General features: G+C 38.9%; 1 protein-coding gene across 1 annotated transcript; it reads right to left on the minus strand.

Moving 5' to 3' along the window:
• Nucleotides 1-7,510: 7,510 nt before the first annotated feature.
• On the minus strand, nt 7,511-120,175 carry LOC124622500 (esterase FE4-like). Its single transcript, XM_047148222.1, has 11 exons — nt 120,058-120,175; nt 117,269-117,409; nt 104,067-104,198; nt 93,008-93,158; nt 85,888-86,073; nt 85,511-85,713; nt 85,076-85,241; nt 66,143-66,324; nt 43,991-44,123; nt 20,067-20,196; nt 7,511-7,810 (listed from the first exon to the last, which is right to left on the minus strand). The coding sequence occupies exons 1-11, from the start codon at nt 120,112-120,114 to the stop codon at nt 7,657-7,659; spliced, it is 1,635 nt and encodes a 544-aa protein (XP_047004178.1). The 5' UTR covers nt 120,115-120,175; the 3' UTR covers nt 7,511-7,656.
• Between the last annotated feature and the right edge of the window lie 24,004 nt (nt 120,176-144,179).

The following is a 144,179-nucleotide window of genomic DNA, read 5'->3' on the forward strand; positions in this document are numbered from 1 at the left end:
GGATATGTTGCGGTGCTAGTTCCCACCTGCGGAGTTCTGAGAAACTGGTATCTGGGGGAAGACTTCTCACTTGGACTTACTACAAAATGCCTAACTCTGAAAGTCCCAGTTTCTGGATTCAATCGTACCCTACATCAGGCTCTTTTACAGTTTCAAATATAGTAATCTCTTGCTCTTACCTGGCTAATCTGTGACCTATATGTCTCATCAGCAAATTTCCATTCTACCGACTTCTAACCTTCTACAAAATCCAGCAATTATCTACCCCTCATGTATCCTTGAATGGTATCATCTGCCAAGCCAACTTCAAACTGCAACAACATGCCAGACTTCACCTCAAAAGCTATCCCACCTTCTCCTATACTACCTGAACAGTGGTATTTATCCTTCCTGTCCCTCTGCAGTTTCCTAAGCAGACACGCCATCAACCACCACTCCTCTCCTACAAACACAGCTTGGCCAACCTCCTTAACATCCCACAGCCTTCACCACTGCCTCCCAAGCCAAGAATAACCTATAATCCCAAGAACCAGTCACAACAGTACAGTGTCCTTAACTTCTCATCTAAAGCACTCTACTTCCTGAATTATCTGTATTATGTAAGGACCCTCACTTTTAGCCCTTAACCTGCAGTTGATCATGCTGCTTTGGCAAAGGACCTCCTTTCCTTCATACATAATATCCACTGGAAGTATCACTTTGCAACCCAACACCAAAACCTTTCCAACAGTAAACCTAACATTGAACCCTGCCTTGAACAGTTCAGACTACAATCCCAACTTGATACACAACCACTACCTCAAAATGATCCCTTACAAGCCTTCCAAGAATTCCTTATATCCAGCATTGCCTCACAACCCTTCCTCAGGTCCCTACAATGTAATCCTAACCTGTCTTCTGCAGAACTCTAGGCTCTATGTTCCCTAAAAGTTGATGACTCCATCATTATCCTCCCAGCAGACAGAGGATACACTACTGTAGTATTTGACTGAAAAGAATATGCTAGTGAAGGTCTACACCAGCTGTCTGACACCTCTACATAAGGCATCTGCTATCAAGATCTCATTCCTGTGATTCAAACTGACCTGCAGTCCCTCCTTAAAACCTCAGGCCCCTCACAAGGACTAACACCCTCTATCCATAGAACTTCTGAAACCACCAAAACCATGCACCCCACCTTTTACCTTCTTCCTAAGATCACGCTCTACAATGTGACATTCATGACCTTGGCACCTGTTTCACCACACACACCATCTGGATTCTTACCCCAGATACTCGTTTCTCAGAACTTCGCAGGTGGGAACTAGCACTACAACATGTCCTTGGTTCTCACCACCCACCTGGCCTTAATCTATGTTAATTTTTTCTGACCCAGCTTTTCTTCACTGTAACTACTCTTTGCTTCACTCTGTTTTAGTTTTCCACATCTATCATTGTCTTTCCCATCTATTTTTCACCATCCCCTCCCACCTCTGTTATGTATGATGCACTTAGCTCTTACTCTTATTAACTCGTACATAATGTTTTATTAGTAATCTCTGTCTTGCACATTACATTGTCTCTCACCTTTAAGTTCTCAGGTTTTCAAATATTGTCCGATGCAGTCCCCAGCAATCAGTCTTTCCTTCTCATCGTGTACAGTAAGTTTAATGTGGCCCACGGTTGTGGGCGACTTTCCCGAAATCTACCTCTTTTCCTAAACCTCTCCGGTCCTTTTCCTCCACCATTCTTCCTTCCCTTTCAACCCTTTTGCCTGAAGAAGGAGCCACTGGCTCAGGTAGCTTGCCTATCACAACAGTCTTTTATGTGTGTTCTGCTGCTGCTTGGTGACTAGATTTTTTATCTATCCAGTTAAACAATTTTGTCAATAATTGGTTGTTTTTGTTGTTGTACAAGTAATATATATGACTTCATGGAAAGAAGTCTAATTTCTCAGCCGATTGTTCACTTTCTACTTCTGTTTGTTGTTGTGGTCTTCAGTCCTGAGACTGGTTTGATGCAGCTCTCCATGCTACTCTATCCTGTGCAAACTTCTTCATCTCCCAGTACCTACTGCAACCTACATCCTTTTGAATCTGCTTAGTGTATTCATCTCTTGGTCTCCCTCTATGATTTTTACCCTCCACACTCCCCTCCAATACTAAATTGGTGATCCCTTGATGCCTCAGAACATGTCCTGCCAACTGATCCCTTCTTCTAGTCAAGTTGTGCCACAAACTTCTCTTCTCCCCAATTCTATTCAATACCTCCTCAATAGTTACGTGATCTAACCATCTAATCTTCAGCATTCTTCTCTAACACCACATTTCGAAAGTTTCTATTCTCTTCTTGTCCAAACTATTTATCATCCATGTTTCATTTCCATACATGGAAAAGGCTAAGCGAGGATGGCTAGAGGACAAATATAAGGATGTAGAGGCTTATCTCACTAGGGCTAAGATAGATACTGCCTACAGGAAAATTACAGAGACCTTTGGAGAAAGGAGAACCACTTGCATGAATATCAAGAGCTTTGATGGAAACCCAGTTCTAAGCAAAGAGGGGAAAGCAGAAAGGTGGAAGAAGTATATAGAGGGCCTATACAAGGGCGATGTGCTTGAGGACAATATTATGGAAATGGAAGAGGATGTAGATGAAGATGAAATGGGAGATATGATATTGCATGAAGAGTTTGACAGAGCACTGAAAGACCTGAGTTGAAACAAGGCCCCCGACGTAGACAACATTCCATTAGAACTACTGACAACCTTGGGAGAGCCAGTCCTGAAAAAACTCCACCATCTGGTGAGCAAGATGTATGAGATGGGCGAAATACCCTCAGACTTCAAGAAGAATATAATAATCCCTATCCCAAAGAAAGCAGGTGTTGACAGATGTGAAAATTACCAAACCATCAGTTTAATAAGTCACAGCTGCAAAATACTAATTCGAATTCTTTATAGATGAATGGAAAAATTGATCTAAGCCGACCACGGGGAAGATCAGTTTGGTTTCCGTAGAAATGTTGGGACACGTGAGGCAATACTGACCCTACGACTTATCTTAGAAGAAAGATTAAGGAAAGGCAAACCTACATTTCTAGCACTTGCAGACTTAGAGAAAGCTTTTGACAATGTTGATTGGAATACTCTCTTTCAAATTCTGAAGGTGGCAGGGGTAAAATACAGGGAGCGAAAGGCTATTTACAATTTGCACAGAAACCAGATGGCAGTCATACGATTCGAGGGGTATGAAAGGGAAGCAGTGGTTGGAAAGGGAGTGAGACAGGGTTGTAGCCTATCCCCGATGTTATTCAATCTGTATATTGAGCAAGCAATAAAGGAAACAAAAGAAAAGTTCGGAGTAGGTATTAAAATCCATGGAGACGAAATAAAAACTTTCAGGTTCGCAGATGACATTTTGATTCTGTCAGAGACAGCAAGGGACTTGGAAGAGCAGTTGAACAGAAGGACAGTGTGTTGAAAGTAGGGTATAAGATGAACATCAACAAAAGCAAAACGAGTATGATGGAATGTAGTCGAATTAAGTAGGGTGATGCTGAGGGAATTAGATTAGGAAATGAGACACTTAAAGTAGTAAAGGAGTTTTGCTATTTGGGGAGCAAAATAACTGATGATGGTCGAAGTAGAGAGGATATAAAATGTAGACTGGCAATGGCAAAGAAAGTGTTTCTGAAGAAGAAAAGTTTGTTAACATCAAGTACAGATTTAAATGTCAGGAAGTCGTTTCTGAAAGTATTTGTGTGGAGTTTAGCCATGTATGGAAGTGAAACGTGGATGATAAATAGCTTAGACAAGAAGAGAATAGAAGCTTTTGAAATGTGGTGCTACGGAAGAATGCTGAAGATTAGATGAGTTGATCACATAACTAATGAGGAGGTATTGAATAGAATTGGGGAGAAGAGGAGCTTGTGGCACAACTTGACTAGAAGAAGGGATCGGTTGGTAGGACATGTTCTGAGACATTGGGGGATCACCAATTTAGTATTGGAGGGAAGCGTGAAGGGTAAAAATCGTAGAGGGAGACCAAGAGATGAATACACTAAGCAGATTTAGAAGGATGTAGGCTGCAGTAGGTACTGGGAGATGAAGAAGCTTGCACAGGATAGAGTAGCATGGAGAGCTGCATCAAACCAGTCTCAGGACTGAAGACCACAACAACAACATGGCTACACTCCATACAAATACTTTCAGAAACCACTTCCTGACACTTAAATCTATATTCGATGTTAACAAATTTCTCTTCTTCAGAAACGCTTTCCTTGCCATTGCCAGTCTACATTTTATATCCTCTCTAGTTCGACCATCATCCGTTATTTTGCTCCACAAATAGCAAAACTCCTTTACTAATTTAAGTGTCTCATTTCCTAATCTAATTCCCTCAGCATCACCTGACTTAATTCAACTACATTCCACTATCCTCATTTTGCTTTTGTTGATGTTCATCTTATACCCTCCTTTCAACACACTGTCCTTCTGTTCAACTGCTCTTCCAAGTCCCTTGCTGTCTCTGACAGAATCAAAATGTCATCTGCGAACCTCAAAGTTTTTATTTCTTCTCCACGGATTTTAATACCTATTCCGAACTTTTCTTCTGTTTCCTTTATTGCTTGCTCAATATACAGATTGAATAACATCAGGGATAGGCTACAACCGTGTCTCACTCCCTTCCCAACCACTGCTTCCGTTTCATACCCCTCGACTCTTATAACTGCCATCTGGTTTCTGTACAAATTGTAAATAGCCTAACGCTCCCTGTATTTTACCCCTTCCACCTTCAGAATTTGAAAGAGAGTATTCCAGTCAACATTGTCAAAAGCTTTCTCTAAGTCTACAAATGCTAGAAACGTAGGTTTGCCTTTCTTTAATCTAGCAGCTAAGACAAGTCATAGGGTCAGTATTACCTCATGTGTTCCAACATTTCTACGGGATCCAAACTGATCTTCCCCGAGGTCGGCTTCTACCAGTTTTTCCATTCGTCTGTAAAGAATTCGCATTAGTATTTTGCAGCCGTATACTTCTATACTAGGTGAAAATATTTCTTAAGGTCTCTGTGTTAATACAGTTCTTTAATATATTTGGTTGTGGGATATGGTAATAAGTAATTGCCGTCCTGTAGAATTAAATTGTCTCAGTCCATTCAGGTGGTCTGTTGCTTGTATATTGGATTCTAGCATGTGTAATGTGTCATGTTTTCTGTATTGTATGATAATCAGGAGGACAGTACCCACTTGGGTTTCCATCAATCTTAATTTATTGACGCAAGGTGGGCAATGCTTTATGTGTCAAGTGTATCATAGTCACCGTGTCACAAGTGTATCATAGTTGCCACATCATTGCGCTCACTGACATCTTCATCTCATGATGTAGCATGCCATCATAGCCTTTCATGCAGCTACAACAAATAATTTACACCACAACTACTGCTGTATATTTTGTCATTGACATCATTGTTCCATGTCATATACGTGAACATTTGAAGCTGTTTGTGTTTGAGTAGACTTTTATCTCACAGAATAACAGAAGATTTTGGCTCTACCCCAGTACTCCTACTTGGTTCTATGACATTAGTTTACTACTGTGCATTTCATCAACATAGTTATTAAGATTGGGTACTAGACTATGATAAACATCATAAGTTCCAGCTATCTGAGCTGCATGCAATGTGTCATTCCTAACCTGTCTCTTTAATGTGTTCAGTTCTGTTTCTGTGTTACCTATCTGATCATTAATGTGAGTCTAGACCCTTAAAGCCATAGACAAAAAGCACATCGAGCATTTTAACTTTAGTATTGGTCCAGGATGCTCCATATAAAATATAATTAAAGAAGAACAAATGTTTCCATTATTGAGCTGGGTTCAATTCTCGGCTGGGTTGGAGAGTTTACTCTGCTCAGGGACTGGGCATTATGTCGTCTTCATCATCCTCATTGATGCGAAAGTCACCAAAGTGGCATCAACTAAAAAGACTTGCACCAGGTGACCGGTCTACCTGACAGAAGGCCTTAGTCACATGGCATTTCATTCCATTTCATCAACAGCAACTTAGAACAGATGCAAGAAACCCTGACACAAGATTTGCGTAATCATCATTATCATATCATCATGATCATGAACATCATCAAAAATGGTTGTACTTACTGCTGAGCATTGTGACCCCATGCAACAAGCATCTCCTTCCTGGACAGCTACCAGCTTCTATTCGTCTTTCATAAGATTTTTTAAAGGAAAATTTCCTTGAGGAACAATGAACATACAGGAAGACATAATGGCCAGCTAGTATATGTCTTCAGGATATGAAACCGTAAATACTACTGACAGTCACATATAAAAGTCACCTTCTAAAGCTGTGTACTGACCAGCAATATGACGTTTTTGTAATAGAATGTTTTGTAATATTAAAAATTAAATTGTTTGCTGTGAAATAATGATTGATGTCTTTATTGTAGGCCCGTAGAGTTTGGCTAATATTGGAACATTAATCAGTATGCTTGTGATATTAGCTATCCGTATACTTTTTAATAAGACATTTTATTGATAACAAATGTGCATAAGAAAATAGATTATCCTCAGACTGTTTGGTGTGAGGGTTGACACCATCACAGACAGAAAAAAGGGCACCCATGAAATGTTAAAGATTTCTGAGAAGGCACTATGGAAGGGGCAACCAGATCCTTGCCTGAAAAGGTATGTAGTGGAAAGTTTATCACAGAATTTAACTATTTGATTTGTTAATTCCCCTGAGTTTTACTGATATTCTGATGTTTATGACCCTACCCCCACCCTCTCTGTCCATCCCCTACTTTTTCATAACCATCCTAATACTTTGTTATTTTCTCCAGTTTGTTACTTTTGCCCTGCTCTTGAAATGAAGTTTAGGGCATAGTGTTTATTTTCATGGCGCTAATACACATTTATAACTTTTTTATACTTCAGTATTATTTCATACTATTACGATCATGTAGCCACTTATTTGGGAGAATATTTTACATGCCCTGACATATTCTGAATATAGAAACATGTGAAATTTATGTCATGTCATGCTTTTGTAAGATTTTAACATTTTAACTAACAAATAAGATTGAGATTCTTTTAAAACTGAAGAAAATTCTGACCTTTCTGAAATTTAAAACAAAATATCTGTTATTGTCTATATCACTCCTTGCCTGGTAAACTACTTAGGCAACATTCCATCTGTGATTTTCTATTTTTCTAGGATAAGTTGGCTGTAGTTTAATCAGTGTACACTCATTTTTAGGTGTAGTGATGTCAACATTAATAGTCAGTAGATTACTAGCCTGAAAAAGACAAAGGTCCCAGGTTTTGAGTCCTAGCACACATTTTTAATCTGGAAGAAAGTTTAAAATCAGCACATATTCCACTGCAGAGTGAAAATTCAATGTGTATTGACAGCATAGTTTACTGCCAATATTTGGTAAATGTGGAGTTTTTTAGCTAGATTTTTCTGTTTTGATGTTTATGCAAGTGACAAAGTATAATGGTAGAATAAATCTTGGTAGAGAACTTTATTAATTATTAAACTACAATGACTGATAATGACAGTGACTAACTTTTACAATTTGTAAAATACATATTTGATACAATGGTGCTTGCAAATTATTAAAGTCTGTGTACTGTCCAGCCTCATGTAAATCACCTATGGCAGGAGATTATGCCAGAAATTAAATTCATCATACTTCAAGTTGCTTTCAATAGATAAATTGACATCAAAATGCAGGTAAGCTTTTCCATCGGTGGTGTATGGAGTCCAGTATTGAGTAATCACTGAGTCCACAGTTGGTGTGGGATTTCTGTAACATAGCATGAATGGGTTTTGTGTAGAAAGTTCTGAACAGTTAATTAATACAAAAAAATGGTAATTGCAAACCAAGTGTACCATAGTGAGCAAGTGCCATTAGTAGCAGATTAGAGGCGATGAGCCTATTCATAACACATATACATCTATTACCTTCAACAGATAAAGGTTTTTTTTTAATAGAATTCATATTCAGTATGTCATTTTTGTTTCACAAAATATGTCATTCTCATGCCAAAATATTATCATGGCATTATTAAGATTTTATTAAACGTAACAAGGTAGCTTCTCAAACTTGAAAAAAAATCCCTGAGAATTCCAGGTAAGTGTTAAAATATCTCAGTTGAATGAATATATTCATTTCTTTCTCTTACACCATAACTAAATAAATTAAGTACTAATGATTTTCATCTATAAGATGATTGAAGTTTGTAGTATAAAAAAGTCCAAAGTGTTATGTATACTATAAGGGGATGGAACTTGGTAGCATAAAAAAATTTAAAGTGTTATTATACCAATAATGTATGAAAACACAGCGCTATTCAAGGAGGTCTATAATGAAGTGGTTAAAAAAAGCTGATTAAGGTCACTCAAAATAAAAGCAAAGTTATGAAATTGGTAGACATGTATTTAAAATTAAGCTGGTTTATGCCACATAATACAGTTTTCTGCCAAAAAGATGAACACTTTAAATAATGTTTGCAATTACAAGTAATGTGTACTTTCACAATACATATATTTTAAATGTTTCATTTATGCAGGTTCCAACAATTTCTTGAAACATTCAAGGTCCAAAACGTAAAATCTGCATTTAAAAATTTGGCAGTGGAACAAAATTTTGAATTTTTCAGATAATTTCATTATTTATGTTACAGATACAATGTCATAATGCAGTTATCTAATTTTGTAAAGCCTTTATATGAGCTTCAAGTTTCAACACTTCTTTTGAAGTACTTTCTAAAATTTACAAATGCTTTGCTTCCAATTCTTTCACTTGTAGCCGGCCGCAGTGGCCAAGTGGTTCTAGGTGCTTTAGTCCAGAACCGCGCGACTGCTACGGTCGCAGGTTCGAATCCTGCCTCGGGCATGGATATGTGTGATGTCCGTAGGTTGGTTAGGTTTAAGTAGTTCTAAGTTCTAGGGGACTGATAACCTCAGTTGTTAAGTCCCATAGTGCTCAGAGCGATTTGAACCTTTTTTTTTTTTTTTTTTTTTCACTTCTATGTCTTTTTTCCATTGCTTTAAAAATGCTCTGCACCTCTGCATGCTGTTCTCCTTTGAGTTGATTATGATATTCTACATATTATAAGAGTGCATTCCTGGTGCTGTGAATAATGGAAATATCCAAATTGTCATATGTTTGTCTATGTGTAACAACAGATTTTTCCCTCGTGTTTTCAAAGAGGCATTCACCATTAACAGAAAAGCTCCTTTCAATGATAGCATTCCCATTGGTATGACTGCAAACTAAGTTCACAACAACCATCAAATTTTGGTATTCATCTCTAACGATGTCCCACCAGAAATGATCACCTCTTTCTTCAGAATGATTGTATTCTTAACATGGGGTACAGAAGTCACTTCTTTGAATTCTTGCATTATATTATCTGCTGTAGTTCTATTTAGGTGATTACTATCTATGAGAGTACAAAGCAACTCATCAAAAAGTAATTCTGGCAAACTGCTGTTTGACAGAATTAGACTTGGGTCAAGAAATGTAATAGTGGCTGTCAGGAAGGTAGGTTAAGGGTGACCTGTTATTAAATTTGATGAAAGAGGTATGAAGACTCATCCTACATTCTTGTCAAAGGTTAAGAATATCAACATTTCTTACACCCAAAATGACTTTCTTTAATTCTTTATGCATATCAAAACATAGAATTATGTTTTTTTGCAGACAACAGGTCTTTCTTTCCTTCCTTGGTATCATCTAACTTGATTTATGTCCTTTTCTCTAATTCTGCAGCCTCATAAAATGTTGTAATACAATCTTTTCTGTAGACCTCAAAGTTCTGGGGAGAAATGGAGTTCATGGAGGATCTGTCTGTGACTGTGTGGAGAGATTTGATATCACAGGCTAGCAGTCTCAAAGACTGCAGTCTCAGAGACTGCAGATGTTTGGTGCAAGTTGCGTTTGTGTGTGTGTGTGTGTGTGTGTGTGTGTGTGTGTGTGTGTGTGTGTGTGCATGTGTGTATGTGTACGTGTGTCTACTGCTGACAAAGGCCTTAATGGCTGAAAGCTTTAATTGTGTGAATCTCTTTATTGTGCCTATCACGACTCAGCATCTCTGCTACATGGTGAGTAGCAACTTTCCTTCTCTGGTATTGTTAAGTTTCCTCTTGTTAGCTACAGCACTGTCTGTACACATTCTTTAGATTACAATGACATGCTTTTCAGCTTCCCAAAATGATTTGTCTGGTATTAATGTTTCAACTTGCCAGAGGATTTCTTTTCATACAAATTATTCAGGTCCTTGTGGACAATTTACTGTTGAAGGTCATACGGATACTTTTGATTCTGAAGAATAAGATACTGAAGTGTGTGGTTCAGAAGTACTAGATGACAGGGTAGCAGTTGACCTTCCTGATTGAGAAAACAAATTGAAACTGAGATGAACTTCTCTTACTTAAAGCACATTGTGTGTGCTTTCCCCTTTCCACCTGAAGTTGTACATTACTTACAGATATTTGACTATAGCAGGAAATGCAATAAGCTAAGGTAAGTTTAATAGTCACTAGGCACAGGTTCAATCCAGTCCCTTTCATCTGGGTGGCTCTTCCAAATATCTTAGTAAAGTTTAAAGTTATGAAATTAGACATTATGTAAAAGAATTACAATATTTTACCATTAAAAAACAAAAAGAGGAAAACACGTTGTTGGTCCATAATACTACACATATTTCAAAATCAATCAATTTTATTAAGCTATAAGATCACAGACAAAACAAGTACTGTGATACACTTCAACTTCAATGGGCATGGGCCAATCTGTTTTGACTATCTGGTGGGTGTGTCGCTTGTGATTTTTGTGATTCCTCATAATGAGATCCCACAAATGTATTTATGGTTGGTAAAGTTCCAAAAATTCAAGAACTTGCATATTACACCAAAATTTCTAAGACATTGTGATTTCAAGAATCCAGTGAATCAAAGCAACGTTGATGATCATGTGGGGTCACTGTATTGACATTTGCCCCAACACCCCTTGATGTCTGGTCAAAATACCAACAAGCAATGAAGTCATACCAAGATTGGGGCTAATGTTGTTACAACACTATTTCATTGACCTGCACACTGGATACAATGCTATTTCATTGACGCACGTTGGAATAGCATTGTTGGTGACAACTTGTGCACCTAGCCTTGTAACTCAATAATTTATTTGGAATAATATTTCTTTAAGTAATAGTATTGGATAGTTGCTACTCATCATATAGTGGAGAAGCTGAGTCACAGATAGGCACAACAAAAAGACTTTCACACAAAAATCTTTCAGTCAATGAGGCCTGTGTCAAAAACAGGCAACAGACACAGACACAGACACAGACACAGACACACACACACACACAAACACACACACATATATATATATATATATATTAAAAACAAAGATGATGTGACTTACCGAACGAAAGCGCTGGCAGGTCGATAGACACACAAACATACACACAAAATTCAAGCTTTCGCAACCAACTGTTGCCTCATCAGGAAAGAGGGAAGGAGAGGGAAAGACGAAAGGATGTGGGTTTTAAGGGAGAGGGTAAGGAGTCATTCCAATCCCGGGAGCGGAAAGACTTACCTTAGGGGTAAAAAGGATGGGTATACACTCGCACACACACACACATATCCATCCACACATATACAGACACAAGCAGACATATTTAAATATATCTGGTGATATATAATCTGACTTTTGGAAAAATATTAACCAGATAATTCTGAAGATTGCAAGAGCTGAGAAGTACAAGAACTATCGCACAATCAGCTTAATGTCTAATGCATCTAACTTGTTGACAAGAATAATATACAGAAGAATAGAAAAGAAAATTGAGGATATGTTAGTTGATGATCAATTTGACTTTAGGAAAGGTAAAGTCACCAGAGAGGCAGTTCTGACATAGTGGCTGGTAATGGAAGCACAACTAAAGAAAAATCAAGACACATTCATAGGATTTGTTGACTCAGAAAAAGCATCTTACAATGTCAAATGATGCAAGATGTTCAAAAGTCTGAGGAAAATAAGAGTAAGCCATAGGGAGAGAGGGGTAATGTACAACATGTACAAGAGCTAAGAGTGAATAATAAGAGTAGAAGACCAAAAATGAGGTTCCCCGACTAAAAAGGGTGTAAGACAGGGATGTAGCCATCCTTGCCTACTGTTCAATCTGTTGTTGTTGTTGTGGTGGTCTTCAGTCCTGAGACTGGTTTGATGCAGCTCTCCATGCTACTCTAGCCTGCGCAAGGTTCTTCACCTCCCAGTACCTACTGCAACTCAGCACTCTTCTGTAGCACCACATTTCGAAAGCTTCTATTCTCTTCTTGTCCAAACTATTTATCGTCCATGTTTCACTTCCGTACATGGCTACACTCCATACAAATACTTTCAGAAAAGACTTCCTGACACTTAAATCTATACTTGATGTTAACAAATTTCTCTTCTTCGGAAACGCTTTCCTTGCCATTGCCAGTCTACATTTTATATCCTCTCTACTTCGACCATCATCAGTTATTTTGCTCCCCAAATAGCAAAACTCCTTTACTACTTTAAGTGTCTCATTTCCTAATCTAATTCCCTCAGCATCACCCGACTTAATTCTACCACATTCCATTATCCTTGTTTTGCTTTTGTTGATGTTCATCTTATATACTCCTCTCAAGACACTGTCCATTCCATTCAACTGCTCTTCCAAGTCCTTTGCTGTCTCTGAAAAAGCAATGATGGAAATAGAAGAAAGATTGAAGAATAGAATTGTAATTGAAGTGTAAAGGATAACAGTGACAAGACTTGCTGATGACAATTCTATCCTTGGTGGAAGTGAAGAACTGCAGTACCTCTTGAATGGGATGAACACTCTAATGAGTCCAGAATATTAGTTGAGAGCAAATCGAATAAAGACAAAAGCAATAAGAAGTAGCAGAAATGAGATCAATGAGAAATTTAATACCAGAAATGTGGACCAGGAGTAGAAGATTTCTCCTACCTAGGCAGGAAAATAACATACAATGAATGCAGTAAGGAGGACATAAAAATAGACTAGTACTGGCAAATAGGGCATTTCTGACCAAGAGAAACCTACTAGTGTCCAACATATGCCTTATTTGAGAAAGAAATTTCTGAGAATGTATGTTTGGAGCACAGCATTGTATGTTAGTGAAACACTGACCATGGGAAAAGCAGAACAGAAGAGAATCAAAGCATATCAGATGGGTGCTACAGACAGATACTGAAAATTAGGTGGCATGATAAAGTAAGGAATGAGAAGGTTCTACATGTAATTGGAGAGGAAAAGGAATATGTGGAAAACACTGACAAGAAGAAGGAACAGGATGACAGGACATCTGTTAAGACATCAGGGAATAACAACTATGGTACTAGAGGGAGCTGCAGAGAGTAAAAACTGTGGAGGAAGGCAAAGACTAGAATACACCCAACAATTAATTGGGGACCTAAGTTGCAAGTGCTACTCTGAGATGAAGAGGTTGGCACAGGAGAGCAACTCATGGTGGGCTGCTTCAAACCAGTCACATAGGCTGGCTTGGTTTCCTCTAATTGTATGATATCTGAGTATGTTAGGTGTCTCCATATAACTTCTACATCATCTGATGCAAAGGGCCCAGCCTCTACATTGAAGAGTCTCAGGACAGTTTTTATGGATGGTAGACTCAGTTACTTTATCTCAGAGGCTGTCTTCCTCACTCTTGCTACTCTGTATTCAGTGAACTTGGGAAATGTATTGTCTATCAGTTGCAGTGTAATTCATAGGTACTTGTAGCTTTTGAGTCTTTTCAGATCTTGCTTCCCAATGGCGAATTTGTCATTTGCCAGGGCTTCTCCTTTCATAAATTTCATTGCTTTTGTCATACTCTGTTTATGACAAGGTGTTTTCATGGGACCACTCTTCCAGGTTGTAAATGACAGGGGCTCTCTTCTTTCTGATAGCAGAATCATATAGCACTTCTTCTGACTATATCCTTTGGATCATGTTATGGCTAAGTACATTCAATACATTGGGATTTATAGGGTCTCCCTGCAGTAGCCCATTGGTTTACTGAATTCCGTGGAACTGTGTTAATCCGTCTTGGTATCTGATTGTGTTTCCTCAGAGAGTGTTTGTTTTGAACTCAAGGGTCTGACTTCCTGCACCTAGTGCTGGGTGTAATTTGTCCAGTATTGTACTCTTATTTACCCCACTGAAAGCTTGTTTATAATGAACAAAAGTTGTGTATTCATGGCAATTGAGTTAGACGGGGCCTCACTTATGAATTGGAGAATGTGTCCCACTGCTTTGGCAGTAGACCTGCCTGTAGTAAATCAGTGCTGTTGACAGGATATCACAGTCATCATGTTATCATGAACCTTTTTAAGTATAATGTTGTTCATCATCTTGAGTAGTGCACATTCCAAAGCCATCTTTCTATAGAAATCTAGTGACTTTTCTGATACTTTTCCTTCATAGATCACTTTATCTGTTGAACAAACAAACACCATCTGGAAAGGTCTTGAAGGCCCAATGGTACCAACCAGCCACTGTCTCATCCTCAGTCCTTAGGCATCGCTGGATGTGGATACAGAGAGACATGTGCTCAGCACACTGCTCTCCTGGGCATTGTCAGTTTTCATTGCCAGAGCCACTACTTCTCAATCAAGTAGCTTCTCGATTGGCTTCACAAGGGCTGAGTGCACACTGCTTGCCAACAGCACTCAGCATACCTGGATGGTGACCCAACCAAATACTAACCAAGCCTGACATTGCTTAACTTCAGTGACCTGATGTTAACCGGTGTTACCACTGTGATGAGGCCATTGGCACTTTATCTGTCGAATCTCTTCACAATGTTGGGGGTGAAAATTATTTCCATTCACTTCTATAGACCTGTCCAGAGTTTCACAGTGTATAACATTGCTCCTTTTGTTAACTTGCACAAGATATCATATGGGCCATCTGCTTTATGGAATTTGCTTCTTTCAGTTGTTTTCCAGACCTCATCTTCTGTTATCCTTTCATTTTCAGTTAAGGAGATGGTTCTCTTTATTTGACAATGTGAGGTCTTCTTCCAGAACAGGTTTATCAAGTGGTTTTTCCATATTGTCATAGAGATAGCTGGAATCATCTCTGTTCTCCATGAGTCCAGACATTTATAGGGCTTTGCTTCTGCTTCCTGTAGAAATTCTTCTTTTTTGATCTGAATTATTATTATTATTTTTTTTTTATCCAAGAGTGAGCGATATTGTGTTATTGTTCCATACTGTTGTAGCTCCGATTTTTTAGTTTTTCTTGTCCTGCTCTTTCAGTTTTTCCAGGACCACTGTCTTCTTATGCAGCATTCACTGTCAAACCAGTGTTTGCTTTTCTCTTTGTTGGTTGAGGGGATGTTGACTACATCAGGAACTCAGTTAAGTTCCACAGTGCCTTATCAGTGTTGCCTCTTTCTAATATATCAACAAAAATAATCAATTTTCAGTTTTTGAAAATATAATGTAATTAGAGGGATAAAAAAATCACCAAGAGGGGGCAGGAGAACATGCACACATATAATGGTTAAGGAAATTAGCAAGCTTTCTTTCTTATGGCAGAAGGCTGAAGGGGAAGGATGAGGGATATAGAAAAGGACTGGACTCCCCTATAAACCCAGGCCTTTCCTACTCATCCCATTCAGTAAGTCTCCCCTGACTCATGATTCTGGGCAACTTTTCCAAATATAGTCAGTCCTTTTTCTTCATCCCTCTTCCTTTCCCCTCAAACCTTCAGCCAGAAGAAGGAGTCAATTGCTCTGAAAGCTTGCAAATTTTCTTAACCCTTATATGCTTGTGTTCTCCTGCTGCTGCTTGGTAAATAGATTGTTTATCTATCCAATTGAATTATACTGCCTATTTATAAGTATTTCTTTAACCTATTTTCTGGGTGGGCCCCACATGCCTTAATAAATTTGAGGAAAGACATTATTGCAGCAGGCTATATTTAAGTATTTTCTTTGCACTTCTAGTTTTGGGCACTGCTCATTGTCAAGTGCATCAAAAATATAGTAACACACCACTAAATCAAGAGAAGAGAGCTAACATATGAAAATCATACAACTACGTTGGTTGTATAGTTATACAAACATAGTAGTTACCTAAAGTAACAGATGTGAATGTATCATTGTCATTGTTGTTGTTGTTGTTGTGGTCTTCAGTCCTGAGACTGGTTTGATACAGCTCTCCATGCTACTCTATCCTGTGCAACATTCTTCATCTCCCAGTACCTACTGCAGCCTACATCCTTCTAAATCTGCTTAGTGTATTCATCTCTTGGTCTCCCTCTACGATTTTTACCCTCCACGCTGCCCTCCAATAGTAAATTGGTGATCCCTCGATGTCTCAGAACATGTCCTACCAACCAATCCCTTCTTCTAGTCAAGTTGTGCCACAAGCTCCTCTTCTCCCCAATTCTATTCAATACCTCCTCATTAGTTATGTGATCTACCCATCTAATCTTCAGCATTCTTCTGTAGCACCACATTTTGAAAGCTTCTATTCTCTTCTTATCTAAACTATTTACCGTCCACGTTTCACTTCCATACATGTCTACACTTCATACAAATACTTTCAGAAACGACTTCCTGACACTTAAATCTATACTCGATGTTACCAAATTTATCTCCTTCAGAAACACCTTCCTCGCCATTGCCAGTCTACATTTTATATCCTCTCTACTTCGGCCATCATCAGTTATTTTGATCCCCAAATAGCAAAACTCCTTTACTACTTTAAGTGTCTCATTTCCTAATCTAATTCCCTCAGCATCACCCGCCTTAATTCGACTACATTCCATTATCCTCGTTTTGCTTTTGTTGATGTTCATCTTATACCCTCCTTTCAAGACACTGTCCATTCTGTTCAACTGCTCTTCCAAGTCCTTTGCTGTCTCTGACAGAATTACAATGTCATTGGCGAACCTCAAAGTTTTTATTTCTTCTCCATGGATTTTAATACCTACTCCGAACTTTTCTTTTGTTTCCTTTATTGCTTGCTCTATATACAGATTGAATAACATCGGGGATAGGCTACAACCCTGTCTCACTCCCTTCCCAACCACTGCTTCCCTTTCATACCTCTCGACTGGTATGACTGCCATCTGATTTCTGTACAAATTGTAAATAGCCTTTCGCTCCCTGTATTTTACCCCTGCCACCTTCAGAATTTTAAAGGGAGTATTCCAATCAACATTGTCAAAAGCTTTCTCTAAGTCTACAAATGCTAGAAACATAGGTTTGCCTTTCCTTAATCTTTCTTCTAAGATACTTTGAAAAAATTGTATGCCATGCATATGGTCATAATCTAAGGTATAAATTGCAAGACATGACAGTGCTTCTGACAACAATAAAATGTCACATCTGGCCAGAAGCACCAAGGAAACTAACCTTGTAATGTTTACCACAGGGGAAATGTGATGGGATACTATCCCAGAATCAAACATTTCCACTATATATTTCGATACAGATGTATATTTAAGTACAAGAATCTACACATGTATATACAAAAAGTCATATAAACAGACTGAATCATCTCAAACTTTTCACCAAAAGAACTTGTAAGCAGAGAGAGAGTCCTCATTTGAGGATTGGTGTTTTACATCAACACCACACAGCCCCCCCCCCCTCACAGTATAGAGTACTTGTGATTAGTCCTGGGGGGAGGGGGGGATGTAGTGGTTGCGTCATATTCAAGGATATTCTGGGGTCCAGGAACTGGAAGATTGGTACCTTCATGTTGTCCAACGATGAAGTTGATGGTGGAACATGAAGTGGTCGGTCCATCACAAAGTTCTGCAGAAAGCATTGTCAGGTGAGGTGATGACCAGCTCAAGAAAAAGCCGATGGGCAAAAGTGTGGAGAAGAGCTGAAGTATGGAGAGATGATTTAACTTTCACCGAGTGAAGAGATGAAGGCGGGGTCACAGTGTTAACACTGTAGTACCTTGACTTGCAGATGCTCATCTGATAATGGAAGGTTTCCATCCATCAGAAGGATGAGGACATGGGCATTATCTACTATCAGCAAGATGTCTTTCATTCAGTGTGGCGGAACTGAGGAACGAAACACGATCATAGGAGTGTCGACCTCAGCATGGACTATGTGTCAACTGGAGGTTTTAGTTGTCTGAGACTGCAGTCACGTGTGTGTGTTACATTTGCATGAGAGTGTGTGTGAGTGTGTGTGTGTGTGTGTGTGTGTGTGTGTGTGTGTGTGTGTGTGTGTGTGTGTGTGTGTCTACTGTTGATGAAGGCCTTAATGGCCAAAAGCTGTAATTGCGAGCATCTTTTTGTTGTGCCTATCTGTGCTTAGCATCTCGGCTGTATGGTGTGTAGTGATTTTCCTTCTTACAATATTGTGATTTATAGTAAACATTACAAGGTGCTTCTGGTCAAATGTGACACATTAATAAAATAGTAATGCGATTGTTGCCGAAATCACTTTCATGTCATGCATCTTATATTTCAGATGCTGACTGTTGAGGTTTGCTGGCTAGAGATTCTCAGAGTGCTGAAGAAAGCAGGTCTAAACTACAAAGGTCTGCTGGTGATACAGAGCTTCTGTAGAAGTGAAGTGGCTGTGATTAGAAATTTTCGTCAAGAACACGAAGCAAAAATTCAAAAAGGTATGATGTGCTTTTTTTGATCTTATATTTAGTACTTACATGCAGAAGTTATAGATGAATTTGTGAAACTGTTGAGGTTATGATCAAAATTAATGGGCAGAAAATAGACATGCCACATTATGCAGATGGTATTTCTGTGGTCATGAATATGAAAGAAGCTCTAGGGAAGGCCTTCAGCACAATGGAAAGGATTTTCTGTAACCAGTATCATACAAAAATTAAAGAAGCCAGTGTGGATACAAGTACTTACATGAAAAAAGAAAAGAAAGAAGACATGCAGAATGCAGTGAGTGACATCAGAAGCTACTTTACAGAACTATAAAAAACATTATATGATGAGAACAAAGAAAAAGATAATATTAAAAATGATAGATTGCTTCTTACCATAAAGAAGATACATTAAGTTGCAGACAGGCACAATTAAAAGACACTTACACACACTTACATAAAGCTTTTGGCCACAGATTTGAAGTTAGAGATGGCAAAAAATAACCCCCAGGTAAAAAAGGAGTCAGCAGCCATGCAAAATATGTGGCACCACCTGTTAACACTATATAGGTCACTAGTGAAAAACTAAAGTAATGGTATGCACTGCTGAAGAAGAATATGAACCTTGAAGAATACAAACTGGAAGAGAAGAGCTAAAAATGATAGAAGAATTTATCTATTTGGAAAGCAGGATTATAAGGGACGTACAAGCCAGAAAGGAAGTGTGAGCAGAGCATGAAAGGACAAAATTGCATATAATTTAAAAAAGAACTTATTCACCATAATGAACATAATTCTGAAAATAACTAATGGATTATGAAAGCATTTTTTTGGAATGTGGCCCTGTATGAGTCAGAAACTTGGACAGTAGGAAAACAAGAGAGAAGATGGCTAGTATCCCTGGAGATTTGGTGGTACAGAAGAATGATGATGATCAGGTGGAGAGACAGTTACAAATGAAGAGGTGCTGAGAAGAGTACAGAAAACGAGATCTCTGTGGAGACACATCCAAAAAAGAGACAAACTCACTGGACATGTTTTAAGACACAATAGCATTTTTGGAACAATAATTGGAGGAACCATTAAGGAAAGGAATCACTGGGGATGACCAAAGATGCAATATATGCTGTGGATTATGAATGATGTGAAATGCAGTACATACACAGATATGAAGAGGAAGGTAGACATATGAGGCAATTGACATATTGCCGCAAATCAGCCTCAGGATTGAATACCAAAGAGAGAGAGTATAAGTCACTTCTGGAACAGGTGCATGTGAACACAAGCTGTTAACAAATACTTTTACCACATGGAATTGTGTTTTCAACACAGAGCTGATATTAGCTCACAACTGATTTGGGAATATTTGGGAATATGAAGCTGTATCATCTATGTATTAACTTACCCGTATCTTGCAAAATTTGTCCACATCTGTATCAACCTGCTCCTCGTAATAGCTCCTTCAGACCCTGGTTGCAGATTCTCACCTCCTCCCCAATGGAACATGTAGTTGACTTCATTACCATGGCCAGCACCTATAAATTGTACAGGAAAACAAATAGTATTAAATAGTACGCAGTTCTGCTTCTTAAACATATTTCGTTCAGAAAGTAATTTAAGATACTGTAATTTAATAGTGGATGTATTTGTAGTTTATGCTTCAACAGTGTTAGAATGTGAGAGATACAAATAATTCAAAAATAATATTTATAAGAAATATAAAATTATCTTTGCTCAAATGTTTCTTGAATGAAAGATACAACATATAATTACACAGTTTAATTATTATTCCAAAATAAACTATTCAAAACACAGAAAATTTCAAGTTTCCATAAGTTACAATGAAACTCAGTTTGAGTTATGTACATCTGTTGGTCCGTGTTATAAATAGCAACTAATTTTTAACAAAAGTGCTGTGAATTATTGTTCTTCTGTAAACATTCAACTTCAACATTTCATTACATACCAGCACATTATCAATAGCTCCTACATATAGATGTGTCAGAACATTATTATAAATAGGTATTATTTTATCAGTTAATTTCTTCAGTGTACATGATAAAGTCAAACTCTCCAAACTCTCACTCAAGACATCACAACATGTGTAATGTATACTACTTACACATCACTCAAACAATTATGATTTAATTATGTGTGCCACAGAAAAATAACTGGAATCTATCCTTTACCACTACTAGCTCCATCCCCCTGGTGATTCTGTTAATATATGATGTGGACAACATATGAAACTTTGGAATGCATCAGAGTGCATAATACTTTGTTTATCAGGGCTAACATGACTTTATTACAAATATATTTATGTTTGAAACGTTTTTTTTTTTTTTTTTTTTTTTTTTTAGATATGAAATTTTAAAGGGTGTTGGGTGCTTTCTTATTCAAGCAGTATTTTTATAATAAATTTTCTCCATATTTAGAAACTGTTAAGTAGTCAACATTTGTGTCTTTCAGTCAATAATTTACTTGCACCTTTATCAGTCAGTAACAGCACATTCCTAATTCAATAACATGAATTATCACAAAAACTTCCAACACTTAAAAACACTTATAGACTACAGTAATATATTGTATACCAATAATAACATTAAACATCAGTTCAGGAAGTCTTATTTTCTTCTTTATTATATATTTAATTGTGTACGGAACATTTTTCCTCTATCTCAAAAAGTACGTAAATCAATTTAAAATCCAGAATGAGATTTTCACTCTGCAGTGGAATGTGCTGATATGAAACTTGAAAACTGCATAGACTAATATGACTTAAGGTAATATTATTTTTTGTTAAAATGATGTTTGTAAAACATTTCAATAAACATGTATAGTAATTAAATTGTGGAAAGGGAAGTTGCTATTCACCATATAGCAGAGATGCTCTCCACCTCGTCCCTGTGTGCTCCCCAACAGCATGTCACTGTCCACCACCCCTACCCTACTATCCCTCCCCACCCCAGTCTCCTCAACACCACCCAGTCACCACTCCCATCATACACTGGTGCTGCTGCTCACAGTGTGGCCTCAGTTGCCCAAGATTGCAGTCGTGTGTATGTGAGTTGCATTTGCATGAGTGTGTATGTGTGTGTTTGTTGTCTGATTTTGACAAATGCCTTACTGGGTGAAAGCTATATTTGTGACAGTCTTGTTGTTGTGCCTATCTGCAACTCATCATCTCCGCTATATGGTGAGTAGCGACATTCCTTTTCACAATATTGTTACATTCCATCCTGGATTTTCCATTGTTCGAATAGTGATTAAGTAAGGGTCCAATATCTTTTGTGTACTGTACAGTCATAGATTTACTGGACCAATAAATAAGTAAATAAACATGAGACAAAGACATTGTAGAAATTTAATCTGTGTAGTATATTAACAATAAACAGTCACTACACTGCTTAGTACTCTTTGCCCTTATGCCACAAATATTTAATCAAAAAAATAAGGAGAAACTGCAACTTTGTAAAAAATCTGCATCCTCCTTAGTTTTATTATGTACCTACTGTAGCTATTTGTTGCTTAATGTTTACTTAATTACAATGGTATTTCTCAAAGAAAATATTTTTACACTTATAAATACTGGGTCCTGTTTACAGTACATTGTAACTTGTTGCGCAACTTTATAACAAATACTGGTACTTGTCATGTAGCTAACGGCAATTTTAAATTCCTCTACTTAGGTATTCAGATAACTCATACAAGAGTGGCTAATGAGATATATTTTCAATTTTATTTTTAACTGGTTAGGATTCCCAATTTCTTGCTTTATGTTATATGGAAGCTTGCTGAGTATCTTACCAGCAGGGTACACAGTGCTATTCTGGGCCCTATACAAGAACACATAGCCTAAATGAAAACTATTTTTGTGTCTTATATTGTGACAGTGTATACCATAATTCTGTTGAAACTGATTCTTATTATCAGTAACAAAATCAATGAAGGTCCTTAAAAAGACTTCTGCAACAAGTACAATATTCTGTTTTGTATAATAGTCTTACTGTTTGCCTCTTTTTCTTAAATACTTCATATATTTTTGGTACACTACCACAGAAATTATATTTGTAACACAACACAGAGTGAACAAAAGCAAAATAGGCCAACACACTTGTCATTAGGTGAACTTAAAGGGAGATGTGTCTAAGGGCATAACATTCTCTGAGCTGCTTGATTGATTTATCCATGTGTTGACTCAATTTTAACGATTTTAACTTGTTATCCAGTTGGACCCCGAGGACTTTTATACCCTGTGCTTCATTCAGTGTATGATCATTAATGTCTACTTCTGGTGTTAAAACATAATTATTGTTTCTGTGAAACTGCATAATATGAGTCTTTTTATGGATAAGACTTAAATTGTTAGCAGCAAGCCCCTTGTAGTCTTATTCAGCTATCATCTGAGCTAAGCATGCAAAAGTTGAGTTTGGATACTCCATTAGCCAATAGTACAATATTGGACCAGCCCTTTAAAGCCATTGGAAAATCATTTATGTAGAGTAGAAACAAGAGTGGGTTCAGTGCCAAACCTTGTGGTACTTCACATGTTACAGTCACCCCTTCTGCAATTATTTTCATACTCAAGATAGAATTGTTAATGAAACCCTCTGCTTTCTGTTATTGAGGTAAGATTCCATCTGTGCAAGAAGGATGACACTTCTTTAGTGAGGTCTATGTGGAGAATCCTTTGCAAAACCTAAACAGAGAGGTGGTTAACAAGTTATAAGTTATGATCAGTTAAATGAGTTAGTATTCTGTCATCGGCCACATTCTCAAATATTTTTGAAAAGACTGGAAGGAGCTATACAGGTCTGTAAATATAGTTGGTTTGTCCATCTCCAGTTTTCTGGAAGAGTGTTACTACAGCATTTTTAAGTCCATCACGAAACATGTCCTGAGTCATTGACTGATTGCAAAATATCTTTAAAAACCCTGTCAAGTTATCACAAGATTTTAATATTCCTTTAGAAAGAGCATAACAGCCAGCAGAAATGCTACTTTGTAACCTCCATATGGATTGCATTTTTGAAATGTATGTCTTTTGGTGGTGCATGCCTAAGGAAATCCAACACATCTGTATTGCATTGTTTGTTACTGTGTGCTGTGTTTTCAGCCACTGTGAAGAAGTAATCGTAGCATTTGGTGGTCACTGATTTGAAAATATCACCTTTTCTGACAGAACTATTTTCTGAGGGTTCAGTTCCATTTGAATTATTAGTTTGAAGTGTTTTATTTATTTTTTTTGCATAGTACATGAGTTTTGCTTTTTTTATTGGAGAAGTGGAAGCTTCAACAATACTGATGTTCATGGAGTTACAAACCCTGATTACTGCTTGTTCTCTGAATTATGTAAAAATCTCTCTTCCTACCACAAAATGTGTTAATCCCATTTATCCACTCTTATCCATGCTTCTGTTCAGTGTTATATTTATTTGTTATAGGGGAAAACAAGTCTCAGTGTTGTAGGAATATGCTTAAGAAAGAGTAAAATTATCCATTAACTCTGTCTGCTTCATGAAATTCTTTGCAGTTTTCTTCCCACAATTTGTCTCTAAACACAGTGACTGAGTACTTGTTCATGATTCTGCAATGTAGTAGTTTTCTTCTATGATTTGCACATATGTTGCCAGTAGATTTTATTACTAACATTTATGCATCATGCGTTGATATACCATTGCCTACTGGTTTTACAGCTAAATCACTGCATATTGCTAGATCCCCCGCCATGAACCATGGACCTTGCCATTGGTGGGGAGGCTTGCATGCCTCAGCGATACAGATGGCCGTACCGTAGGTGCAACCACAACGGAGGGGTATCTGTTGAGAGGCCAGACAAACATGTGGTTCCTGAAGAGGGGCAGCAGCCTTTTCAGTAGTTGCAGGGGCAACAGTCTGGATGATTGACTGATCTGGCCTTGTAACATTAACCAAAACGGCCTTGCTGTGCTGGTACTGCGAACGGCTGAAAGCAAGGGGAAACTACAGCCGTAATTTTTCCCGAGGACATGCAGTTTTACTGTATGATTAAATGATGATGGCGTCCTCTTGGGTAAAATATTCCGGAGGTAAAATAGTCCCCCATTCGGATCTCCGGGCAGGGACTACTCAAGAGGACGTCGTTATCAGGAGAAAGAAAACTGGCATTCTACGGATCGGAGCGTGGAATGTCAGATCCCTTAATCGGGCAGGTAGGTTAGAAAATTTAAAAAGGGAAATGGATAGGTTAAAGTTAGATATAGTGGGAATTAGTGAAGTTCGGTGGCAGGAGGAACAAGACTTTTGGTCAGGTGATTACAGGGTTATAAATACAAAATCAAATAAGGGTAATGCAGGAGTAGGTTTAATAATGAATAAATAAATAGGAGTGTGGGTTAGCTACTACAAACAGCATAGTGAATGCATTATTGTGGCCAAGATGGACACAAAGCCCATGCCTACTACAGTAGTATTAGTTTATATGCCAACTAGCTCTGCAGATGATGAAGAAATTGATGAAATGTATGACGAGATAAAAGAAATTATTCAGGTAGTGAAGGGAGACGAAAATTTAATAGTCATGGGTGACTGGAATTCGTCAGTAGGAAAAGGGAGAGAAGGAAACATAGTAGGTGAATATGGATTGGGGGGAAGAAATGATAGAGGAAGCCACCTTGTAGAATTTTGCACAGAGCATAACTTAATCATAGCTAACACTTGGTTCAAGAATCATGAAAGAAGGTTGTATACCTGGAAGAATCCTGGAGATACTAAAAGGTATCAGATAGATTACATAATGGTAAGACAGAGATTTAGGAACCAGGTTTTAAATTGTAAGACATTTCCAGGGGCAGATGTGGATTCTGACCACAATCTATTGGTTATGAACTGCAGATTGAAACTGAAGAAACTGCAAAAAAGTGGGAATTTAAGGAGATGGGACTTGGATAAACTGAAAGAACCAGAGGTTGTAGAGAGTTTCAGGGAGAGCATAAGGGAACAATTGACAGGAATGGGGGAAAGAAATACAGTAGAAGAAGAATGGGTAGCTCTGAGGGATGAAGTAGTGAAGGCAGCAGAGGATCAAGTAGGTAAAAAGACGAGGCCTAATAGAAATCCTTGGGTAACACAAGAAATATTGAATTTAATTGATGAAAGGAGAAAATATAAAAATTCAGTAAATGAAGCAGGCAAAAAGGAATACAAACGTCTCAAAATTGGAGGGAAGAGAACCACTTGTATGAATATCAAGAGCTCAGATGGCAACCCAGTTCTAAGCAAAGAATGGAAGGCAGAAAGGTGGAAGGAGTATATAGAGGGTTTATACAAGGGCGATGTACTTGAGGACAATATTATGGAAATGGAAGAGGATGTAGATGAAGATGAAATGGGAGATAAGATACTGCATGAAGAGTTTGACAGAGCACTGAAAGACCTGAGTCGAAACAAGTCCCTGGGAGTAGACAACATTCCATTAGAACTACTGATGGCCTTGGGAGAGCCAGTCATGACAAAACTCTACCATCTGGTGAGCAAGATGTATGAGACAGGCGAAATACCCACAGACTTCAAGAAGAATATAATAATCCCAATCCCAAAGAAAGCAGGTGTTGACAGATGTGAAAATTACAGAACTATCAGTTTAATAAGTCACAGCTGCAAAATACTAACGCGAATTCTTTACAGACGAATGGAAAAACTGGTAGAAGCGGACCTCGGGGAGGATCAGTTTGGATTCCGTAGAAATGTTGGAACACGTGAGGCAATACTAACTTTACGACTTATCTTAGAAGAAAGATTAAGAAAAGGCAAACCTACGTTTCTATCATTTGTAGACTTAGAGAAAGCTTTTGACAACGTTAACTGGAATACTCTCTTTCAAATTCTGAAGGTGGCAGGAGTAAAATACAGGGAGCGAAAGGCTATTTACAATTTGTACAGAAACTAGATGGCAGTTATAAGAGTCGAGGGGCATGAAAGGGAAGCAGTGGTTGGGAAAGGAGTGAGACAGGGTTGTAGCCTCTCCCCGATGTTATTCAATTTGTATATTGAGCAAGCAGTAAAGGAAACAAAAGAAAAATTCGGAGTAGGTATTAAAATTCATGGAGAAGAAGTAAAAACTTTGAGGTTTGCCGATGACATTGTAATTCTGTCAGAGACAGCAAAGGACTTGGAAGAGCAGTTGAACGGAAGGGACAGTGTCTTGAAAGGAGGATATAAGATGAACATCAACAAAAGCAAAACGAGGATAATGGAATGTAGTCAAATTAAATCTGGTGATGCTGAGGGGATTAGATTAGGAAATGAGACACTTAAAGTAGTAAAGGAGTTTTGCTATTTAGGGAGTAAAATAACTGATAATGGTCGAAGTAGAGAGGATATAAAATGTAGACTGGCAATGGCAAGGAAATCGTTTCTGAAGAAGAAAAATTTGTTAACATCGAGTATAGATTTAAGTGTCAGGAAGTCGTTTCTGAAAGTATTTGTATGGAGTGTAGCCATGTATGGAAGTGAAACATGGACAATAACCAGTTTGGACAAGAAGAGAATAGACGCTTTCGAAATGTGGTGCTACAGAAGAATGCTGAAGATAAGGTGGGTAGATCACGTAACTAATGAGGAGGTATTGAATAGGATTGGGGAGAAGAGAAGTTTGTGGCACAACTTGACTAGAAGAAGGGATCTGTTGGTAGGACATGTTTTGAGGCATCAAGGTATCACAAATTTAGCATTGGAGGGCAGCGTGGTGGGTAAAAATCGTAGAGGGAGACCAAGAGATCAATACACTAAGCAGATTCAGAAGGATGTAGGTTGCAGTAAGTACTGGGAGATGAAAAAGCTTGCACAGGATAGAGTAGCATGGAGAGCTGCATCAAACCAGTCTCAGGACTGAAGACCACAACAACAACATTGCTAGATCTAAAACAAAGTATGCATAGCCGTTGCTCTAAGTCCTTTAATACTCATGGCAAATTTTATTGTGGAAAATATAATTCAAAGCTGGACATCAACAAATCTAGGTACCCTCAGTCATTTGATAAAAAATTGATGTTAAGTCTCAGCAAAGAATGTTTTTCCAGTTAAGTCTGCATAACCTTACAGAAGCAATGTAGGGAAAGACAGATTGCTACTTGCTGTAAAGATGACACATTAAGTTGCAGACAGACACAATTAAGAGACATTTGAAATAACAGTATTATGAAAAGGATAGTTGCTACTCATGATATAGCAGAGTTGCTGAGTCGCAGACAGGCACAACAAAAACACTTTCACACAATAAGCTTTCGGCCAACAATACCTTTCTTAAAAAATAGACAATAGATACACACACACACACACACACACACACACACACACACACAACACTAACACTCATGCAAACACAATTCACACACACACATGACCATAGTCTCTGGCAGCTGAAGCCAGACTATGAACAGCAGTGCATGGTGGAGAGGGAACTGAGTGCAATTAAGGAAGAGGCTGGGGTGGGGCGGGGGAGGGACAGCAGGGTAATGGTGGCAAACAGTAAAGTGCACTGTGGGAGCATGCAGTTACGAGGTAGAGAGAGGGCAGGGCAGCTAGGGGCATTTTGGAGGTTAGATGGAGGGTGGGAGCAGGGGGCAGAAAAAAAGGAGAGAAGTAAAAAGACTGGGTGTGTTGCTAGAGTAGAGAGCTGTTTAGTGCTGGAATGTGAACGTGGAAGGAGCTAGATGATAAGGACAATGACTAACAAAGGTTGAGATCCAGGAGAGTTATGGGAACGGAGGATATGTTGCAGGGAGAGTTCCCACCTGTGCAGTTCAGAAAAGCTGGTGTTGGTGGGAAGGACCCACATGGCACAGTCTGTCAAGCAATCACTGAAATGAAGAATGTAGTGTAGGACGGCATGCTCAGCAACAGGGTGGTGTAGTTGTTTTTGGTCACAGTTGATCGGTGGCCATTCATGGGGACAGACAGCTTGTTGGTTGTCATGCCCACATATAATGCAGATCTTGGCTTGTCGATCACATGACCTTCACTGGGATATGTGATGTTTGTGACTGGACTGGAGTAGGTGGTAGTGGGAGGATGAGGGATGAGTGGGACAGCCCCTACATCTGGATCTGTTACAGGGATATGAGCCATGAGGCAAGGGTTTGGAAACACTGGTTGGGGGGTTGTGTAGGGATGGATGAGGATATTGTGTAGGTTCAGTGGGCAGCAGACTACCACTGGGGAGTGGGGGGGGGGGGGGGGGGAGGAGATAGTGGGTAGGACATTTGTCATTCCAGGGCATGACGAGAGATAGTCAAAACCCTGGCAGAGAATGTGTTTCAGTTGCTCCAGTCCTGGGTGGTACTAAGTCATGAGGGGAATGTTGGTCAGTGGCCAGACAGTGGAATTTTGGGAGATGGTGGGTGACTGAGAAGATCAAGGGAAGGGAGATCTGTTTTTGTACAAGATTGCATGGGGGGGGGGGGTTATTACACTCTGTAAAGGCGTTGGTGTATTTTGAGAGGGACCACTCCCCACTGCAGATGTGATGGCTACAGGAGACTAAGCTGTATGGAAGGCACTTATTGGTATGGAATGGGTGGCAGCTGTCAAAGTGGAGCTATTGTTAGTGGTTTGTAGGTTTGATATGGACAGAGGTACTGATGTAGCCATCTTTGTGGTGCAGGTCAACAGTGAGGAAGGTGGCTTGTTGGGTTGAGTAGGACCAGCTGAACCAAATGGGTGAGTGGCCATAGCCTTTGTCAGCAAAAGATAAACACACACCATTCAATCACACAAGCATACACACCTCATGCACACAAGACTGCTAACTCTTGCAGCTCAGCCCAGAATGGTGGCTCAAGCTGCTGGAGTTGGTGGTCACATGCATGTGAGGTGTGTTTGCTTGTGTGAATGAATGGTGTGTGTTGTAAAGCAATTTTGTCTTTTCTAAAGCCTCTTTTCAGTAATCACAGTTACACAAGTAATGTATCCAGTTGACCATCTTTTGTGAATGTATAAAAGTGTTGTTTATACCATACATGTTTCATATCATTTCAAAGCATCTTCAGTGGTCACTGTAACAATGTGGTTTTCTGTATAAATCATTTTTCCAAGATCATAAACAGTTCTCATGTTTAAATTTACTACTATTAAACAGTACAAAATTTCAGTTATTTATTTAAAACATGAGAACTGTTTACAGCATTGGGAAACAGATTTTTAAGGAAAAACACAATGTTACAGTGGCTACCGAAGATGCTTTGAAATAAAGAAAAACACACATGGTCTAAATAAGACTTTTATTACAATTAAAAAAGATGGTTTATAACACATATTACTTGTATTTACAGCAAGCTGCCAATTTTTGCATCACTCTGAAATCCTGTCAATGATAGTTCTGTGAAACACTTATACCACACTGCATTTAAATGGGTATGCCCCATAATTTCTTTCAACTACTGGGCACAGAGTTTTGTTCAAGTGCTCTCTATATTCTATGTAGGATATGACAGAGTTTCCATCATTCCCTTGGGCCTTGCTCAATTTTAGTGATTTCAGTTGTATTTCAGTGCCACTACATATTCATAGTGGTGCCAGAATTATTTTCCTTTGTTAAGGAGTATCTGAAAATAAGTTACCATTTATGATTTTTATTTGTTATCCTCTGTTTATGTTCCTGTGCCATTCATGACTTTCTAGACACTAACTTTGGTGCCAGTGAGTGCTAAAACAAGTGATTAGAATGTCTTTTAATTTTGAGAGAGATCTTTCAATGAGGTTTGGTAAGGTAGTCATTTACTATTCACAGAAATTCAAAAGAAAACTGCAGTAGAACTTTTATTACCAGTTGCTTCTAGCATTTGTATGATTATCCACATTCAAGAATAGAAGATACATGTTACTTGTTGGAAATAGCTGTGGTCATTGTTAACATGCATCTACCATTACAGATGTAAGGATCTGCTATTCATTGTTAAATATTAATATTAAATATAAGTACTGAAGTAACAGCTATGGTTCTAATTTTTATATAATGTATTTAGGCAACATAGACACAACTAATATCTGGGCAATCATGACTGTGCAGTTGAGTGCCCCACAAACCCAACATCACAACTAATATCTTACTGTACAAGGATAGTATAATACAGTTTACATAATTATTTTTCAGATTTATTGGCGTATTTCTCTATTCTGGGATGAAAATGAAGAAAACTCATGAAGAGAACTGCTCCATCATGGATAGTCCCACCCATGGTCACTTATCTTACACTTTATGCACTCAGTGAAACTGATGAAGGAATGATACAAAAGAGATTATCAAAAAGGGAGAAGGGGTAGTGTATGGAAATAGGGATAGTAATGTCAGTCTTATTCAATACCAACCCATGCTTCAGTTTTTTCTGACTCCACAGAAGGGACATGCTGCACTAGGGTTTTTGGATCACTTGAATACCATGCATACACAAGAGAATTACAATGGAAGCATGGAAGGAAATTTTTACTGCACAGAGTTCAGATAACTTCAAATCCTGACAATTTAGTATTAATAAAAACATTTAAAGACTGGGTTCAAAAAGAATGGATATAAGTAGCACCAGCTTAAACCTGCATCCCTGACTACAGAGAAGAAAGAAACTCATTCAGTCAACATAAAAAATAGAATCCTCTGATTTTCTGGACCTACCTGATGTAAAACTGGTTGTTTACGATGTAAATATGGAATACACCAGTGTTTTAACCATCTCCATCAACTAATGAATATATGCATTCGGTCAAAGATGAGCTTGGTTTGAATGTACTTAGTGGATACAACACACCACGTAAATTTACATCTAAATGCATACACTGCAAACCATTCTGAAGCATGTGGCAAAAGATATTTAGCATGGTACCACATGTCAGAGTTTCTTCCTTTCCATTCACAAATGAAGTACAGGAGATTTACTTCTTTAATTCTTCTGTGTGTGCTGTAATTAGTCTAATTTTGTTTTCACACTCTCTACAAGAGTAACATTAAGGAGATGTTGAAGTATATATCTGGACTCTTCATTCAATATTGGTTCCCAGAATTTTATGTTTTGGCTTTGTGGGATAGTATGCACCTATTTTCAAGAGTTTGCCATACTTCAGCATTTATGTATAATGAGAAGAATATGGGAGAAGTAACACATAAATGGGAATCTCTGAGCTGTCCAAGTAGTAGACAACATAAATGGCACATCAAGTTCAGAAACTTTAAAAGTTAGTGACAGGAAATGATAGCATTACAGGAGGGAATATTTCATTTCATTATCTTCCTGTAAATCATTTACATGATGCAGGAATTGTCACAAGCATAACTAACATGTAAAGTACACCTAATACAAACATAATAACAGAATATTACTTAAACAACTATTTTCAATGTGTTTTTGAGAGTAAAACATTTCTCATGAACATGTACATAAATTTTAAGACAATAATTTTACACACATCCAAAGTACTCATGTCAAAGAAACCTGCACTCAAAAGGTAATTTTTAAGCTCAGTCTTAAATTTTACTTCATCTTTTATTTCCTTCATATACCCTGGCAGAGCATTGCAAAGTTTTATTCCAAAATAACTTACATGTTTTTGAATTTGTGTTACCCTTACTCTTTCTACGTGTAAATTTTTACAGTTGTTAGTATTATAATTGTGGCAGTCCCTGTTGGTATGTAAACTCTTCATGACTGCTCTTGTACACTGAATGCTTCTAAATATAAACAGTGACAGTACTGTGAGTATTTGTAATTATTTGAAGAGGGGCTTACAGTGGGTTCCTGGAAAGTTGTGTGTTATAATTCAAATTTCTTTTCTGTAATTTGAAGGTATCTATTAGGTGTTATTTAATTTTACCACAGCATACTATACCATAATGCACAATAGACTGAAAGTAAGCAGATCAAAACTGTGTGCCTCACTGAGATTTGAACTTGGGACATTTGCCTTTCGCAGTCAAGTGCTCTACCAACTGAGCTACCCCAGCACAACCCACAACCCATCCTCACAGCTTCAGTTCCACCAGTAATTCATCTCCTACCTTTTGAACCTCACAGAAGCTATCCTGCAAACCTTGCAGAACTAGCACTCCTGGAAGAAAGGATATTGCAGTAGCCACAGCCTGGAGGATGTTTCCAGAATGAAGTTTTCACTCTGCAGTGAAGTGTGCACTGATGTGAAACTTCCTGACAGATCAAAACTGTGTGCCAGACCGAGATTCGAACTGAGGACCTTTCCCTTTTGCGGGCAAGGTCTCAAGTTCAAATCTCGGTGTGGCACAATTTTTAATCTGACAGGAAGTTTCAAGTCAGTGCACACTCTGCTGCAGAGTGAAAATTTCATTCTGAAAACATACCCCAGGATCTGGCTAATCCATGTCTCCACAATATCCCTTCTTCCAGGAGTGCTAGTCCTGCAAGATTCACAGTAGAGCTTCTGTGAGGTTGGGAAGGTAGGAGGCGAGGTACTGGCAGAATTGAAACCGTGAGGATGGATTGTGAGTCATGTTTGGGTAGCTCAGTTGATAGAGCACTTGCCCATGAAAGGCAAAGAACCTGAGTTTGAATCTTGGTCTGGCACAAGTTTTAATCTGCCAGGAAGTTTCATATCAGCACACACTCTGCTGCAGAGTGAAAATTTCATCATGGGAATATTTATTTAAAGGTTTTATTTGATCACAGACAGTCCCTGTATTGTATAAACTCCCAATAACTTTTTCCAATCAGTTACAGATAACTAAAGTTTCTTAGAGGATATTTTTCATTCTCTAAGAAAAATATTCCAGAACAAGTGATAAATTTCTACTTATCTCACATATCGAAATAGATATTTTCAAGTACTGTAAACTGTTTGAAAAATAAATGTTTTATTCATAACCAAGAAATCAGTAATGGGTAACAATTAAATTTTATTCTGGGTAGTTTTGTTATATATCTGTGTAATTAATTGTTTTTTGAGCCAGTTCTTTTGTCCGGCCCAAGAGATGAAGTAACGGTAAAGAATTAGCAGTTATCATCAGAATTTTCTTTATTGAAAGAAACATTTTCAGTGACAAAAGGATCAAATTGCAAACAAGTCAAATGGACAGACTACATTCATTTTGATAGATTATATACTAGAATTAACAAATTTGAAACAATTAATTATGGGAATATTTAGACAATGTTTCTGATTGTGCGGAACATGATATCCTCATGCAAAGTAGAATTAGTCAGTTCAGCATATTCATGACTTTTATCATATCTGCATAGCAATAAACAGATTGCATCAGTTTCAGATCCATCATGTAACAAAAGATAATGTGAATTCAAAGTGGTTTCATAATATTTGTCACAAACTTCTGCTCTGCGTCCTGAACAGATGGTAATAATTAAACATGGACGAGACTGAGTACACAAACATCAATACTTGCCGGCCGCGGTGGTCTCGCGGTTCTAGGCGCGCAGTCCGGAGCCGTGCGACTGCTACGGTCGCAAGTTCAAATCCTGCCTCGGGCATGGATGTGTGTGATGTCCTTAGGTTAGTTAGGTTTAAGTAGTTCTAAGTTCTAGGGGACTGATGACCACAGCAGTTGAGTCCCATAGTGCTCAGAGCCATTTGAACCATTTTTGAACATCAATACTTCTCATTGAATACCACAAATGGTAACAATGGAAATGCTGACAGGGATGCTAAAAGAAAATGCACTGAAGCCAATGTTGTTTATAACATGAATATCAACAACCTAGGCACTGGTATCAAGTCCAGTAAAAGATTGTTTGCAGTTCATCCTAGGATTATCACAGAGTAAGACTATTACATGATTATAGAATCCTTCAGAAAGAATTTGCTAAACTGGAACAGTAGGTAGTCAAATATGGGTTGTAAATTTTAACAAGAGCCAGCTGGTTAGCTTCTGCTACACAAGATCAAAGGCAAAATTTATGTTGAGGGTACTCATTAAGGAAAATTATTTTAAATATCCCCATGACAAACAAAGACCAACTCGAAGCAGTGAGGCTTTTGAAGGGCTGCTCAGGGGAAGAGAGTCAAGAAGCACACAACTCCTTGATTAGGCTCATTGAGAGTATTGCTATTACACATGCAGCTCATACCAATCTTGTCTGACTTCAGATCTGCAGAGTATCCATAAACAGGGATCAGATTTATCCAGATAAATCATGAGTTTGATAGTAGTGCCATTTACATAAAAGGGGGCCTAAAGTAGGTTTCATCAGAAATTTGGAAGAAAATTTGTTGAACAGTTGCTATGTGATGATGGATTAAAAGATTTTCAGTGATTGTGTATGAGTATAAGCTGTGAATTTAGAAATGTATGTTACCACAGAAGCAAGAAAATTTCATATTTTAGTTTAAATTTAACGAGGACTAGTAGAACTAAATTAAAATGTATAACATTATTATTTAGGAATTAACCATGGTGTCAGCCCTAAGTCATCCTGCAGAGATCTTTCTCAAGCACCAAGAGCATAAATACCAGCACTCATTAATTTCCTTTGTTATTATAAATATTATCATGTTAACATCACACTCTAGTCCAAATATAAAAACACCACTATATGGCCAGATCAGTGCTGAAATGAATGGAGGGTGCTGCTATCCATACAAACATCAAACATTCCAGAATGTTGTTGTTTATACAAACATTGAATAACATGGAGCATATAAACATTGCAATCATGATATAGTTCAAGAACCTTCCAGAAATAATAAATAACAAATAATTGCTGGGAGTCAGGTTTGAACAGATGACCTGGAGCGTGCCAGCCTGTCATGTAACTACTATGCCACACTGCAAGCAGTACTGCTTGTGGAACTGATCCCTCTCCTGGAGGAATGGCACCCCACTGTTTCACAAAATCTTATTGGAGTCATACACAGCTCCCTGAATCTAGACCTTATCAGTGGCTCCTGGATGGAAACACTGGCAGATCCTCATCTCCTGGTGATGTCATCACATCTTCACTATGATGTGTGTTGAAGATAGCCTCTCCCACCTCCCACTAAAGCTTCATGATTGTTGAGTGGATGTTCAGTTTCTTTGAACATCTCATCATCAATTTGCTCCTCAGGTTTGCAGCAGGGCATCATATGGAAACCATGGATGATGTGTCTGCACTTTTGTCTTCTCAATGAAGGCTCACAACTCTCAGCTTCAAATATTATATCTGACAAGCAGTGAGAGATATGATATGACACAAACCAACACTTTGGGAACTTTTCTGTCTCCCTATTTCCACAAAGACATAAAAATCCATCTAGGCAAAGCTCGGCATTGCAGCACTCTTGTTCTTTCTCCTGGATGTGCAGGGTCTGTATGCAATGCAGCTGCCTTACTTCTTTGGCTCTGGTGGTGGGAAGTTTCATATAGTAATCCTGAGTATCATTTGGTTGAGATGGGGGTATTGTATCCATTGTCATATCTGCCTCATGACCATGGAAAAGAAAGAACATTGTAAAGCCTATAGTGCCTTGCTGCACTGTGTTGTATGTAAATGTCATGACATGCAGTGCAGTATCCCAATCTCTCTGTTTGACATCAACATACATCAAGAGCATATTTGCCAAGACCTTATAAAAGCATTCTGTGAGATCACTCGTCTGTGGGTGCTAAGCAGATGTTATACTGTTGATGATGTTGCAATGTGAAATTACTTCTGTTGCCAGTTTTGATTGGAAAACTTTTCCACAATCATAGATCAACAGACAGGGTGCTCTGTGCTTCAAAATGACCTCTTCTAGAAGAAATCTTGCAATTTACAGAACTTCAGCAGTTGGCACAGCTTTGTGACAGCATGGCAAGTGATGTAGACAAAGCAGACTATTATCCATCGATTGACAAATGTACCCAAGAAGTTGATTCCAATTTGGTGAAAAGGTACTGCGGCAGGCAGGATTGTTACCAAATGCAATGGAGATATGAGGGTAATTCCAAAAGTAAGGTCTCCTATTTTTTTATAACTACATAGACCTGTGTATTTCTACAGTGGCTTACATCAGTTTACAGCTTGAACATTTAGCTATTTTTCGACATAATCACCATTTCTGTCAATGCATTTTTGTACAAGCTGTGGCAGTTTTTGTATGCCCATGTCATACCAGCTCACCGCCATGCTGTTCAGAAAGTTATGAACCTCTTCTTTCACCTCTTCATTGGAGCTGAATCGCTGGGAGCACAATTAACACTGACAGGTACTGTGAGACTCTGAAAAAACTCAAACGGGCAATTCAGAACCAGAGAAGAGGAATGTTGAGCAAGGGCATACACATTCTCCATGACAACGCTCGCCCACACATCGCTCGGGAAACCATTGCTCTCCTGCAACAGTTTGAGTGGAACACAATCACCCACCCACCCTATAGTCCTGACTTGCCACCCAGTGACTGTCACTTGTTCCCTAAGTGAAAAGAATATTTGGCCAGAAAGCTATTCACCTCCGACAACGAGATGAAAGAAGAGGTTCATAACTTTCTGAACAGCATGGTGGTGAGCTGGTATGACATGGGAATACAAAAACTGCCACAGTGTCTACAAAAATGCATCGACAGAAATGATTATGTCGAAAAATAGCTAAATGTTCAAGCTGTAAACTGATGTAGACCATTGTAGAAATAAATGGGTCTATGTACTTAAAAAATAGGAGACCCTACTTCTGGGATTACCCTCATAAATATATCATGATCTTCCATCACTGGCACTTCTTACAATGGTTTACACAGAGTCTAATGGATCAGCAGAGACCTGGCCAATGATATTTACACCTGATTCTGTCTAGAGTCATCATGAATCCCATGTGACAAGATGGTGGAGTGTCATGGGAATGCTTCAGAATAGCTGGCTGTAGATGAACTGGATGACAAGCAACCATTTCTGACATGCTGGACCATAGTTCTTCTTGTACAATATTCCATTTGTTAACTGGAATTCTTTTGTTGATTTCTTAAACCTGAAAGTTTTTATCATTTTCAACATTGCTGGATATCCTTCAATTCAATAACAATACTATCTAGTACAGTGATGACTGAAATTTCATCCACACATATGTGTTCTGCCAAAGGATTCGCTGAAAGGCAGTTGGCATCCTAGTGTTTGTATCCATGTTTTGGATGCAACTGTGATGTCATACTCCTGAAGTGAAGCTACTGAAAAGGAAATGATTGCATGTAAAGTGGATATTTGTTTATGATGTTGATATAGTTATAAGTAATTTTGGTTTTTTTTATTGCTAACTGTTTCTTGGATGGTGTGTTCATGTTGTGTAAAGTAATTTTCACAGCTGATGTAAATGGAATTGAGGGTAGAAGTTTGATTTAAATGAGTATTACAGGAATTTTACTATGATTTAGAAGATTTTTCTTGGATTTATTGTATATGTGGAAAATTTAAATGATTTATTTCTGGTGTATGTGTGGAAACATAGGGAATTTAAGTGTATATAATGCTATGTTTGTTATCAAATATGGGGGAAGAATTTGTTTTTGGGAGTGTTAGATGTTTGCATATATATGAATGCATTTAAGTGGAGAAATGTTGGAAAGTAGAAAATAAGCAGCTGTGGTGCAGGACATACACATGAAGGTTAAGTTTGTTGCTCTGGTGTGAAATGAGTAGTGGGGTATACACTGATTTATTTGTTCTCTCTTACTTTAATGTATAAACTTGGTACTCATATTCAGAATAAAGAAATCAATGAATTTGGATCTAGGTTAATATTTGATGGGTATTTATGCAGCAGTGATAGCAGAAATTAATTTGTTAATGTAAATTAATACTAACAGAATACACATAAATTTACATTACATTAGTTTCTAAGCAGCGATCTCTCTTTTAAAGTACAAATATGTGTTGTGGAGCATTTGTGTGTGTGTGTGTGTGTGTGTGTGTGTGTGTGTGTGTGTGTTAAGTCAATATAAGAGTAATTGTTATTTAACTGCCATTGCATTCATGGTTAATACATTTTGTAGTCAACAAGAATAATTGTTATTTGATAATTGTCGCAATAACAGTTAATACAGTAACCTGAGCTCAATGCCATTCTTGAATGGGAGGCTGGAGGAACTATCCCAATTACTATGCCTTAACAACCAGTTATTTCACCAACCAAATGAGTGGCCAGAACCACTAACCATTTGGGGCACTAAGGCACACACTAATAGCAGACACGGGTGGGTAAAGGATGTGTTTGTTTCACAGCATTCGAAAACTATCATATACGATAATGATAGAAACTGAAGAAATGAAATAAAATTTGTGCCCTGGCTGGGACTTCAGCTGGGTTCTCCTTGCTTACTAGGCAGGCATGCTAGCCATTACACCACTATAGCAGTACAGATGACACAGCTGCACTGACTACACTAGTCCAAATCCCTCCATTATACAAACGTCAATCCATGTCTTCAGTTTATTTTCCCCTTCTTAAATCATTACTATTGCTGAGGCTCTCTGTTATTGGAATAGTATTGGAATAGCACCCCAACTTTGGATGTAATGCGGAAATACTACCTGTACCACAAGTACAGGTAATCCGTAGATCTGGTATAATTAAATTCTCCTTGAGATATTTAATCATATCAGATCTACAGATCACCTACACCTGAGATACATGCAAGATTTCCCCATTACATCAAAAACTGAGGTGCTATTCCAATACCAGAGAGCCTCAGAAATAAAGATGGTTTTGGAAAAAAAAAAAAAAAAAAAAAGCAAAGACACTCTGGTTCAAGCACAGCTGGGGCATAAATTTTGATTAATTTCTTTAGCTTCCATCATTATCATAGTTGAAGCTGAGAGTCATACATCTCAAGGAAAACTGAACTGTATCAAATCCATCACACTATCATCATTCACACCTCCAGATGCAAATGGATTTCAATCCACTAACAGCAGACAATTTCATAATCACTAACATATAGTCTTGATGGAGTCCAATGCCTACTATGTCAGCCTTACATGAAATGGTAAATATTGGCAATAGCGCCCTTCAATTCATAACTGCAATGAAGACTGCCAATGTCAAACTGCAGCCTTCCTAATCAATTTGAAAGCTGCTAGCCTGAGTGGCACAGCAATTAATTCCATATTAATATGTAACAAGCAAAGTTTGCAGCAGCATCAACCATACCAACAGCTGTCTGGCTATCTCTGCAACACTTAAAATCCATGAAAATTCAATCAACAACTACAACAACGTGAATGTACTCAACAGCTGCCCTGCTGATTTCAGCATCACTTAAATCCATCAGTAAATTTAAACAATAAACTGTTTCAAAGCTAACAAAGACAATGGCTGCTAGCTGACCCGTGCAGGACTTAAAAACCAGATGAAAATTTAATCACAACTGCAACACCCCTAACAAATTCAGTAACTGTCTAGCTGATCCTAATAAATATTTGAACAGTAGTCCAATACCACTCAAGACAACTATCAAGGCATTCCTTCCAAGGAACAGAAAAGTCGGCACAATAATCTCAAGGTGGCCCACAGCACAACCTGCTGAAGCACAATTGCCAACCATTCTGCCTCCATACTGCAGCCAGAGCCCCACAAGTCCCCTAGCTTATGAAAAAGGGCATTTCAAACTTAAGCTCTAGTTGAGTCAAGCCAAAAGGCGAGATATATGCCTGTGGCAAGTGCCATATGGCATAATTAATTTAGGACAAAATTGAAGTTACATTGACATTAGTGGCCTCTACAAATCCAGGAACAGAATAAAAATAGTCCTAGAACATTATATTGGTAATATTTCACACTGAAAGAGTTTTTATTATTTTTTATTGAACAAGATAATTTGTTGTAGAGCATGCTGTCTATGTGTCTCACACAATCATGGCATTTATTCATTCTCCAATTTGTCAGATGTGATGGTCATGCATGTCATTATTTGTTTTAAAGATATAGAGATCCTTATTTACAAATGAATGACTGGTATTATATCCGAACAGCTCATTTTTTCATCATGCATCGTTATTTCTACCAGTTGCCCTCTGTTTGATAGATACAACTGAAACTGCTCATTGCAGACTCTTCTGATTCCATAAGCATCCAGTTAGCATATGAACAATGTGTGACTGACTAGATCAAACGTCTTTGACATATCAATGAAAAGGCAAGAAACATTGTGTTTTTCATTAAATACATGCATTATGTGGTCAGTAAATGAAGAGAGAGCCTCACTGACAGATTTATTTTTATGAGGGCGAAACTGCTGTCCTGTTAGTATAGAGTTATTTCAGGAAAGAACATTACTTGAATACATAATTTTCTTCTGTTATTTTGGACACAGCTGGAAGGATGGATATAGGTCAGCATTTAATGATTTCATGCTTCTCTTTGTTCTGTGTAATGAAACATCATGGAGGTTTGGATTGGATGAGGGAAAATGCCAGTACCCATGGAGCACTTGATTATGTTGCAAAGGGGCTGTACTACTTCATCAGCAAGCCATTTTATTATATAGGTAAGTAAACAATCAAAGCCATTTTCATATTCCATTAATTAGAACATCCATCAAAACTGCACATATTAGCAATTTGCCAGATCTTTTACACTTTGGACAGAATGTTTTGTTGGTGGAGATTGACTGACTGAAAGACTGCTAGCAATTCCAGAAAAGTGTTTATTGAAATATCACAAATATGTGTTTGGTATCTGTTATTTGTTGGCCATTATAGTGAAGAGATGCTGGTGTTTTCAGTTTAGCATCAGGTTGTAAAATTTTTCTGACAATATCCCCACATGGTTTTACATTTGTTTTTAGAAACATTTATGTATACTTTATTTTCTAGCTGTTTTGCTTTATATATTACTTCACAAAATATCTTCTTGTACAATATGGTTCTAAACTTTGTTCATAGTGTGGCCTCTTAGTGTTATATGACATTCTTATATCATTTGTGATACACTTATTACCAGTTTTCCTTATTGAGTATTGCAATTCGATTTTTTTTATTGGAAATGGCACATTGAAATGATAATCCAGTATGTCAAGGATTGGAGAAGTTTTCTTATCTAAATTATCTTCCTGGTAAATAATATCCCAGGATTGAGACTGAAGTACATTTTTAAACATGTTGATATTGCAAGGTTCTTTGATGTGCCTTCTGTAGATGAAAGTAGGTGTTAATTTTTCTATGTTTGCCCTAAACTAAGCCATAACAAGATATCCTGATGGTCAGAGATCCATTGGTCCATTTCGGAACATTAATAAATGGGAGAGAATATTGCATCTATACAACTGCTTGAATTACATGGTATTCTGCTTGGATCCTTTATTGTATTTCGGATACTGCAAGTTGCTAAAAGGTTTATGACATCACTCACTGTATGTGAAATGTCACCAACATTTATGTTAAAATCACCACATAATATGATCTCCGTACCTTTGGATTTGTAAAGATACATGAAACTTTCAAGTCTGTTCAGAAACTGGGATATGTTGCCATCAAGAAAATGATAAATAAAAACTATTGTTACATCAGGCTGCTTGGTTTCTATAGCACAAAGTTAAAAATGTTTCCTATTATTTAGGTTATCAGTTGAGTTGCATGTGTTGCACACCATGCCCTCCTTAACAAGCAGTAGATGGCCAAGTAGCCCACTGTTAGAACTCCAGACACTGTTACCAGCTGTATAATTTGTAAAGATGAAGAATAACAAGTTTTGATTTTTGAAACAGTGCTCTAAGAAACAAATAACATGAGTCTTAATACTGCTGTCTGACAAGTAGATCTGAAATTCTGTTTGGTGTTTATTGATTGGATTTTTTGATAACAGATGATGAAAGCTGAATCTGAGATCAGGATGGGGGATCTGTATTTCTACGATGCATTTCTGAATTATTTTGTTGCTTTTGGATAAATTCCATGGGGATTGGTCCATTCTAATAGTTTCTTTGTGGAGGATCCCCAGGACAATGACAGATTCATTCTACTTTCACTAACAAGAGTAGAGAATCCTACTTATGTCAGAAGGTAGCATACTATTGCCAAATTTGTTGAAATGGATACCATGTCTTATGAAATAGTTTCATTTGTAAATATTAATGTCTAAAAACTGCAAAATCACCTTAAGTTTCAGAAATAGCTATTCTTTTTGCAGTATTGTGCAGTGACAGTACCAGTCAGCACTTCAAGGTAAAGAAACAGTAACACTTTTCATAAAGGTTGCAGCGTTACAATCTGTATGAAAACAATAGTGAAATTCTTTGCAGTGTTTGTTTGTCATTATTTTTCCTGCAAGCTAACAACATTTGCAGTCTTCCTAAGGGTGTACTCATACCATTAACATCTGGCTGATAATGTATATTGTATTTGTTGCAATATAATTTATTTATGTTTAAGGATGTATTGGAAAATGTGGTAGCCTATGCTTTTCACAGGATGTAATTTTTGCCAGAGGTCTTCCCTGGGAACTGAATTTCAAAATTTTACCTGATTTTATATGTTTTTTAAAAATGTTTTATAATGTTTCAGATGACGTTTTTTCTCATAGAGTTTAATTTTAATGTTCATTATTGATGTGTTTTACTTTAGAGATAACAACAAGGGAGATTTTCTAATATTGTTCATGAGCAATGTTTTTCTATTTTCTCCGAAACAGTTTTGCTATCCGAAAACAAAAAGGGAAATTTTATATTTTTTGCAGTACCATAAGTAGGATTTCTTAATGGTTTACTGCAGAATAGCTATTAATATATGGCTTCATCTACATTTGCTCAATGCTCTTCTATATCTCACTGAGGTTACAAAAAAAAACTTTTTTTTGTTCAGTCACACACACAAACACACACAACTCTCTGTAAATTCTACTTTCTACACCAGTTTCCTTCACTTTACTCTTTTCCTCCCTTGACCTTTCTTCTTCCATCCTAGTTCTGTCCACTTCAACATTAAATCCCCTTATTTTTACTTGATATTCATCTGTCCTCTTAACCACACACCTACTTTGCAATATCACTGAAAAGGTTAACTTACTTCATTATTTCCCGTAGTGTTACCCCCTCCCACTCCCACTTTAAACTATTTATTACAGCAGCTACTAAGTAGCTTAAAAACAAAATTCTTATGGCAGGTTAAAAATTTTATGGTTATTTTTGTTTACAAGCAATAGTTGAATTTAAATTTTAATTTTGTTCTGTAATGAATGACGTCAATTCAGTATAAACGTTGAATTCAACTCTCAGTTGATTCTGACATAATGGTCCATCACTTCAGAGAGCTCAAGGTATTTTCTTTATTTTAAGAAGTAGTAATTTGCTCATCACACACAACTGGCTAGGCAATTAAGTATGAAGTCATCAGTTTCAATGATAGTAGTGATTTCTTTACCTTTAAATAAATATACATACCTTCCAAACCAGGATAGCTAGTCAGAGGTCCAACATAAGAGAAATAGTAGTAATAAATGGGCTGAGTAGAATGCTGTGCCATTCTCTGCACAACAACATCAATGCCTTCACCAAAGAGGAGAGCACTCGTGCACTGTGTAAATAAAGCAGACAGATATGCCATATTATCTTTCTGTGCTTGAATGACTAAACAGTTTATATTTACATCTACATCCACATCTGTACTCCAGAAGTCACCATATGGTGCGTGGAAGGGGGTATTTCATGCACCATTGTCACTTCCCCCTCCCTCCCCCCCCCCCTCCCCCCCCACACTCTTCCATCTCCTCTCCCAGTCACAAATGATGCCTGGGCAGAATGACTGTTGCATAGCCCATCTATGAGTTTAAATATCTCTGGTTTTCCTTTTAGTTTTTTCGTGAGATAGGTGTGGGGTGGCATGATATTGATCAACTCTTCTAGAAGTGTATGTTCTCAGAATTTCAACAGTAATCCACTCCATGTCGAACTGCCATCAGAGATGGATGAGCATTGCAATGGCACTTTCACTCTTCCACCCCTTCACCTGCCCCCCTCCCCCCCAAAAAATGATATAAGGGTTACATAAGTTTCTTGCTTTGTTTGTGGACTACACTTTCTGAGGATTGTTGCAATGAATCTCAGTCCACCATCTGCCTGTCCCACTATTAGTTTTATGTGGTTATTCCACTTTAAACTGCTGTGTATTCATACTTCCAGATGTTTAATGGATGTAACTTTCCAGTGACTGTTCAGCAATCATGTAATAAAACAACATGGGTCTTTCTGCACATCTAAGATCATGGTAAGTTGTGTAAATGGTTATTTTAGTAGCATACCATAAAGATGTAAATAAATAAAATAAAATAATAAAAAAATAAAAATATTTGTTTTTAAATCCAAAGAAAATTTTGTAACAACAGAGAACTTAGTACCTTATGCAATGCTGCTGCTAATTTCCAGTGAGAAGGATAGCAGTGCAGGCAAATGCAAAACTTAGGAATAAATTGCTTACTCTTCGTAGATTACCTACTGGTGAGTCTGCTAAAGGACTACATAAGCTTCGAGAAATACTTAAAACAAAGCATTTGCTTCCATTCAATAAAAAAATGTGATACAAAAATGTAGATAGTAACAGGCCACTACTGCAAATGTGTTTTGTTTCAGAAATAATCGTAACAGGCTTAAGAATTACTTAAACAAATACCACCTTCTGTGATGGAACTGTTGGGTTTAATGTTTGGAAAGAGAACGGAACCTGATACTCTGAAAGTCACAAACATAGTATTAGAAGCCCTACAAGAACTCCTACTAATCAGTGGAGCTCACAGTAAATAAAACAAAATAAAAAAAATAAAAAGTACCTGTGATTTACAGCAGTGAGATTTTTGTGGTGAGCAAAAGTGATTTATCAATAGGATCAGAAATGGGATATTCATTGAAACTCACCAAAGTAGACACTGATGTTGCCTGTGAAGCTGTATGAACTACACTCCTGGAAATTGAAATAAGAACACCGTGAATTCATTGTCCCAGGAAGGGGAAACTTTATTGACACATTCCTGGGGTCAGATACATCACATGATCACACTGACAGAACCACAGGCACATAGACACAGGCAACAGAGCATGCACAATGTCGGCACTAGTACAGTGTATATCCACCTTTCGCAGCAATGCAGGCTGCTATTCTCCCATGGAGACGATCGTAGAGATGTTGGATGTAGTCCTGTGGAACGGCTTGCCATGCCATTTCCACCTGGCGCCTCAGTTGGACCAGCGTTCGTGCTGGACGTGCAGACCGCGTGAGACGACGCTTCATCCAGTCCCAAACATGCTCAATGGGGGACAGATCCGGAGATCTTGCTGGCCAGGGTAGTTGACTTACACCTTCTAGAGCACGTTGGGTGGCACGGGATACATGCGGACGTGCATTGTCCTGTCGGAACAGCAAGTTCCCTTGCCGGTCTAGGAATGGTAGAACGATGGGTTCGATGACGGTTTGGATGTACCGTGCACTATTCAGTGTCCCCTCGACGATCACCAGTGGTGTACGGCCAGTGTAGGAGATCGCTCCCCACACCATGATGCCGGGTGTTGGCCCTGTGTGCCTCGGTCGTATGCAGTCCTGATTGTGCCGCTCACCTGCACGGCGCCAAACACGCATACGACCATCATTGGCACCAAGGCAGAAGCGACTCTCATCGCTGAAGACGACACGTCTCCATTCGTCCCTCCATTCACGCCTGTCGCGACACCACTGGAAGCGGGCTGCACGATGTTGGGGCGTGAGCGGAAGATGGCCTAATGGTGTGCGGGACCGTAGCCCAGCTTCATGGAGATGGTTGCGAATGGTCCTCGCCGATACCCCAGGACCAACAGTGTCCCTAATTTGCTGGGAAGTGGCGGTGCGGTCCCCTATGGCACTGCGTAGGATCCTACGGTCTTGGCGTGCATCCGTGCGTCGCTGCGGTCCGGTCCCAGGTCGACGGGCACGTGCACCTTCCGCCGACCACTGGCGAAAACATCGATGTACTGTGGAGACCTCACGCCCCACGTGTTGAGCAATTCGGCGGTACGTCCACCCAGCCTCCCGCATGCCCACTATACGCCCTCGCTCAAAGTCCGTCAACTGCACATACGGTTCACGTCCACGCTGTCGCGGCATGCTACCAGCATTAAAGACTGCGATGGAGCTCCGTATGCCACGGCAAACTGGCTGACACTGACGGCGGCGGTGCACAAATGCTGCGCAGCTAGCGCCATTCGACGGCCAACACCGCGGTTCCTGGTGTGTCCGCTGTGCCGTGCGTGTGATCATTGCTTGTACAGCCCTCTCGCAGTGTCCGGAGCAAGTATGGTGGGTCTGACACACCGGTGTCAATGTGTTCTTTTTTCCATTTCCAGGAGTGTATATTCAAGTTTCAAGGCTGTGTATGAATTTATAATTAGTTCCTTTTGTTGACCAACAGTCTAACCCCCAGCTGTAACTGAAATTTTATGAAAAACCATCAGCTCAAAAGTACATACATTCCCCAATCATACTGCAATCACTGCAGAAGAGTTTAATCCTCCAACAACTGATTTGGATCCGTCCTCTCTGAGGACATCCACATTGTAACTTGTATCAATGATTATGAGTCAGTTTGGCAATAATGGTTAACACATTAAAGGCAGCTATAACAGGTAAAAAAATGTACATGTTCAGCAAAACTACATAAAGAGGCAGTCATGTCTTACCTCCAGGGAGAACTTGAAACATTAACACTTAGCAGGAGCATGTAGAAGAACTGTGCCCAAAATTATAATAATAAGTGACCAAGCATTGTACAGATGTGTACCTTGTATAGTGCATGTTGAAAGTAATCCTCCACAGTATGCAATATCCATAGAGAAACATTTGAAAAAATAGAGACACTATTGCATGGTAGGTCTACAACAAAATATAGCACAGATAGAGAGAAATGCTAAAGGAAATATATTTGGCCATTGAAAGGGCAATTCACAATGTCTTCAATGACTACCTTAATTGAATCTTATCAGAAGACCTCTCCCAAAACAAAAAGGCATTCTGTTCATCTCTCAGTGGCACCAAAGCTGTTGTTCAGACTCTCATGGATGGCACAAGAAGTAAATTCAAGTGTAACAAGTAATATGCAGATATGCGGACTTCTTTTCAATTTACCTTTACAAAAGAAAATAAATGAGTACTGCCTCAATTTAATTCTAACACCATTATGAATATGAGAGATGTAAATAACAATAATGGAAATCCCTGGATGAACAAATATGTAAACTAGCGAGAAGGTGGTAATCTCCCTCTTTATCACCACCTTTCTCTCCTTTCCTTAACCACTCTCCCTCCACCCTCTCTCTATTTATTATATGCTCTACCCTCTGAACTGCTTTTGTCTTGTGCAGCCACTGAGTCATCTGTCGAAAGACCTGCCTCATACTACCTCACTACCCCTTCTTGTCTTATGCACCCTTCCCTACCCCCTCACCACCTCCATCTATCCAGACAACTACTTTCAATAATCAAAATTCTATAACCAGTCTCACCACTACAGCAAGAGAGTATGTTTGGTTGTCTGTGTGGTTCTGTGTACAGATATGTGTATTTTTACTAGAAAAAGAGAAAGAGCTTGAAAGCTAATTTCAATACTGTTTTCTGTTACGTGTTTCTGTGCACTACACATCAGTCCACTATAGGTGAGAGAATGATATGGACAATTAATATCAGTGGCATTGAGAAACAACTGAAATCACTAAAATATATTAACAAGCCCAGGGTCTGATATCCCTATCTGACTCCATACAGAACTTTGCCAGAGTTTTCCCTTCTCTTAACAATGATAGAGTGTAGATCCCTTGAACACAAAATGGTGCCCGGTTATTGGAAGAAAGAAAAGGTGCCACTCATCTACAAGAAGGGTAGCAGAATTGATCTACAAAAATACAATGCAATAGGTCAGTCATTCACCTACTGAAGAATCTTATAACATGTTATGGGCTCAAACATAATGAGACCACAATGACCTACTCCATACCAATGAGCATGTATCCCAAAAACATCAAGTATGGGAAATCCAGCTAGTGCTTTTCTCACTTGCAGGTCATGGATCAAGCCTATGAGATAGAAACAGTATTTCACAACTTCGGAAAGACAGTTGACTGAGTGCAACCATGTTTATTAAGAAAAATATGGTCATATGGGGCATGAAATGAAATTTGTGAGTGAAATGAGGAGTTCTTGGTAGAGAAGACTCAGATTGTTATGTTTGATGTGGGGCTTTTGAAATAAGTAGAAGTAACTTCAGGGTGCTCCAGGTGCTCGTGCTGCGTATTAATGAATTGGCAGACAATGTCAACAGTAACTTCAGAATTTTTGCAGAGGGTGCAGTTAGCTTATGCTTTGAAAAACACTTCACAAATATTCAATTAGATCTTAATAAGATTTCAAAGTATTTTAGAATTTGGCACCTTGGTTTAAATGTACAGAAATGTAAAATTTTGCACTTTACAAAATGGGAAAATATATTATCCTATGAGTAAAATACCAGTGAGTATCAGTTTGAACCAGTCAACATGAAATAGAATGGTGACATCGACTCAAGCATAAGTATGATACTGGGCAAATCTAATGTGTCTTTCATGGAGACTGTGTATAAAAGGCTGCTTGTGTGTGTGGGACTGTTCTAGAATATGTGTGTGAGACCCATAAAAATGGAACTAACAGGAAATATTGAACAAATATGAAGAAGTTTCTTTGACTCTTGGAAGATAATCACTGTGATGCTGAAAAAAATCCAAACCAACAGATGTTTGAAGATAGACAGACCTGTAACAGAACGGTATAAGATATATTGTAGAGAGGGATAATAGACAATTTGGAGAACCCAACAGGCTTACTAGGCCACAACAAACATGCAAAGTAAGTAAACTCAATGAGCACATATTGTGGCTATGGTAAATGGATGACTCAACTTTCTTTGCATGGTCTGAACTGTAATTAAAATGCTATTTGATCTTTGGCTATGTCACATGTTTTATTTCAAACTGTTTGTTATCATGGAATATCCTGTTTTGTTAATCCAAATACTGAAGCTCATTCATAAAAAACTGTGCAACTTTTATTTGAAATCATTGAAATTAACATTTCAATCGTTGTAAACAAGTAAATTATGATTGCTGAAACATATATAAGGTGTGTCTGCAATGGGCAAAGGGAGTCAGTGATTGGTCCGGTTTTTGAGAAGTTTGATGTGATGTCATTTGTGATCTGAATAAAAAACATTATATGAGGATATCACATTTCAGCTACACCACTTTTAAAGTAATTGATTAACTGTGACAAATATAGCCTGTACTTTATGGTGCGTCCAGGATCTAATTTACGGGTGAAGCAAACTGCAAGGAACAGATACCGCAATTTCTTCAAACATCAAGAATCTAACTTGAGTATTAACTCACATAGCTCAACAATGTGGTTACATTTTAACACCAACTATCTTATGAAAGGCTACTAACAAAATTTCAAGAAATAGTATTAAGTGGTTATTCCAGAAATACAGGGTATAACAAAAAGGTGTAGCCAAACTTACAGGAAACATTTCTCATACATAAAGGAAGAAAATATATTACATGGACATGGGTCCAGAAAAACTTTATTGCCATTTTAGAGTTCAGTTTCTACAACTCTTCAACACATTTATCATGTGAAACTCACAGAAAAAGAAGACTCAGCACAGTTTGAAACACTATTCTAAATTCTCTCCATTAGCAAGAGTACAGACATCAATCCATCATTGCATTGAATCCCTGACATGCTGCTGTATCCATGGAGAATTGCATACTTTTTGTGGCATGATGAGACTACAGCTATGTAATCCTGGAGTACTGTAGGTGACAATACAGCCACAACCAATGGTAGATCACAATACAGTAATTGTTTATGGACATATTTATTCTACACATATATTATTCATGATTAAAAATTAGTCTGAGTCATACTCAGTACTGAGTCATACACAGCTGTCAATATAGATGTATCTTTGGTTTACGTTTATGCTGCAGCTAGTAATAGTAGTAGGTTGTGAGAAGTGATGGAGAAAAGTTGAGTAACTCACCTCTAATGTACCAGTGGAATACTTTGTTAATGTATATTGAAGTGAAAAAAAGTGTCTTGTGATCTTTAAAAGTGAAGGATACATAGCAGAGTAACATTATCCATTGTTTCATTTTAAAGGAGGTACATTTTATCCTGAAATACATCATTTGGAGAACTCGGATAATAGTAATTATTGATGAATTTATTAAATCAAGGAATTATGCTGCAGTAATAACTGCAAGATGATGATTAACATACTGTCCTGTTTTCTTTTTAAGATAATGAGATACAGCAATAACAGTAACTATGGCATTGAACAGAAAGTTGAGTGTTGTTTTTATTATTGACATTCTACATGCAACAGTGGTAGAAAAATTATTCTAAGTTCCTTGTCCTACAATTAACTTTAATTAATTCTATGTCTGGAAATTTCCAATAGAATTGTATCTGGACTTTATTTAGTTGGGAATTTAACAAAATTTCGGTTATAGGCAGGAAGGGGTCCCATTAGAATAGCCTTCCACAATATGGACATGAAGACTCTGTACATCTTGTACCAGGGTTCAGTACCCAAGAGCTTTCAAATACCCCCACGAATAAAACTGTAGTGGGTTTATGTCCAGAGACCAAGAGACTATGGGGAGCAAGGAACTGGTCCATCTCGGTCTATCCATCTGCCACAGAATCTTTTATTTAGAAGCCTACAAACATTAACACAGAATGAGGAGAACTTTGATGAAAATAAGCAAAGTACAATAATTTTCATGTCAAATGATCACTTACTTCAGATGCTGTTTGAATAGTAAAAATGGTGGCATTACGTCTTTGAACAAGATCCTGAACATGGGCTTTCCATGAAAGTTTACTGTCTTTCTGAACACCTAGAAATTTTAACTGTTAAGTTTCACTAATCATACGCCCACTCAGTGAAATTAAAACATCATGTTTTGTTGAATTGTGTGTTGTAAAATGTAAAAAATGTGTCTTACTGTGATTTAGCATTAGTTTATTTTCTACAAGCAATGAACTTATGTCATGAACTGCATGATCTGAAACAGAGCCAATGTTGCACACAACATCCTTTGCTTCGAAGCTAGTGTCATCAGCAAACAAAAATACTTTAGAGTTTCCGGTAATAGTAGAGGACACATCATTTATATAAATAAGGAACACTGATCCCTGGGGCACCCCCCATTTGACCGTATCCCACTCAGATTCCACATCACAGCCATTTTCAACACTATTTAAACAGAAACTAATTGTGATGATAAACTATACCAGATGCCAATTCAACCTGATATGCTAAATGCACATTTTGTCAGTCCTCAACCAGATAACAGCATAATGGAGAATGTGTGCAAGGCAGAGGCACTGCTGCCGGAAATGAATAGTAAGCAGACAGACAGCTTTCACTGGACTTGTGTAACTGAGAAGATGTTCAATGAACCAATAGCTAGGTTCAGTAATTCTGGAGCAGAGCATTACTGTGGTTTCTCAAACGATGTTATTGAGTATATCAGAAATCAAATTCTAACACCACTGACTAAATAATCAACAAAATTTTAAATGAAGGTAATCGTCCAGAATGTTTAAAAATATCTGCAGTTAAACCAGTACATAAAGAAGGAGATATATCATCACCAGGTAACTATCAACCAATATCACTTACACCCATAACATCAAAAATAACAGAATATAGTGGGTACTCCTAAACCAATTTTATCTGACAATAGTTTTCAGATTACCTCACCGGCTTGGAAAGACATTGTTGATCATACTAAAATAATGCATATTCTAGCCTCAGTGTACCATCCATTGAGTAATCCTGCAGTAAGATATACAAGAGAAATTAGAAGACTGTTTAGAACATATTGTAGTAAAAATCATACCAGTTGGATACAATATGTCAGTGATTTTGAGGATATTATGAACAGCTTACAACATTCTTCAACAGGTTTTCACCACTTCAAATCACGTTTAATTGCAGGTCAGCTAACTTTATTTCTGCTGAGTTTCCACCATGTAAAATTCTGTCATCGCAAGAGAGAAAAGAGTGTGTCAGGGAGATGATGAAAAAGCAGGAGGATAGGAGAAAGCAGAGACATGATGGTAGTGGCAGATTTTCAAGGTAGGAGATATTGTATTGGTGAAAACCAAAGAGAAATCTAAAGTGTTGACATCTGAGATAAAGAAATTCTTTGATATTTATATAGGACCATTTGAAATTCTTGAAAATCTGAATCCTGGTGCATAGAGACATGTGTATCCTAAATCCAAGAAGTTGTTTGGGTTACACAATATCACTGAACTGAAAGCTTATAGACAAATTCCATAACTATCTTTTTTTTTTCTTTCTCCTTTGTCAGGAATGTAGTATGTAAGATTATGTGATCTCCAAAATCCTGTCTTGTGCATTGACTGAGTTTAAGTCTATGCCACACTACATTTGAAGGTTCATACAACTATATAATTATATAATTCTGTAATATATATATATATCTAAAAACGAAGAAGATGTGACTTACTGAACGAAAGTGCTGGCAGGTCGATAGACACACAAACAAACACAAACACACACACAAAATTCAAGCTTTCGCAACAAACTGTTGCCTCATCAGGAAAAAGGGAAGGAGAGGAAAAGACGAAAGGATGTGGGTTTTAAGGGAGAGGGTAAGGAGTCATTCCAATCCCGGGAGCGGAAAGACTTACCTTAGGGGGAAAAAGGGACGGGTATACACTCGCACACACACACATATCCATCCACATATATATATATATATATATATATATATATATATATATATATATATATAAATATAATAGAGGGAAACATTCCACGTGGGAAAAATATATCTAAAAAGAAAGATGATGAAACTTACCAAACAAAAGCGCTGGCAGGTCGATAGACACACAAACAAACACAAACATACACACAAAATTCTAGCTTTCACAACCAATGGTTGCCTCGTCAGGAAAGAGGGAAGGAGAAGGAAAGACAAAAGGATATGGGTTTTAAGGGAGAGGGTAAGGAGTCATTCCAATCCCGGGAGCGGAAAGACTTACCTTAGGGGGAAAAAAGGACAGGTATACACTCGCACACACACACATATCCATCCACACATACACAGACACAAGCAGACATTTGTAAAGGCAAAGAGTTTGGGCATTTTTTGGGCAGAGATGTCAGTCGGGGCGGATGTACAGAGGCAAAGATGAAGTTGAAAGACAGGTGAGGTATGAGCGGCGGCAAATTGAAATTAGAAATTAGCGGAGATTGAGGCCTGGCGGATAGCGAGAAGAAAGGATATGCTGAAGGGCAAGTTCCCATCTCCGGAGTTCTGACAGGTTGGTGTTAGTGGGAAGTATCCAGATAACCCGGATGGTGTAACACTGTGCCAAGATGTGCTGGCCGTGCACCAAGGCATGTTTAGCCACAGGGTGATCCTCATTACCAACAAACACTGTCTGCCTGTGTCCATTCATGCGAATGGACAGTTTGTTGCTGGTCATTCCCACATAGAACGCTTCACAGTGTAGGCAGGTCAGTTGGTAAATCACGTGGGTGCTTTCACACGTGGCTCTGCCTTTGATCGTGTACACCTTCCGGGTTACAGGACTGGAATAGGTGGTGGTGGGAGGGTGCATGGGACAGGTTTTACACCGGGGGCGGTTACAGGGGTAGGAGCCAGAGGGTAGGGAAGGTGGTTTGGGGATTTCATAGGGATGAACTAAGAGGTTGCGAAGGTTAGGTGGACGGCGGAAAGACACTCTTGGTGGAGTGGGGAGGATTTCATGAAGGATGGATCTCATTTCAGGGCAGGATTTGAGGAAGTCGTATCCCTGCTGGAGAGCCACATTCAGAATCTGATCCAGTCCCGGAAAGTATCCTGTCACAAGTGGGGCACTTTTGGGGTTCTTCTGTGGAAGGTTCCGGGTTTGAGGAGATGAGGATGTGGCTCTGGTTATTTGCTTCTGTACCAGGTCGGGAGGGTAGTTACGGGATGCAAAAGCTGTTTTCAGGTTGTTGGTGTAATGGTTCAAGGATTCCGGACTGGAGCAGATTCGTTTGCCACGAAGACCTAGGCTGTAGGGAAGGGACCGTTTGATGTGGAATGGGTGGCAGCTGTCATAATGGAGGTACTGTTGCTTGTTGGTGGGTTTAATGTGGACGGACGTGTGAAGCTGGCCATTGGACAGGTGGAGGTCAACGTCAAGGAAAGTGGCATGGGATTTGGAGTAGGACCAGGTGAATCTGATGGAACCAAAGGAGTTGAGGTTGGAAAGGAAATTCTGGAGTTCTTCTTCACTGTGAGTCCAGATCACGAAAATGTCATCAATAAATCTGTATAAATCTGTAACAGATTTATTGATGACATTTTCGTGATCTGGACTCACAGTGAAGAAGAACTCCAGAATTTCCTCTCCAACCTCAACTCCTTTGGTTCCATCAGATTCACCTGGTCCTACTCCAAATCCCATGCCACTTTCCTTGACGTTGACCTCCACCTGTCCAATGGCCAGCTTCACACGTCCGTCCACATTAAACCCACCAACAAGCAACAGTACCTCCATTATGACAGCTGCCACCCATTCCACATCAAACGGTCCCTTCCCTACAGCCTAGGTCTTCGTGGCAAACGAATCTGCTCCAGTCCGGAATCCTTGAACCATTACACCAACAACCTGAAAACAGCTTTTGCATCCCGTAACTACCCTCCCGACCTGGTACAGAAGCAAATAACCAGAGCCACATCCTCATCTCCTCAAACCCGGAACCTTCCACAGAAGAACCCCAAAAGTGCCCCACTTGTGACAGGATACTTTCCGGGACTGGATCAGATTCTGAATGTGGCTCTCCAGCAGGGATACGACTTCCTCAAATCCTGCCCTGAAATGAGATCCATCCTTCATGAAATCCTCCCCACTCCACCAAGAGTGTCTTTCCGCCGTCCACCTAACCTTCGCAACCTCTTAGTTCATCCCTATGAAATCCCCAAACCACCTTCCCTACCCTCTGGCTCCTACCCCTGTAACCGCCCCCGGTGTAAAACCTGTCCCATGCACCCTCCCACCACCACCTATTCCAGTCCTGTAACCCGGAAGGTGTACACGATCAAAGGCAGAGCCACGTGTGAAAGCACCCACGTGATTTACCAACTGACCTGCCTACACTGTGAAGCGTTCTATGTGGGAATGACCAGCAACAAACTGTCCATTCGCATGAATGGACACAGGCAGACAGTGTTTGTTGGTAATGAGGATCACCCTGTGGCTAAACATGCCTTGGTGCACGGCCAGCACATCTTGGCACAGTGTTACACCATCCGGGTTATCTGGATACTTCCCACTAACACCAACCTGTCAGAACTCCGGAGATGGGAACTTGCCCTTCAGCATATCCTTTCTTCTCGCTATCCGCCAGGCCTCAATCTCCGCTAATTTCTAATTTCAATTTGCCGCCGCTCATACCTCACCTGTCTTTCAACTTCATCTTTGCCTCTGTACATCCGCCCCGACTGACATCTCTGCCCAAAAAATGCCCAAACTCTTTGCCTTTACAAATGTCTGCTTGTGTCTGTGTATGTGTGGATGGATATGTGTGTGTGTGCGAGTGTATACCTGTCCTTTTTTCCCCCTAAGGTAAGTCTTTCCGCTCCCGGGATTGGAATGACTCCTTACCCTCTCCCTTAAAACCCATATCCTTTTGTCTTTCCTTCTCCTTCCCTCTTTCCTGACGAGGCAACCATTGGTTGTGAAAGCTAGAATTTTGTGTGTATGTTTGTGTTTGTTTGTGTGTCTATCGACCTGCCAGCGCTTTTGTTTGGTAAGTTTCATCATCTTTCTTTTTAGATATATATATATATATATATATATATATATATATATATATATATATCTTTTACAGTTTTGAAATGTGAAAATGCCATTAAATATCTAGTGATAGATTTCTTATTTTAAAATGCTATTGGTGTTAATTATTATTATTATTATTATTCTTGTGTACTCTACAGAAAGTGATTTAATTTAAGCTTCATGATCTCTTTTGGGTAAAGCCATGGATGTTGTGGTAAACTGAGTGAAGACTTGTGTGCTGTAAATATTAGGAATAATATCTTGAAATTTCATATGTGCAAACAAACACACGTGTACATTAAACACAGAATTCTTATGTCAGTACATCATGGACTATGGTCCATATCTCATAATGTAGGCATTTGTCGGATGATGCGTCAGTGCAGTCCGACTTGTCTAGCTTGTGGACATAATTTCTTTTAATCTACTAGTTGCTAAAGGGATGTTACTTTGAGATATCTTTATTATATATGTGTATACTACCTTACTAGTTCATTTTTTCATTGCATTTAGCTCTGTTTATTAAAATACCATATGTGTGAACTCTTTTTAATCCATTTAGACATAAATTCTGAATACTTACTGTTTTCAATACAGACAGGTGAAACATATGCCATGTGATGTGAGGGAAGTATTGAATAGCATATTTAGTACATGAAACAATGTTTCAGGATTTGATGTGGAAGCTAGAAAGAAAATTACTTATCTGTTGGAGTGTGTGATGAGAAATCTAGGGAGGAAACTGAAAGATGTAGGTGGATCCAATCCCAAAGTCCTCTATGGCTGTACCCTTGTTGGTCCAGTCAACTTTCAAGAGATCACAGGTACTGAGTAATAGTACTCAAGCATCTGTCAACTACATCAGTCTTGTGACTCAAATTGGTAAATTGTTAGCCAAGAAATTATCCTGTATGCAAAATTCTTGTATTTTTATAAATTTCATGGAACTATTTGTTTATTATTGTGCGTAAGTCCACATAAATGTATGTGTTTTCGGGTAGAGGGATTAACTTCACAACACATTTTGTAACTTTAAGTCTTGTTTGAGTTGGGTTGATGCTGTATGACTGATGATTTGTTATGTTCAAGACAGAAATGGTAGAACTTAATAAGGTCAGGAGTAAATTCTGTGAATCATGTTGTAAATAATTATCAGAATCTGATAAAATTAGGCACTGTTCGATTAGTAGTCATACATTTCAATGAATTTTCTTATCTCAACACCCAGTATGTATTGTTTTTAATTGTAAATGAATTGTTTAGGCTTGTATGTATGTAGGTTAGTTTGTATGAACAATTAGCAAATAGTGTGGAAGACATTTATGTTTGTGATTGTAAATTGTGTATAGACTGTATAACAAGATGTATACATTTCTGATTTCACACACTGATTTTGGTCTTCATGCTACTTGATTATGTCACCATTCCAATCTATTAATGACTCAGATTACCTGCATTGTTGTATCTCACTGGAACTTGAGTTGTGTGCAAACTCATGCTTAACTCTGTTTTGGATACCCATGGTCATTGCGACGTTGTGTGTATGTACTCAAGAAGTGTGTGCAACTATTGATTGAGGCTAGATGCTTCCTCTAATTATTCTTTACATATGAATGAACATATTGATATATGATTATGAACTTCATTATTTTTGTTATGTTGAAACATTTATGCTGGTGTGTACCTGGTGTGGTTTGGATTCATTGGTCGGTTTCCACATTGTAAGCATAGGCCCTAATACACTCCTGGAAATTGAAATAAGAACACCATGAATTCATTGTCCCAGGAAGGGGAAACTTTATTGACACATTCCTGGGGTCAGATACATCACATGATCACACTGACAGAACCACAGGCACATAGACACAGGCAACAGAGCATGCACAATGTCGGCACTAGTACAGTGTATATCCACCTTTCGCAGCAATGCAGGCTGCTATTCTCCCATGGAGACGATCGTAGAGATGCTGGATGTAGTCCTGTGGAACGGCTTGCCATGCCATTTCCACCTGGCGCCTCAATTGGACCAGCGTTCGTGCTGGACGTGCAGACCGCGTGAGACGACGCTTCATCCAGTCCCAAACATGCTCAGTGGGGGACAGATCCGGAGATCTTGCTGGCCAGGGTAGTTGACTTACACCTTCTAGAGCACGTTGGGTGGCACGGGATACATGCGGACGTGCATTGTCCTGTCGGAACAGCAAGTTCCCTTGCTGGTCTAGGAATGGTAGAACGATGGGTTCGATGATGGTTTGGATGTACCGTGCACTATTCAGTGTCCCCTCGACGATCACCAGTGGTGTACGGCCAGTGTAGGAGATCGCTCCCCACACCATGATGCCGGGTGTTGGCCCTGTGTGCCTCGGTCGTATGCAGTCCTGATTGTGGCACTCACCTGCACGGCGCCAAACACGCATACGACCATCATTGGCACCAAGGCAGAAGCGACTCTCATCACTGAAGACGACACGTCTCCATTCGTCCCTCCATTCACGCCTGTCGCGACACCACTGGAGGCGGGCTGCACGATGTTGGGGCGTGAGCGGAAGATGGCCTAACGGTGTGTGGGACCGTAGCCCAGCTTCATGGAGACGGTTGCGAATGGTCCTCGCCGATACCCCAGGAGCAACAGTGTCCCTAATTTGCTGGGAAGTGGCAGTGCAGTCCCCTACGGCACTGCGTAGGATCCTACGGTCTTGGCGTGCATCCGTGCGTCGCTGCGGTCCGGTCCCAGGTCGACGGGCACGTGCACCTTCCGCCGACCACTGGCGACAACATCGATGTACTGTGGAGACCTCATGCCCCACGTGTTGAGCAATTCGGCGGTACATCCACCCGGCCTCCCGCATGCCCACTATACGCCCTCGCTCAAAGTCCGTCAACTGCACATACGGTTCACGTCCACGCTGTCGCGGCATGCTATCAGTGTTAAAGACTGCGATGGAGCTCTGTATGCCAAGGCAAACTGGCTGACACTGACGGCGGCGGTGCACAAATGCTGCGCAGCTAGCGCCATTCGACGGCCAACACCGCGGTTCCTGGTGTGTCCGCTGTGCCGTGCGTGTGATCATTGCTTGTACAGCCCTCTCGCAGTGTCCGGAGCAAGTATGGTGGGTCTGACACACCGGTGTCAATGTGTTCTTTTTTCCATTTCCAGGAGTGTATTTTTTTCATTTTTGGTGTAAACTTGCAATTTGTAATTCTAGTACTTTACATTACCTCTGCATTTATTTCTATAATTTAGTATTGTAATGTTGTAGTTTTGACATTGTATCATTTCTCTTGGGACAGAATGTTCCAGAGATTTGAAAATCTGAATACCATGTCCTCATATAGGAATAGATAACGACTTGTATAGTATACATTTTTCTTACATTTTCTGTAATATGTTGTGTATCAGATACCTCTACACATCTGAATTCTACTTTATGAGGGTTAATATTCATACGTTTGTGGTATTTACTATGTTTGCAGGAACAATGTTTCACTTTTGCATTATTTTCATTTACATTGTGTTATTACGGTAACATTTGTCTGTAATATTTTAGTATTCATTTTTATGTATCATTAACAGACACTTAAACCTCATTCATAGAAATGCTGAGAGAAACTTAAAGGTTGCACTAGGTTACACCTTTCTCTATGAAGCTAGATATGTTAGAGCAACTTCATGTGAGTTTTGTCCATCATTTTGGAAATTATCACCGCATGTTAATTTTGCCATTTCACCACTCATGTTTTACACTTATTTGGACTATAGACAAACTGTCAGCAAGAAGAACTCTGTGTGTTGTTATTAGAAATTTGTCAGGTGCTGTGTATTTCCTTCTACATCTTTCCCAGCTTTTTACAAGCTAACCTATACTTATGTTCATAGGGAAGTGATGATCATACAACCGAAAATTTTTTTGTAATTTTGGAATTTAACTTCAACAATCTGTATTCTATCTTTTGGCATCATTTTGTACACCATTTGGCAAATCTTATAGTAGGTCACAAAATATTGTAAACACATTGTTTCCATATAATGTGAATGGAATGTTTTAATGGGACATCCTCCTCTAGCATTACTTTTCCTAGGCAGCAACTGTCGATACCAGTATTATTTTCTGAATTTTGGACAGTTCAGTATTATCTCAACAGCTTTTCTGAAAACTTTTATATAGTTTTAAGCACAGTATATTATATTTCAAGGTAAAATTTATGACAAGGTATTAATTTATAAACACAGTATATTATATTTCAAGGTAAAATTTATGAAAAAGTATTAATTTATAAAATATTTTAGTTTCAATGCTATAATCAACAAGTACTAGTTCTGAGTGTACAGTTAAAATTCATTTTTTTAAGAAACATTTGAAATTATGAATTACTGGCACACTTAAAATTTCTCTTATTAATTACACTTCCCTGTGCTGTTTACTGTGTTTATATGAAATAATAATCAAAATTAATAATGTAACAAAAACTAATAGCGATTCATTTGTTAAGAAGAATCATAAACCCTTTGGCATATTGTAATTTGCTCAGAGTGTGAGAGTCATTAGCATGCCTCTGATGTGATTGGAAGTATTTTTGTGCAAACAATGCAATTTTGGCTTTGTTAATGTGAAAAATCATGATACTGTATGACATACTCAAATGTGAGAAAATGTATTTACGTTTAAAAAAATGTTGCAACAACAATCTACAGATTATATAGTTCAGACCAACCATGAGGACCTAATGTGACATTTTTCAACTTCTAGAATTAGACCCCTAGAAAAGAAGAACTGGAGCCAACTGAACATGACAAGCCAAATAAATTAGGAAGTTTATTTTAATCTACATTCCTCTCAAATCTTCATAAAAGACATTGTGTAATGTGGACTATAGATGGAAGTAAGAAGGAGGGGGTAGATTACAACTCTGTATGACTGCTTAGAAAGCAATGTGCTCTGTTTTTGTGCAGATGTCTAGTGTAATTGTTTTCAATAAAGTGGTATTATTCTAAATACAGATCATATATTCAATATTCTACACCCACCCATATCTTGATTTCCCACACTGCTGATGTCAGTGATTCACAATGACTTTATACAAGGTAAAACTCACACTGATACTGTTACAAAAATGTGACCTGCACATAACCACTGGCCACTGAAATTCACATGTCATGCAGATGGTTCCCATTCTGGACAGTGCAGTGCTTCTCAACTGACTCTTCCATCATCTATAGACAGCAATTGTGTAAGTGAAATGCTTCAGGACTGTGGTTCTACTAATGGTGCTAGCCCTGAAAGTGTGGAACTCCATTGTAGTATCCTATTTGCAAAAATACATTTGTCAAAGGCAGCATATCTGCTGCACCATACCTGAATTTGTTTCCTTGATCTTCGCTGCTGGTGGTTGCCTGGATTTCATTCATGACCATGCAAAATATCCAGTTTCATCTGGAGCAGCCTCAAACCTGGTGTTTGATTGTGAACAATTTATTTCTATCTAGTCATGTTGGGAATGAACATTCACATCAAGAATGTTCCAGGGGCCACCAACATGGTATTCACATTGTTGACAACAATGCTGGCTACCATGTGCCACAGAATCAGTCTTGGTTTGTTTCATTTCATGTAGAGGCCAAGTCTGACTGACTCCACTTGATTGCTTCAAGCTATGACTGGAGCAACAACCTTCATACATCAAAACCCTGTCCCACTAATTGTCCTGTGCCTGCATCTGTGCAGAACATCTCCATCTGTGTTGTGCCCATTCTGAGCAGAAAACCACTGAGCATGCTATGCTCTCATCTGTGTGGATCATCATCAACCATGTCACCCCTGCATAACCCCCACACATGACGAAATCTGCCACACTTTAGCAGAGCCAGTTCTATCAGCATCATTCAATGTGTGTCTCCACATTGTCTTAGTCCAGTGACCTGCAACCCATCTAAACAAATTACTTTGAGCTCTGCGACAACACCCCATACACTGACAGATCTTCGTGTGCTGTTGTCTGGTTTATAGTTACTCAATAATGCTTGCAACATTTCTGTCCACTCCAACCTGTCCCACTCCCAATGAACCATTTTCGAGCAGATATCAGCTCTGACATCAATTCAATAGCACTTGACAGCTCAACAAGAACAGATGAAACTACAGCATTGCAAATGCATGAAGCTTCCAGCTCACTGACCACAGTTCACAGACCCATGACCCAAACTCTGCGAGCATCATTACCTTGCTGCCTCACACTGACAGTCACCCATAAGGACATCATAAAACCAGAACTAGTGATGCACTTTTAATGCCAGTCCCACCTCTTCTTGTTTGTACATTATGCTGAGCTCCTGTACTTGTACATGGGCCACTGTATCGCAGAAAGTTTTGCCATAGTGCATCCACCCCAGCTGGTACATCAAATGTTCAAGACAAACAGCTGGAAGACAGTCATACATCCATTGACATACTCAAGCAGTGTGCCTCCTCATCTGATGAGTTCCTGGTGATTCACTAACACTATGCCGACACATTCCATATGGAGATCGTGTTGCTCCCACAACATAGTAATGACACATCTGCTGCCCTCACTATGGCATGCAACTAGCTCACAGTCTTGACACTCAACCATCATGATGACAAGTGTGGCAGCGTACAGGTAAGCATAGTGCCACTGACTGGTCATGCCTACACAATGTCCGACCATGCCCATTCGCTACTCCACCCTACCTCTGCACTGTCTAGTCCCAGACATGCAACAAAACACAAACGACAGTACACTGTGTTTCTCCTCCAGCACTGGTATCTTTGGGTGTGCCTCTCTGGTTGGGCAGCACACTATTCCCATGTCTCTTCTGCATGGCTCACTGGAATGCAGCTCCATTACCATCTGTTCCAGATCTTCACATGACATCACCTACTCCATTGACTCCATTGACTACTTTCATCTGGTTCCACATTCAGTTAACACCTACTAAAGACTGACAGTGTTCTACAATGCCACATTTGAGAAACATCAGAGGACTTGAACTCAACATGATCCTGGTGCAACCACTGTCAGTTGCAGTATTCACCTCCAGCTGTCACCGACAACTTTGGTGACTCTTCCTGACACAACAGTTCTGGACAAAAATGTTAGACTATATGAGTGCATCTCAGCATACACCAATTTCGACCATGACCCAAAACAGACCAGTACCCAGCATTCCTGCCCCCTCTCAGCTTCCAGGCCACGACCATTGTAGTTTGAACAGGCTAATAAATTAGCAACTTGCATCAATTGCACCACCCACTAAACATATGCTTTCACTTTGATGTCATCAAAGTCCCTCTGGTATGCATGGCTTCCACATGCTGACATCCTTGTCACTGACACCCCACCCCCATCTCTTCAATTGCACCACTGGGGCCCCATGCAGACACACTGGATGTTTCCTCATCAGTCACAGATATTCTGCCTATTTAGCATTCATATGACACTCAGAACAACTTCAGGAATGGCCTTGTCATGTCTCGTGAAAGTGCCAGCCATGGCACGACTGGCCATGTGCATCAACATGTCATCACCTATCTGAAACATCCAACCAGGCCTGGTTTCTGTCCCAGTGATAAAATGCATGGTCAGAAGAGATTCACACCTACAAGAAATTGCCACCTTCTGGCCCAACCACAAAGTGGCTGATCAATCATCTTATCATACATGACTCCCGATACGGCCCAACTGCCATGTCACCTCATTGACATTTGTAGTGCAGCTCCTTCACTTCCTCCCCCATGATTTGCATGCTGGGGAGAGGGGGGGGGGGGTAGGTGGGGGGAGGGGCACAGGGGTCACTGTGGTGGCTATCAACCACAACAACACCATCACTGACCAGCGATAGCAACTTTGTTCTTTGTGGTGGAAGCACTCCCTCCCTCCCCCCCCCCCCCTCTCTCTCTCTCTCTCTCCCTCCCTCTCTGTCCCTCTGTTTGGTAACCTCTGTGATCTGTTTTTCTCTTGTTGTGTGGATGTTCCATGCACTCGTGTTCAATATAATGTTGTTACTCTATGTATAGGTCATGTATTTGATATTCTACATGTCTGCATACTTTTCCACACTCAAAAATACCACTGTTGCTCTCAAAAATTCTTCTGCAGCAATGCTAGGAAAAACTATGGCATTGTTTCTTTTTGTGATATTTACTTTTTATTGTCTTGAACTGCTGGGGCTGCATGGTGTAGTATTCTCTGTAATCTTGAAAATTGTTCCACAGCATTCTTGTGATTTCTGTTGTTGTTCATCATGTAAATTTATCCTGGTTTTCACTTCACAATTTCTTAAAAGCTTAATTTCATCCAGTTGGTTTACTATGCTGGTTCCTACTTGCTACTCAACAGTGTGTACTCTTTCACTTCTTTTTTAGTTTTTTCGTGGCACATTATGATTAACTCTTTAATTTTAATATTTAAATTCAGTTTGTTCTCACTTGCTTTCTTCTTCACTGAAGACTATTTCACCACTTGTAAGGTATTCGTGTCTTCCAAAAGCTAGCAAATTTTCTTTCTCTGTTATGATGACTCAACACTTCTGTTATTAGGTAAGTGGTCTCCTTTACTCCTAAATTAATTACGTTTAGTTTTTGTAACACTAAAACAGTATTTAAAACCTGAAAATTGTGTTCAGGAATTAGACAACATTAAATTGTAATGTTGTCTTTAAGGGTATCAACAACAACCTGCCTGGTCAAATCAATTGGGCTACTGGGAACAGAAATGCTAAATTGTATTTGCATAGAATTTGATCATTACACAGAAATGGAAATATTATGTTAAATTTAGTGACATCTGGTTAATATTTAACCTATATCTGAATAACTGTCAGTGACATTCACAAATTAGACCATGTGTAGAAACTGTGCTGAGTTTGGAAAGATATGTCATGTTTGGCATGGAAAAACAGAGTTGCTAGTTGCTGGTCATATGTGTTATGGGAAAGAACTGTTTGTAATTTCTATGTGTATGAAAGGTTTACATGAAGTTCACTCCCACATTTAAGTTTTAATATGTATGATACATGAGTGGAGCAAGAAGCAAAAGTAAATGATGAAGACTATTGAAGTTAATAGCCTTTTCTTAATTTGTATTGATTAACTTCATGAAATACATTATGGAAAAATTTCTGCAGACCTGCTACTTCAAACCTGGAGACACTAACTATGCATTCCCAACTTCTACAAGACATGAAGGGACCTGTAGCACTGAACTCATGTCAGGCATGATGGCACAGGCAAATTCAATTGAGATTTTGGTGGGAGGTCATAGGGTCAAACACAATACCTTTCGATATTTAAAGAGTTGATTTTCGTTTAGTTGTTCTGACATAATCCAAATGTCACAGAATGCAAAAATTGATTTTAGTGAGACAATGTGAAAAAAATGGCTCTGAGCACTATGGGACTTAACTGCTGTGGTCATCAGTCCCCTAGAACTTAGAACTACTTAAACCTAACTAACCTAAGGACACCACACACATCCATGCCCGAGGCAGGATTCGAACCGGCAACCGTAGCGGTCACGCAGTTCCAGACTGTAGCGCCTAGAACTGCTCGACCACTCGGGCCAGCAGAGAATGTGAGCATCACAGTCTAGCAAGCATAATTTTATAAAACAATACTAACTCCACAAATTTAATTTGAATTTGAAGTCTAACTTACAGCAACTGTTGTGCTGTTCTGCTGCAGAGTTATAGTTGCATCTCCATAGTAGAAGCTCCTCACTTCACGAGCACCTTGTGTTCTCTGTTCTGCTGTAGGCAGCCTTAAATCAGGTCCAATCATTAACTCAAAGTTCTGATCCAGCTGGGCTATCTGCTCAGCTGTTGAAAGGCCTCCTGAAGCTGTTAAATAATGAAATGACAGTTTCATGTAAGAGTCTAATAACAGAGGTTAAAAACTTTTAATTTACACAATGTGACATCAGAAAGAAACAATTTGCATACTTTATCTTATCAAGTAAATGATAGAATCAATGCAAAAATAAAACATCAGTCACAGGTCAAGTATTAGGACTGCTCCAACTGAGAAACTGAAGCCTACAAAACAGTATGAGAAGTGATCTATGATCAGGTGACATGTGATCTGTTTGACAACAATTCCTTCAGCTATTACGTCAATGCTTCTATTCAAGCAGTTCCACACTTGGCCTCCTCACAATGATTGACTGAACCCTGTACCAGACGTCCCTATCTCAGAAAATGTATGAGGAGGTACTGGGGACTGAACCTGGGTTCTTCTGCAGTAAAGATAGTGACATAACCATTCAGATTTGGAGTCCATTTAAAATAAATATACAAATATTTAATCTAGGATTCATTACTGCAGCTGTTTAAAACAAATTTGATGTTTTCTTTGAAAGACATTTTTATTATTTATGTTTCCAATTTAGGAATGGACTGTTTTCAAAGTTCTGATCCAACTGAGCTACCTGCTCAGCTACTGAAAGGCCGCCTGAAGCTGCTAAAATAATGAAATGACAGTTTCATGTAGGGATAAAAGCTTATAGTTTACACAATGTGACATCATGATACCACACAGATCACATGCAGTATCGCTCATAAAAATAAGTTTTTATTATTGTTCATCAGTTTACACGAAAACTCAGTAAATAACAACGTTACACATGTCAAGTTACAACAGTGTTGTAAATAAAATAAATCATTCTTTTGTAAACTAAGAAAGCTGAACATGCACTAAGCAGAACAGTTCTGAAAGAAAGCAATTATCTTTCTGAGACAGGAAAAATCATCAAACAGCTGGCCGAGTTGTGATTGGAAATGGCACAAAACAAGTAAAGAATAAGCTTGAAATTATAGATTGCCATTTTCTTTTCTGAGCTCTAAAACAATCCCAGCCTGTATTGATCAAATATAATGCAATATTGAAATTTGACGAATGTCCCACATACACACTCTCATTTACTCACACGTTCACATAACACATAGTAAAATAAATATTTATTTTAATAGTTCTTTCTGAAGTTATTCTACACTCATGCTCATAAATTAAGGATAATGCTGATACATGGTGAAACAACACCCTGGTGGGCCGTTTGTGGGTTTAAATCACCTCGGGGTATGACCATGCAGTGCATTTGACCTGTGGTCATCACACGGTGGCACTGGCAGCAGTCCACATATGTGGAGGTGCGTTGGTGCATGTCACAGTATGGTGCAGTGAGTGAGTGCGCAGATGTTTTCAGACATGCTAATGGTGACTGTGTTTTCAAACTGGCTTAAAGAACACATATTGATGACGTTATGAGGGGTAGACTACTAGGATGACAGGTGGCTGGTGAAACACAGTAGGTCCATGAGCCACAAAGTATGATCTCAAGATTATGGCAACAATTCCAGCAGACAGATTTGTCTGGGTGGTACAGTATGGGACATCCACAGTGTACAACACCACAATAAGTCTGCTGTCTCACCATCAGTGCCCACAGACAGTCACAGAGTACTGCAGGTAGCCTTACTCAAGACATTACCGCAGCCACAGGAACAGTTGTCTCCAGACACACAGTCTACAGTCGACTGAACAGACATGGTTTATTCGCCCAGAGACCTGCAAGGTGCGTTCCACTGACCCCTGGTCACAGGAGAGCCCGTAAAGCCTGGTGTCAAGAACACAGCACATGGTCATTAGAACAGTGGTCCCACGTTATGTTCACGGACGAGTCCAGGTATAGTCTGAACAGTGATTCTGGCTGGGTTTTCATCTGGTGTAAAACAAGAACTAGATACCACCCCTTAATGTCCTTGAAAGGGACCTGTATGTAGGTCATGGTTTGATGGTGTGGGGTGGGATTATGATTGGTGCACATACACCCCTGCATGTCTTTGACAGAGGAACTGTAACAGGTCATGTGTATCAGGATGTCATTTTGCACCAGTATGTCCACCTTTTCAGGGGTGCAGCAGGTCTCACGTTCCTCCTGGTAGATGATAACGCACAGCCCCACCAAGCAACCATCATGGAAGAGTACCTTGAAACAGAAGATATCAGGTGAATGGAGTGGCCTGCCTGTTCTCAAGACCTAAATCCCATCGAGCACATCTGGGATGCTCTCAGTCGATGTATTGCTGCATGTCTTCAAGCCCCTAGGACACTTTATGAGCTCCGACAGGCACTGGTGCAAGAATGGGAGGCTATACCCCAGCAGCTGCTCGAACACCTGATCCAAAGTATGCCAACCCATTGTGCGGCCTGTGTACATGTGCATGGTGACCATTTCCCATATTGATGTTGGGGTACATGCACAGGAAACAGTGGCACTTTGTAGCACATGTGTTTTGGGATGGCTTTCTCAACTTATCACCAATACCGTGGTCTTAAAGATCTGTCGTGTGTGTTCCCTATGTGCCTATGCTATTAGCGCCAGTTTTGTGTAGTGCCACATTGTGTGGCACCACATTCTGCAATTATGCTTAATTTATGAGCATGAGTGTAGATTTCATACTATGAAAATTGTAAGGTATTTGAAATTTTTAAATTAAATTTCAATTAAATAATTCTATACCTAATACTTCAGGTGAGTGTTTCAATTAACAACCAAAAACAAGTCATAAATGTTCCCAGGTGGATTTCCTTTCTTAAGTATAGTTTTTCTAACTTAAAAGTAAATTTTTCTCTCTCTTAAAATATGCCCACCAGAAAGCTGAGATTTTCACACCACCTTTCTATTAATAACAAAGCACAGTATACAAATTTTGAAAGTGATTATACACAAACTACTATCCTTTATTTAGATTGTTATAGGTTTTGAATGAGCACGTTCAGTAAGACACACTGAATAGTTTTCCCACGGCAGGCAGTGACAGATGCATGTGTGTCTCCCTGGTAGGCTGCTAGATGTCAGCCCCCAAAGTTACATACAGCAAGCTATCCTAAAACAAATGTTTGCTCAGAACAACCTGCGATGTTATAAAGTCAACCTCATTTTGCTGAAGCTCATTCTCTACAATAGGAAAATCTAGTTAGCCCTTCATCACTATGGACAGTTTGCACAGATTTCTCTATGCATCCAAAGTAGTGCACTGTGTTCGACTCCTTTGTTACTTGACTCTGTTCCTGATATTGTAGTAAGTGTTGGTGCTATGGATGGAATAGGCAGTAGTGGTTGGACGTATGTAACAGGTCTTGCACCTTAGTCTTCTACAGTACAGTAATGCATGGAGTAGGAGGATGGGTGCAGGAGGGGCATATGGAGAGATGTCATCTGGAAAGGCATGATGTGCAAGCCAAGTGTAGAAAATGTAACTAAATTCCCTAAATGCAATAAATGGTTGCAGGTTTGTGCATTACTTCATTTGCCATAAGTTGTGTTGACTCTGAGTTTTTTTTATTTATATAGAAACAAGAAGAAACAGTTCAGACAGTTCTGTTTATAAATTCTACAAAATTATGAGACAGAATATCTGGCCAGCACTTACATTTCAGAGGCCAAATTTTTAGTACTGCTAGTAGATACATAAAGAAGGTAAAAGTACACAAAACTGCCCTAGATTTTTCAAGTATTAGTACCTTTCTTAAGGACAAAACAGAGCCAGAATTATAGTTTTGTGTACTTTTGTACATTGCTGATCATTAAAACTGAGTCACTGGGAAGAATGTAAATTAACGAAAATTTACTTATTGAATATGCAGTGCTCATGAAAGAATACATTATTAAATTTGTTAAAGGAATGGTGTACATGGTGTGAAATTAGTATACAGTGCTTTGATGACAGACACAGGCACATCATTCCATGCTACTTGAGGTAGTCATTTAGTAGGTGTGCCAATCTCTCAGTATCCCACAAACAAATGTTTTCACTGGGTGAGATCTCTGGAGAATGGACTGGCCCTGGCAACAGTCAAACACCCTCTGTACTGAGGCATGTTAGGACAGCATGAGAAGCATGTCATCTCAAGAATCAAGAATTTTATTCACCATAGATCATTTTACAATGATATTGGCTTTGTCATACAAGATGTACTAGTACATACAGAATAATAAAATAAACTTCTGTCAATACATTATAGAACACATTTGAAGCATGGCAGTGTACCAAATTACAAAGGATAGCTTTTAAAAGTTAACGCAACAAGCTATCTTATAATCTAATATAATATGGTGTATTATTGTTTATAGTATAAACTTTTTAATTACACACGATTAACCACAGCACAAAATAATATGTTTAACTACAGACAACTTTTAAATGCTTATATTCTCCTCAGGCATCTCAGAGAATTTTTTAATGTCATAGAATGGATGATCTGACAGCCAGCTGTACCAGTTAATTTTAAAAGAATTTGTATCCATAGACTGAACATGAACTGACAGTTTATTGAACATTTTGAGTGGGTTAACTTTGTGGGAATTTCCTGTTCTCGCTAATCTGTGGTGCGGTATGTCTAAATTACCATTAGCCTTGGTGTTGTGTTTGTGTATTTCCCTTCTGGCAATAAATTCTGAAATATTATTTTTAATATAGAGTACAGACACATAGATGTATAGATTTATAATTGTAAGTATTCTGAGTCTGGAAAAAAGAGGACGACAGTGCTCCCTATGACCTCTTTTACATACACTCCTGGAAATTGAAATAAGAACACCGTGAATTCATTGTCCCTGGAAGGGGAAACTTTATTGACACATTCCTGGGGTCAGATACATCACGTGATCACACTGACAGAACCACAGGCACATAGACACAGGCAACAGAGCATGCACAATGTCGGCACTAGTACAGTGTATATCCACCTTTCGCAGCAATGCAGACCGCGTGAGACGATGCTTTATCCAGTCCCAAACATGCTCAATGGGGGACAGATCCGGAGATCTTGCTGGCCAGGGTAGTTGACTTACACCTTCTAGAGCACGTTGGGTGGCACGGGATACATGCGGACGTGCATTGTCCTGTTGGAACAGCAAGTTCCCTTGCCGGTCTAGGAATGGTAGAACGATGGGTTCGATGACAGTTTGGATGTACCGTGCACTATTCAGTGTCCCCTTGACGATCACCAGTGGTGTACGGCCAGTGTAGGAGATCGCTCCCCACACCATGATGCCGGGTGTTGGCCCTGTGTGCCTCGGTCGTATGCAGTCCTGATTGTGGCACTCACCTGCACGGCGCCAAACACGCATACGACCATCATTGGCACCAAGGCAGAAGCGACTCTCATCGCTGAAGACGACACATCTCCATTCGTCCCTCCATTCATGCCTGTCGCGACACCACTAAAGGGGGGCTGCACGATGTTGGGGCGTGAGCGGAAGACGGCCTAACGGTGTGCGGGACCGTAGCCCAGCTTCATGGAGATGGTTGCGAATGGTCCTCGCCGATACCCCAGGAGCAACAGTGTCCCTAATTTGCTGGGAAGTGGCGGTGCGGTCCCCTACGGCACTGCGTAGGATCCTACGGTCTTGGCGTACATCCGTGCATCGCTGCAGTCCGGTCCCAGGTCGACGGGCACGTGCACCTTCCGCCGACCACTGGCGACAACATCGATGTACTGTGGAGACCTCACGCCCCACGTGTTGAGCAATTCGGCGGTACATCCACCTGGCCTCCCGCATGCCCACTATACGCCCTCGCTCAAAGTCCGTCAACTGCACATACGGTTCACGTCCATGCTGTCGCGGCATGCTACCAGTGTTAAAGACTGTGATGGAGCTCCGTATGCCACGGCAAACTGGCTGACACTGACGGCGGCGGTGCACAAATGCTGCGCAGCTAGCGCCATTCGACGGCCAACACCGCGGTTCCTGGTGTGTCCGCTGTGCCGTGCGTGTGATCATTGCTTGTACAGCCCTCTCGCAGTGTCCGGAGCAAGTATGGTGGGTCTGACACACCGGTGTCAATGTGTTCTTTTTTCCATTTCCAGGAGTGTATTATACGTATGACTTTTTTTTGTAATTTCAATACGTTTTTCATCTGAGGGGAGTGCCCCCATATAATCAGACCATATGAAATATGTGACTGGAATAGCCCAAAGTATGTCACCCTGAGGTACTCCAAGCTCACTACCTCCCTTAGTTTCAAGAGAAGGTATGCCACCCGAGATATTTTTTCACATACATGATTGACATGTTCCTCCCAATATAGTTTTGAGTCAATGTGAATACCTAAGAGTTTTACCAACTTGTTGCCTACTTCATTTGATGTTCCCATTAGAAGTTGTTGTGTTTTGTCAGGGTTGCATAAGAGCTTCTGCAAACCAGTCCAGGGCCTTATCTAGTGTTTCTCTTGTTAGGTTATTCAGATCTGAAATGTTCTGATGTGTGGTAAGTAGTGTTGTATTGTCAGCATAACACACAAAAGGGTGAGCTATATTTTTAGGTAAATCATTAATAGCGACAATGAAGAAAAAGGGTCCAAGGATAGACCCTTGTGGTACACCTGTGCTGATTTCTATGATGGAAGAATTTAAATTTCTGACTGAAACGAATTGTTTTTGGTTACTTAAATAAGAATTTGTCACAGATAAAGTGCTCCCTCTCACCCCATAAAACTCTAGTTTCTCCAGTAGTATGTCAACAGGAATGCAATCGAAAGCTTTGCTTAGGTCACATAATACCAGTGGTACCATGTTATTATTTTCAAAAGCTGTTAAGGTTTGGTCAATGATTTCCAAGATGGCCCCTGGTGTGTTCTTCCCCTTTTGAAAGCCAAACTGATTGTTACATAGGATATTGTGTTTTTCAAAGAAGTTGCTTATTTGTGTGTGTATCAGCACCTCAAATACCTTTGAGAATATTGGAACAATGGAGACTGGTCTGTGGCTTTGGGGGAGATGTTTGTCTCCTTTTTTAAAAACTGGGACAACTTTTGTTACCTTGAGTGCATCCGAAAAAACTCCAAATTCTACACATTTATTAAAAATATAAGCTAATGGTTTGGAGATTGAGTGTATTGTCTTTTTAATTATGTTATTTGATAACCAATAACAGTCCATACTTTTAGAACCTGAAAATTTGGATACAGCTTTTATAACATCAGCAGGTGTGACAGCCCACAATTGAAATGCCAGGTTAACAGGCAGTGGTGTTCCAACAAGGTTCATTTCAGATGAATTTGTAGCTTTGATACTGTTACTTATTTCTTTAACTGCATTTAAAAAGCAATCATTTAATTCTTCAGGATCAAGCAGAGCTGTTTCTGTGCATTTCGGTGTATTCTCTTGTTTTATTATTTTCCCAGTTGCCTTGCATTTATTGGGAGCTCTTTCTATATAGTTCTCCACTGCTTTTTTGCCAGAAGAAGTTTAGCTTTATAGTATTTTTTGCATTTCAGATATGACCTATGAATGTTCACACTCTGTTCTGCCCCTTGATCAGAGGCTTGTTTATGCATCTGGTACAGCATATGCAAGTTTCCTCTAATTTCTACTAGCTCTTGTGTGAACCAGTTCAGACTTTTCTTTTTCATTTCATTTGGATATCTAATTTTTTTTTACTGATGAGCAAGAATACCATAAATCTGTGTACTTTTTAAAGAAGTTACCAAAGCTAATTTCAGCTTCCCTTTTTCCAGATTGACAATTATATATAAAGTCCTAATCTGCACTTCCTAATCTATCAACAAACATATTTATGTACTCTTCCTTCTCTCTTCGTACCACTATTACTTTAGATTCTTCAGTTTTAACTGACTGCCTCTTGCAGAGTGTAAGGAGTAGTGGCTCCTGATCTGCAAGTCCACTTCCTGCAAGTCTAACTGTAAAATCCTCCATAAGGAAATTCACAATAATATTGTCTATACAGGCATTCTTACATGTGGCACAGTTATTTGTACAATAGAGGTGTAATGATCTTAGCATATTCAAAAATGTCCTAGCAACTGGTCTCTGTGTGTTTACCATTTCTATGTTGAAACCACCACCTATAGCAATTCTCGTTTTACTCTTCAATATTTTTTAAATTATTAATACACATTTTTCAATAAACAAATTTACATCACCATCTGGCGACCTATATAGACTAACTACCACTATATTTTCATTCATTAGTTTTACACAACTAAACTCCCCATCTAGCTCTGAGGAGTATGTAGATACATCAATTCTGGAAAACATTATTCCTTCTTTGACAAAAATTCCCACCCCACCATTCTTTCTCTGTTTTCTACATATCATGTCTTCCACAACATACCCTTGGGGAATGAACATATTTACTTGTTCTTGTGTTAACCAGTGCTCAGATACACATATAACATCTACATGCTCAGTGTTACATAAATGTTCTAATGCTAAAATTTTATATCTAATGCAACATATGTTAACTTGTAGAAAAATAAGTAGTTTGTCTCTGTCTGTATTCCTCTGAGAGCAATTTGACTTTATATTTGAAGTTGTAGGTTCCATTAATGTCTTTAATCTTGATGCACTGTGATCATCTGTGTTATGATAGTCACATACCTGTTCATCCACTTGATGACTCACTTTGTTAACTGCTTTCGTCTGTGAAACCCCTGCTGATCCAACCAAATATTCTGGTCCCTCGGTTGTGGTTTCTTTTTTCGGGTTGACTGCCATACTCCACTCCCTTGAGCTTGATTTGCTGTTCTTCTTTTTGCAAGTAGGTCTCTCTTCTTATATTGTGCCTTCTTTCCTGCCACCTCATTTGCTGCTTCTTCAAACTTTTGCACTGTCCTCTTGGGTAAGTTTATTGCTTGAGTAATTGACCTCTCTACACAGAGTTCACTTTTAAGGAATCTGTTGTTATTTGTGCTGGAGTTGTGTCAGTAACAATTCTCACTGATTCTTTATCTGAGACTTCAGTATCCTTCCATTCAAGTTCTATTGCTGTTTTGTACACTTTCCTGTTTGTTTCCACTGATTCATAAATCCTTGTGGCAATTAGTTCTTTACCAGTTGCATTAAGGTGTTGCCCATGTGCTGTATAAAGCTCCTTGTTACTACGAGTATCAATAAAACAAGTGTTATGGAAGCCTTTCACTATTTTTTTTAGTTTTCTGTTTGCAGATTGAATTTCTTGGTTTACACAAGACCATTCAGGCAGGTCATGTCTATGTGATACACCAACTACAATCACCTTTGTATTTGTATTTTGTAATGCTGACAAGGCTTTATGTAGTGAACAAATTGCCAACTTGGTTTCATTCTTTGCTACATCATTATCCCCTGCCCAGATAACTGCAAAATCTTCACTTGTCAACTTATGGAAGTCATTGCATTTTTTTAGTATTACACTAGTGGGGGCACCTGGTATCACTTTCCCTTCAACATCATATTTATTTGAAGCTATGTTTAAAATGTTCCTTGCACCGTCTCTGCCATGGCTATCTGAGGCAATGAATATTTTGGGTCTCCTATTCACTGACTGACTCTCAGGAACAAAGGTTTGCATTTTCATTGCTGCACCCATAGAGTGGTTTTCTTTTTGAACTGCGTTCTGTGTTGTGGTATGCACACTGTGTTGTGAATCGTGATTTATGGTGGGTGCATCAGATCTGTAGTTTTTGCCCATTTCTATCTTGCCTGATTCTCGCTTCTGTAGTTCGTTTGTTAGCAAACATATAATTGTTTTCGAATACTTAAGTTCCTTTATTACTATTCTGAGTTCATTCTGTAACTTTTCGCACATACACGTTTTTAACGGGTCTGTTTTGATTTCATCCATATTGTCACCGTCAGTACGAAAACAATCACTGCATTTCCAGCTTTTCACTCTATTCGTTGAATTTACACATGAGTAATGGAATTTCCTGTTACATCTATCTTGTTCAGAGACAGCATAATGGAGGCCTTGCAGACAGGGCACAGCTACCTCTCTTAACACTGCTGCTGTCAAAATTACTAGTAATGTAAGGCAAATGTGATCACTGTGTACCTAACAGCAACCTGTACCATGACACCAGGCACTGGGCCTATATGACACTGACAAATCAATCTGGCCATGTCCATTCTCCCCAGATTTTCCACACACTGATATGTCCATCATGATACTTCTAAGCAGAATCATGACTTGTGTGAAAAAATAAGTGGTGCCCCTGCTGTGCTTGATGTTACACTACTAATGGCACACCTCTCTCTGCTACTGCTTCAAGGTAAGCCATAACACTGGTCACAATGCTGACAGTCCTTAGTACTACAGACACGGTCACACTGCATGTTGATACTTGTCTTTCTACAAGGAACGCCTTTCCTGACACAAGATATGTGATATGGTAGCAGCGTGAACAATGGGATGAGAAATTCTCCCTTATGCAAGACACCTTTTTTCTTGTTTTGTTTCACCAATACATGTTCCAGCACTTTTGTGCTATCTTCAGTGGCTTTAATTTTTATTTTTAACTTACATGATGCTATTGTCCATTCATTTTGGTAGCTATTCTGCTACACAATTGTCATAGTTTTGAAACTGTGGTGCATTCTCCTGTGTTGTAGGCAAAGTAAATAGGCTTAATTCATGACCTATGGTCGCTTGGCACTGCACTTTTTCAATTTCTCAAAACATAGGCAGCAAAAACTCTGCCTCTGTTTTGAGAAATCGAAAAAGTGCAGTGTCAAGTGACAAAAGGTCATGAAGTAAGCCTATTTACTTTGCCAACAACGCAGGAGAATGCAACACAATTTCAAAACACAGTTTCAATAGCCAGCCGTATACTCACAAAAGGTAACAAAATGCTAGCTTATACACAGTGATTTTGCTAAATGGTGAGAAAGTGCATGAAACAGTCCCTGAGAGGATAACGAGCAAAAAAAGGTCATAGGACACATGGCCAGAAATGTGGATGTCTTTGGTAGACGGTATTTGTTAATTCATCATGCCTGTACAATACAATGCAGTATGTGACATACTGTGGTGAGACCACCATTAGACAGTGTCTCTGAAGCAGCCATTATGGGTCTCTAAGTTTGTGTCAACATGACGCAGCAGCAACTGGTGTATGAGGGAAGTATGAAAAGTTCATGGAATCACCACTAGATGTCAGTGCTAGAACAATGCGGTTCGTACTTAATAACAGGTCATCCTTCATGAGTAAACACATGGGGTATCAGTGCTCTGGGTAGAGATATGTCATGTGGACATCTCTATTGCTGTTCCAGTGCAGTGATTTGTGAAGATGGAAAAAACTGAGATGCAAGCAGTGATTAAGTACTTCGTAAACAAACATGCAGCATGAAAGCAAAGGAAATTCATGTCAATTTTCAGAACACACTAGAGGACTCTGCTCCTCTATATTCAACTGCTGGCAAGTGGACAACAAGCTTAAATTTGAGCAGAACAACTTAGATGATGATCCACATAGTAGTTAGCCAAGATGTGTCACTACTCCACAAATTATTGAAAAAGTACATAAAATTGTCATGGAAATTCACTGACTGAAAGTGCAAAAATTTCTGAAGCTGTAGGGATGTTATCTGAATGCGTATACCACATTTTATAAGTACAACTGGATGTAAGAAAATTATCTATTATGAGGTGCTGAAAAGTAATCCCTACAATTTTTTTATGTGAAAACTCTTAATAAACTTTATTAATATTCTACATCTTTATCTTCATATCTACATATCATGATCACCCTGGATATGAACAGATTTCTTCCAGTGAGATCCCAGTTTGTTCACACTGTAACTGCAGAATGTTTGACTTTGTGGATGGGGCCACAACTTCGCCTCTGTTTGCACCACTTCATCACTATCAAAGCGAAGCCCTCAAAGGTGTTGGTTTTAGAAACAGATGAAAATCAGATGGGCTCCAGTTGGGACTGTATAGTGGATGATCAGAAACAAAACAGTAGTCAAAACAATGGAAGCACATTCATTCACTATCACCATAGAAAATAAAAGGCAATACAATTGGCCTGAAAAATCATGGTGTCATTTTCTTGGATGCAAACAGGGTTCTGCTGATAGATTATGTTCTCATTGGCCGGACAATTACAGGAAAATACTATGCTAACTTCCTGGATCAACTACAGAAAAACATGTGAAAAAAGGCCATATTTGGCAAGGAAGAAAGTCATAAGACAACATGTGCCCACACACAAGTGTCATTGCCATGGGAAAAATATATGGACTAGGATATGAACTGTTGCCACAACAGCTTATTCACCTAATTTGGCTCCATCAGACTTCCACTTCTTACTAAAGCTCCAAATTTTCCTCAGTGGCTGGAGAGTCTCTTCAAACAAAGAACCAACAACTGAAGTTGACAGTACTTTGCAGGCCTGGAGAAATCTAACTTTTGAGATGGGACCAAGGCATAAGAACATCACTGGACCAATTGCATTAGCTTATAGGGAAACAATGTTGAAAAATAAAGAAGTTTCACTGAGGTAAGTTGTTTTCTTCTGTTCCATTTTGAAAACTTCTAAAACATTGGTATAGTGCCTGCATGTCCTGCACACATGCCTCCATCTACCATGAGAGAAAGGGTCACTCACAGGAAGTGCAGATATGCCTTGCCTGGCATGACTGGCCCATGAGACAGTTTCCATAATCCTTGCCCACAAATTCAGGCTGAACTGGTGCTGACGGCTTGGTTCCACCATACCACTTGGGATTGTCTGTGGCCCACATGTGGGTGTTGTGGAGGCTGACAATACTACCACTTGTAAAGGTAGCCTCACCTGTGAACAACATGCATGACAGAGACCCCAGCATCATGGTGGATTGTACACCAAACCAGCAACAAAACCCTCATGGCAGTTGTCATGGAGAATGTTTCACATGGTCATCTGGCTGATGGCCACCTGCTTGGTGCTAATACCAGGATCACTTTGTACAGTGTTCAACATCTATTCTCCCAAGCCTATGTAAATACTGGGTGCACCCACATTTCACAGTTTCCCATTCTTGTAAAGAAGCTGGTCCCACCACATTAAATGATGAAACACTATTCAAAACAGTTTATGGTGTGGTTGCTGTCAGCAGGAATACTTTTCCTGACCAGTCATGCTGCTGCCTGCCTACTGCCATTTACCTGTCCCTATGTAAAGACCACATTGATTTGTTCCTGGTTGATGTACTAGATCATTGTCTCTATGTGCCACACTATATGACACATACCCACACCAGACTGAGTCAGCAACAGGAGTGAAGTTGATGTCCCTAGCACTGATGTGTAAGTGTGCCACCGCCACAGGCAATGTTAATGGTCTCACTAATGTTGTAGTGTGGAGTTAAAGCACTAGTGCGGACAACATTCCAACTTGTATGGAATGTTCTCATGGGGGCTTTCAAGCACTGAAACCTACACTTCCAAAGATATTTTATCTCCAACTTCAAATGGCTGTACCTGCCTTGGGATGCATTTCCAGCCATATATCCATATGTCCATGTGACATTGTTGTTCCTTACCTTCTCAGGAGCCATTTCCTGCAGTTTATTATCATTTTGCAGAATAACCCTCTATAGAAAGATTAGTTACACAAACAAAGAGGGGTAAAGTTTAGATGATAAAAGCCTACTTACGGATTATACTAAAATGTCACTAAGGATTCCAGACACCAGCAATTTTAATATTAATAATAGGCAAAATCTTCTGAGCACCAATCTGTATCTTTTGTTTCATCCATTACTGACAATGCTAGTCAGTTAATGATCATATTAACAATATACAGTGTGATATGGAATCCATCAGTTGAGCAAAAAGTTGCACACACTACCAAAAGGAAACGGTTATCTTTCTCCAGAATGGTTATAGTGAGAGAGGGAGAGATCAGAAGCATATTGTGCTATCAACTAACCATGAATTGGGTGAGCAATGAAAATAATGAGGGGGCACCAAAGTTCATGGCATTTTTATCATATGCAGGTAGCATGTGCAACATGACTGGTTATATTCTGTGAAAACATGATGTGAAGTATATTTTCGACCAACTGCTAAGATTAGGATATGTAAAGGATGGTCTTGGTTTATCTGAGGCAAGTGTGCATCATATTTCTAGCAGTTGTGGTGTGTTATATATTGACCTAACCATCAGTATGAGGAGGATCGGTGTAATGGGCATAAGTGACACACATGCTAATAACATCCTAGAAAATCAGCTATTTCTGAACATTGCCTTAGAATTGCCAGTGCAATATAACTTAGAGATTCTGCCATGCAGTTCCAGCTATTGGGATAATTTATTAAGTAAACAATTGAGATTAAATTAGCAAGTGAGATTATAAACAGAAATGGAAATTTTGCATAATTTATGCTCGGAGTCCACTCTCTCCATTGTCATACAAAAGATGAACAGAGTTATTGCTCATCTGTTGGTAATTAATATTCACTGTCAGTAACTTTTGATTGGCATTGGTCTTTGGTTGTGTGGTGGCTGAAGTGTGTGTGTGTGTGTGTGTGTGTGTGTGTGTGTGTGTGTGTGTGTGTGTGTGTGTGTGTATATGAAGTTTCCAGCAATGTGTGTAGTTAAAGCCTAAAACTTTTTATCTCACTTATTATTTGCTGTTTTTACACAATGGTAACTGGAGGAGGGATATTTTATCAATGTAAAATAAATTAATAATACTTAAATCAATTAATAATATTGACAAAAATATCTCATATCAATTGTACGGAGTGTAGCCATGTATAGAAGTGAAACATGGATGATAAACAGTTTGGACAAGAAGAGAGTGGAAGCTTTCAAAATGTGGTGCTACAGAAGAATGCTGAAGATTAGATGGGTAGATCACATAACCAATGAGGAGGTATTGAATAGGATTGGGGAGAAGAGGAGTTTGTGGCACAAATTGACAAAAAGAAGGGACCGGTTGGTAGGACATGTTCTGAGGCATCAAGGGATCACAAATTTAGCATTGGAGGGCAGCGTGGAGGGTAAAAATCGTAGAGGGAGACCAAGAGACGAATAAACTAAGCAGATTCAGAAGGATGTAGGTTGCAGTAAGTACTGGGAAACGAAGAAACTTGCACAGGATAGAGTAGCATGGAGAGCTGCATCAAACCAGACTCAGGACTGAAGACAGTAATAACAACAAACATCTCATATTATTTTGTCTGTTCATATTTATTTACTCAGGTCAACAACAAAATTTGTATCATGCACATGCCTCCATATTTAAATAACAAGGCATACCCTTAACACAAAGTATAAAATAATGGCTCTATCAATGAACATTGTGGAATTCTCATTGTAATTTCTTCCAAGGCAAATGGTATGGTATATTTATGTCTATTACTCAACATAAGTAACTTCCCGTTTGTAGGAACTAAATTGAGCAGCTCTTCAACAATGTATTCAACAATAAAGTAACTTCTTTAAACAAAACATTTGTATAACCAGAAAATTATTGAATTCATACAGGGACAGATGGGTTGACCAATACTTTCTTCAGGAAGTACATGTCTGAGTAGAGACAACAGACACACAAAACTAGAGAACAATGCTTACAGCTGAACATTCTGTTTATGCAGATTCCCCCAACATCTCTCACTGATAATATCAAATTTGTGGGTGTGTCATATATCGTGTATTTCAAATGTTAATGAGGACTACGAAAAATATAATGCATATTATATCATCATCTGCTTTCTATAAATTTTAGTAGTAGTATCTTTACTCAGAAAATAATTGCTCCTGATTCAGTATATATCCCAATGATTAAAAGTTTAATACTGGAACTTTTGTAAGCCTGTGAGTTTTCAAAAAATGTATTTAACAGGAAATCAATGACTGAGCTAGAGTTGTGCATCCTACAAATTTTGTTAACTACATATCATTTAGAAAATTGTTTTCCCTTAATTGTAGTTCTAAGTACACAACATCTTTTGGTAATTCCCACTCAGTGAAAGGTTCATCATATGTTTCAGGGTATGAAGGAGAAAGGATAGGGTTGGTCAAGTTGATCAGGAAGTTGATCTTCAAGTTGTCTTTTATACATTTTATAGGTAGCCAGATAAAAAGAGGATGCTGAAGCTGTTGCAACACGGGTCATGAAGGGTTCAGTAAGAACCATCGTATCTACAGAAATAACACCATTAAGGAGCAGCCCCAGAATAGTTGTTGATCTTTCATGAACCAGTAGATTATGAAGCTTGGACCACACCTGGGATGATCTACATCTACATCTACATCTACATTTATACTCCGCAAGCCACCCAACGGTGTGTGGCGGAGGGCACTTTACATGCCACTGTCATTACCTCCCTTTCCTGTTCCAGTCGCGTATGGTTCGCGACTGCCGGAAAGCCTCCGTGCACGCTCGAATCTCTCTAATTTTACATTCCTGATCTCCTCGGGGGGTATAAGTAGGGGGAAGCAATATATTCAGTACCTCATCCAGAAATGCACCCTCTCAAAACCTGGACAGCAAGCTACACTGCGATGCAGAGAGCCTCTCTTGCAGAGTCTGCCACTTGAGTTTGTTAAACATCTCCATAACATTATCACGCTTACCAAATAACCCTGTAACGAAACGCACCGCTCTTCTTTGGATCTTCTCTATGATGATGCATACATTCCCAAGGAGGAAACATAGCATTCTCAGCATTCCTTCCTACTACATGTAATCAGGTACCAAGCTTTTGCACAGAGCCAATTAAAAGTGATGAGGGTGGTCAGTGAAACATGTCACTTGAGATATTCCAGAACTCAGTAATGTCCTGAATGTCTGTTGCAATATCTTTGGTCCACTATTATCCTGGCTGCAAGTAAAGGAGGCTTGTAGAAAGGGGACTAGCAGTTCTAGAGGTGTGGTGTCCACAGTGGAGATGTGTCCAACACTGTCACTTATTGTTACGGATTCAGTGCAACAGACAGGGGATGAAAGTGGCAGTGGATATGTACAACATCCAGTGATCACTGCCACAAAGGTCATTATCTAGCAATCCTGTAGCAAAGCCATGAGATTCAGGAAAGTGACTGTAATGTTGATAATCAAAAACGTGCAGTTGGGAGCAATTCTTCTTCTTCTTCTTGGGCACCATCATTGAGGAGGCACAGGTCCAAATTGGAAAGAAGTTTGTCAACCAGGAGGCCTCTACCAGGCGATGTGATATTCTCCTACAGTGGTGGTGTACATTTGAAATCTGTTAGCAGGAGAAAAGGGGAGGATGGTGGGAGGGTTATCAGATTAAGGCAGCCTTCTCAAGGTTTATAAGTGCCCCACCTGGGAAAAACACAAATGGTGATCACTGGGGTGATTCAACTCACACTGTTATTGTTTCCATTGTGATGTGGAGAGGACTTCACTCACTGATGATATCTGTGCAAATTAGTATACAGACCCCTCCATATGCCCTCTTGGAGCCAGTATAGTTCTGACAGCAGTCACAGTAACCTCAAAAAGTTGGAGAATTCTCATAAGTGAAATATGTTTATTGGAGAGCAAAACATGTCGCAGAATGGGAAGACATCAGTTGTTGCAATTCTTGTATGTGACAGCAATATCTATTGCAGTTGCATTGAATTATGTCCTTAATGTTGTCCACATTTGGCATGAAGGGGACAAGGAGGCAGGCCACACACCAGGGGTCACTGTTTGTCACTGGTGGGGATTGAACAACATCAACCAACATAAGTTCTGTGCCCAATGGTGTGGAGTCACTAGGGTAGCCTTCTCCCAAGATTTCATCTTCATTTCTTTAACTACTTTAGAAGGTTGGGATCCTTGTGAGGGCTTTCCACTACTTCTCAGCATATGTGGAAAGGTAATTATTCAGGCGTCAATAATGCGTTCTCTCAAAAAGCTACCACCATAGAGGTACCTGATTCTCTACACACAGACTGACTATTGTGCTGTGTATTGGGCAATATTCCCAACATGGAATCCACTTCTGTAATACATTTTGAAAATACAGAGGTCACACTCTGATGTGGACACCATACATGAGTTGACTAAAAAAAGTGGTGTAAAATAAACAAATAAAGTGAGAAAAAACTGATGTCTTACAAAGAGACTAGTTTGCCAACAGGGAACCTGTCCTACAGGTCACGTCTGAGAAAAGGTATAGTTAGAGAGTAAGACTGCACCACAGAAAAGAAAGAAGGGCCTCATGCTCATTGCCCATGTACCCACAAAGAGATGTAAGCCCTCTGGGATCGTTTATGTCATACATACTTCTAAGATTGTATATTGTATTAAATGTAACTCTTTTTATACCATATGGTCATTATGTGAACATAATGTAAAATATGTAGAATGCCTGGATAGATGTAGGAGAGGCCTCATGGCCCTAAATTTGTGAGGATAAATAAACTGATTAGTAAAATAAAATCTCTCCCTTTGTCATGTGGCGGCTCTGCTGCTGGATGCGAGACTTTCTTGCATGATGCCACTTAGGTGACTTGCATATCAGTAGTGATGTAACAATGATGAGGACAACACAACACCCAGTCCCCAAACAGAGAAAAACTCTGACCTGACTGGGAATCGATCCCAGGCCTATTCTCTTAGCAATCTGCTGTACTAAGCCTGCAGCTATCCAGGTAGACCTCATAGAATAAAATAATGTGCTAATAAATGACCACAGAGACTGAATTGTAGGTATAGCATGTAACAGACTTCATTTAATTTGTAGGATTCTCAGAAAGTGGTATGTACACTATAAAAAAGAGGAAAAAGAGTTTTGTATGACGGAGAGAAATATGATTTACAGTTGATAAATAATTTTTAGTGCTTATTGCTTACGTGCAACATAAAACAAGCATTCTGCAGATGTTCCACCAGTCATGTAAGGAACATCATTATATACACCCTGAGACAGAAGCTCTGTTGGTTCTGCTGTTAGGAACGCTCCGTCATGCTGTGGTTCAACACTGGGCACAAACACCATTTGAAAGATACCCATGATATCCTGTTTGGAAACAGTAATTCATTCTTAAATTTCATATTTTCATAATTTAAAATGATGATAAATGGTTAATTAAGGAAATTAATTTATAGACTCTTGCTATATGCAGAATTCTGCATGACCACAAACATCGTTTTGATAGTTCCTTAACCATGGTCTCTCTGAGCGCAATTTATTGTATATGATTAATTTTAATGAGCAGGAATTGTGACTGAGTAATCCAGTATACTAATCAATGTCACTTAAGCTAGAGAAAGAAAGCAGAAACTTACCTCCATAGGCAGAGCAGCATATGGATTTGAGACAAGTTGGTAAGCATCCACAGTTAACAAGAATTGTACTATGTCTGTAGTGTTGTTTGCACCGGAATAACCAAAACTTTGGGCTAGTCGATATGCTCTGTCTCTTGTGTTTCTAGCAAATGCCCAAGGGTTGAGTGCAGCCCCACTTTCAGCTATTGCTTTGTGAAACAAACCTGGTAATAAATGTTAGATGTGTTCACAAGTAAGTAGACTTTTCTCATATTTTACATATATCTCTGCACACCATTAATATTACCAGGAAGCTTTACAACAATAGATAATTGTGGATGGATAATTTAGCTACAGGTGCTAAGGACATGTGAATACATTTATCCACTATTTGATACCTTTTGCTAATGGTGAAAGCACAAGGTAATGGACAGAAGCACCACCAGCACTTTGTCCAAATATGGTGACACTATTAGGATCTCCTCCAAACACAGCAATGTTCTGTTGTACCCATCGTAAAGCTTGCACTTGATCCTTCATTCCCATATTGCCTGGTACTACAAGATCTTCTGTACTCAAGAAACCTGCAACATATGAAGAAACAGGTGGTAGTATTTTAGCAAGATATGAACACTTCACATATAAGCCCTACCTAGTTCAAAGATCACATAATATCTCCACAGTCCTGGCATACTACATTTTATGTAAAATAATGTTTAGTATTTACACTCAAAAATATGAGTTTTTTAAGCAACAAGAAGGCATAGTAACAGTTGCCTGTTATGTCATGGTGTCAAATGTGGCAGGTCTACACACTCAGGAAAATATTTGCTGATCAGTATACTGTTTCCACAAAGAATGGAAAACTTCATTGTATGTTGTTTGTTTCTCCATCAGATGGCCTGAGTAGCTTTTTCCTCCTCCTACTCATTCTTTCCTGTACCTAATGTTATATCCTCACTTCTTTTGTCCCATATGTTAAAAAGTTAGAGCTATATTATTTTTCTGTGTTTGTTTCTATCAAGTTATCTAAGTCCTACAGCAATCCATAATTAGACAGATAAGGCAATTTTTATGAATTCCTATTCATGAATTTAATTTATAATCTGAATTTACATTTAAGAAATTACTTGTTTCTTACTTCTTGGGCTCATTTTAAAATGTTGGTTGTGCTTGTATGTCATTGTGATGAAACCATGGTCTAGCAGAAGTGTCTTTGACTACTAACCTAAACATCCTTGGTCATGGGTTAAACCCAGCCAGTGCTTAAATTTTGAATACAAATCATCAGTATCAATGACTGAAGACTCCTGGAATAAGGAGTCACCCTCATTCTGTCAATGGCCTTGTCAAAGAGGCAGAATCACAGACAGAGTTTCAGAACAACCTATTGCCTTTGGGGTGGGATGTTGTCCTTAAAAAAAGAATAATCTGCAATGATGAAGACAGTGCTACTGCATTAGAATCAATGAGGGGGTGGGGCTGCCAAGGGGAAGGTAACCATGAGAAAAAGATTGTATAAACAACCCAAAGGATGCATACTAAAATTCAGAGCATGAGAAGCCAGACATTTGAACATGGTAGAGAAACTAGAAAATCTGAAAAGGAAAATGCCAAGGTTCAGTCTAAATGTAGTGGGGCCAGTGAAGTTGAAATGAGAGAAGAAGAGAATTTCTGGTCAAATGAATATATGGTAATATCAACATCATCAGAAAATTGTATAGCTTCAGTAGGATTCATTATGAATAGGAACATAGGGCAGAGAGTGAGATACAGGAAAAATTCAGTGATAAAAATTAACATCATTCTTTATTGAACAGCGCTTGTACTAACAGTGAATACACTGTCCAAAACTCATAAGAGGATGAAGTATACTTGGAAAGGCCTGAAGATATGGAAATATTCCAGCTGGATTACATCATTGTCAGACAGAGATTCAGAAATCAGATAATCGATTGTAAGGCATACCCAGGAGCAGATATAAACTTGATCACTATTTAATAGTAATGAAGAGTAGGCTCAAGTTTAAGACACTCATTTGGAACAGTCTATGGGTAAAGAAGAGGAATATTGATTCCAACAAGCCCTGGAGCATTGTTCAGTCCTGATGATTTCATTTGATTCTCAATGCTACTAAAGGTAATATCTGTGTCAACGATACAGGAAAAAACTGATTGCTGCTTATCGATAAAGAAGATAGATCAAGTTGCAGACATGCATGATTAAAAGACACTCACATAAAGCTTTTGGGCACAACCTTCAGCAAAAAGAAGAGGCACACACACAACATTCACACCCATACACAAGCAAGCAAACCTCATGCACACATGACCACCAACTTCAGCACCTAAGGCCAGAATACCATGTCACATGGGATGCAAGCAGCAATCTAGATGTGGTGGGGAGGGGAAGGGATAGTAATGCACAGATTGGGAGAGAGATGAATGCTGTCTGGTGAAGCGGTCAGGGACAAGATTGGCAACAGGTGGAGCATGATGGAGTTGTGGGCATGGATGTGGGGAAAGGAGTGGGGAAAGACAGGTGGATGTGTTGGCAGGGTGCTGCAGACAAGCTGGGTGGGAGATGAGAATGGGGAGGAGATGATAGGACAGAGGGGGTGGAGACTGCTGTATGGAGGGTGTGTGGACAGTATCTCAGACAGGATGTTCCTCATTCCAGGCCACGATGATACGTAATCAAAGCCCTGCTGGAGGATGTGGTTCAGTTGTTCCTGTCTCGGGTGGTACTGAGTGAGGAAGAGGACACTCATTTGTGGCTGGTTTTTGGGAGTGGTTGGATGATTGGGGTTGTGGGGGAAAATGGCATGGGGATCTGTTTGTTGACTAGGTCTGGGGGAATGTGCCAGTCTGTGAAAGCCTTGGTGAAACCCTCACATAATGCACAAGGGAATTTTTGTCATTGCAGGTACGCTGTCTCTGAGTAGCGATGCTACATGGGAGGGATTTATTGATGTGAAAGGGATGAAAGCTGTCAAAACACAGGCACTGTTGGTGGTTGGTTTGTTTAATATGGAAAGAGCTGTGGACAGAGCAATCAGAGAGGAGAAAGTCAACATCTAGTAAAGTGGCACATTGTGTTGGGGAGGATCACGTGAAGCGGTTGAGAGAGAAGGTGTTGAGGATGTGAAGGAATGAAGAGATGGTGTCTTGGCCCTGGGTCCAGATCATGAAGATATCATCAATGAACCTGAACCAGACTAGGGGTTTGGTGGTTTTTGAGGTTAGGAAGGTCTCCTCTAGATGTCCCATATTTGGATTTGTTTATATATCATCCTGTCAAATGAGAAGTAGTTGTGGGTTAGGATAAAGTTAGTAAGTTGTATGAGAAATGAAGTAGTGGGTTTGGAGTCTGAATGACATTGGGAAAGGTAGCGTTCAATAGCAGTAAGTCCATGGGCGTGATGGATGTTGGTGTATTGGGAAGTGGCGTCAACAGTGACAAGTAGGAATCCACGAGTTAAAGGGGTGGGAATGGTGGGGAGTTGGTGACAGAAGTGGCTGGTGTCTTTGACATGGGAGGCTAGATTATGAGCCTTGTCAGCTTGCTGCTTGCATCCCACATGACTTTGCATCCCAGCTTGAGATGCTGGAGTTGGCAGTCATGTATATGGGTGAGAGGGGAGTGTGTGTGTGTGTGTGTGTGTGTGTGTGTGTGTGTGTGTGTGTGTGTGTGTGTGTGAATTATGTGTATGTGTCTCTCTTTACTGATGAAGACAGTGGCTGAAAGATTTATAAGACTGTCTTTTATTTGTGCCTGTCTGCAAATTGATGTGTCGTCTTTTTGGTATGTAGCAATCTGTCTTTTCCTATATTGATGATATTCCTTCTTGGAGTTTTCATTGTTGAATATCTATGTCAGTCATCTCTGCAGTGGCGTGAGAATTAAATTCAGACAATAATCTTGTGTTTTCTTTGTAAAGGAACATTTGAAAATGGAGTTCATCATTGCTGACTTTGCTTTGCTACACTCAATTCCAATTCTTGTCTCATCCACAAGTGTCTGGACACTAACCTCTGTGCCACTGACAGCCTTTATTTATGAGCATGATTTCTTCAGGTTTTGTGAAAGATCTTGCAATAACATTCTGCTATGGTTGCCATTGAAAGCTTCAAATTTTGCTGGTTGGCAGAGAAACACAATGCATGAAGAATTTTTCTGCCGATACCCCTATTCTTTGTTTTACACCAACTGTGCAGTAGTCTCTGTACCTCTGGAAGTTTCTTTATAGTCACTATACACCAAGGTGGATCCCTTCCCACATGAACATATCTTTCCAGTACATGGTCAGCTGTTCTTTTATACTCCAGCTCCTGTATTGAGCTAAAAGTTTCAAATTTCTCATTGAGATAGGACACTACTGCTTCTTTATCTGTTTTATTGAACATATAAATCTTTCTGCTTACTTAAGTTACCCTTTGTATCTTGGTAATCATAGTAACTACAACTGCCTCATGGTTATTAATACTAGTTTCAATTTGGACTCCCTCAAAGAGGTCAGATCTATTCATTGTCTTTAGATTAAACACATGAGTGGGGTTTCAACTACCTGTTTTAGGTAGCTTTCATAAAAGGCATTTTGTAATGTTTTGCAGGATATCTCATCAAGGCCAACACTAACAAAACTGTATTGATCCCACCTGACTGCTTTATGATTAAATTCTCATCCTATAATTACAGTATGACTGAGGGACTTACACACAGGGTGATTATAATTAAAGTTAAACTTTCAAAATGCTGTAGAAATAACACCACTGGTCAGAATGACATCAAATTGCAACGGAATATTATAGGAATAGGGGGAAAATGTATGGCAGAAGAAAAAAAACAGTGTGAAAATTGGTCAATAGATGGTGCTGTATGTGTCAGAGTACATAAATGAAAACACCTGTCATGTGCGTGATCCATTAAAGTTCGTATAAATACGCAGGGTACACAGCTTTTCCTCCTTTTGCGTCTGTGACATTTGCCATTACTATCTCTATGTAGGATCATGTTCTGCTTGTAAAGCTGTATCACAAGTATGATGACTGTGCACACGTTGCTCTACAGAATTTCATGATGCTGAAAGGTTTAAAAACGTCATTGGTCTGACGACTGTCGTTGGTGTGGAGAAAATGATTCAGAAATTCAAAAAGACAGGTTCTTTTGATACGCAACCTGGTAGAGGGAGAAAATATATTGATTTAATGTCAGTGGAAGCAATGGCCACAGCAGTGCAAGGGGAGACAAGTGGTGGTGTGCAAACGTATAGTGCACGGAGAATTGCCAGAACACTGGACATACCCATCAGCATGGTGGGTAAAATCCTACAAAACTTCCTTTTCTGCTATCCGTTCAAAATTACCCATGTGCACGAGTTTCTTTCTGTTGACCTGCCAGCAAGAGAGATCTTTGCTTTAGAATTTCTTGCTTGCATGGAAGTGGACAATGATTGGCCGTGGAACAGTTTGTGGACAGACGAAGCCCACTTCCATCTGACAGGATACGTCAATATACAGAATAGTCAAATATGGGCCATGGAAAATCCACTCATAAATCAACCAGTATCACTTCATCCTGAGAAGGTCACTGTGTAGTGCGGGTTTATGGCATCATTTATCTTAGGGACATATTTTTTCAAAAAGACAGGTGCTTCCAGTTCTGTTACCTATACCGTTACTGGTAAGCACTGTGAGCATCTTTTGCACAATCATGACATTCCACCTCTCCAACAGCATAAATGTGGTCATTTTCTGCAAGAAGGTGCACTTCTGCACATTGCAAATCCAGTTAAGCAGCTGCTGAGGCATCATTTCAGAAATGCTAGAATTATCAGTCATCATTTCCCTATAGCCTGGCCATCCTGATCACCTGATATTAATGTGTGTGACTTCTGGCTGTGGGGCTATCTGAAAGATGTTGTGTTCAGTGTTCCAACTGCAAACTTAGCTACATTGAAGACATGCATTGCACAACACTTCTGAACATGACCCCAGAAACACGTCAATAATTTGTGGAACATGCTGTTTCTCAATTTCAACTTGTTGCAGAAAACAGTGGACAGCATATTGAACATGTTTTGCACCAGTCATACGAAAGTTAATAATCCGATTTCATTTTGACAGATGTCTTTTTATGTGGTTTTTAGCCTCAGGACAATTAGAAACCGATTTTTCCCATCTGATGTGAAACGATGTTGTCATGGTGGATGGGCTTATGTAACTGATAGCATCACACCTGTACACCCATGTGCACTGAGCAGTACAGTTTGTTTAAAGTCAGACATACACTTTAGGCATTGTTGTATGATTCATTTGTCATTTGTAGTTGACCACTGTTAAATTATGATGCTTACAGTGCCATCTATTGCTACATTTTGTAACTATTTATCTTTCTTCTGCCATACGTTTTCTCCCTTTTCTGATAATATTATGTTGCAATTTGACATAATTCTGACCAGTGCTGTTATTTCTACAGCAGTTTCAAAGTTTAACTTTAATTATAATCATTCTGTACCAGTGAAATGAGGTTTTCTCTAAAGTTGCTGGTTACTTCAGGAGGTGAGTCTGTTGGTGAGCAGAAGAATCCAAATATAATGTTATGCTCATTCCTGATATTGAGTGTTTCCCAAACAATCTCACATGCTTCTTCAGTTTCCATCTCAGGGGCTTTGAGTTTCTTATTTGCCAAGACAAATACGCAGTTTTCATTTCTCAGTGTGGTAGACTTCAATTTCGTTGCAGGAGACAGGAAAATGCAGGCAGTCTACAAAGGGAACTGAAACCAATTATGTGTCTTGTCATAGAATACTGCGAATGGTCTTGAAGCAGCCATTCTTCCTACATTCCATATGCAGTTGGAGCAGAAAGAAAGCATTATGTGTTGTACAATGCTAACTACCCTCTGCCATGCGCCCACAGTAGTTTACAGTATATTCATATAATTGTAGGTGTAAATTTTTGTGGACATGACTCTGGCTGCATACAGTAATGGAGTGACAACCATAATTACACACTATGTGATAATCAACTTCCTATTGAACTATCAATTTGTGAACACAATAAGTGCTTGTCAGACATATTCTCTTTCTGTTTTTACTTTTCTCTCTCTCTCTCTCTCTCTCTCTCTCTCTTTCTCTCTCTCTCTCTTTCTCTCTTACCCTCTCTTTTTCTTTCTAAGCATTAGTCCACAGAAGGTGATAGACAGTTAGTGTCTTCCTGATGCTGAAGCCATTTTATGGTTAAATATTGGAGAAACTAAAGCAGAAAGGTGACAAAAAAGCTGCTAAAAATGTCTACTTGTAATTCTCAGTGATGCTGTATGCTAAAAAGTAAATAATTGACCAAGAGATCTGACAGAAACATTCACTTTCAGCATTATGTCAAGTTATGCCCCAGTAACGAATAAAGCAAATGTACTTTCTGACCATACTAACAGATATTGAACAGAAGGATATACTCATAAATCAATTATCATTAAGTGTGACATAGGTAAAATACCTGAGTTTGGTTCACATACCTAATGGACCCAGGCGATAATTAATAGTCACAGCAACAACTCCAGCTTCCACAAAGTAGTCAGGACCATACGTTATTCCTGCCCCATTTACAAAACCTCCTCCATGTATGAATACCATCACTGGTCTCAGGGTGGTTGTTCCAGTTGGTAACTGTAAAATCAGTTTAAAATTTATTTCTACAAAGTATAAAGACTAATCATAAAAATTAAACAATGTAACCAGGCATCAGTAAATTCAATAACATTGCCCCAGTAGCTGAAAAACCCTATGACGGACAAGACCAACCACTGGTACAAAAGAAATAATAGTAGAGCCGATCGTAAAGTTTCTGTTCGAGGGCATACCATGCAGAATTGGTATGCCAATAAGACAAAATCCCTATGAGCACTGAAGCAATCATCCCATTGATGCACCAGGTTGAAGACAGTCATTTAGTGAAATGTCATGTCTTGCTGCATGAAAAAGTCCATAACTGCGTGCTGCATACCCTCATCCAACAGGAATCACTGACCCTTCAAGGCATTATATAAGAGGCCAAAGGCATATTAACAGCCTGTGAGAAGATTAGGGCTACATGATGGATGTTTGAGCGTCTTCCACATGAGTTGGCATAACTTCTGTGTTACAACATTTGTGATACGGGGACACACATTACTATGAAGCACCAGCACTCTTCGGCGCACCATTGCACAATGGTAGTTTTTGACAGATGTGTTTCCCCATACACATTCTTCATGCTCCAGTGGAAGTCTACCAGTGTTTATTCTTTGGCCGCCAAGAAAAAAATATCAGCACACTGATCCTGTTGGACACATTTGGTAATAATGTTGCCATAGTTCACATTTCCGCATTTACTGTATGCACTTCAGAAAGACACGAATGCCACACCAATCCCTTTCCTGCATGTCAGAGTCATACCTCACTGCACATATGCTGCACCAAAGTCCTCAAATGGAGACCTTTTGATTGCTCCTTATGGTTCCAGAAGAGCAGCAATTAAACTGAAAATGCCAGGAAAAGGCAACTCATCAATGGACTAAAATATAAGAGAACAGGCATTTTACTGACTACATTAGACTTTCTGAAGCCATATTTTTCTTTAAAAAAAGGGTATGAAGACAGGAAAACAAATGGCATCATCAAAGTAAGACAATGACAGTGTAGTCAGTTGTCAAATCAGAGTTCGATGTTAATCCTCTGGCAGGAGCACTCACTGTCATCACATGAGCAGGCGCACATTGTATAATTTACAACATGGTCATTTGTCAGTAAAAACAAACTTGTCTTAAACAAATTATTATATTTACTGAAAAAAAACCAGTTCATATTCACTATCTTCAACATTGATAATGAAAACTTTTGCTCTTTTAATTCTTTAAATAACAATTTAGCCAGATTTTTGACATATGTTCACCTTTGTTACACCTTTCACAGACAATTTGTTTGCAAAGTAAATACAGCAATGTTCAGAAAAATAAAAAGGTAACCAATGGCAATCTCCTTGCAGTTCTTAAAATGGAGTATCAGGTACACATTTCAGTTACAACATCAACTCCACCTTTTGTCATATTGTACTCAATTATGTTTTCAGGTTTGTGTGTTTCTTCATCCACTGTCGCCACGTCATGCACAGCAGACAAAAGTGTGATAGCACAGTTTTCATAAGGAACATATGAAACTAAGTTCTTATCCTACTGAAATCCAAACATTGCACTTTCAGTTTCTTTTGTTTTGGTTGGGAGAAATTATGGAAGAATTTCACATCTGTTCCATTGTACCAACGCAAGTGATAATCTTCTGCAGCAAATATTCAGAAAGGAGGTAGCTATTGTACCAATTTTCAGCTGTAAGGTTCCTGTTAGAATTTTCTATAGGCACCACATAACTTTTCACTATGTCCTTAGGAGTATTAGACACCTGATATTGTCCTTTGGTTGCATGTTGCAATAAACCTCCAGATTACTTCAATAAAACGTTTTTGCATCACACAGAGAAAACCTTTTTGTCCCGTATTTAGCTGGTATGTACTGAATCTATCTACAGCAGTCTCCGGAGGGGTGAAGCATTTCATCTACCGTGGTGAATTGACCAGACTGTAAGAATATTGACAGTTAGCAGCAAAAAGATCCAATACTAATTGCAGCTAACTTATCAGTTCTTCTCCTGCCACTCCTCATTCCCATATCAACAAATTGCATACAGCTTAGAAAAAACAGAAACCTATTATTGTAATGCACTGCAGTCCTAAGCAGTAGCATTCCTGTTCTGTCTGCTGCCCAGAGTTTCAGTACATTAGCATGAAGGCATTTTCTTCTTCTTAAAAAAAATCCTGAACACAGCCATTATTTTATCGCTTTATTTCCTCTTTTGTGTGAGAATTGATGTGTATCTCACTGTTTATTTATATAGGTATTGGTATAGTTTATGATTTCATCAATAAAGTCAAGGTCAATTACTTTCAAAAAAAGCACTAACTTTATCAGTCATACCCATCACATTTCTCTTTGGATCTGGTGGAATTTGCACAATGTTTTTTCTGTTGGTTTTTGATGTTTTAGCACACTCGCTTTTACACCAACGTGAAACTGTATTTTCAATAGAGAATACTCATACATCTGCTGTCTCTTTGGATCGTCACCATCCTCACCTTCAAGTTCAGATTCACTGGCATGGTTCTATTCAGTGTCTTCATCACTCAAATCTACTTTACTTTTCTCCAAGTCTGAAAAGTCTGGATGGACTTTATCATCACCTTCTTCGAGCAGTTTGCAAATTTCTTCGTCTGATATACCCTTTGAATTGGAACAAAACATCAAAGAACTGAACTGAATAAACGCATTCAGATGTCAGTGTATCAAAGTAACATTTAACATGCATCTATAAAAACTAAAAAAACAATGAGCAGGTATAATTAACATTTTAGTACATTTTCCTCTGCACATTGACAGCTCGAACAAAACTTCGAACTGTAATACCAGCAGACACACGTAATTTTTACAACGTTCGACACATTGTTGCATACAATTCAGAAAACAAACTGAGAAAGCTAACGAAATAAACTGAAGCCACTTTAACGAGAAAATATTGACAATGGAATACATGGCAGCAATGGCACAATAGCCCAAGGTTAAGGCATCAATTGGGCATGAATCAAATTAGGATAAAATAGTCAGAGGGGTTTTCCTGCTTTGATCACACAGGGACCAGCATGTGAAATAAAAACAAACACCCTTTCATGTGCAGAATATTCTGTAAATATTTTTCTAATACCCTCATTCACAAATCTGGTGATCGTAGAATGATTTACTTTTCCAAGTTCTCTGCAGGCCGCTAAATAAGAGGAAGAAAGCTCTTCTTTTAGAGCACCAACAATTAAACTTACAGTGTAATGGCCACAAGTGTCTGCAGTTTTGTCAGCTGAAATCCAGATAATGCTGTCCTTGAGTTCATTGTGTATTTCTTCCAGAATATTTATGTAAATTGTTGGTATGTAATTTTAATGCGATGTTGATTCATCTGAAATATTTTGATTTAAGTAATATTTTCACAGGAAGCATTGGAGGAAAAGGTTTGTTTGTTTGTGGAGAGGAATATTGCATGCAATGAATGCTTCACATAGATCCACGTTAAACCAACTTTTTTGGTTACCTATGGACAAATCGCTGCTACTGCAACTCGCTGTTTTCAGAAGTTGTTATCGTGGTCCTTTCTTCTGCATTCGTGTGATGTGAAGACTTGTCTTGACATGCTGGTCTATTTGAAACTTTTTGTTGCACGAAACGTTTTTCTCACAAACTCAACAATATAAAACAGTTCCATCATGTGTAAATGTTGCAGGATGGTCAGCATGGTGCACAACATGTTACACACCACACGTCGTAAATATGTTAACCTGTGTACAGGTAAATAGAAAGATAAACTGAAACAATGGACATGTGACTAAAAGCTTGCTTAGTTTAGTTGTTGCCAGTGTGTGTGGTATGACAGCAGAGGGGATTAACAGGTGGCGTGGGCACAGGACCATTGACTCTGTCTGTCTGTTCCTGTTCCTTTTCTGTATGGATTTTTCTAGGCAATGGCCTCCCAGTTAGCAACTGCATGCAGTTCTAGTTTCCAGTCAATCTGTGAGGCATCAAACCTAGATTGAGCTTGAGACTGCCCGTCAAAATTTTTAAAGTGTTGTAAACATGAAGTGAAAATATGTGTCATCACTAGTTTTTAGTTAAAGTATGCAATAATGGGTGAAAAGGGGCCTAATATGCAAATGCATATGTAACATGCAACATGCATATAATATGGTCTCTATTTATTAGTACTGTGTGGAAGGTCATTAATATACAACATGAATAGCAAGGGTCCCAACACACATCATTGGGGTGCACTCAAAGTTACTTCTACATCTGATCACGACTCTTCACCCAAGATAACATGCTGTGTCCTCCATACCAAAGAGTCCTCAATCCAGTCACAGAATTCACATGATACCATATATGATCACACTTTTGACAATAAGCAAAGGTGTGGTACTGAGTCAAATGCTTTTCAGAAATCAAGAAATAGTGCCTTTACCTGCTTGCCTTGATCCAATGCTTTCGGTATATTATGTAAGAGAAGTGCGAGTTGGGCTTCACATGATCGATGTTTTCAAAATCCATGCTGCCTGGCTTTGAGGAAGTCATTCTGATCAAGATATCTCATTACGTTTGAGATCATAATATGTTCTAAGATTCTACAGCAAATAAATGTCAAGGATATTGGACAGTAGTTTTGTGGATCACTTCTACTTCCATTCCTGTAGACATGTGTGACCTGTGCCTTTTTCCAAGAACTGGGCATGGTTTATTGTTCAAGGGATCTATGATAGATTATAGTTAGGAAACGGGCTAACTCAGCCACACTTTAAGTTTAGAATCTGACAAGGATTCCATAGGGGTCTGGAGCTTTGTTCAGTTTTAACGATTTCAGATGTTTCTCATCACCACGGACACTAATACTTATATCACTCATCTTTTCAGTAGTACAAGGATTATAATGGGACAATTCTGGATTTTCCTTTGTAAAGGAGCATTTAAAAACAGAGTTAAGCTTTCAGCTTTTACTCTGCTACCCTCAATTTCAGTTCCTGTTTCATTCGTTAGAGTCTGGATGCTAACTTTGGTGCCACTTTCAGCCATTATATATGATCAGAATTTCTTTGGGTTCTGTGAAAGACCACTTGACAATATTCTGCTACATTAGTCATTGAAGACATCATGCATTTCTTTCTTGACAGCCAAACACGTTTCATTCAGTATCCCTCTATCTATAGCCCTATGCTTTGTTTTACATCTATTATGCAGCAATCACTGTTTCATTAGAAGTTGATTTACAATGACTGTATACCATGGAGGTTCCTTCCTATTATGAAGTGTTCTGTTGCCAATGACACAAACACTGCATTATTGATGATATAAATATTGCAATATATAGCAAATCAAGTGTAGTCTTAGAAAGGTCAGCTAATAAAATATTTGTGGACATTAATCACTGGTTCCTAGCCAATTCTTTGTCACCAAACTTTGAAAAAACACGCTACATGCAGTTCAGAACTTGAAAGGGGTGTCCCACAAGTATATACCTAAAATATGATGACAAGCAGATAGAAGAAGTGGACAGTGTTAAATTCCTGGGATTACAGCTTGATAATAAATTCAACAGGGAGGAGCACACCACAGAACTGCTGAAGCATCTAAACAAATCTCTATTTGCTATGCCAATTCTGTCAGACATAGGGGATATAAAAATGAAAGGGTTGCCACACTTTTCTTACTTTCACTCCACAATGCTATATGGGATTATTTTTTGGTGCAATTCATCAAGGCAAGCTAAAGTTTTCTGGCCACAAAAATGTGCAATAAGAGTTATATAATTGTGAAGTCACAAGGATTTAAAGTCATGTAATCTGTTTAAAGAACAGGGACATATTTTGTTTTGTTACTAACTTGTGCACAATGGCCATGAGCAGTTCGGAAAATCTGTTTACTATTTACGAAATAAGTGAGGAAGCGTGGAATAAACCGTTTTCCTGTAACAAAACAACAAGAAAAGGCATGAGTTGTGCAAAGTGTAAGAGGAATTCAATTACTCATATGTAAATACAATGAATAGAGTGAAAAGCTGGAAATGTAGTGATTGTTTTTGTACAGAATATGACGATATGGAGGAAATCAAAACAGACTGTTAACAACATGTTTGTGAGAAAAGTTAAAGAATGAGCTCAGAATAGTAAGAAAGGAACTTAAGTATTTGAAAACAATTATACGTGTACTAACAAACGAACTACAGAAGCGAGAATCAGTCAAAGAAGAAATGTGTATTTACTACAGATTTGAGGCATCCAACATAAAACATGATTCACAACACAGTGTGCATACCACAACACAGAACGCAGTTCAAAAAGGAGAGCAATCTAAGGGTGCAGCAACGAAAATGGAAACCTTTGCTCCTGAGAGTGACTCAGTGAGTAGGAGATGCAAAATATTCATTGCCTCTGATAGCCATGGCAGAGTCTGTGCAAGAAACATTTTAAACTTAGCTTCAAATAAATATGATGTTGAAGGGAAAGTGATACCAGGTGCCCCCACTAGTGTAATATTAAAAAAATGCAATGACCTGCATAATCTGACAAATGAAGATTTTGCAGTTATTTGGGCAGGAGCCAGTGACGTAGCAAAGAATGAAGTCAACTTGACAATTCCTTCACTACATAAAGCCTTGTCTGCATTGCAAAATACAGATGTGATTGTAGTTGGTGTACCACACAGACCTGCCTGAATGGTCTTGTGTAAACCAAGAAATTCAATCCACAAACAGAAAACTAAAAAAAAAAAAAAATAGTGAAAGGCTCCCATAACACTTGTTTTGTTAATATTCCTAGTAACAAGGAGCTATATACAGCACATAGACAGCACCTAAATGCAACTGGTAAAGAACTAATTGCCACAAGTATTTATGAATCAGTGGAAACAAACCTTAAATGGAAGGATACTGCAGTCTCACACAAAGAATCAGTGAGAATTGTTACTGACACAACTCCAGCACAAATAACAACAGAATCCTTAAAAGTGAATTCTGTATGTGTGGAGAGAACAATTACTCAAGAAATAAATATACCCTTGAGATCAGTGCAAAAGTTAGAAGAAGCAGCAAATGATATGGCAGGAAAGAAGACACCATATAAGAAGAGAGGACTACTTGCAAAAAGAAGAATGGCAACTCAAGCTCAAGGAATTAGAATACCAACAGGTGGAATACTGCAGTCAACCTGAAGAAAGAAACCACAACCAATGGACCAGGATTTTTGGTGGGATCAGTGGTGGTTTCACAGAAGAAAGCAGTTAACAAACCAATTCATCAAGTGGATGAACAGGTATGTGACTATCGTAACACAGATGATCACAGTGCATCAAGATTAAAGACATTAACTGAACCTACGATTTCGACTATAGAGTCAAATTGCTCTCAGAGGAATACAGACAGAAACAAACTACTTACTTTTCTACAAGTTAAAAAAAAATGTTGTATTAAAAATAAGATTTTAGAATTAGAACATTTATGTAACACTGAGCATGTAGATGCTATATATGTATCTGCACACTGGTTAACCCAAGAACAAGTAAATATGTTTGGTCCCCAAGGGTATGTTGTGGGAGACATGATATGTACAAAACAGAGAAAGAATTGTGGTGCTGAAATTTTTATCAAAGAAGGAATAAAGTTTTCCAGAATTGATGTATCTATGTACTTCTCAGAACTAGAAGGGGAGTTTAGTTGTGTAAAACTAGTGTATGAAAATTTAGTGGCAGTTAGTCTATACAGGTCACAAGATGGTGATGTAAATTTGTTTATTGAAAAATGTGAATTAATAGTTAAAAAGATATTGAAGAGTAAAACAAGAATTGCTGTATGTGGTGATTTCAACATAGAAATGTTAAACACGCAGAGGTCAGTTGCTTGGACATTTTTGAATATGCTAAGATCATTAGACCTCTATTGTACAAATAACCATGCCACCTGTAAGAATGCCTGCATAGACAATATTGTTGTGAATTTCCATAGGGAAGATTTTACAGTCAGACATCCAGGAAGTGGACTTGCAGATCGTGAGCCACTACTCCCTACACTCTGTAAGAGGCAGCCAGTTAAAACTGAAGAACCTAAAGTAGTAACGGTACGAGGACAAAAGGAAGATTACATAAGTATGTTTGTTGATAGATTAGAAAGTGCAGATTGGGACTTTATATATAATTGTCAATCTGGAAAAAAAGAAGCCGAAATTACCTTTGATAGCTTCTTTAAAAAGTACACAGATTTATGCTATCCTTGCTCACCAGTAAAATAAATAAATAAAATATATATATATATATATATATATATATATATATATATATATATATATATATATATATATATATATATATATATATATATTTATTAGGTATCCAAGCGAAATGAAAAAGAAAAGTCTGAACTCGTTTACAGATGAGCTATCAGAAATTAGAGGACAATGGACCTTGTTGGTACACCACTGCCTGTCAACCTGGTATTTCAATGGAGGGCTGTCACAGCTGCTGATGTTATAAAAGCTGTATCCAAATTTTCAGGTTCTAAAAGTATGGACTGTTATTGGTTATCAAATAACATAATTAAAAAGACAATACACTAAAATGCCAAACCATTAGCTTTTATTTTTAATAAATGTGTAGAATTTGGAGTTTTTCCAGATGCGCTTAAGGTATCAAAAGTGGTCCCAAACATCTTCCCCAAAGCTACAGACCAGTCTCCATGATTCCAATATTCTCAAAGATATTCGAGACACTGATACACACACAAATAAGTAGCTTTTTGAAAAACACAATATCCTATGTAGCAATCAGTTTGGTTTTCACAAAGGGAAAAAAACACAACAGGGGCCATCTTGGAAATCATTGACCAAACCTTAACAGCTGTTGAAAACAATAAAATGGTATCACTGGTGTTATGTGACCGAAGCAAAGCTTTTGTTGCATTCCTGTTGATGTACTGCTGGGGAAACTAGAGTTTTATGGGGTGAAAGGAAGCACTTTAGCTGTGATACATCCTTATTTAAGTAACAGAAAACAATTCATTTCAGTCAGAAATGTAAATTCTTGCATAGTGGAAATCAGCACAGGTGTACCACAAGGGTCTATCCTCGGACCCTTATTCTTCATTGTAGCTATTAATGATTTACCTAAAAACATAGCCCACCCTGCCGTGTGTTATGCTGATGATACAACACTACTTTCCACACATCAGAACATTTCAGACCTGAATAAACTAACAAAAGAAACTCTTGATAAGGCCCTGGACTGGTTTGCAGCCAATAAGCTCCAGTGCAATCCAGATAAAGCCCAACAACTTTTAATGGGAACATCAAATGAAGTAGGAAATAAGGTGGTAAAACTCTTAGGTAATCACATTGACTCTAAACTCTATTGGGAGGAACATGTCAATCATGTATCTGAAAAAATATCTACGGTGGCATACCTTGCCTTGAAACTAAGGGAGGTAGTGTGCTTGGAGTACCTTAGGGTGACATACCTTGGGCTATTCCAGTCACATAGTTCATATGTTTTGATTACATGGGGGCACTCCCCTTACATCAAGAACTTCTTGAAATGACAAAAAAACTCATATGCATAATATGTAAAAGAGGTCATAGGGAGCACTGTTGTCCTCTTTTTTCCAGACTCAGAATACTCACAGTTATAAACTTATACATCTGTGTGTCTGTACTCTATATTAAAAATAATATTTCAGAATTTATTGCCAGAGAGGAAATACATGAACACAACACCAGGGCTAAGGGTAATTCAGACATACCGTGCCACAGTTTAGCAAGAACAGGAAATTCCCACAAAGTAAATCCACTCAAAATGTTCAATAAACTGCCTTTCATGTTCAGTCTATGGATACAATTGTTTTAAAAACTAAGTGGTACAGCTGGCTGTCAGATCATCCATTCTATGACATTAAAGAGTTCTTTGAGTTGCCTGTGGAGGAGCATTTAAAAGTTGTCTGTAGTTAAACATATTATTGTGTGCTGTGGTTAATCATGTGTAATTACATAGTGTATACAATAAACAATACAATAGTATATTATGTTAGATTATAGTATAGCTTATTGCATTAACTTTTAGAAGCTATCCTGGTGTAATTTGGTACACTGCCGTGCTTGAAATGTATTCTATAATGTACTAACATTTGTTTATTTTCTTTATTCTGTATGTACTAGTACATCCTGTGTGACAAAGCCAATATCATTTTAAAATGATCTACGGTGAATAAAGTTCTTGATTCTTGATTTAGAATGATTTCCAGGAACTGGTGTCAGCCATCCTTTAAATTTGGGCTTATTCTCCCATTTCTTCTTGTATTTTTGCGTGTAGCGCATTTTCACCATACTCGGCACAACACAGAGAAATGACTGTTAAACCGAATTCCAGAATTTGTAAGATCATAACATATTGATAACTAAACGCAAGTGATAATCTGTCACAGATGGTCAATCAACCCATGATTATATTCATATACATGGAGTCTCATTCTCAGTTTGTTTGTGACCAAGTAGTGATCAGAAAACTGATGTTAAGGAGAAGACAACAATAAAAATGTAATTTATTGTGACCATTAACGATTCACTTCAAATATTTAGAAATATTCTTTTGAATATTACTCACACTTATTGACTAAGTGCTTACAGTAGTGTCTTTTTTATACTGTAAGTAGCTGCACATCACCAGTGTACATTTTGTTAGGACTGAAGTGTTATTATTGGACTGACAGTTCTCAAAAGAACTTCAACCAACATCCTGAAATGTTGTTTATTTGGTTGTTATAGATCGATGTAAACTGCAGGTACCATAGTTCTTCAAATATGTTCACATGGCAAAACAAACAATTCAGTTACCCTCATCCAAATATATACAGTAGACCTTACTGTCAAAAATGCTTAAGATAAATAATTAAATTTTACTGAAGCTGACCTAACAATCTTACCTCAGGTGTATACACATTCAGAAACAGGCAATCTTCCTGTCCTCTATCAGCTCCAGTATCCAATTGGACACACATTGAGCCAGCTGCTAAAGCATCTCTTACACCATCCCATGGTTCCTTGGCCACAGGGGGCTGGAAATATTCAATAAAATGTATTCAACAGTGCAATTAATACATATTAAGTCTCCTAAAGCATTAGGTCTGACAAGATGAAATATTAAAACAGACATTGTTTGTAAACAATAAATATACTGAAAGCATTACTAAAATATTTCATTTCAGGTCAGTACCAATGATATTTATTTTTATTTATTATATAAGCTGAAAAAAAGGAAGATGAAGTCTGATGCATTATCACAAACAGGGATTTCAACCATGACCTTGTCAAGTCAGTAAGAGTATTGTCTATGGATGGCAGAGTTCAGGGTACACATTCAACTCCAGCACACAGTTTCAGTTCATCAGGAAGTTTCAAAAGAAGTATATGCCTAGCCAGAGAGTGAAAGGTCCATTTTGGATATTACCAATATTTCAGATCCTCTGGTTCAGAGAAACACATTATAGTGACTTACATTAGGTTAACCAATGATTATTTACTATAAGTTATTTTTGTAAGTTCTAAAGGCTCTATTGAACAACTTAGTAAGACTCACTTTTTCTATAATTTTCTTATGCTAATATATTATACATACTAGTTGGCTTCTGAAACAAAGATGATTAGCTATGAACAATTGTTTTTGTACAATAAAAATTCATCCTAAATATGACACCATTTATTGACTGATTGATTTCTTTATTAATCCTGTAAACATGTCATCATTAAAAACATTGAAAAATTAACAGCTTAAAAATAATTTCTTACACAAAAATTGACAATAAATTTTCTTTTAATATAATTACATTTGTTTTTAGTCTTAAATTCATATTATTTCCATATATATTATAACACAGAACTTCTTAGATTAAGTAATTTGTTTCAATTCAGATACTTCATTATCATATAAAAATTTATTTTGTAAATATTTTTATAGTTCTCTTTTGAAAGAGCAGATAGTGTCCATGTCCTTTACAAACTGTGTTAATTTTCTATATAATTTGATGGCATGGTACAATAAACTTTTCTCAGTTCTAATTTTATTTTTCTCTCTAGACGTAAGTTATAGCTCTTTCAAGTTTCATAACCATGTACTAAATAAATTTCAACACAGCAGTCAGTATTTTCTTATGTTAAATTTGGAGTGCATAACGTACTGTAGTGATTCCATTATTAAGTATTTTTGCATTTACTTCCCACTTTAATTGATAGTCAACATGCATTCCAAGAAATTTTGTGCTTTCCTTATATTATATGAATTCATTATTTATTTTCAGTTATTAAAATTTGGTTTTTTGTTTATGAGTAACATCAGAGTGCTCATTTTCTTTGTATTAAGTGTAATTTTATTGTTTACTGCTGAGTTATATACAGTCCTAAGTGTTTCTTCAGATTTCTCTCTTAATATTTGTGGTGGCTTGTCAGTGATCAGTACATTCGAGTTATTTGCAGACAATATTTTTTGCCCATCCCTGATGTTTCGTGGGAAGCCATTAATGTAAAGTAGGAAGAGAACTGGACCTAGCAGATTACACTGTGCCACTCCTGTATTAGGGTCAGAATTACGTTTTTCAATACAGTTAGATGTACTTGCTATATGTTTAATTTTCTAGATATGATTGGACCCATTTTTCCATCCTGCCCCCTTTATTTCCAGTCCTTCTAACTTACTTAAAGTATTTTGTGATCCAAGACCAAGGAATATATCTGTCAAACAGTCCCATTTGTCCAATGCTTTTTGGACATGTTTAGTGAGGTATACTGTTGCCAGTTCAGTGTCTTTCCCTAATGGGATCCCAAATTGGTCATTGTAAAGTGGATTTTATTTACTGAAATAGCTCATAAATTCAGTCATTTAAATAGTGGCTATTATTTTTGCAAAACACAGCAAATCAAACCTGATTGAATTATTTATTTATAATGTTAAGTACTGGTGATGTTAGACTCTCGATGCAGTCCTTAATCAGACAAATTTTAGTTCATCCAAAGCTTCTGAAACTTTATTTTTCACTTTGCAAACTGTTTATAGACTTACTCCTTTACCATGTGCTGTCACAACACTGAATGCAGGATGCATTTATTTTGTTTTATAATAGAAGAGGCTGTTTGAAACTTTTCCTGAAATCTGGGTTTCCTTGCTGAACTTGCCATTCTTACTTTAGTTTATTGATATTAAGAAAGACGGATAATTTCTCAGCTTCTCAAAAAAATGCATTTATATTAATAAATTTATTGTTACCTGTGTGTTGGTACATGTTGCACAATAATGCAGGACTTGTGTCCAGTTGATCGGTGGGATAATTTTGTTTCTATCACTCTTTGAAGTACTTATGCTGCACGTATATCAAGAAGATGAACTGTAATATTGTGCTGCCATAAAAACCTTTATTTCAGACAAGTTACTGATAGCAGAAATTTACCCAAAGTTGATGAAGCTTTATGAGGAGTTTGCTTCTTTGTTCCCTATAATTAAGGAATTGGTGATGATTCAAATGTGGCTTTATTGGGCAACTCCTTGAGTATAACAAAGACATGTCTCCCTGTAAACTACACAAAAGGTTTTTGTTTGAATATTTCTAGCCAAACAAAGAATAAGAAGTGGGAAAATGAGGTACCAAATTGAGCAGCATGAAATCTAGCTTTGCAAAAGAACATTTAATTTGCTTGAAAATAATTTGGGTAATTAAGAAATATTTGAGGGAAAATTGCACTATGGATTCTTGTCCAAATTTTCATAGCCAAACAAACAGTAGGAATTGAACAAATAGAGTATCAAATAGTTTGCAATAAAAAAATTGCTTGAAAGAAATTATGGTAATTATGAAAAGTTTAGTTAGTGATTTGAGTGAACATTGAAATATTTCACAAAAAGCTGCTGCTGCTTATGTAAATGAAGTGTCAAATAGTTCATCTCTTCAAGGCTTAGCTGTTTCATGCGTTAAAAGTTGCATTTGTGTGATATTTAACTGTAAATATGGCTTCCTTTGAATCGAGTACTGAATTGAGAACATTTTTAATGGATGATACTGTGAAAGCAAATGAGGTGCCAAAAAGTTTGGCTCTTCCAGGTGTAGTTATTTTGCACTCAGGAAATTGGATTGGTATGATATTTGATTTATAAAATGGCTTGTTTCAAATCAAGTATTATATTTAATACGTTTCAAGAACAGATTTCTTAGCAAAACATGAAAAAAAAATTTTGAAAAAAAGAAAAGAAAGAAATTATTTTGTGAAGTGATATGTCTGACAAGAATTAAATTAAATAAATTAGAGAAACATTTGATGCATCTTTGAATGATTTTCAAAATCATCTACAGTAAATGAGGTGGCAATTGGGGATGCAAAATCTCTTACCTGATATTTGAAGGATTCTCTGATGAAAAATTTTTGAGACTGAAATTGTTGTAACTTCTTTACATCTTTGTAAACATATAACATAAATGTGTTAAAGCCACATAACAGCAGGCTGTACAGCCTACATAATCCACCAGACAAAATTATAGGACTCTAAGTTAAACACTAAACTTTAAATTCCAAATCAGCATCTCATTTACTGAGGGTGATTTTAAGTATCTTTCAAAGGTGCATGAAATGTTTCTCTAATCTATTTTTATTTCTTCATTTCAAACAAAACATTTCACCTTCCTTAATTTTTAAAAAGAACATTCATATGTAGCATGTCCTAAAGCTGCAACCACAGATGAAAAGCTGAAAAACTGCATAACATGCTGCTGGACAAGTAGTTATTAAGGACTATGAGACAGCTGACATGATAGGCATAGCTAAAGGAAGTATGCAGTGATCTACATTTTACATGAAGAATTAACTTCAAGAATTTATCTGATTCTGTGTACTAATCTGTAACTGTAGGTGAGACATGGATATGCCACTTCACCAGTGGAGACAGGAAAGGAAGAAAGGAAGAGGATGGTTGGAAAGCAAAGAAAAGGTGAAATCAATGCTACACAAGACTTCTACACCAGATGAGTGAAAAGTGAAAGCACAGAGGACAGTTTCCCCCCCCCCCCAATCGGAGAATTGCAGTAAAAGTTGATTACCATATTTGAAGTAATTTGTTGCTGAAACACATTTTCAGTGTAAAGTTGGTGTTATGTCAGCTGTAAATGGATATTTTTCAGGTCTTTTAGAATTGTGCACAATCTAAGGCATCAATTCCCTGATTTATTTATTCATCAATAGAATAATATACATTGTGTGGATGTAGTCATAGGTTTCTGCAATACTTCTTATTAATACAAACATTCCTCTTACAGTATTTCAGTTAGTTCCACTTTTCTAATCAAATCACAAAATTGCTACATTTGCACTGTTTATGAACATTAAGTTACTATTTATAATTATTTTAAATATTAATGATTTCATTGTGATGGTATTTAAGTACCCACATATGAGAATGTTAATTTTTGGACTAGATACCTTGTCCAAGATCTGACTGAGTTTTGATAAAATGTGCCCATAGTACCACTAGGGGACCTATAGAAACAAAATACAATTAATTTTTTTGGCATGCTCTTTTCTGATATTTAAACTGCAGATAATTCGAAATGTAAGTAAAGGAAACAAAAGAAAAATTCGGAGTAGGTATTAAAATTCATGGAGAAGAAGTAAAAACTTTGAGGTTCGCCAATGACATTGTAATTCTGTCAGAGATAGCAAAGGACTTGGAAGAGCAGTTGAACGGAATGGACAGTGTCGTGAAAGGAGGATATAATATGAACATCAACAAAAGCAAAACGAGGATAATGTAATGTAGTCAAATTAAATCGGGTGATGCTGAGGGGATTAGATTAGGAAATGAGACACTTAAAGTAGTAAAGGAGTTTCACTATTTAGGGAGTAAAATAACTGATGATGGTCGAAGTAGAGAGGATATAAAATGTAGACTGGCAATGGTAAGGAAATCGTTTCTGAAGAAGAGAAATTTGTTAACATCGAGTATAGATTTAAGTGTCAGGAAGTCGTTTCTGAAAGTATTTGTATGGAGTGTAGCCATGTATGGAAGTGAAACATGGACGATAACCAGTTTGGACAAGAAGAGAATAGAAGCTTTAGAAATGTGGTGCTGCAGAAGAATGCTGAAGATAAGGTGGGTAGATCACGTAACTAATGAGGAGGTATTGAATAGGATTGGGGAGAAGAGGAGCTTGTGGCACAACTTGACTAGAAGAAGGGATCGGTTGGTAGGACATGTTTTGAGGCATCAAGAGATCACAAATTTAGCATTGGAGGGCAGTGTGGAGGGTAAAAATCGTAGAGGGAGACCAAGAGATGAATACACTAAGCAGATTCAGAAGGATGTAGGTTGCAGTAGGTACTGGGAGATGAAGAGGCTTGCACAGGATAGAGTAGCTTGGAGAGCTGCATCAAACCAGTCTCAGGACTGAAGATCACAACAACAACAACAACAACAATTCGAAATGTCTGTTTTCACTTAACACTACAAGGACCTTTCTGATTTTAAATGTAATACCTATTTTCATATAACTACATGAACCCCTGCGTTTCATGAAATTTCTACTACAGGAACAGGTCAAATATGATATTAATGCAAAATATACCATTTCGTCTCCCTTAACACCAATGTTCAGTGATAAATACAATGATGCAATCCAGTTTTACAATTCTAATTCTAGTTGTTGAACTTTATTCTTTATAGGTTGTATATTTTGATGAAATACTGTTAAACATTTAGTTCCACTTATCATAGTGGTTTCCTCCTCTTTGTGCGTGAAGCTAAAAAATCCTTCAGATGGAATGGTGGCACTATTTTTTACCTGCTTGTTACACAACACATTTCACTTGCAGTTGCTTTCTTTTTTTCTTTTGGTGGTGTTTCTGTGTCACCTACTGCTATTGTTGCTATGAGTGCAGATGGATTACAGTTGTTTCCTCTTCTTCTGCTGGTGAAGCTTCATTGTGCTCAGCTGTTATTGTAGTTGTTGTGAGCGTAGATGGATACACAATGACAGTTTCCTCATCCTCTGGATAACTGGTAAAGAAGGACTCTCCCAGCCTTTGACAACCCTGGCTGTGTACAATGCTTTGCATGCCTTTTTTTCTTATGGCAATGGGACAGTGTCACAGTTCTCTTTTCCATGATGAACACTTTCCAGGAACACTTCAATTCTCTGACTGAGCAATGAAATGAAATGAAATGTCGTGTGGCTAGGGCCTCCCATCGGGTAGACTGTTCACCTGGTGCAGGTCTTTCGATTTGACGCCACTTCGGCGACCTGCGCGTCAATGGGAATGAAATGATGATGATTAGGACAACACAACACCCAGTCCCTGAGCGGAAAAAATCTCCGACCCAATGATTTGCCTCTTTTATTCAAATTCACCCCATGTGCTGTAAAGTGCTTTCTTTCCAGGTCATCTATGCTGAGAAAAGAAGCATTTGGCAAATCTGTCTGTATGTCATGCTGGCCTTTTGGATCTCTTTGTTTATAACAGAATATGCTGTAAGGTCATGCCTATGTGACATGCCTATCACAATCACCTTTTGATCGTCAATTTTACTCAATGCATCTCTTAGAACTGTCGTTGCAATTTTGAGTTTGTTTTTGTACAGAACATTAGTGCCACCTAGAATTACGAGAATGGGGAAATGTTGGACAAAGTGTACTGACCTCAAAACAGGATACTTTTTGAAAATTACAAATATATGCTCACCTCAAGAAACAGCCATTCAGTGCAAACAAAATGACTTCTCTTCTTCTTTCTATAGCTAGTATGTGATTCCAAGCATTGAAAATATATGACATCTCCTGAAGATTCAATTGCATTGTTACATTGCCCATTAGCTTCTTTAAGTGTTATGCATTAAATTGATTTTGTAATATTTAATAGACATAAGTGCCAATAGTGTTGAGAAATGTATGACATTAGAGAGCTCCAAATCATGTGATTACAAGTTACCTGAGGGTTAATCATAAATTTTTAATTATCCCTCCTAAAGAAATTTATGCAATTAATATTTTATAGGGTTCCAAATAAGCGACTGTAGTCCCAATAAACAAGATGATAGAGGAAAAAGCCAAAAATCAGTCATCGATCAGTTTTCAACATCTTACTTGACATTTTGACTATGAGAAAACTTGCTGCCCACAGGTTTCTGTGGTTGCTCACACACATTGAAAAAGCTTGCCAACTTGCAGTGTGCAAAATGTTGCAGCTGTGTCAGGCCAATCCAGATGCTTTCTTTAGCTGCCTCATCACCATGGATGAATACTGGGTGTACTACTACAACCTCAAGAAAAGGAGCAAAGCAACTATGGAAACATTTGGATTCACCTCAGCAAAAAAGGCAAAGACCCTACCAACGCTGGATGGATATCGTGGTATGGTGCTACTAATAGGTCATGCTCATGAAGGAAAACCAATGCAATAGCATATGACTGAAATCTCCTTATGTGGCTAGTGGGGGCTGATAATATGAAAATCATGGGAAGCTGTCCAAGGGACTGTTTTTGCTCCAGGTTGCCCCAGCTCAGTCTGCACAAGGCACATTCACACATGCTCCTTCTTCGTGATATAAAATTTTGTCTCATCCCTCTGTTCTCCTTAAACGGCACTTAGTGACTTCTTCTTTCCTTCTTCTTCTTTCTTAAATGTTTCTCCTTATGCAAGGTGTTCACCAAGCTTCTTTAAGTCTTCTCTTTTCTCCCACACTCTAGCGTCCAGCATTTCCTCTCATTTTAGTCATCTCTGATTCACATCATCCTTCAGCTGGTCTCCCCATCTCATTTGTGGTCTTCTAATTGGTCTTCTTCCATATTCTGTTCATTCAGTAGCTCTTTTTTATAGTCTTTCTTTGTCTATCTTTTAATATGGCCAAATCATTTCACCCTATTTTTCCCCATAGATTCCTTTAGGGGGTCGATCTGAAGTGTATTTTGTATTGTTTCATTTCCGATCCTATAATTTCTCATCTTTCCCTGGATCCCTCATAGAAAGTGCATCTTTGTTGCTTGTATTCTACTCTGTTCCTTCTTCATCCAGGTCCAACATTTTGAGCCATAGGTCAAAATTGGCAGATAATATGACTGACATATCATGCTCTTTGTTTTGGCAGGTATTTTCCAATTCATGATTAATTCTAATACACAGTAACAAATTTTTAATAATGTTCTATTCTCTCCAAAGTCATTAGGAAGTTACCAAATGTGAACGGGAGGAAAATTACATGAGGAAGATGGACAATGGAGACAGTACATTGAATAAAAAGTCCAAATGACTATCCAAGAATGAAAAGCAAATGTGTGGCAAGTCCCACAAGCAAAACAATGATGTATAGTGATAACAATGCAAGGGCACTGCAAGATCACAGCTGAAGACAGAACTGCAGTGCTAGCTTTAAAGAGTGATGTAAGCACTGATAGGCCAGCAAGGTGGGCATTCTTCTGTGGCCAGTGCTGCAATGGCTATAGCAGTGCTTGCAGATGTAGCAGTGCCATTTACTAGCTGTCATTACAGTTCATGTCACCCAGTGGGCTTTCAAAACCCCTGGGGCAGGGTACCAGACAGCTCCCTCCTGAAATGGTCATGTAGGGGAAGAAACGACTTGGGAAATGCTGTGAACATGTGGCACAATTGGTGTTGCAGCACTGAAGCCCTCTGGCAGGTGGGAGGAGCTGGAGATGTCCAGCAATTATGTGTTGCAGCAGCATGGGTGACATCAGATGAGGGTACAGTGGCTGCAGTGAGGCCTTGACCTTCATGTTTCCATCCATGTAAACTGCCACTGGTAATCTGAGGTGCAAGTGTAAGTCATGCGGTCATGGGACTGGCAAGGGAGGGCTTCCTAAGTCTCATTCAGCAACTAATGGAGATGCAGTTGATAGGTCTGGATGGAGTTGGTTGTACAAAAAAGTGCTCCAAACCCCTCAAAGTGCCAACCATCATGAGGCATTGCCAATGGTTGTTAACCATCATAGCCAGCATCCATGCAACATTTACCTCATTTGAGTGTGTCCACACTGCTGTGCTCAAAGTATAGTGCCCTATGTACCAGATGCAGAATTTCTGTGGCTGTGGGGCTGCGAGATAGAGGAGAGTATTCAGTTGCCATCCACAGAGGACCTCTGCTGAGCTACAATCATGAATGGGGAGTGGTCCTATACATGCTCAGGAATGTCATGAGTGCAACCACAGTGGTGATGGTTTCCACTGCTTTTAATATTTGCTGTTTAATGCTCACACCATATACTCTGCCTCACTATTGGAGAGCCTCACTATTGGAGATTGGGTGAAACAGCAGACTAAAGAGGTATTTGCTGCCATTTGAAATGCAGAATTGGTTGAAGGCTGTCACCATTAATTGAGGACCATTATCGGTCGCAGTGGTGCAGGGAAGTGCTTCTATGATGATAATCTGGGTAACTGTGCACCTGCTATGGTGGATACCATGCTGACCACGTATGACCAGTTAGAGTAGGCATCTATGACAGTGAGCCACTTGGAATCCAGAAAGAGGACTGCGAAATTTAAATTAATGTGGTCCCAGTGGTGATGAGGGATTGGCTGGGGGACAAAAGATTGAGGTGGAGTAGTAGTGTGCCGGGTGACATCAAAACAGCTGCATACCAAGTCCTCCACGTCCTTGTTCAGTCCTGGCCAGTATGTACGTTGACACATGAGACCCTTAATCTGTGACATACCCCACTGCCTGCAACGAAGGAGTAGTAAACCTTGAGGCTACATAGGGTGGCCAGGCTGATGTCACAGCATTTGCATCAGTGCTGAGCAGGAGAACATCAGTGATGATGAAAACCAGTGAGAGAGGGGATTCCGTTCCTGGAGCTCCAGGTTGGTTAGGTTTGGGGGATTAAAGGGACCAGACTGCCATGGTCATCGGTCTGGAGCTCCAGACTGGCACTCTTAGGAAAATATGAAGGCCATCCATGGAGCACATAGTGCAAGACAAGGTGTAATATAGGGTCATGGCACCAATTTGAGCAGCCATAATGGAAATCCCATCCAAGGCATCTCATCATTCCACATCTATGTGCAACTATGAGATCTTAAACTAGTTAAAGGCCAGGTCTGGTTACACAGGCAGGCAGATAGTGTATCGACATCTGAGTGTCACGCTGTGGATGGTTTAACTGTAAGAGCTGAGGTAAAATGCCTAATGCTGGAGCCATTGTATTGTCCGCTCCAAAAATTGGGACTTGTCCCAAAGAGCACTACCAATGGGCTGTGGACTGTAATAAGTGTAAACTTGGCCCAAAATGGCTAAATATGGAATTTCTTAATTGCAAAGATAATCATCAAAGCTTCTTTCTCTATCTCATTCTTTTGAGTGGGTGTCAGTGTCTTTGACCTTTAGGCAGTCTGTTCCTCAGTACTGTCATTGTTCCTATGTCCAGCACTCCACTGCACCAGAGTCGTATGGAGAGATATCTTCAGCTAAAACCAATTGACATGATGGGGAAAAGGGTGTAAGGCAGCAGATGCTGCAGCAGGTGCTTCAGCTATGTAAAAACATGCTCACAGACAGTTGTCCACCTGTAGTGAATGCCTTTCTTCTATGATTTGTTTAACAGCAGCATAATCTGAGCCACTTGTGGGAAGAAACTTATGATAATAATCCATCTTCCTCAAACAACCCTGCAGTTCCTGTAACTTTCTGGGGTGTCAATAACCATGACAATGTGGCCAGGGGGTTATATCCCTTCTTTGTTGAGCAAGTGTCCAAGGTATTCTACTTGTTTCTGGAAAAACTGACATTTGTGTAAGTGGCACTTGAGCCATCCATCAAGCATGGTGGTAAATAGGTTGCATAGGTCGTCCTGATGCATAGTGTCAGTGACAGTTAAGTTATCAAAGTACTGACTACAAGCAGGGATGGACATGACTAGCTGTTTCAGGGACCTCTGGAAAATTGACAGAGTGGAAGAGATCCCAAAAGGCAAGCATCTGAAGGGAGTGTTGATAACCAAGATGCTTTATGGCTTCTCATCTAGCAGAATCTGCAAATATGTGCCAGCCTAATCAGTCTCAGAAAAATATTCACCACCAGCCAGTGTTGTGAGGAGGTCCTCAATACATGATGTAGGTAGGTTTCCACTTGTGCTGAGCCTAGAGTGTGCCACAGATTTCCAGGCTCATATCTGCTTGTGTTCAGATGCACACCCTGTTTCTATCTCACATGACCCCTTCCCATCTCCCTACAGATGGTCATTAAGCAGGAACTCGATTGCTTTCACAAGACTGGAATGACTGAACCTGTTAAAACTGGCAGTTGGGCTACACCCCTGGCAGTAGCCGAGAAACCCAGACTTTCACTCCAGCTACATTGAGACATTAAAGAATCACTTGAAGTTCATGCACCTTCCCTTGAAACATGTGGGAAACTGGGTCTGATTGTTCTGACAGTTTATGGCAGATAATTTGGGACTGGCCATTTTGCCGCAATGGGTGCAGTGTGTCCAATGATCTGGGCAGTCCAAACATGGGTGTGCTGTGAAACAATCATGAGATGAAGGAAGATCCCACTGCCCACACTGATAGGGTATGGATGACTGATCAGAGGCCATTCCCAAAGAATGAGCAATTTTCAAAATATTGCCCAAGGTAGGGTTGTCCAACTTGAGAGCAGCAGTGCATGTTTCCAGATCAGGAGCCAACTGGACAGCTATGTCACAGATCAAAGAGTTTGCATATGAGATTTCACAAGGTAAGTTCACACTAATGAAACCAAAATGGTGACTCAGCCCTTGCAAATTAATCATCCATGAGTAATACAACTGGTCAGATTGCTGATTCTACAAGGATCTTTCTTATGCCTTTACTTGCATGGTTTCTTGTTGACAATATATTATATTTTGTGCAATGATGTTGTGTCAGGTGATATAACTGAACCTGTGCAACATTTTGTTGGAGCAGATGCTTCGATTCCCCCCCCCCCCCCCCCCCCTTGTCAGTCCATGAAGATGAATGCCTCGACAATATGCTGCCGATAAGGTTGCACTACTGGTCAGAGGATGGCATTCACGTATCATACAGCCATTACAGCACCTTCCATGACCACCAACTACATCTGTCAGCCCCACATAATGCCACCCCAAAACAGCAGGGAACCTCGACCTTGCTGCAGTTGCTGGACAGTGTGTCTAAGGCATTTAGCCTGACCAGGTTGCCTCCAAACATGTCTCTGATGATTGTCTAGTTGAAAACATATGCAACACTCATCAGTGAACAGAACGTGATGCCAATCCTGAGCAGTCCATTCGGGATGTTGTTGGGCCCATCTGTTCTCCACTGCATGGTGTCATGGTTGAACAGATGGATCTCACCATGGATGTTGGGAGTGAAGTTGCGCATCATGTAGCCTATTGCACACAGTTTGATTCGTAACACAACATCCTGTGACTGCACAAAAAGCATTACTCAAGATGGTGGCACTGCTGTCAGGGTCCCTCTGAGCCATGATCCACAGGTAGCAGTCATCCACTGCAGTAATAGCCCTTGGGATGCCTGAATGAGGCATGTCATTGACAGTTCCTGTCTCTCTGTGCCTCTTCCATGACCGAACAACATCGCTTTGGTTCACTCCAAGATGCCTGGAAACTTCCCTTGTTGAGAGCCCTTCCTGGCACAAAGTAACAATGCAGGCACAATTGAAACATGCTATTGACTGTCTAGGCATGGTTGAACTACAGACAACACGAGCTGTGTACCTCCTTCCTTGTGGAATCACTGGAACTGATTGGCTATCAGACCCCCTCTGTCTAATAGGTGCTGCTCATGCTTTTGGCGGGTTTAGTGATATCTCTGAACAGTGAAATGGACTGTGTCTGTGATACAGTATACATAGTCAACATTTATCATGAGGAGTTCTGGGAACAGGGGTGGTGTAAAACTTTTTTTGATGTGTGCATTATGCACCTTTTTTGATGATTACTTGAGATTATTCACAATATCAACAAGTATCAGAAAATTGGCAAAACATGTAAAAAACTGATTATTTTTTTAATTAGCAAGCATTAATTCAAATAAATATAAAAATATTAAACAGTAAATACTGTAACAGTCAGAATAAAGGAAAAAGTATGGAAATGAGCTTGAAAAGCCATTTGTTTACCTGGAAACGCAGTGTTCCAACAGGAGGCTCTGCATAGGGCACTCCTTTGAAAGTATACATAGTTTGCCCTGATACAGACTGTTCTGCCTGACCTCTAAGACTGCCAAGGGATGTTTGAACAGTGACATAGTTGCTTTGTGCCTGAAAATGTTCAACTGAAATGAAACTTAAAAGCAATGTTTTAAAGTGGTTAATTTCAAATATCAAATCTTACTAACTCTTAATGCTACCTTTGTATAGGCAATGCCTTGAATTTCCCCAATGACTCTAGTCACTCAGACATATGGATAGTTAACAGCAACTTCTTCTTTTATAATGAAATATAGAAATTAAATTCCTTATTTTAATCACATTCCTATTAATGCAAGTACTGTAAGTTAACCACTTTTCAGCTTCTCTCAACACACAGTGTTCAGATCCTGGCATATGAACATCTATTATAGCATGAAGAATGTAATAAAAGCTTTTCTAAAACTAATTACAGACAGTAGTTTAAAATAACCATGAACTTAAAAACAACCAAATAAACATACTAATAACTGTGTGCTAATTGTGTAAAAGAAAAGAAATTGGTTGGATTTGCAGGGACAAAGGAACATTGAAAAGCTATATCAGAAAAAAACAATGGAGCAACAGAGATGCAAAATCTTCTACTACATGTTGATTTTGAAAAGACACAGCTCTAAAACTCTTTGACAATCTACTCATTGAATCAAAGTGTCTGACATACAACCATGGTGCTGTATTTTGGTGGTACTCAACAAGTTCCCATCTGCCAAAAAGCAAATACAAATCCCTTTAGCATTATGGTCCTTTCGTTATTTGAAAGTTAGAAATTGGATGTCACTTCTAGTGTCTCAGTTACTTCAAATTCATTTTCAAAACTTCTGTTTATTAATTAAGCATATCATTGCAACTGTGGTAAACTACAATAGATTCAAAACTGTCACTTAAAAATGAATATACAGAGCAGAACAGACACTGTACTTTTCCATACTTTCCTGTACAGCTGATTGCTTCAAATGTTTCTGTTTATTTCTTCAAGGAGTAAGTAAGTTTTTATAGATTTGGCCTTGATAAAAAGCAAAATTTTCATTTTTTTCTTCAACGAATCATCTTTTCTCAAGTTTCACCATTATTAATAACTTTTCTTTTAATTTTCTTGTAGTATATATTGTTTTTCATGTTGCTGTCTGTCCTCTACAGTACAGTTAATATTTCATAGTTTGTCACCTGTCATTTTTGTAGTTCACACATTGCCAACACTGTATCAACTGCGTTCATAACACAGACTGATCACTGTTTAAGATACATTTAACTTCTTAAACAATGGAAAATCCAGGATAGAATGTAACAATATCATGAGAAGGAAAGTTGATACTCACCATATAGCGGAGACACTGAGTCGCAGATAGGCACAACAAAAAGACTCTCCCAATTACAGATTTCGGCCATTAAGGCCTTTGTCAACAATAGACTCACATATGCATGCACACACACACACACACACACACACACACACACACACACACACACACGCGCAAATGCAATGTGTGTGTGTGAGTTACGTTTGTGTGATCATGGCATTTGTGTCAATGTGTGTGTGTGTGTGTGTGTGTGTGTGCTCTTGTGTGTGTCTATTGTTGAAGAAGGCCTTACTGGCCAAAAATCCATAATTGTGAGAGTCTTTTTGTTGTGCCTGTCTGCGACTCAGTATCTCCTCTATATAGTGAGTAGCAACTTTTCTTCTCATGATATTATTATTTAACTTTTTAACTTACATTTAATTTCTTAACTCCTCTGCCATTAAAATAATTCTTGTTTATGACACACTTAGCTGTTCTGCTGTTAATTGTATCTACAGCATACACTGTATGATCTTTCATGATACATTTAAGAGCTCTCCCAGTGTTCCCACAATATGGGAACAACAAAAATTGCAAATGACTACTGTACTGCAGAAGACCGACAGTGACACAAGTAGCAACAAAAGTTATTAATACAAATAAAAGAAAACATACTGCTGCAGAAACACCATCAAAACATGTATGAAAGAAGAAAAGACAAGTAATTTTGTGGCGTAACTTTCCAAAATGTATTTCACTTTAAAGCAAACATGGATGCAAAATGTGAGCCTTTACAAAGAAAACCACCTTTGTATGAAGACCCTTATAAAGCTTTGAAGCTTCTTGTGCTACATATTTTTAACTATCAAGATCCCCAGAAAAGCTATAATTTTAATCTGCACAAGAAACTTTCAAATTGTATTATTAGCACAGAAAAGACCCCATTATTCATAAATAAATTAAAAAATTGTTTAGAGACATTGTTTCAATGCAATATTAAAGAATATTTGGAGCTAGACATTAGCACTTCAACAATATTTTTAAAAAATCTATTCAGTTCATAAATCAAATTACACACAGGTATTTCCTTTTTTTGGAAGGTGGAGGTGGGGGATTGGGGCTGGGATGGGGTAATTGGGGGTGAGGTGGCAGGGGGGGGGGGGGGTGGAGATATAGCTGAAACAAATTTTCCCAAGATCATATCGCACAAGTATTACTTCCCAGAGACATAGTCCAAGATTAGTGTGCAATTTTAACAAATAAAGATTGTGGAAAAGTAACTTAAGAAATATTTATAAGTATAAACCTATCTGCCACAATATCTAGTGACTGAATCTTCTGCTGGCCTAAATTTCTAATTCAAGATACAGGCATATACATCACAGTAACATTTTACATCTGTCCTGTATTCAGAAAAGATTGTTTAATGGAAGACTAACTTACCACACAATACTGAATTAAGAAAATTATTGCAAAACAGTTTTGTAAATTGGATCTCATGTTATCCAGTAATATAAGGCACTAGGACTGTGTACTTGATTCCCTAGACATTAAAAAACCATTTGGTTGCATATTTATAGATTGAGGTGTTTTTTTATCTATCATTAACACTTTATCAGCAGTTAAGTGTGATAAAATTTCATATCAGACTCATACAGAAACAAACAAACTCATTTGCGAGCTTCATGATTTTAAAGTACTTACATCTTAATCTGATAGCTGTATCTTAAAAACTCTTGTTTGTGCCTCACTCACTTAGATAATAAGTGAAAGGATCACACCTACCAGCAGAGTAATCCAAAATATATTACAACTCCTGCACTCATTTTGAAAACTATAAAAATTCAAAAGAGATTGAACAACTGATGTTAAATTTACACAGTAAAATATTTTCATGATCCGATAGTCACACCATAGTGTCATAAACCAATAGCATAAAAGTGTACTTTATTACCCTAAACATTTTTCATGGAATTCATTTTATCCAGTAGTTTCTGGCTAGTTATTATGATACCAAAAAGCATCCAAAATTGTATATTACCAGAGAGCACTGAGTAACTGATACCAAAAAACCACTGAATAATAAATTTATTTCACATAATTGATGTTTTTAAAGATATTTGCAACAGATGAATGAATCCTACCTGTGAACATCCAGTCCTCAAAAATAGCAGAAACTCCCTTCATACTAATCAGTAGATACTTTTACATCAACTGTTTAATATTCTATTCTATATGAACTGTTCAGCATTTTTTTGAAAATGCTGACAATGAAGAAGCAAAGTCTGTCAACTTACACAGCACGATTTTGTTAATTTCTATCAAATGTAGTGATTAAGCTATAGATTTATATTGAATGAAAATCAAAGTTCAGTATTGAAATGGTTCTACACAACTTTCCTTTGCATGATATGAAATGTGTTTCTGGATGAAATTTTGAAATAGTGGAGTATTATTCCTGGTCATTTGTCATGACTATTGCATAAGTTTAGGAAATTCCACGGTCAGACTCTACCAACTTACAATACAGAAATATGTACAAATAGGAACAGATGTATAATGAAACACAAATGCAGTATCAACATATATAAGTTTATTATAATAGAAGGAAACATTCCACGTGGGAAAAATTATATATAAAAACAAAGATGAGGTGACTTACCGAACGAAAGCGCTGGCAGGTCGATAGACACACAAACAAACACAAACATACACACAAAATTCAAGCTTTCGCAACAAACTGTTGCCTCATCAGGAAAGAGGGAAGGAGAGGGGAAGACGAAAGGAAGTGGGTTTTAAGGGAGAGGGTAAGGAGTCATTCCAATCCCGGGAGCGGAAAGACTTACCTTAGGGGGAAAAAAGGACAGGTATACACTCGCACACACGCACATATCCATGTGGTCTTTAAATATGTCTGCTTGTGTCTGTATGTGTGGATGGATATGTGCATGTGTGCGAGTGTATACCTGTCCTTTTTTCCCCCTAAGATAAGTCTTTCCGCTCCCGGGATTGGAATGACTCCTTACCCTCTCCCTCAAAACCCACTTCCTTTCGTCTTCCCTTCTCCTTCCCTCTTTCCTGATGAGGCAACAGTTTGTTGCGAAAGCTTGAATTTTGTGTGTATGTTTGTGTTTGTTTGTGTGTCTATCGACCTGCCAGCATATATAAGTTTAGTGTACTAAAAAGGCTTTTAATGCTTAACGTAAAGTGCTAGCTACTTAAATTAAGAAAAAATTTAATAACTTGTGATTTAACAGCACTATCTGGTTTGGTTGTTTGTTCTAGCTGTTGCAAATGTACTCATCTAGATAGCTGTGTGCATTAAAGCACTGCTTCTGGGATGGGGAGATGCACTGGCCCTGCACCAAATCTGACCAGTGGATTAACAATGAAGGTTGGTGTTTCAGCCATCCTGGATGTGGTTTTAGGAGCTTTCCCACATCCCTGTAGCTGAAAACTAGGCTGATTCCCAAGCCCCACATCAATTACAAACATTTCAAAAACCTTTGGTCACTTTCAGATGCATAACACCACACACAGACATTTGGGGTATACAAGTTCCATAACAGAATAACAACAGGCAGGGAATCTGGTTATCCTTTCAAATAACCATGGCAAAACCATAAATAACCATGCTGAGCTTAGGATGGTGTAGAGCAAAGAGACAAGAAAAAGAAGAAGATGAAGAAGTTCTAGATATTTCAAATTTCCATTGTGCTGTCAATGTGGGAAAAAAAACTGAAAACAGAGACTGCAGCCATAATGATTTTTCTTCAGAAGGTAACACATCATGTAATTTGAGTGCCAACACTGGATAGCTGCCACATGATTTTGATATCTTATAGTTTCTGATGTCTCTATTCTCCTTTTTTGATTATTATAACTTTGAATGTTTTGTCTCATATAAAACATTTTCTGATTTTCCTAAATATAACTGTGGAAGTTGAAGGCATATTGACTGAAGACTATCATTACTCCTAGTTAGATGAAGAGAAGATGTTTTGTTGTTCAGGACAACACAGATGGTCCGTGGTGTAAAAGAGCTCAACAATGAACCTTGATCTCCCCAACTCACATACTTAAATACACTTTCAAACAATTACCCCTTTGTTAATTTTACAGTTTTCAGTAAATGCAGTTGAATACTATTTCATCAAGTCAATTTCATATTTGTACAGAAACAGTATAAAATTTTATTATTTGTGTCACATGTTCATATTAGCCAGAAAAATGATAACTTTTGAATTTACATCTGATATGTAATAAACAATGATTTTGACAATTTTATTAATTACACAACAGCAAAATTAAGCGTTGTTCATACTATATTTTCCTCAAACATTTATTAGAGCTTTCAGTTAATGTCTACAATAATACTGTATTTTACACATAAAGCATCTTTCGATGATTTGTTAATGTGTACTGCGCTTTGTTAAACTCACATGATTACATCAAATATCAGTGAACTTTGATTCACACATTGCTTGTGGAAAATAGCAGTCTTCACATGTTTACAATACATATTACCATAACATCAAGTAAAATAGGACACCTTTTTTTCATCTAATGTTTTTTTTTACAATTTAACTCAAGTATACCTATCAAATTTTATGTCCAAAATTCTGCTGACTTAGTAGTTTGTACATTTTGTGAACATTTTCAGTTTAGCTCTGCATGTGACAGCCTTTTAAAATTAAAATTCAAGTATTCCTATGTTACCCCTACAGAAAGCGGTTACGTAGGACATTTTACAAAAAGAAGTTTTTTACAACGGAGGGGTTATGAAAGCTATTCAAAATCACATAATTTGGAAGAAAATAGAATTTTGTTTGATTTTAACACCAAGCGTTGGTCATAATTTTAAATTTACATTGATGAAAAACTGAAGTGGATCATAGTTCAAACTGAAACTTGTACCATCCTCATGATACACTTAGTTATGTCATTAATGCCATTATCAGAATCAAGTAATTTGGAATAAAAAAAGAATTTTGTTCTATTTTAATATCAAGCATTGGTCATAATTTTAAATTTACGTTGATGAGAAACTGAAATGGATCATAGTTCAAATTGAAACTTGTAGCAGCCTCATGATACACTTAGTAATTTCACTAATGCCATTATCAATGTCATTTCCACTTCCATGAAATCATCAGCATCTGAGAAAACATATATTTTGTTACATTTTAGTAATTTCCTCAAGAACTTGACTTGAAGCTTTTCCTGATCAGTAGTAGTGGAAAGCACTTGTGCATAAAACTTCTTCTCATGTTCCTCCTTAGTGTCCTTCTTATACACAATTTATATGACTACAATTGCACCTACTGGTACACAGCTTGGAGAAAACTTTATACTTTCAGATGGCAGTTGGTTTCTACAGATGTTTCAAGAGAGGACATGTTTCCATCTGAATCAGAGTCATGAACTGAATACATGTCACATTCATCACTAGATGATGTGTCAGGTTTCTTATCTTTGTTACTGTTGACATATTTCGTTGAAGTCCAAGGAGCTGCAGGTGTAGTGCTATCTCTAGGTGACATAGTTTTTTTCTGAAGGAACACCTATTCTTTCCTATAGCTTTGCAAGGGTTGTTTCTTTTCTTCTGGTTTGTTCAAGAAAATTTTCTGAACTTTGAACCTGTCCTGATTCATTTCCCTCAAGATTGAGGCAGGTGTTTTTGGATCCAGGAAATTTTCCCAGCACTTGTTCTCTGTGTATAGGAACAATGCCTGTACTTCTTAACCAAAATTTCAGATTCTTTTCACACATGTCATCAAGCTCATCAAGACATTTCTTTAGCAGTCCAGGAAACCTGTCTTTTGGAATATTTCCCCTGTTCTTCTGTTTTCAGTCATCCACAACATTTTTCTGCTTAATTCTTAAATGCCTGAAAAACACCAAGTGGTTGTCATAAGGCTGTGCTGTAGGGAGGAACTAAATATATCATATATTACCTTTGCTGATGCATGGCTGCTAAGATTGCCTCCAATTTAAGTTTTTGGAGATTCAGTGCTGAATTGTTTGAAATAAGGCAAAGCTACTATTTTGAACCAGAGTTCATAAATTTCCATTGTGAACCAACCACTTTTGCTTTTGTTATAAACTGTTCCTTTTGGGCCTCCTTCTGTCCAGCAGTTGTACAGATCTTCTGCTTTATATGCCACATAGGGAGACAGCAGTATCCCACTAGTTGTTCCCAAGAACATGACTGAAACACTCAATTTAGTTGAGCTGGCAATTCTTTCAGGATCTCAGCAGGCGCATCTGACAATAATTGATTTTCTTCCTGGCTCATCAGTGATATTGGCCTCATCATATTTTATAATAAGATGTGGTTCAACACCTTCAAGGGATTTTTGTAGTTCATCAAAATATTGATTTATTGTCTCAGGAGTGATTGAGTTATTGATACTTGCACATTCTGAGACAATCTTTGTGAGAGATTTTGTTTGTGACAAGATAAAAATGATAAAACCCAATCTTTGGCTAGTAAAATATTGTTGAATCTTCTCTCAGTAACTACTTTGTGGTCAAGAAATGATTTCACAATTAGATGAATGTTTAAATATGTCAAAGGGAAGCCCCAGTCTCCTGCAGAAATGATGCGGGACATGAAGACACACTGATCATCCTCAGGAATTGTGTGAGATCTTCCCACTTTTCCTGTCCCTACAGCATGTAAATGACAGTCTAAAGTGGACCTGGTGATCCCATATAACTTAGCAGCTCTTCTTAGAGACACACCTTTATTTTCCACTTCACCTTTGCTTTCTGTAGTTATTCATGAATTAAATCAGGATTTTTTCGTGACCCAGGCTTTTTTTTTATTTCAAGGCTTGCTGAATCTCCTAAAATAGAAAAAAATGCTATCAATACGTTGAAATTGCACTTACAAATAATATGGAAGGTAACACTGGACACTGAAATAACAAGGGGGCACCATGGGACACTGTTCCATGTTACCCCATCATTGTTCCTTTGAAGAATATTCACAAGCAGTATTACATGTGCTAGTGGCACTGAACTTTCAAGTGTGCCACTGTAACATAGGGATCTGAGGTTAGGTACAAAAGCACTGAAACTGACTGAATAATGAAGGTCATTTCAGAAAGATCAAAGTTGCTTAAGGCATATTTTAACACTAATTTACATACCTGAAACTAAAAAACAAGTTCAAACCCACCTTCAACAAATACAACAACTTATGGTTTAAAAATAAACCAGCACTGCTCTGAGCACATCCTCATAACATAAGGCAGTTTCACTACACTACCAGGGTAGCCACAACATGCATTTAACACAATCGATGTAAAAATGGCCCCTGTTACCCCACTGTCCTATTTTACCCCACTGTATGGTAATTAAACAAAATACAACAATTTCAGACGTGCATACTAATTGGATGAGCTTTACAGGTTTGATATGTTAATTCTTCACAATCATTTACATATTACATTATCCACTAGATGGACATCACTACTTTTTTTTACGTTTTTGATTTTATGATTATATTATTCTTTGCTGACATGGAATGGTTGGTTATGATATAATACAAAATAGGCCTATTACATTCTTATAACAGTATTGGAATCTGGGTGATGGCTAGCCCTTGGTGAATGGAGAGTCTTGGTAATAATTTGTTCAATTTGCTTCCGTTCTGGTCTGTTATTCTTCACCATCAAAAAGATGAAACTTCAGAGCCACAGAACGAGACAAGGTACCAGTATAAATTAACATGAGACTAAGATGTCTAGAAAACTTAATCCGTATTAACAATAAGCTGTTGCTATATTACTTAATGCTATTCATTCTTACAGCATTTAGATTTAATTGAGTAAATATGTGAGAAAGCTCCTACTTTCAAAAAAGTTGTTGCCTGCTGAGTTTTACCATGTATGTGGATAGGACCCAGGTGTGGATACTCCAGGTAAAATGACTGACGTGTATAATAGAATGCTGTATTTCTTGGCAGTAATACACAAAAAGCATGCACATTCAATAAAGCACAATGTTACACTCACACCCATGTAGTCCAGAATCACTCAGAAGTGATATAAAAATGATTTAGTTGAGTCTGCCACAAACGCGCTTCAGACTTGTCGACTGAATCAGGATTCCTGTTCAAATTGGGGGAATGCGGAATTTGTGTTAACACAATCCCACACATCATGGAATGTTTTTGAAATAAATGTGATTTGCTGATTGTTTGCATAATGTGAAATATGTATGGCTCTTTCTGTGCGGTATACATGTTGCATTTGTACTATTGTGAAAACATGGAAACACATTTATAGATTACATACAAGTTAATAAGCCATATGGTGTCTCATCTTACTGGAATTTATCTGTTTCTTGAGACTGTTTTGATTGTTCTGTTTATTCTTTTGAAGATCAGATATGTATTATAATCTGTAATTTAGGTATACAACTAATAATAAATGCAGTATTTCCTCAACACATTCCTTAAACTATTATGCAGAACTATAGAAAAAGGCTAAATACTGTCATTGCATGAAAAAATTGCAGTTTGTTGTCAAGTGCACAACTGATCTTTAAAAAAATACACACACACACATAGTAAACTTTTAAGAGGAGTGTTGTAATAAGACAATTCATTTTTGCTTTATGGGGAACATAGCATTCCAGTAAAGTTATAATTAAGTATTGGTTTACTAAGAGCTGTTAGCTTTGTTAACATATGGATACATTTTCTAGTTTATGCCTGACAGGAAGCTACTTAATCCCTTTTGAAGCCTTCTCAGTTAATTACTAAAGTATTTTTCAGAAGGAGCAACCATTTTTATGTATTTAAGTGGAGGATGTTTGGCTGCAAACAGGACAACTTATTTTCCTTTTGTATATTAATTGTTTCTATAATCATAAAGATGGATTTCAGTCAAGCAAAACTTAGTATAAAGGTAACGAAAGACACCCTACAAGGGCACCTCAAAATTCTTTATAAAACAGTCAACCTGGTAAGAATACTTGCTATTACACCTGAATACTTAAATGCTGTGTCACCACACAAAAAATATACATAGACATAAAAGGAATGGGCAAATAACTTGAGAGCGCAAACTACAACACAGCTCTCTCTTGACAGAAAAATGAAGAGTAAATGACAGAAAATCTGTCATGAAGAGCATTATTTTAAACACTGTAGATTACTTCTATTTGTTAGCAAATGTAGCTGTGCATGCTTCACAGATGAATGAAATATTTCATTTTGTACAGGCCTATGAATCCAGTTCAACTGGACTTTTCTTCAAAATTGCAAATTTTTGGCGTGAAGAACAGATCACTATGAAACTTTTCTTATTCAAGTTTCAGCTTTGTATAACATTTTTGTAACCATTCTTACTATGGTATTTTCACAACTTTAGTTTTACATTTTTACTGCACCCTTCATTATCATAGCACATCTACAATTTGCACCACATAAAGCAAAATCACTGTACATTTGATTTGGAGGTTCAAATAATGGGAAGAACTCAGGTGATCATACAAGAATCTTTAATTTATAAGCTATTTATTGTGCTACACAGTGTTAAGAACAGTCCATTGTCTCCAGAAACACACTTTTTTCTGCTTTCAGGTGTTGTATAATACTACTGCTAATGTATCTGATATCCTGCATAGTAACAATATTGTGAGAAGGAAAGTTGTTACTCACCATATAGGAGAGATGCTGACCATCAGATAGGCACAACAAAAAGACTGTCGCAAATTAGCTTAGGGCCAGTGAGGCCTTCGTCAGAATTAGATGGCAAACACACACATTCACACTGATGCAAGTGCAACTCGCTCCAACATGACTGCAGTATCAGGCAACTGAGGTCACACTGTTGTGCAGCAGCACCAGTGCATGATGGGAGTGGCAACTGCGTAGGGGTAAGGAGGAGGAAGGGACAGGGAGGGGGAGAGATAGTAGGGTAGGCATGGCGGACAGTAATGTGCAGTTCGGGAGTGCAGAGGGATGAGCTGGAAAGAGGGTAGGGCAGCTATGTACAGTTAGGATGTTAGACAGAGGAAGCAGAGAGGTGGGGAGGGGGGGGGGGATAGTAGAAAAGTTGAGAAGTAAAAAGACTGGGTTTGTTGGAGGAATGAGGGCTGTGTAGTGCTGGAATGGGAACAGAGAAGGGGCTGGATGGGAGAGGACAATGACTAATGAAGATTGAGGCCAGGAGAGTTATGTGAACGTAAGATATATTACGGGAAAAGTTCCCACTTGAGCAATTCAGAAAAGCTGGTGCTGGTGGGAAGGGTCTTTATGGCAAAGGCTGTGAAGTAGTCATTGAAATGAAAGCTGTCATGTTTGGCAGTGTTTTCAGCAACAGGTGGCCACAGTTTTTCAGCGGCGATCCATGTGGACAGATAGCTTGTTGGTTGTCATGCCCACATAGAATGCAGCACACTGGTTGCAGCTTAGCTTGTAGATAACATGCACTCTATGCTTACGAGCCACACAACAGACAGCTACGGGACCACACTGATTGTTGGTGCAGCATCTTATCTCCCACATCACTCCCGCCAATATCATTTATCCATACTGACTAATTCTTCACTCTCTCTGCATCACTCTCCCGTATTTTCGCGTATTATTTCCTGCACCTTTGCAGTGCCATATGATCTTGTATCTCATCCTACGAACCCCTCACCAGGTCCCTGTCTTTCTCCAGTCTATCCTAGTTCACACCCACTAACTACAATTCATCCAATCACATCTGCCATCCCTCTTCTTCATACTTACCCATCCTGCTACCTACAGCAATATATATTTGGCAAACACACACATTCACACTGATGCAAATGCAATAATATTTGAATATTATTTTATATATTTTTTTGATCATATTGTTACTTCTCATCAATTTTGGTGATTTTTCAGCTTTTGCTATTGTCAACTCCCCCAGAAATTACATCTTGTTTCCCCCTTTTGCCACCATTTCATCCATCTCGTGATTTTTCACTCATAATTGGGTGTTTTTTGCGAATTTTTACAACGTAATTATCCGTTATTGACGTAATTTTTCGTATTTTTTCCACCACCACAGATGCTTGCTCCTTTGATCTGCATCAATTCGAAAACTTTCCCTATCCCTAGCCAGAACCCAGCCCCACAAACTGTTTCTGCATTGTTGCTTGGCTCATTTAATTTGCAGAAATGGCCTTACCACCAAATTACCCATCTCTGGCTACCATCCATCATTCCACAATGGCATCCACTTGTTGAGATTCTGCCAATGCTTAGCCCTCACCAACATAGTTCTGCAAAACCATATCAACCATGCCCAAACCTCCTTACAGTACCTTCTCCCCATGTGCAAAATTCTCCTGCTATACAATACCAAATTCCTGGAACCCATCACACACATTGAAACACTTGCCCTCCAGGAACTAGAACAACATGCACAACGTGACCTCAAAAAGCACTCCACACTGCTCACTTCCTGCTCCCACCTTGGAGTACCATTGTCCACCCCCCTCTACAGCAACCTCAAAACCTCCTCCATGTCCCCCATAGCTGACAAACCTTGTCTCACAGATTTACTACATTTACCCCACCCTCCAAAACTCCCTCCCACCACCACACTGAATCCAGAACCTAAACAGACCCAAAACACAGTCATCAACCTTTCTTCCAGAAGCCTTAGCCCCACAGAAATATCAGTCCTTTCCAACGGCCTCACTTTTGCCCCACTCCCAAATTCAGTCATGCAGGACTTGTTAAAGCCCTTCTCTCCTTCTCCTGGTCCCTACAGTGGAAACACTTTTTCTCCACCAATGCTAGCAATCAGACTCAACCAAGCACCAATGTAGAGTCCTGCCTAACTCAGTAGACTCCTCCATCCAGCCGTGATCCACCCCTAATGCCCCCAAATCACCCTCTGTTAACTTGCCAGAATTTCTTAACCTTGAACCTTGCCTCACCATCATTCCCCAAATCCCCCAACATGCAAACTAACCTTGCATCCACAGAAAGAACTGCAGTCCACCGTCGTAAAACTGATCCTGATATTATAATCCTACCTGTGGATAAAGGCTCCACCACTGTTGTTTTGAACCACAAGAAGGCAGAAGGACTCTGTCAGCTGTTACATGCATCCACATACAAACCTTGCCACAGTGACCCCAGTCACTTCTCAAATCCTCAGGCCCTTCCCAGAACCTCTCCACAGGGTCCCTCTCTCTACTCACCCATACCACTCTCCACACTCCCACCTTCTGCAAGCTTCCTAAAATCCATAAACCCAACTACCCTGGATGCCCCATTGTGGCTGGTTACTGTGCCCACACTGAGAGAATCTCTGTTCTCATAGACCAACACCTTCAACCTATTACCCGGACCCTACCCTCCTACACTATGTGATCAAAAGTATCCGGACACCCCCAAAAACATACACTTTTCATGTTAGGTGCATTGTGCTGCCACCTACTGCAGGTACTCCATATCAGCGATCTCAGTAGTCATTAGACATCATGAGAGAGCAGAATGTGCCACTCTGCGGAACTCACTGATTTCAAATGTGGTCAGGTGATTGGGTGTCACATGTGTCATATGTCTGTATGCGAGATTTTCACACTCTTAAACAGCCCTAGGTCCACTGCTTCCCAAGTGATAGTGAAGTGGAAATGTGAGGGGACATGTACAGCACAAAAGCATACAGGCCAACCTTGTCTGTTGACTGACAGAGACTGCCGATTGTTGAAGAGGGTCATAATGTGTAATAGGCAGACATGAATACTGACCATCACACAGGAATTCCAAACTGTATCAGGATCCACTGCAAGTACTATGACAGTTAGGCAGGAGGTGAGAAAACTTGGATTTTATGGTCAAGTGGGTGCTAATAAGCCACACATCATGCTAGAAAATGTTAAACGATGCCTTGCTTGGTGTAAGGAGTGGAAACATAGGATGAGTGAGCAGTGGAAAAACACGTGAGTGACGAATTATGGTACACAATGTGACGATCCGATGGCAGGGTGTGTGTATGGTGAATGCCTGGTGAATGTCACCTGCCAGGATGTGTAGTGACGACAGCAAAATTTGGAGACTGTAGTGTTATGGTGTGATTGTATTTTTCGTGGAGGGGGCTTGCACCCCTTGTTGTTTTGTGTGGCACTATCACATAACAGACCTACATTGATTTTTTAAGCACCTTCTTGCTTCCCACTGTTGAAGATCAATTTGCGGATGGCAACTGCTTCTTTCAACATGATCGAGCACCTGTTCATAATGCACAGCCGGTGGCCGAGTGGTTACATGACAATAACATCCCTGTAATGGACTGGCCTGCACAGAGTACTGACCTGAACCCTATAGAACAACTTTGGGATGTTTTGGAATGCCGACTTCATGCCAGGTCTCACCAACCAACATTGATACCTCTCCTCAGTGTAGCACTCCGTGAAGAATGGGCTGCCATACCCCAAGAAAACTTCCAGCACCTGATTGAATGGTTGCCTGTCAGAGAGGAAGCTGACGTCAAGGCTAAGGATAGGCCAACACCATACTGAATTCGAGTATTACTGATGGAGAGTATCACAAACATGTAAGTCATTTTCAGCCAGGTGTCCGGATACTTTCGTTCACATAGTGTATATAAAAGATTCCAACCATTTCATTCACCAACTCTCCATAGTTCCAGTCTCTTTCCTACATGATGCCCTGCTTGTCACTATTGATGCCACCTCCATTTATACTAACATCCCTAATGCCCATGGGCTTACAACTATTGAACACTGCCTTTCCCAATGCCCAACAGATCCCAAAAAAATTTCTCTTTCCTTGTCGTCATAACCAACTATATCCTCACCAGCAATTACTTCTCCTTCAAAGGCATTACCTACAAACAAATCTGAAGTACAGCTATGGGCAACTGCATGGCACCATCCTATGCCAACCTTTTCATGGGCCATCTAGAGGAATCCTTCCTAAACACCCACAATCTTAAACCCCTCACCTGGTTCACATTCACTGATGATATCTTTGTGATTTGGCTCAAGGGTGAGGACACCCTACACACATTCCTCCAGAACCTCAACAACTTCTCCTTCATTTGCTTCACCTGGTCCTACTCAACCCAACAAGCCACCTTCCTAGATGTTGACCTCCACCTGAAAGATGGCTACATCAGCACCTCCGTCCATATCAAATCAAACTTGCTAACCACCAACAATACCTCCACTTTGACTGCTACCAGCTATTTCATACCAAGGAGTCCCTTCCATACAGAGCAGTCACCTGTGGTTGCTACAGCTGCAGTGACAAGTGGTCCCTCTCAAAATATAGTGAGGGTCTAACTGAAGCCTTCACAAACTGTAATTATTCACCCAACCTTGCACAAAAATAAATATCCCATGCCTTATCTTTCCAGTCTTCCAGTATCCCACCACCTCACAAAGTCCTTCCACAGAGTAGCAAGCCCCTCATAACTCAGTATCACCCAGGGCTGGAGCAACTGAATTACATTCACTGCCCTGGTTTTGTCTACCTCTTGTCGTGTCCTGAAATTAGAAATGGCCTACCCACTATCCTGCCTCCCCTCCCCCCCCTCCCATAGTGGTATTCCACTGACCACCAAACCTACTCAGCATACTTGTCCATGCCTCCTCCCAACCCCTTACCCCTGGGCTCATACCCCTGTAACAGACCTAGATGCAAGACCTGTCCTATGCATCTTCACACCACCATCTACTCCAGTCTGGTCACAAACATCACCTATCCCATCAAAGGCAAGGCTACCTGTGAAACCAGTCATGTGATCGACAAGCTAAGCTGCAACCACTGTGCTGCTGTGGACATGCCAACCAACAAGCTGCCTGTCCACATGAATGTCCACCGACAAACTGTGGCCAAGAAACAAGTGAACCTCCCTGTTGCTGAGCACTCTGCCAAACTTGAAGTAGTGTTGTCTGAGATGCCTTGTCACGGCCCATGCGGCTCCCACCATCAGAGGTTCGAATCCACCCTCTGGCATGAGGGGGGGAGGGGGGAGGGGGGGGTGTTATCCATAGCATAAGTTAGTTTAAGTTCAATTAAGTAGTTTGTAGGCTTACGGACTGATGACCTCAGCAGTTTGATCCCTTAAGACCTTACCACAAATTTCCGAATTTTCCAAACATGAGATGTTTCATTTAAATGACTACTTCACAGCCTGTGCCATATGGATCCTTCCTACCAACACCAGCTTTTCTCAGTTGCACAGGTGGTAACTTTCTCTGCAATATATCTACTGTTCCTGTAACCCTCCTGGCCTTAGCCTTTGTTAGTCATTGTCATCTCCCATCCAGCCCCTTCTCTGATCCCATTCCAGCACTAAACAGCCCTCATTGCTCCATCACACCCAGTCTTTTTACTTCACACCTTTTCCACTATCCCCCCTCTCCTCACCTCTCCACTTCCTCTGTCTAACCTCCTGACTGCACATAGCTACCCGACCCTCTTTCCACCTCATCTCTCTGTACTCCCCAACAGCACATCACCATTTGCCACACCTACCCTACTATCCCTCCCCCTGCCCGCCCCATCCTCCTCCTTACCCCTACCCAGTTGCCACTCCCATCATGCACCACTGCTGCTGCTCTCATTGTGACCTAAGTTGCCTCAGATTGCAGTCGTGTGTGTGAGTTGTTTTTGCGTGAGTGTGTATGTGTGTGTTTGATGTCTAATTCTGATGAAGGCCTTGCTGGCTGAAGGCTAATTTGTGACAGTCTTTTTGTTGTGCCTATCTGTGACTCAGCATCTCCACTCTATGGTGAGTAGCAGCTTTCCTTTTCACAATATTGTTACATTCCATCCTGGATTTTCCATTGTTTGATATCCTACATATAATGACAAAATAAAATGCTATAGTGTATTACAAGAAGACCAAATGTAAAAGACTACAGACTATTAACTGTGGTACATTAATTGTGATCTATTAGACAGACTGCTGTTTATCTTGCAGTCGACAGCGGTTCAGCAAACTGGTGTTTGATCTGTCATATTTAACATAAGTTGCAGTCTGACTTCTTAATTGATGAGATAAACTGTTTGTCGTTTAAATTTGTTGTTTTTGCCATGATACATACTGATTATGTGTTTTGAAAATTCCAGTAACATTACAAAGTAAAATCATACAAAGGATGCTAAATATGGCTTCAGCAAACAGTAGGGATGTGTGGCCACTTCAGTTGCTAAGATCAGTGCTTGAAGAAAACATGGATATTTATTGTGGGCTTTCACCATAGATTTACCAGTGTACACCCAACTCAGTTGATATAAGTAACCCCTACATCTATAATTTATATGTGCAACTTTTTTGGGTAGAATTACTGCCATATCCAATCACTCAGTAATGCTAGTTTTACATCAGGTTTTATCACATCATTACTGAATCTTCAGTTTTTTTTTTTTTTATGAGTTGTCTCAAGTTATCGACAAGTGTCATAATATATGTCCAAGCAATTTAAGTGTATGTTGAAGAATCAGAGCTTGATGAAGATGATAATCAGGAGTCAAACATCTTTGTTGAATTTGTATATCATTACCTCAACATTGCCATTGCCCCCAAAAGATTAGTACATACCACAAAGCACAGGAAGTCCTGTATACAAAAGTCCTATATACAAAATGTGTGACAAAAAGAAGACCATACATGGGACAACATCTCTCTGAACCTGCATACTGTATTCAGGTTCTGGTTTCCCACTCTGTAATCCTTCCCTCTCCCCTGTCCCACTCCATTCTAAGGTACTGCATCCCTTACGTGTCCTTACACATGAATGAATATTATTTGTGTGCAAATTTTGGACAAAATTTTGGTATTTGCATTTTACCCATGGTACCTTCAGAATTTCAGTGTGTATAGTCTATGAGGAATGGGGTACTGGACATGTGATAGCAGAATAGTGACACAACATAGAGGTACAATTTCTACAATATTTATTACTACACACATATACATACCACATGTAAGTGCCATAGTGTCATTTACACATTTACAGCATCAGAGAAGTATGTCACCACAGAGACCCCCCCCCCCGCTCTGGTGAAGAGAGGCTGCAGTGAAGAGTCATCTGTCTGAAATGATGTAGGCAGCTGTGTGATGGAAGATGTGTTGAGAAGATGTGCAAGGTGCATGGGGGATGACAGTGCATGCCTGAAGCACAAAATCAGGTAGTGTGACTAAAAGGTTGCCACCACCGGCATTAGCAGATAAGGAAGTAGTCTAGGTGGCGTCTTTAACTGTCACTTGCTTGGCAGCAGAATTTGAAGAGGGAGGCATGTCTGTGGTGCGCCTTGCATTGCTGCATCCACAGGAGGCGCAGGGCTGGTGGCAGTGTAAGCTGGGGTGGTGACATTGAGTTTACTGTCTTGAAAAATGGGAGGTGAGTCCTGCCATGTCAACTTCTGGTGGAACATGATTTGTGTGCATGAAATTGTGTGTGACACTGCTTGCAGCTGATTGCTTGTCCGTGTAGGTAGTGGTAATCATGAGGTCAGTATTGTGTAATGTGACAGATATATAGTCAGGCAGAAAACCATGGAGATTTACATGAACCTGGATATCGACTAAGCATGTCTGTTGTAACAGGTTGTAATCTACCCCTCCCGCCTTTGTTTTCACAACTGTCTTTATGGTTAACTCTTTTAATAAGATTTGAGAGGAGTAGAATTACAATAAACATTTTACTTATCTTCTTTTCTTGTAGCTGGCTCCAGTTCTTGAAACTGAAATTTTTACATTTTAGGTTCTCATGATTCCAATTGATGTAAATAATTTTGAAGCATACCTGCACAGAATTTCTGTTTTTTGTTTTTTTTTTTTTTGTTTTTGTTTTTTTTAATTTTTATTTGAGTCACATTTTACTATATCAAACTGTCTTTTGAATTTTCATAGTAATAAAGCTGAAATTACATTGTTCTTCCGAAATACAAAAAACAGGTCCAATCCCATCAGAGGCATATTCCAAAGAGTTCACAAATTTTCTTGACAAATGAATTCCTATTAATTTATAAATAAATCCAGAAATAAACATAATAAAAAGTACCAGATTGCATAATTAATAACAGAAATTTTAAGTGTGCCTGTATTTCATAATTTCAAATATTTCTACAAAAAAATTAGTTTTAACTGACATACAGAGCTAGCATATATCGATTGTAACAACAAAAATAAAATAATTCAATTTCATAGTTTTAAGCTTGAAATATAACATATTGTGTATAAAATTATATGAAATTTTTCAGATAAACTGTTGAGATAATACTGACCCGTCCAAAATACGAAAATTAGTTCTAGCATTGACTTCTTCTGCTGAGGAAAAGTAATACTAGAGGAGAGTGTCCCTTTACAAGGTCCATTGAAGTCCACCCTAGTTAAACCCAGTCCATGGATACTGTTGTCTGTTTTCCAGAAATTTTGATATCAAAAGTGTTTGTATCACTTTTCAACACTCAGCATGGTCCTGTAAATGATGGTTGCAGGGTGGGTTTCACTGTGTCTGTACACGGCATCACACGAGAACATGTGGCCAAATCTTTATGAATAAAAATTCATTGCGTCATGTGATGGGATGGAGATGGTACATAGGTATTTTGTACATGCACGCACACATGAATGACTAAGTCTGGTAAGTCCTGGGCTGTGAGGACCATTTCATGTGCAATGAATTCACAGATGGAGTGAGAAGCTCGCTGTGTAGTATTTTGGTGAGTGAAACATCTAGGACATCTTCATGTGCCATGTGAATGCCCAGGAGAACTAATGGAAGAACCTCAATCCATGATTTAAGTCACTGAAAAGGTGGGATTAAAATCGCCAACCATGGTATGACATTAAGAAGGCCAGGAAGTCGAATCTGGCAATCCAGCTGCTTACGAAAGATTATGCTACTGTCTCTGCTGATGTGTAAGAAATGGGCAGGGGTTCCACATATTGTGTCACGAGATCATAATTGACAGAATGAAAGAGTAACCATGCAATTCATGGAGTGGCCCAATGTCATCAATAGGGACATATTGTAACTGCCCTTTTGGAATCGCGAATTTACCAAATGGGGGTCATGTGTGGCAGCCAGTTTTTGCTGCTGGCACAGAATGCAAGTCCTGGTTCTTTTGGCATATCCTTTTTAATGATAGGCCAGAGAAACCATTTCATGATGGGTCATACAGTAGGGTACACACCTGGGTGTGTAAGGTTGTGGAGTAGGACAAAAATTGTTCTGCAATACATCTCTGTGACGACTGGTCAGACCTGTCCATTCGAAACATCACACCAAACTTCTTTGGTCATGCTGGGTAGCTTATGTTGTTGTAATTGGAGTCCAGAGTATGGTTTGTTCAACAAGTTGTGGAGATCAGCATCTGTTGCTTGTGCATTTGCATTTCTATAGAAGCCCAGCTGGGTGGATGTAGCTGCGATATGCCACAATATTATCAGCAGCTTTAACCTATTGTACATTGGTAGTGAACAGTTTTATGAAATCTCTATGGCAGAATTTCCTGAGTGCAGAATCCACTCATGGGTTGTAGAATGTGTCTGCCAATGTGCGGTGGTCTATCGATATGGTTAGGGGTCTCCCCTCAGCATCATCTCGCGAGTGACAAGCCGCTTCATTTATGGCTAGTAGTTTGTGGTCAAATGTTTGGACATTTTTTCTTATATTTTGGGTGTCAATAAGTTTGTATAACAAAAACCTGAGTGGCTGAGTGATCTCTTGCTGGATGGCAGTCCCAATTGTGTGACCGCTAGCATCAGGTGATGGGCGGACAAGGGTCATGGTGTTCAACAGGTGCTATTTTATGTTGTTGAAGGCTGCTTGCATTTGCCATGTCCAATCAGGGTGTTTACCAGATGTATTTTTGTTGCACAATGCTTGGGTGAGTGGCAGCAAAGTCTCAGCAGCATGCGGTAATTGGTTCCTGTATAAATTTATGACTCCAAAAAAGCTATGCATCTCTTGTTAATTGTTGGGAGATGGGGGCAGACATATCTGATCAGTTTTTTCAAGAGTAGGATGCACCCCAGACACATCAACATGATGTTCAACGAAGGCCACACATGGTTGCCAAAGTTGGCACCTGTCATCATTAACCATGAGCCCATGAGAGGCCAGCTTATCAAGAATGATATGCAGGTGGTTGTTATGGTCTTAATCATTTTGCAAAAAGATTATGAAGTCATCTAGATAGGCATAACAAAACAGCAAATTGAACAGTTAACTATCAATAAATCTTTGCCATAGCTGTGCCATCTTTTTTAGTCAGTGCAGCATATAAAGGAACTCTAAGAGACCAAATGGCATGATTGTCACAGTTTTTGGTACATCTTCATCTACCATCAGAATTTGAAGGTATACTGTTTTGCAATCAATGATGCTGAAAATTTTTGCCTTCACAAAGATGTGGGAAAAATCATGCATGTGCAGAATGAAGTAGCTGTCAATGATTGCATGGGTACTGAGGTAGTGGAAGTCGCCGCATAGACACCAAGTACCATTCTTTTTAGGAACTGGTTCAGTTGTGGAGGCCCAAACACTGTCTGATGGCCTGACAATGCCAGCTTATGGAATTTCTTCCACTGCAGCTTTAGCCACTCTAAGTCTATGGGGAGCCAGAAGATGTGGGTGGCGACGGACAGGGGGAAAAGGTGTGGCTGTAGTGTGATGGACTGTACCATCCCACAAGGCAGAGATTGTATGTGGTCTAATGTGGGTGCATGGAGTGAGTCCAGGAAGCAGGGTGCACCGTAATTTGCTGTCTCTGTCCACGTCACATGGCACTGTCTCAGGAGCACACTCAAGTGTGAACTGTGATGCTTCACTAACCTGAGAAGTGTCTGTAGTAATGGCGCCATGTTAGTGAGCAGGGTCAAGATGATGAAGGTTGTTCCACTATGTATAATAACGCAGTGATGTCCACAGTTCATCTCCGTAATTGTTCATTAGTGAGGTGCGTGACCTTGTTGTCATGATGTAATGATGAGTACTCAGCTGCCTTTGAGTACAGCTGGTTGAAGTGCTTTGCTATGTAGCTTCAGTTTAAACTGTCTCTGCCCCTAGGAATGTTCGATGTATTTGCATATTGCACCAAGTTTGAGAGTGATGCAGTTCCAGCAAGTGTGATTACAATGTCAATGGCAATGCACAGTTGCCACAGTGATGACGACAGTATGTCAGGCATGAGACACGTAGATAGAGTGCTCACCTTGGCCCCAGCACCAATGAGGTAATAGTGTTTAGGTCATAGAGAAACAGTTGGACCCATCTGCTCACTGAAATGTAGTATCAATTCTGTTTTGTTGCAGTGTGCAGAGGTGTCTTGTTAATGCCTGGTATACCTATGTCAGGTCGCCATACTAGTTTGGTTAAATGCAGGGTTGTCTACAGCACTGTGCATCCTGCCCAAATCTGGTGTGAAAGCAGTAGTAGGATTGTTTTGTGTTGGGCATGGAAGCAGGTGATGCACTTGGTCAGCATGGCTTTTGTTTATACACAGAGTCGGGGTAATGACCAGCTTGGAGAACATCAACCTCAGCTGTAGCGATAGGTGACTTTTGTCTGCTGGAGCCATGAAAGGTGCTCGGGGTGGTAGGAGGGGAGGGGGGGGGGGGGGGCACAGCCTGGTTTGGGTTGGTCCTGCCATTGTCGGATGGTCTGTGTCTACATGGAATGTAGGAGCAGCTCAGCTGGGGTAATGCAAAATTGCTTTCGGTGCAGGTGTACTGAGTGTCAACTGCAGTGCAGCATTGTTGGTCACTGATTAGAATGCAGCATTGTTGGTCATTGATTAGAATGCGGTATTGTGATAGTGCCTGCATTCTGTTAGTGAACCGAAGTTTCATTTCTGGCAGTGTCTCCTCATGCACTAGAATCACTGTTTCGATGTTCTCTGGCAATTTTAGGAGCCAAACTGTCCATAGCATATGATCAGGCAGGAGCATTGGGTCAACTTGAACTCGCAGCTGGCCCCAGAGTGAAGAAGGTGTGCTGTTGGCCAAAGAAGTCTCATTGATGATGAGATGTAGCTGATGTTCAGCCATGTGTTTTATCATTATAGCAGTAGTGCCTTGGCAGTTTCGTATTTGTGAGAAGCTGTGATGTCCAACACCAAGGCACTAATAAGATCTGCACTGTCTCTATGGTGGTTAACAAGAGTGGCAAAATTCTTGTCACCCCCAGTGATGCCACTAGCTGACACCAAACTCTAGCTGAGGGCAATGGTTTGATTGTAAGGCACCATCATGAGGTGGGCATGGCATGGGAGACATGGGCAGTGCAGGTAGGAAATGTCACTTGAAGTAGGGCAGTGCATGAGGAGACAGATCATGCCTCAGCACAGATGGCATCAGCATCATGCAATGATGTGTGTAGAACTTAGGTAGCTGCTTGAAGAACAGCCGCATGTGTGAGTGAAGTTCCGGGGCCGATGCGATTGGTATGACTCTCCCAGTGTCAGATGTCTGAGATGGTGGAAAATGCATGTGAGAGTGCACATGAGGTCCTGGCACCATAAAGAAGAAAGGCATGGTCCATTTATTACCCAGTTGCACTGTCTGTGTCTCATGGAGTATGTGTGGACATGCAGTTGTTTGCAGCTTCACTGGTGCGGGTGTGACGTCACTCAAACTAGGAGGCAGTGGTATGTGTCCTTGCTGAGGCAAGGTCATGAAAAACGTGTTCTCAGAGTCAGTAGTTGGTTTTGGTGCTGGATACAGGTGATGCAAATGTGATGCATGGTGCTGGATTGGATGCGAGTCAGTTGTGATGGCCAGAGCAGCTGATATATGAGTGACATCATAGTTTGTCTCACAGAACTTACATTTAGTTGCAACAGTTCGAATATGATTTCGAAAATCTGAATGTACAGGCACCAAATGGCAATGCAAACCCTGATCCCGTGATCCACTGGCAGATGGATGACAAAACGGAACTGCAGGGTGGTATGGCACAGGACACAGTTGTTCAACCATAATGGCACTGTGGATCAGGTCATTAATGTGAGTATCGTAACAGTTATAATCACTAGCATTGGAACGTGTCCTGTTTTGTCATATGCAAAAGTTGAAGGTATTTAGATTAATGTCTGTCATGGAGGCAGGTGGCCAGTGTTTATTGTGACTCTCTGCTGCGATTTTGTCTGAAATACCAGTAATAGATTGACTCAGTGTCAAATCTGGAGTGTTTACTGTGGAGTCACTTGATAAATTTATTTATTTAGATTTGGTCCTGTGAAGTCTTGTATGGATTTAGGACAAGTCAATAAATGATCCAGAAAGTTAAAAATTACACACACACACATACACACACACATTAATGTAGTGAAATCAGAGTTTAATGTTGCAGATTATGAGAACAATGTATGTACCTTTGGACTAAATCATAATTCTGAATGCCTCACAAAATTCAAAACAGTTTCAACAATAGATGTAGAAAAAATTATATTAAAACTAAAAAACAAAAATTCTGCAAGTTGGAATGGAATACCAGCAAAAGTTCTTAAATTTGTGTGTAAAATAATAGGATACCCACTATCTAAAATAATAAACCAATCCTTTGAACAAGTAAGCGTCCCAGAGGTGCTGAAGTATGCAGAAGTAAAGCCGTTGCTCAAAAAAGGGTCAAGAGAGGATATGAGGAATTATCGTTCCATTTCCCTCCCTCCAGTCCTATCAAAAATCTTTGAAAATGCTGCTGCTATGCAGATTCGAAATTTTATGGAGAAATATGATATTATTACGGAAAACTAATTTGGTTTCAAGCGTGAAAAAGTACTACTGGTGCAATTAACAAGTTTATCGACAAGATCAGCACATCATTAGACAACCATAATAAAGTTGCAGGAATATTTTGTGATCTCACAAAAGCCTTTGACTCTGTAAATCATGCACTGCTCATCTATAAGCTTGACAAGTATGGGATCAAGGGTAATGTTCTAAATTGGCTCACTTCATACTTATCAAACAGGAAACAAAGAGTGATTGTCTCATCAAATGCAGCAAATTACTATTCAAAATGGAAAATAGTAGCCCAAGGTGTCCCTCAAGGCTCGATACTAGGACCTGTTTTGTTTTTGTTCTATGTTAATGATTTACCGAACAATATAAATGCTCCATCGATTTTATTTGCAGATGACACATCTGTATTAATTGAAAACCAGGAGCCAGAAAACATCCCTCTCTACATTATAAACACAATGCACAAACTAGAAACATGGTTCCAACTGAATGGATTAAGATCTAACATCCCCAAAACCCACATGGTCCAATTCAGAACAAAACAGTCAAAGCCCCAAGGAATTAAAATAACTCATAAAAATCAGGATATAGAAGAAGTGGATTCTGTGAAGTTTTTAGGGTTAAACCTAGATAAAAAGTTAAATTGGAATAAACATGTTGACTACCTGTTAAACAAATTATGTAGCTTTGCATTTGCTATGCAAATATTAGCTGGTGCAGCAGACATGAATACAAGGAAAATTGCATACCACAGCTACTTTCAATCAGTTGTAAGGTATGGTATTATTTTTTGGGGAAATTCAAGCAATATATTGCGCATACTAAAGTTACAGAAAAGAATAATAAGGAACATGTGTACTGCCCATCCAAGGACATCATGTTGCCCACTATTTGAAAAACAACAGTTATTAACAGTTCTATCCTTATACATCTATGATATTATCATCTTTCTACATAGCAATTTAGAGTTATTCGAGAAAAACTGTTTAAATCATGCTTATAACACGAGAAACAAAGACAATTTTATGCTTCCCACTCATCGCTTAAACCTATATGCGCAGTCTCCTCAGTATATGACAATGAAAATTCATAACAGGTTAAAAGGAAAGAATGTTTTGAGTATGAACCAAGAGACACTGAAAACAAAGCTATATGATATACTTGTCAAGCGCTGCTACTACAGTGTTGAGGAGTTCATGAAGGACGAACTGAAGATTTGAGCAGGATAAATTTACATATAGTCTTGTGTGTAAATGTAGCTGTCCTTCACAAAAGGGAGGAAAGAAAAATAAAAGTTTATATTAATGTTAAAATTCTTTGTACCAATTAGGCCCAAGTTGTGTTATCCATTTTTTTGACGTGTCTCCTGTGCACTAATCATATGATTGGAAATTTTATGTTGTGAGACAAATAAAACACTATAATGCTGTGGACTACAAATATCTACATCAATACAACATTACATGTACAACTACTACACTTTAATAAACAAATAATTGCCATAAATTGTTTATTAATTTAACATTATAAAATTCTGCTTCACTCTGAGAGGTATTCATTTACAGAGTAGAAACTGTGGTCCATCAGAAATGACTTCAGCTTTTTTTTGAGCAAGCTATCTTGCTTTACCAACTTGATGTTGTTAGGAAGGTGGTTATATAATTGTGCCCCTCTATGAAGGACACTCTTCTGGTAAGCTGATGTTCTGGCTAGGGATGGGCTATGATCGCGCTCGAGAAACGCGCGACGCGAAGGCAATTTCTCGAGAATGTCTCAGGTACGCTCGAGAAGTTGGCAGTGCTGAGCTCTCTGAGAAATTGCGCAAACCTTCAGTAC

The sequence above is a fragment of the Schistocerca americana genome, chromosome 1, assembly GCF_021461395.2.
Source record: "Schistocerca americana isolate TAMUIC-IGC-003095 chromosome 1, iqSchAmer2.1, whole genome shotgun sequence".
Taxonomy (NCBI): Eukaryota; Metazoa; Arthropoda; class Insecta; order Orthoptera; family Acrididae; genus Schistocerca; species Schistocerca americana.

Bases quoted from the DNA above. Each gene is read 5' to 3' on its own strand.
- LOC124622500 (XM_047148222.1), bottom strand. From the start codon at position 120,114: ATGAGATCCAATTTACAAAACTGTTTTGCAATAATTTTCTTAATTCAG. The intron at 66,325-85,075 runs GTAAGCAATAAG...ATTATTTAACAG, and splicing joins ATGCTTGTTTTATGTTGCAC to CTTCAGGAGGCCTTTCAACA. The intron at 20,197-43,990 runs GTATGTATATTT...TACAATTTATAG, and splicing joins TAGCTATCCTGGTTTGGAAG to GTGCTGGCCATGGTAATGAA.